Below are 143,387 nucleotides of genomic sequence, written 5' to 3'. Positions count from 1 at the left end.
TAAGAGTGAAAACAACAACTACAGCATCACATGATAACTCTCAGCTTGTCTGCTTGGAATCCAAATGCCTTTCTTCAGGAGGACAAAAGGGACACCGTGATGGCAGACAGTGTGACATTGTTTTGCTGTGCTAAAGATTGTCTTGACCTTTTAGGACCAGCTGTCTGGATGAAAGATGCTGTACGGAATTTTGTCCCATGAATGGGGGAGATTTTGGTTGGACTAATTTAACTGTTCAGTGCAAACACAACAATGTGAATTTTAACACAATTCAGTGCTCTTTGGAAAGTTATGATAGTGGAAACCATAACTATATGAAGATGAACAGGGTCTTTCCCTGTCCTGGAATTCAACAGTTCAACATGACTGACTGGGCAGGGACATGGGAATTCTTGTCCCTACTTCCCACATGATAGGATTTCACCCCGTGCCACCACTCCCAACGTTTCCCTGAGTCCCGACATTCCAACATGAGTCCTCAAGCTTCTGTGGCAAACCTGTTACTGTCTGAGCCATCTCTGCAGGCTACATCTTCGATTCCTGAACTAAAAACACTTACCATTTGAGAAATTCACCCAAACAGAGAATCTCTTTAGAGCTGAGCTGGGAGGGAGGGATTTTAGAATTTTGAGAGTGATGAATGAGAATCCATCAGAAAAAGAAGTAGCAAGCTGACTCCGGGAGGGAATAAAATCATCTTAGATGCTCCTTTGGCTTACCAGTACTCTTTCTGTCTGGGTGTGTATTTTGTCTTTCAAAACATGAGGCAGCAGAGAACTCACAGAATATTAATATCTGATACATCTTCTCCCAAAGAATAGGTAATTTCAAACCTAGGCAGAGACCTGGTCATCTGTAGGAGGGTTAGTGCAGGATGCAGAATTTCTCAAAAGATCCCTGACTGCCTCAGGAAAATTGGAAACCCAACCATCACCACCCCAGCCCAAAGCATGCACACACACGTTATATTACACAGTAAATGATCCTCTACATTAAGATCTTACACCAGGCCTGATACACAGTGTGTCTCCAAAATTACAAATTGCCTAACTATACCCAAAGACAATCAGGAACGCCCCTGAAAGCATAGTGGTGGCTTGGGGAGCTTAGAGAATAGTTGAGGCTTTATATTTGAGGAACACAGCACCCTCCATTGGCCACAGTGTGAACTACTACCGTTAACTTAGAGACAAGGTCACTTGCCCTTGGCTTAGGAGAGCCATGGAAACAACACAGAGTCTCATGCAGCAGGGAATGAGAGGCCAGCCTGGGAGTAGCAGCAGGGCAGCATGCTGTGAAGTTGCAAGGGGCTTAGATCCCTGCTCAGTGGAGGGGGCTCAGAGGACGTGACTCAGAAACCTGTCTTGGTCATGAACTTCCCCAGCCCCAGGCAGCTCTCTAGTGGGGAAGTGGGGCCATCACAGAAGGACTTCCTTGGAAATGGCAGTGTGGGGAACAACCCAAGATAGGACCCTGGCTGTCCAAGATGACAGCCAATGAGCCTGAGTGTGTACTGGGACATGAAATTGAAAATATGCACATGAAGGAGAGACCCTCCTGTGTCACTGAGTGACTGAATGTGTCTTAACCTCCATCAGCAGATTTTGCCCTGTGCCAGCATCAAAGTGTGATGGTATGGCCTGTTGCAACTACAGGCACACAGTCTGCTGCCTATTTAGTCTACTTAGATGTGCACATGAACACACAGCTACATACCTACAGCTGTTCTCTAGCCTCTCTACAAGTTCAGGGAACACACACACACCCCACATACAACACGCACACACAACACACACAGTCACATCCTTCACCTCTCAGGACCTGGACAAACAATGCCACACAATGGTAAGTTAGGCACTACAGAAAATCATGCACTGAAAACGCAGTGGCTTGGGAGGCAGCTCAGTGGATAAGGGTAGTTGCTGCACAAGCAGGAGGACCTGAGTTCAAATCCCCAGCACTCATCTAACTTAGAAAGCACCACACATCGGCCTGTAACCCCAGATCTATAGGAGACAGAGACAGAAGACTCTTTAAGATCTACTGGATGCCAACCAAGCTCCTCATTGACAGGGACCCTGTCTCTAAGGGAGAAAGTGACAAACAACAGTAAAGGAAGACATCGGGTGTCCTCCTCTGGTCTCCACACATAAGTTGCTGTCTTTCTCTCTGTCTCTCTCTGTCTCTCTCTCTGTCTCTCTCTCTGTCTCTGTCTCTGTCTCTCTCTCTCTCTCCTCATACAAACACTATTGTAGTGGTAATTCCTTCAGCCTTGGAGTACCAGACTTAGGAGCAGGGCCTTCTGTCTGCAGATGTAATTACTTTTAAGAGAAAGGAGGGGGCTCTCTCACTCTCTCTCTTGCCTGGTGGTTGGATTTCTGTTTGCAGCTCCCGGCACCCACAGAGAAAAGGACTACAAGCAACTCTCTACTTCTAGTGTGTGAGTGTTCCCCAAGTAAATATTTGTCATCCTTTATTCTGGGCTCTCGTGGACTTCCTTATTTGTGCCTACACACATGCACACACACATGCACACACACATACACAGTCACCCACAATGTATACATCACACACAAAATCGGGCAGAAACTCTGTAAGCACAAGACAGATGATATATAAATGCAGCAGACAACCCCACATTAAACTCTGACACAAGAGCGTGTACACACGACAAACACCATGTAGAAGATACTTGGCACACAGAACATGGTTGACTGTTATTAAATGACCTTGTAGCTCGCTTGTGTGCTGTCCTACACTGTCTCCAGGCCTGCGAGAAAGGAGTAATCTTTCTGATGCTGGAGAACTGATGATGTCATGCCTGGACTCGCTTTGGAGATTTGGTGCAGTGCTGTTGGAACCAAACCCCATGTCACAATGGAAGTGAGGGGGGCATGGAAGGGATGAGCAAGGACGGGGGATGGAGGCAACTATGGATTAAGGGGCCTTTAATGCTGACCTGCACCAGACAGGTGGGTAGGCCATGTCTCCCATTTGACAGATCTGTCACTGAATGAGGGAACCTCAGATGGGGCTACATGTGCCCTCAATGAGCTAAACCATGAAGATGTCCTGATGGCCATCTTCCCAACATGGAGATATGCTGTCCCTTCTTCTGAGGGGGTTCAGCTGTCCAGTCATGGTGCCCACCCTCAGAGCTCATACACACCCCTTCTGAATAGGAACCTGGCTCCTTGTATGATTGCCGGTGCTTGTGTCAGAGGAACAGCAGGTGGCAACTATATGTTCAAGGTGTCAGCCCAGCCAGGAGGAAATTTTCTGATGGGTCAGTCTAGGTTAGGCAAGGCCCTGAGACCACAGACCCTGAATGTCTTTTGCTTCTGCTGTGCCTTTACGTGTTTGCTGCTGCTGATTTTCCCTGGTATGTGGCACGGTGTGAAGAGGTGTGGGGAGATCCCCACTGCCTGTAATGTAGTGTGTTTATCTCTTGGAAACATCCTGTTCTACTGGGCATTTTTACCTATGGATTGTTTTGAAGATGATTCCTCCCTAAGCTGTACTGTTTAATTAATAATGATAATGTTTTCTTATAGAGAGCTTTGAGGAATAAAAATAAATACAAGGAAATGCTACACAGCCAGGGACTATGAGTTTCACTTAAGGAGCTGAATAGATCATAGCTCAATTTAATAATTAAGAAAAACAGTTGAGTCCCAGGATCCAGACAGGCTCAAATTCCTTTAACCTTAATGCTGAAAGGCACAGTCACAAGTTTTGGTGTGCATCATTAGCTGAAACAAAACCTTAAACAACTTCCGGCTAGGTCAGATGTTTTGAGAATAGCTTTAAGCTGAAAAAAACCCAGAAAGCAATCTAAAGTAAACAAGGACACATAGCTGAGGTCACAAATATAAAGCAGCCCAACGGTTACTGACATTTTCTTGCTATGGTTGGTTGATAATCAATGGTGATGATTAGTTTCTTGTACCCATTTCTGCCCTCAGTTTCCTGATATAAAAAACTACTGATGAATGGGTCTGCACCCTAAAGATCTGAAGTAGAGCTGGCTGATGGTTTTTCATGTATAAAAGTTTAGGCCCGGGGGCTGGAGAGATGGCTCAGTGGTTAAGAGCACCGCCTGCTCTTCCAAAGGTCCTGAGTTCAATTCCCGGCAACCACATGGTGGCTCACAACCATCTGTAATGAGGTCTGGTGCCCTCTTCTGGCCTGCAGACATACACACAGACAGAATATTGTATACATAATAAATAAATAAATATTTAAAAAAAAAAAAAAGTTTAGGCCCGTGATTCCTCTAAGATTAACTTTCAAGATAAGTAGCAAAATGATTGATTCTTTCTTTGCACCAAAATATGCAGCCTGCCAACAGCAGAGTTAGCTGTTAAAAAAAATACTATGTCCTTGATAATATTCTGTTAAACTAAGTTGCTTAGATGTAAATGTATATGGATTATTGTGGTGAGTCTGTTTTTAATCATGTAAGGTAGATAAAAACATGTTTTCACTGGTTTTCATTATAATCATTCATCTGAGAAACAGAATGTAACCACACTGTGATTCATACATTGCATGAAAAAAATTTGTTGGGATATATAAACTGTAGAAAAGAAGTACACAGAAGAAAAAGAAGAAGAAGAAAGGAATCGAAAAAGAGAGAGAGAGAGAGAGAGAGAGAGAGAGAGAGAGAGAGAGAGAGAGAGAGAGTGTGTCTTTATGCCCTAACTCCCTCAGACAGGAAAGTTTAGTATGCATCAAAGCTGTGGACTGTCTGAGCACTGTATGGCGTGAAGGCTGCCACCTCCCAGGCAGCGATTCATAAGTGTGTGTTTTCCAGTTCACATAGATGGCGATGAGCCATACCAGCAGGGGTTTTGTCTTTATTTGTGTTTGCTTGTTTTGATAAGGGGTTCTGCTGTGTAGCCCAAGCTAACCTGGTGTTCGCCACCCCTTGCCTTAGTGCTGGAATGACGTCAGTGGAGGCTTGATGTGCCTGCCTTCCCTTGGGATGCTGCCCAAGACCCCAGGGAGGGACTGGTCTAACCTGGGGTCAGACTCCAGGCTTCTGACCCTTGCTTGCCCACCCTTCCATCCTGTCCCATCACAGACAGCCTTCCTCACAGCCTGCTTCATCTTCCTTATCCTCTGACAGTGTTCTCTGGGGGACAAGTAATGGCGAATCAATCCCACATCAGTTATGTTTTAAAAGGGTATTTATTTTGGGGGGTAAAACTTACATATACCATAAACCATCAGGAAGGGAGCCTAGTCGCTGGAGCAGGAGCCGGAACCAAGCACCGGAACCAAGAGGCCTGAGCGGAGACTTGTGGCTCTTTTTAAAAGAGAACTATACCACGCCCCAGTGGGCTGGCATTTCAGCAGCTATTGGCTGACGGAGCAGAAGGCGCTCCCGCAGTACCAGGGGCTTGTGCTTCAGCGACTATTGGCTGAAGCAGCGGAAGGTACTCACACAGCACCTCCCCCTTTTGTTTAAGTAAGAGAGTTCTAAGCCTACTATGAAATTATATACAGTAAGTACAAACCTACACAATTATATACAATAAGTAGAAATATCCTATTCTAACTAGTTAAAGTCTTGTATAATAAATAACTTGGCCAAGTCATGAGAGGAAAGTAGCTACATTTATCTAGTCTTCAACCCCATAGAAGATCCGAGAAGGGAAATAATGTTACCTGAGTAATTAGGAAGTACAATCAAAGAACTTCCAAAACATGCAACAAATCACAGAGACAACTGGCTACCTGGGCAATCACCAAAGACCTGTTTGCAGCATTGAAGCAACCAACTTTGACTAAGGCCTAGAATAACTGACAGATTATTTTTAACAGGCAAGAGATTTTTCAAAACCATCTTACCCTGTCTTGGCAAGATTTAACAATTCTGTTTATCCATTTCTGGATTTTAACAGGCAAGAGATTTTTCAAAACCGTCTTTCCCTGTCTTGGCAAGATTTGACAGTTCTGTTTATCCATTTCCAGATATCGTGTATTTGTCAGTAGTTGAGGTATGGGCAGTTCCTTGCCCAGAGGCCAGTTTTGGCAAGAAGACAAGCTCCAAGTGGAGTGTTTTTGGTGCTCAACAATCTCTCAGGAATAGGTCGGTGTTGCCAGGAGTGATTGTGTCTCACTACACAGAACTCTAAGATTAAATTAAATGCCATTTTCTACAGCTCTTCGAAGAGGTTGAAGACTATTTATATACAATTTCTATGTATCTAAAGAACCTGAATAGTCTAACCATAAATATGACAGACATAGATGACTATTGATCTACAATTCTTAACATGTATCTAACTTAAAGACTAAGAGAATAAACAACTGTGCAATAAATGAGGACAATGACCTCCAAATGTAAACAATAAATATCAATACATAAACAATAGATGAGTATCTTAATCAGAGGTAGAAATGTACACTGCAATATGGTATACATATGTCAATACAATATATATCAATACATAAAAAATATTTTAAACAGGTAGAAGCATGCGTACATACAATATTCAATATATGCCGATGTAATTATTTATAAACAATAACTCACAAATACCATTATTATCTATCCAATTATCCCCCTTTTTTTCCAAAAAGATCCCTGAGCTTATAAAATTCCTTTCCCAACTCTCAACTGTATACTAATTATAATCAATTCCTAAATATTGTTCCTAAACCTGAGGACAAACTTTGCTGAGAGAGGGGACATCGCCCTCTAGAATTACTTCCAGCTGTCATGGGGGTATGGTTCTTTCTGAAGGATCCTGTGAAAGTAAAATGATGGTTAAATTTCAAGGTCAATGTCTTTTAAAATTGCAAACAGTCTCTGAGTATTTTGTGGAGGTCTGGCCAGAATGTTGTTCAAGATGTGCACCATTTCAGCTAACCAAGTTGGAATCATCTGTGCAGCGGATACCCGGAACAGGACTTGTAGTAGCACTATCAGTATCATATCAACCAAGTGAAGTTGTTGTTATGGGGGCCCCATCTTCTTCCTGGAAACTTCAAATGTCAGTGCAGAAAAAACTCATTGTTCATTGTGGAAAACTTAAACATTAATTATATAGACATATACAAACATATATTCAATGAAAGGTATGATAGACATATTCAATGAAAAGTATGATAGATATGAAGAAAAGCAAAGATGTTTTCTAAACTCGTATTTTTTTCTGTCTCATATCATGGCTCTTGACATAAGACAGAAACTCCAGAAACTCTGGGTTTTTCTCCTAACAACAGGCTCGGAATTAGAGAGGGACCGAGCCAAGAGTCCAACTCCAAAACCAGCTCTATAAATTCAGAAATATGATTTAGTATATTCCAGAGCATCATACTCACAGAACCTATTCAGTTTTCTTGATAATCCATATTGGGTAGTTATTTTTCCATCTGTCAGTATTCAAACATCCAGGGTCCTTTGAATTTTTCAAAGACGAGTGTTTTCCTGTGGAGACAAGAACAGGACCCTGCCCCCATTTTATGTTTTTCTTACCACCTGTATGGTCATCATCATTGTAGATGCTGTCATTTCTTCTTTCCAAGAGGTTCCTTCTCTTCAGATCTAACCTTTATTAATTTTGATGGTATCCACAATTTTTCTTCTCCTGTGGAAACAAGAGCAAAACCCCTTCTTCAACACAGCACATCTCCTGGCTTCCACTGTGAGGTCAGCACATCCTTGAAATAAATTGGTTGATTTAATTCAGCAGACTTTTCCAATATCCAATGTCTTTCTGCAGCCATTGTCCCCTTCTCATTAGCATTGTGAAAATTCAAGGTTAATAAAGCATTATGCAATCTATTCCTGGGGGTATTTTCCAACCCTTTCTGTTTGTTCAACATATCTTTTATAGTTCGATTTGATCTTTCTATAACTGCTTGACCTGTAGGATTGTATGGTATACCTGTAACATGCTTAATATTATAATAAGCAAAAAATAGTGTCATTTTCCTGGAAACATAAGCTGGACCATTATCCGTCTTTATCTGTGTAAGTATACCCATGATGGCCATAACTTCTAATAAATGAGTGATTACTGAATCAGCTTTTTCTGAGCTTAAAGCAGTTTCCCATTGGAAACCTGAGTACGTATCAATGGTGTGATGTACATATTTTAATTTGCCAAATTCTGGAAAGTGAAACACATCCATCTGCCAAATTTCATTCTTTAATACCCTTTGGATTAGTCCCTGCAGGCAATGGTGTTTGGTTATAAAAAGAGCAAGTAGGGCATTTCTTTACAATCTCCTTAGCTTGTTGCCATGTAATAGAAAACTCTTTTTCCAAGCCTTTGCTATTGACATGATGTTTTTTATGAAATTCAGATGCCTGCAGCACACTACCAATCAGTAATTGATCAATATCTGCATTACCTTGTGCTAGAGGACCTGGCAGACCCGTATGGGATCAGATATGCGTTATATACATAGGGCAGAGCCTGTTCCTGATCATGTCTTGTACCTGGATAAACAATGAGGTCAGTTCTGTATCATCAGGTATAAATTCAGCAGTTTCAATATGCAAGATAACTCTTTCTGCATATTGTGAGTCAGTAATTATATTAAGAGGTTCTTTAAAATCCCTAAGCACCATAAAAATGGCATATAATTCTGCCTTCTGGACAGAATCATAAGGAGTTTGTTCCACTTTACTCAATTCTTCTGATTTGTAACCTGCTTTCCCTGATTTATTAGCATCGGTATAAAATGTACGGGCTCCGGTTATTGGAGCATCACGGACAATTCAAGGGAGGATCCAAGAAGTTCTCTTTATAAAGTTAAGTCTCTTGCTTTTTGGGTAATTCTTATTGATTTCTCCCCAAAAATTACCACAAGCTCTTTGCCATGGTTCATTGTCTTCCCACAACTTTTTTCTCATCAGCAGTGAAAGGCACAATAATTTCTGCTGGGTCTATACCTGCTAATTGACGAAGTCTCAATTTTCCTTTTATAATCAATTCAGAGACTTTTTCCACATAAGTTTTTAATTTTTTACTTGGTTTGTATGGTAAAAAGATCCACTCTAAAATAGTATCTTCCCTCTGCATTAAAATTCCCGTAGGAGAAATTCTGGAAGGCAATATGACTAGAATGCAACTAAGATTTGGATCCACCCTATCTACATGTGCCTCCTGTAATTTTTCCTCAACCATCGTCAGTTCCTTTTCTGCTTCAGCTGTTAACTCTCTGGGACTATTCAAATCTTTGTCACCATCTAAGGTTTTGTTTAAATGAATTATTAGATCAGGTGTTATCCCAACAGCTGGTCTTAGACTGGAAATGTCTCCTAATAATCTTTGAAAGTCATTAAGAGTTTGTAACCGGTCTCTCCTGATTTGTGCCTTTTGAGTCTTAATTCTTTGTAAACCTATTTTATAACCTAAATAGTTAACAGAATCTCCTCTCTGAATTTTTTCAGGAGCAATTTGCAATCCCCATTTAGGTAATACTATTTTTACTTCTTCAAACAGCCTTTCTAAGGTGTCTTTGTTTTGATCAGATATCAGGATATCATCCATATAGTGGTATATTATGGACTTAGAAAATTGTTTGTGTATAATTTTCAATGGTTGGCTTACAAAATATTGGCACAGGGTGGGAGAGTTCAACATTCCCTGTGGGAGGACGGTCCACTGGTACCTCCTTGCAGGCTGAGAGTTATTATAGGTAGGCACTGTGAAGGCAAACTTTTCTCTATCTTTTTCTTGTAATGGTATAGTGAAGAAACAATCTTTCAGATAAATAACTATAAGAGGCCATCCCTTTGGTTACAGGGAGGGCAGAGGAATTCCAGATTGCAGAGGGCCCATAGGTTGAATAACCTTGTTGATAGCTCTAAGATCTGTCACCATTCTCCATTTACCAGATTTTTTCTTAACAACAAAAACAGGAAAGTTCCAAGGGCTGGTAGATTCTTCTGTACGTCCAGCATCTAATTGCTCTTGTACCAGCTGTTCTAAAGCCTGTAACTTTTCCTCAGCTAAAGGCCACTGTTTAGTCCATATTGGTTTCTCAGTCAACCATTGTAGAGGCATGGCTGTTGGTACCTCTGAAGGGCCATCAATTGTGTTGTGTTCTTGTATAGCTCTGATGGCTGGTTTCCGCCATCTGTAATATCTTGTAATATTGTCCTCAGAAACACAGGCTCTGGAAGCAGCAGGAATGTTAATTTGGGTATTCCATTGCTGCAATAGGTCACGGCCCCATAAATTCACTGCAATATTTGCTACATATGGCCTTAGTTTTCCTATTTGTCTGTCTGGACCTATACAATTGACCCATCTCGTGCTTTGTCTTACTCAAGATAGGGTTCCAATTCCTAAGAACTGAATATCTACCTCCTGAAGAGGCCAATGCGGATGCCAAGATTCTGGAGTAATGATACTTACATCCACACCTGTGTCCAGTAAGCCAGTAATAAATTTGCCATTTATACACACTCTTAGCTGTGGTCTTTGTTCATTTATAGAAGTCTGCCAGAATATCCATTTACTTTGTCCTCTTAGATTTCTTGATTCATTCACCATATTTAACTCATCCTTCAGGCCGTTATTGCTTTTAACAGCAGACATGGGGCATTCTAATTTTCCTGAAGAGGCATGTCCTCTGCAATGATCGGAAATGACTGGACCACATTTGCCATGGGGGCCTTCGAGAGGCCCCCTATTGAGTTTCCCGATGGCAACGGGTTGCCCTGTTTATCTCTTGTTGACCTACACTCATTCGTCCAATGCCTGCCCTTTCCACATCTCCTACATAAACCTGAAGGCTAAGTCCTCCTATTCCTGTTATTCCTAGAAGAGGCATTATTCCTGGAATTCCATTGTCTGCAGTCCCTTTTCATGTGTCCCATTTTGCCACAATGAAAGCATTTTGTAATCTGATGTCTCCTTTTACCTTTGGAAATTGCTTCTTGCACCCATGTTTCATTGCCATAATCAAATGTATCAACATTCATTGTATGTAAAACCCATTCATCCAAAGGCACTGATCTGATCTTTAAAGGCCCCAGGATCCTTTTACATTCTATGTTGACATTCTCATAAGCCAAAGACTCAATTACTATATTTCTTACTTCTGGATCAGGTATCCCTATTTGTACAGCCTTAGTTAGTCTTTGTAAGAAGTCACTAAAGGGTTCTCTCTGACCCTGTTTGACCCTGATATACGATTCTACTCTCTGACCTGAGTCTTGAACCCTGTCCCAGGCCCTTAGAGCTGCTGTAGCACATATGGATAAAATGTTTTCATCATAAAGAGCTTGTTCTTGAGGATCAGAGTAAAGTCCTTCCCCTAGAATTTGATCTAGTGAAACCTCAATTCCTTTTGCTGATTCTTGTTGTTGTAAAAGTCTGGCCTCTTGTTTGAATAGGCATTTGAAATGCCATAAAGGTCCGTTCTCGAGGACAACTGACGTTAATTGATTCCAATCTTGAGAGGTGGCCCTGCTGCTCAGAGCCCAGGATTTTAACATCTCCCTAACAAAGGATGAATTTAGTCCACAATTCACAATTGCTTGTTTAAATTCTTTCAGATCATTCATACATATAGGCTCCCATGTATGTTCTTTAATGACCTTAGGGTTTTTGGAGACGGTTATCTTTTCTGATGTTATTACTGGAAAGGCAGGTATAACTCTATGTAGACTGAGAGTTTTTTGAGGTGAATATTGCCTTTCTACCTTTTGCTCCTGTTCATCAGAGTCTATGATTTCCTCAATCTTATTAAATCTGCTCACCATTGCCTTCTGTAAGTCCTGAACCTCCTGTCCAGTATTACGCTCGAAAGCCGTCATTAACGATTCTAAGGCATGGAGCTTGTCCGTCAGAGACACCATTTCCTCCTTGGACACAATCGCCTTCATTGATAATTCTAAGGCATGGAGCTTGTCCGTTAGAGATACCATATCCTCCTTGGACATAATCCTCATGGCATGTACTGTGCCTTCTTGTATGGAAATCCTGTCAATTAATCTATCATACCCTTTTGATAAAGTCTGATTTTCACATTCAATGGTTATAATGTGTTCTTTTTAAAAGAGAAATATACCACGCCCCAGTGGGCTGGTATTTCAGTGACTATTGGCTGACAGAGCGGAAGGCACTCCCGCAGTACCGGGGGCTTGTGCTTCAGCGACTATTGGCTGAAGCAGCGGAAGGTACTCACGCAGCAGACAAGAGGTTCAGAAGGGGAGGGAGAACTCAAGCTTGACTTCTGTCTGTGCACCTGTTAGGAGGATCTGTCCAATGTCTGATCAACAACAATAAACCGCAGCAGATGCCATGAGCATGTGTCTGAACTCTGAGAGCTGGAGACATCGAAGTATAGGTGTGTGTGTGTGTGTGTGTGTGTGTGTGTGAGAGAGAGAGAGAGAGAGAGAGAGAGAGAGAGAGAGAATTGTTCATGGTTAAAATAGATGCATTTATTAAGCACTTATTACATGGTCCACTTAGATCGAGGATGGCTGATCATTTATTTGTATGTCTTAATTACCATGAACAGTTTATACCTAGTTAGGAGCTTTTATAAGATTAGGATTCTATAGTGCTACTGGATGTTTCTATCCCCCTGAAGAACCACTCTGAGGCTTAATACTAATTACAAACTGTTTGGCCTATTTAGTCAGGTTTATTATAATTAGCTCTCACAACTTAAATTATCCCATTTCTGTTATTCTATGTTTCACCACGAGGCTCATGGCCTGTTAACTCACATCTTGTTTCTCCAGCAGCTGCTGGCATCTGTCAGATTCCACTTTCTTTCTCCCTCTATCTTTGCTTGGATTTCCTGCCTGGCTCTATTCTGCCTGGCTATTGGTCAAATCAGCTTCTTAATTAACTAATGGTAAAACATATTCAGAGCTTACAGAGGGGAATCCCATACTACTATAGTTTTATTCTTACTAATGAGCCTAAAACAATTGAATCAAAGTATCAATATAAAACTTTAAACCAGTCACCAAATAAAACTTTAATATAGTCACAAAGACAAAGAAGTTAGACATATATCTTTAAGTTATTTTCTGTCAGCCTGAAAAGACGTTAGGGATTTAGACCTTATTTATCAACCATATGTTGTTACTTATTTAAAATTTTCTAGAAAACTGGTGTTGGAAAAAACACAACCCCTAAGTTAGCTTTTGTTAATTTGAGCATATCTTTATAACCTTGGTAATTTAGGATCATAGAAAATCTACCCTAATACAAAATATCCTGGGAGACTTGTTGTTGCCTTCATATTCTAAAAGAAGATATTATAATAACAGAAGGCTTTATACCATGTGACACTGTAATCAAGATAGTAGTGAAGTTACATGACATGTACCCTTCAACCCTAGTAAAGATGGCTGCCGGGCACACAGTCCTTCTCATCCTGATGAGGCATCAGCTAAGATGGAGGCCAGCCATGTGGCTGCCATTTCAAAACATTAATTTAACTCAGTATGATGCAATTGAGCCTTTCTGTAAAGAAGAGTCAAATCACATATGCTGTAAACTGTAGAAATTAGACTTACATGTGTGCACAAGGTGATCAGCCTTTTGTTGCAAGGGTTAAGCTAAGTGTTCTTTGATCATCCCCAAACAATTCATGGATCTTGAGACAGCGTTTACATAGAGCAAAGAGATCTCTGTCCTCATGAGCTAATTTATACATGGGGTCAGTTAAAACATTCAGAGGCTGACAACTGCCCAATAAAAGCTGATTGGCTGAGGAAGTTAACATTTAGAGCTATACAATCTGGAGTGGGTATAATGTGGAATTTGTGTATAAAATACACGCTCCTCTCCCTTCAGAAGACCATCTATAAAAGCATGGAGAAGCAGTATCTATAGGGTATTTAGATGTAACTTTAGGTAACACCCATGGAGTATTTTTTATCTTAAGTAGACCTGTGATAGTGACTGCTATAGAGCTGGAATAACAGGCTAGTGTGCTCTGCCAATTACTGTCTGTGTGAACCAAGATTCCACTTCCACTTTATTTAGGGGGAGCAATACTTTCTGTAGACTCTTTATTAGTAAGGGATTATTTCCGAGCTACCTCTTTAGCAGCAGCATTTTTAATAAGCTAACACCTGCTCCACTTTGGGTGCTACACATCCCAAAAATTCAACCCACGGTTTCTGGAAAGCGATTTGACAGAGCAGATAAAGCCCTAGTGTGATAAACAGATAAGCGCATACCCAGCGACACGACCCAAGATTTTACATCTTGCTCTTTCAGTTTCCCTGCCATGAAAGGTAAGCACTCTTTAAGTGTTGATCTGGTAAGCAGAAGAGAGCGTCCTTCATGTAAATACCTGGGGATTTAGACAGCGTTGCCTTACGTGCTCAGTGTCCTACTTGTGACCGTTCCTGTACCAGAAGTTGGGCCCATTTTAATTTTCTCCATGAAGTGACCTTTGATATTGATTTATTCCAGTGTTGAAAGAAAAACAAAAACATTTAAGCAAAAAGCAAGCACACAGACAACAAGTGAACTCTAAGTTCGGGGACAGCTGAGCTGGCTCTTGCTGCAGGCACTGGGGCTCCTCCTGCAGTTCCATGAAGCTCGGGTATTGCAGGGGCCTCTCTTTGCTTTCCAGCTGCTGGAAATGAGAACTGGGGCCAGAGGGCTTTGTGAGTCCAGTCAGATGCATAGGAGGGCCCAACCCAATGACTGACTTTGAAGTCAAACAATTGCATAGTATATTGGTGTGCCCTGCCCAGACCTGCCAGGACATGTCTCTAGGAAATTCATTCTCTCTCAGTCTCTGTAACTGTCTCTCTCTCTTTTAAAATTAATCGACATGGATTTTATCTTCCCTTTCATGGGATCTTTACAAACTCATATTAATTCCACTCTCTCACTTAAAAAGGTAAATCCTTTAGTGTGAGAGGCCAGAGTTTCCTAACCCTGATTTCTATATTTTTTTATACTTTCTTACCTTCTCCAAGGACCAAGCCCGTATTAGGAACCAGACCTCCTTGGTCTGCTGTAGTCACTTTAGCTGGGGAAGGAACTAAGGGTTCAGAGCTGTGCACAAGTGCTAGGGGGTGAACGATGTAGGGGAAGAAGTGCTGTAGGCTCATCCTGGACCTGGGAGCCCTGGGGATCTGATCCATGCCACCCTGCCCTCCTACCTCCTAGCACCCATTCTTCCTGTACAATCAGCTGGATACAAGGTGACCAGCCTGCACAGGTCCATGAGGGACCAAGGAGCTGGGATGTCCCCAGGCTTTCTCCAAGAAGAGAGACTGAGGTCTAACTCTCAGGACCTCAGGGTGAAACCTTATTAATAACTGGGCCGTGCTAAATGATGGTCATGGGGATGGGTCCTGGCCTGAGGCCCTGGACTCCTCCTGTGACGGAGACACTGGACAGAGCCGTGCACACAGGACGCTGTGGTGTGAGGAGGAGGCAGAGAGTGGACGGCAGGAGCTAGAAGGCCGAGGCCAATCTGGAACCAAAGCCAGAGCCAAGTCTCCCTTGGGACACTAGAAGGGACCAGCCTGCTGATGTCCTGACCCTGGGTCTCTAACCCAGAGCCACTCTTTAATCCCCACTGTCACTCTGCCACATGCATATTTAGACACTTTGTCCCTGCAGCCCTAGGGTGGACCAGCCCCCTTGGCTCTCAGTCTGCCTCCCCTCCCCCCACTCTGTTCCTTTGCTGTGTTTCTCCTGGTTTTTATTCCACCTCTGGGTCTCTACAGAGTCTGTTCCCAGGGCCTTGCATACTGTTCCACCTCTGCATTTGACTCGAGGCTCCTTGTGCTTCTGTGTTTGGTTAAGACATCCCTTCCTAGGGGAGCAACTCAGGGGTACTTTCCCCTGAGTAGAAAAGTCAACTGTCCTGTGCCACCCCTCCTGTTGAAGAGAGAAAGGAAAGAAAGCCACAGGGGATTATGGCTCTACAAAGCAGAATAATGAATTAGAACTTTATGGTTGATGCTATAAATCCAGAGCCTAATTATCTAGGGGTCTCTTTAGTGCTTTCAATAGGCAATCCTTAACCACCACTACATCTTACTCAGCTGGTAACCAGACCAATAGCATCTGACCTGGCAAGATACACCCCTGGGTGCAACAGTGGCATGGATGTTATGGGGGTCACTGGCCACACTCTGACTGGATTTGAGGCCCATTCCACAAGAGGAAACTTCAACCTGGTCCTGCACATCTGGTCAATAACCCATGGCTAGGAGCTCACGGGCCCCAGAAATGAACCTCCTACAGGTATTTTGATAAATGGTCATAGCTTCCAGCTGCCTTCTACATCTGTATACCAGTATTATGGAGACGTTACTCAACTGAAGTTCCTGCTTATCAGAGGATGCTAGTTGTGTCAGTTTGGCATAAAAACCAGCTAGGACTGAGTCAAATCTCCTTAAGGGTGTGGTTGCTGCCAGCTTTCCCACAGTCCTGTGGACAGCCTCACCCCGTGTGAATTATGAGAAGCAGTAACTGGATTCACTGGTTTATTAGCCAAAAAAAAAGTGACATGAAGTTGGGAGGGGAGAAGAGGGCTCATTCTTTGGGAGACAAGGGAGGGTGAATTTGATAAAAATACATTGAATGTACAATATGTAGATTTCTAAGACTTTTATAATAGTGGCCACAATGATTCTTAATTGCACTATATTTTGCCCTGCAAGAGGCATAAACCACTTCCTGCAGAGCTGGTCAGTTCCTCCCAAGGGGCTCCAGAAGATGTCTCCCCAGCAACAGCTGCAGACACGAGACCAAGAGGATTAAAGACTTGGGCTCCTACACGCTGTGACCTGGGCACTCCGTGCTTCAGTCAGGCTTGTCAGGGGCATTGGGCTCATTGGGCTGAGTGACAACTTTGAGACATGCAGGATGGCAAGGTAGAGGCACAGAAGAACTGGAATAGGGGCACACTGTAATTTCAGCCTTGTGGGGGCTGAGGCAGAAGGGTTGCTGTAGGTTGAAGGCTAGCCTATTCTATGTGACTATGAGAGCCTGCCCAACAACGAAAAGGGCCAGCGAGCTGGCTCAGAGGGCACAGGTGTTGCCAAGCCTGATGGTCTGAGTTTGATCCTGGGACCCACATGGGGGAAGGAGAGAGGCCGACTCCTGTAGGTTGTCCTCTGCCCCCACATGTTCACACACATGAAAAAAGTGTAATAGGATATTTTAAAGGACACTTAGCTTGACCCTCGCCGAGATCTGCTCAGGACTCTCAGCTGGGCTCTTTGACCCATCCTGGAACCTGTGTGGCCTTCAGCACCGCAGTTCCCCCATGCATGCTCAGTGTCCACCAGACAGGCTCGTTTACTAAACAGACCATGAAGATTAGACTTTTTGCTAAGTGCAGACTTTTGACCTGAATGACACAGCCATGATTTCTGGGTCTTTAAAAAGAAAATCCCTTAAAACCACCAATGGCTTGTGGTCATAACCATGAGCAGAGCCAATGTTCCAATTCCTTCCTCAGTCTTCTGTTCTTTGCTCTCCGGAGTGATTCCAACAGTGATGTGTGTGTGTGTGTGTGTGTGTGTGTGTGTGTGTGTGTGTGCCTTTTTTTTGTTTTATGAGACAGAGTCTCATCATGTAGTCCTGGCTGACCTCAAACTCTCAAGTTCCGTGTCAGCATCCCAGGACTTGAGATTACAAGTGTGGATCACCTGCCATGATGAACATCAACTCCTGCTGGCCAGGGAGAGTCTGACATGAAGACAGGCTTGTCACTCATGGTGATTTGTCCTGGATATAAGTCATCACTTTACATTATCAGAAAGTGCCCATTGACTAATAATGGTTATAGCTGGACAGAGTGGCAGACCCCTGTAACCTCAGAACTTGGGAGGACAATGCTACAGATTCCCAAGTTCATGTCTATCCCAGGCAACATAGTGAAATCCCACATTAAAGAAATATGAACCCTTCATCCTTTATGATGGACAGATGGGGTGGGGTTGGGAGGGCAGTGAAGCTGTTGTGGATGATGCCTTGGATGATGGCCACGTGGATGTGCATCTGGGAACCCAGGGAACTGCCAGACTTGAAGGCTGAACTTCAAGCTCGCCATGGCCTGGGCAGGCAGCTCATTATATTGTCCCAGTATGGACCAGTCACTTCTCACAGACACACCTCAGCAGTGGTGAAACTGGATGCCAGCATCTTCTGGATGTTTCTCACATGCCCTTCACAGTTTAGCAACGTATGTATTACCATTAAATGTCTAGGTGATGATAAACCATTTTCTTCCGTAACAGGAGAAGACCAGGAAGAAAAGAACAAGAGCCAAATGTGTTTAAAATGCCTTATGCCTTCTGGTCCACTGCCTGCTGGGAAACTCCAGGATGTCATGAGTCCAGGAATTATAGACCCCAGAGGCAAAGGTGTGATTGCATAGTCCTGCCCTTCCTAGGAAAGAGAAACTAGCTGTGGATATAAGGTACAGCTAGCTCCAGAAGCAGTGCTGCAGTCAGCAAACACAGCTGGACAGAGGATGGTGAAGAGACTCAGCAGCACCCGGGCCCCATTGCTGGACACGTTCATACAGGACCACCTCCTTCCTAATACAGACTTCCGGACTGAGGTCAGCGCAGCCATCGATACCATAAGTGATTTCCTGATGGACAACTGTTCCCAAGTGAGGGTCTCCAAAGTGGTGAAGGTGAGTCCCCTCAGCCTGAGCTGACCCAGGTGGGAGAGAGAGGACCCTCAGGAGCCAGGTTGCAGTCCTGAGTGGGGTGAGTTCCCTACCTCTCTGTGTCCCAGTGTTCTCATGTGCACCCCCACTGAGGCACAGGGTAGGGAACAGAATAGAGACCCCAGAATAGAGACGTGCTGGATGAAGGGACTGAGGGAGCCTCATTGTCCATGTTTCCCACCTGTCAGATGGGAACTCACGACAACAGTACCTAACTCAGTCACTGTGAGGGCTGCAGGAATGAATGTTTTTAATGCCAACTAATCACTCGGGAGGGGGGGAGGGCTAGCGGGGGTGTGAGGGGGCCAGTGATTGTGCCCAGATTTTTATTCAAGAAGGCTCTCCATAGTATCACTTGCTATTTTCTCTAAAATTCTCTTTGTGAATTCAATTCTCTTAAATTTTATTCTGAGACTTTTTAAATATTGTTTCACATTATCTTCATACAAGCACATGGTGTACTTTCAGTGTATTTCCCTTAATATTCTGATAATATTGGGGGTGACAAGTTTCATGTCTGTGTTAATTAATTCACAGTCTGCCCATTACCATCCCCCGCCCTGTTCCCCACCACCTCTGATTTCCTATCGCATGTATGCAGGTAGATCCAGATTCCATATGAGAGGAATGTGCTCTTTTGTCTCCCCCAGTTACCCTCCCTCGCTTCTCATTTCCTCTAGACCTCTCCCTCACCTTCATAGCTGCCCTTCTATCAGACACAGACACACAGATACAGACACACACACACATTTAAATCTAGACTGCACAGATAAACCCTGCTTTCTGTCATTCTAAGTCTGGCTTATCCCTCTGACCATGAGGAAATCCAGAACCATCTATTTTCCTACATAGATTCTGACTTCACTCTCAGGGCTAGCTGGTAGTCCACTGTGCATGTGCCGGCTTTCCCTACCCCTCCATCACCCTGGTGGGGACCCCTAGGCTGTTGAGGGTCTGGACTTCTGTGCATGGTTCGGTCTGCTGATTTTTCTCTTCATTGTCTTTCAGGGCAGCTCCTCAGGTAAAGATACTAAGCTGAGTGGCAGGTCGTATGCTGAGCTTGTGGTCTTTGTGAAAAATCTCACTGCGGAGGACATTTCCACCACACCGGAGTCTGCATCACCACCCACCCGGTATGGACCGTGGCTTGGGGCGAGGTCCTGGGGTTAAACATAAGACATACACATGGATAGAGAGTTCGGGTCATTCGCCAAGAGCCGAATGCCAAGTTTATTCAGATTAATTCAGGGTTAATATACTCTTTTGCCCCAGAAGAGGAAACCCCTCCCAGCCAGAGGGGATTGGGGAAGCTCTGCAAGCCGGTGGGAGTGGGCGAGGGGTGCAGGGCAGTGTCAGACAGGTTAGAGGGACCTGGCGCCTGGGCTTTCCCGGGCAGGTTGAGAAATTACCATTTTAAAGTGATACAAAGCCCTACGGCTATTTTACCAGGCTAGGGCAGAATGAGCATGGAACTAGCAGGAAGCTTAAGCTGGTTAGCCAAAACTGTCCTTGATTTGCATCTAGAGAGGCAGGGGAGAACCTGGAATCCCAACATCTCACCGGCTTTGAGGATCAGTTGAAGCAATGGGGAGAGTTCATCAAGGAAATTAAGAAGCAGCTGCAGAAGTTACGATGTGAGAGACAAGTTAATCTGAAGATTGTGATTAAGAGTGAACAATGGTTCAACTCTTTGGCTCTCAACTTCAGGCTGAGCTCCCCCGAGCTCCAGCAGAAGATGGAGTTTGATGTGCTGCTCGCCTATGATGTCCTGGGTAAGCCAATCAGAGCCTTAGCTCCTTCCATGTGCCTTGATCTTCTTGCTTTTCTGTCTGTCTGTCTCTCTCTCTTGGTGTGTGTGTGTGTGTGTGTGTTGCATGTGGGTTAGTGTGTGTGTATGGTCATAAACTGGCTAACATAACTAAGGAACCATTGATATTTTTTGAGTCCTGGTCTGGAATTCTACACTAATCTTGACTGACTGGCAGAGCCCTGGGAACCCTCTTGTCTCCAACTCCCCAGCTATGCGATTTCAATCCTGTGCCACCACTCCCAGCTTTTCCCTGAGTCCTGGTGTTCTGACACGGGTCCTCAAGCGTGTGACAGTCTCCCTGAGCTGAAAGCACTTTTCATTCGAGAAATTCACCCAAACAGAGAATCTCTTTAGAGCTGAACTGAGGAGGAGGGATTTAGAATTTGGGGAGTGGGAGTGAGGATCCATTAGAGAAGGACATGAAGTGGAAAACTGACTCAGTAATGGTGTGAAGACCCCTAGGTGTCCCCTCGGCTTATCAGCAATATTTGTGACAGGATGTGGACTTTGTCTTCTAAACAGAAGACATCAGAGATCTCACTTAAAATTAAAATTTGAGGCATCTTTCCCAAAGAATGGGAAACTTCAGACCTGGACAGAGGCCTGAGTGTCTGTGGGAAAGTTAGTGCTGGATGCAGAACTTCTCAGAGGATCACTGTCTGCCTCAGGAAAACTGGAAACCCAGCCATAGCCACCCAAGCTCCCCACATAGCCATATGTTATACCATTAAGCATTAATGATGCTCTGTGTTAAGATGTTACACCAGGTCTGACACTGTGCATCCCCAGAATTAAAAAACTTCCCAACTCTGCCCAAAGACAACCAGGAACACCCTTGAAAGAAAGGTTGGGGGGCGGGGTGAGGAGCCTAGAGAATAGTTGAGGCTTTACATTTGGGGGACACAGCTACCCCTGTCGGCCACAGGTGAACTGCTGCTATTAACATAGAGACAAGGCTCTTAGGAGAGCCCTGGAAACAACACCGAGCCTCAGGCAGCAGAGAATGAGAGACCAGCCTGGGAGTAGGAACAGGGCAGCATGCTGTGGGAAGATGCAAGGGGAGGGGTCCCAGAGGGGTGACTCAGAAAAGAGCTGGAAGTGCGGCTCCCCCAGAAACTTACCCTGGTCATGGACTTCCCCAGTCTCAGGCAGCTCTCCATTGGGTAAGTGGAGCCGCCACAGATCGACTGCCTTGGAAATGGCAGTGTGGAGGACATCCCAAGAGAGGACCCTGCCACAACCCTACCTAAGATGAGTTAATTGATGAGCCCCACTATGTGCTAGGTCCTGAAATTGAAAATAAGCACATGATGGACAGAACCTCCTGTGTCACTGAGTGTGGGGTGTGTCCCCAAGCCCATTACCAGGCAATTTTGTCCTGAGCCAGCATTAAAGCCTGATGCTATGGCCTGCTGCCATGACCACATACCTGCACACATGTAAGACACAGATGCGCTCATGAACCCACACACAGTCACACAACCCACAGCTATACCATAGCCGGCTATATCGTAGCCTGCTGCCCATCTACTCCAGAAGTTTAGAACACACACACACCTTGCCTCTCTCAGGACCGGGACAGACAAGCAATATGGTGCTAAGTTAGGCACTACAGAAAGTCATGCATGAAAACACAGTGTGGGGAGACAGCTCAGGGATAAGGGCAATTACTGCACAAGCATGAGGACCTGAGTTCAAATCCCCAACATCCACCTAACTTAGGAAGCTCCATTCATGGACCTGTAACCCAGGCACTATGGGGGCAAAGACAGGAGATTCTCTGTGGCCGGAGGGATGCCAGCCAAGCTCCTTATTCACAAAGAGACCCTGCCTCAAAGGGATAAAGAGACAAACTACAAAGGAAGAAACCCAATGTCGTACTCTGATCTCACAAACTCATGCACAATACACATGGCAGAGACTCTGTCTGCTCTACAGTATTTTGACACAAGCAGGAGTGTACAGACATGACAAACACCATGAAGAAAATACTAGACCTCCAAAATGTGGTTGACCACTATTAGATGACTTGCAGCCCCCTTGTGTGTGACCTCAGTGTGCTGTTTCCTCCCACCACTGTCTCCAGGCCTGTGAGGAAGGTTCCACACTGGGATGAGTTGGTAACAGGAATGTTCCAGGGCCACATGGTGTATGCAGTCATGAATGTATGGAAAAAGATGCTTGCTATGCTAAAACTCTGCTCAACTCACTGAACCCCATAATCAGCAATCTTGTCACCCCACAAATAGACCCAGGAATGCCAGAGAAGGGCTGGAGAGTTAACTGAGTAAAGCCTCCTTTACAGGTGATGTCAGCACTAACGGGAAACCTGGCCCCCAAATCTACAAAAGCCTCATTGAGAAGTGCACCTCCCTGGGGCTGGAGGGTGAGTTCTCCACCTGCTTTGCCGAGCTCCAGAGAAACTTCTTGAAGGATCGTCCACTCAAGCTGAAGAATCTCATGCGCCTGGTCAAACACTGGTACCAACTGGTATGGCATCTGGCCCAGCCACTGTGGTCCCCGTCTGTACAGGGAACAGGTGCAGGACAGGAAAAAAGATGGGGTGGTCTAGTTTGCTTTCTGTGGACATGATATCTTTATCATATGACCAAAAGTCTCTTAGGAAGGAAAGGTCTTATTAGGTTGCACATCCCAGTCAATACCCTTTACTGAGGAAGTTAGGGCAGTAACTGAAGCAGAGACCATGGGGGAATTCTGCTCACTGCCTTGCTCTCCATGCATTGCATTTATACACAACCTAGGGTCACCTGTCCATGCATGGCACCAGCTACACCAGTCACTAGTCATGAACACGTCCCACAGACTACCCTAAGCCAGTCTGATGAAGGCATTGCCGTTACTAAGGTTCCCTCCTACTAGATGACGCTATCTGATGTCTAACTGACAAAACTAACCTTCACAAATGACACACTTTCAAGTTGGTACTCAAACACACCACTATTAAACCACAGCCTTTTGTTCTTACTCATCTCTGAGATCTCATGTCAATATCACATCATAAAATATGATATAGTTTTAAATTTTCAAGGTTTTTTGTAATTCCAACCACTAGAAAGATTAGTCTCTCAGCTATCGACTCACATAAAATTAAAAATGTAAGTTAAATATTTTCTTATTCCAAGAGGGAAGAATCAGGGCACAGTCACAATCAGATCGAACAACAACAAAGGCCAACAATACAAAAGCACAGTGTCTGAATCTGGGACTCAGCATTTTCTGAGCTTCAGAGGGCTCGGACAGCTGTTCTTCTCAGACTCTGCAAACACCGTAGACAGCTGCTCTCACAGGCTCTGGCCAGTTCTGTTTCACACATTCTGCTCTCCTTGGCAGTGGTTTCATGCTCAGGGGATCTTCAGTGTCTTGTGGTCTCTGCTGCAATTGAGGCTGCACTTTCTCCAGTGGCCTCTCTCAGTGCCAGGCCTCAGCTGCTCTCCATGACCCCTTCACTCCTGCAGCCTTGATGGGACTAAAATGTTACCACCTGGGAGACCTCTCACATGACCAGGTCTGGCTACCACCTGGAGATGCAGTCTTGGGCCCCTGGACCACAGCTTCTGTGTGTGACCCTGAGGAAACTCTTTCCAGAAGACTTGGCCTCTTACTCAGAGCTGACTTCCAGCCCCAGCTGAGGAGAAACCACTGACTCTTAATTCTAAGATCTCACACAAACAGCCAGATAGAGTCTTTGCTTCCCTCTGAAACGTCACACACCAGCCTCTGTCATCTGCCTCTCTACATTTGTATCTTCCAGGTTCCCACTAACAGCACATTAGACTCTAAGCCCTCAACAGCTTTTCCGGCCGCAAGTTCCGAAATCCTTCCACTCTTCTCCTGCCAAGCAACATGGCGGCTGTGCCACAGCAGTGATCCGCTCTCTAGGGCCAATGTCCATCCTCCTTTGCTTCTGTTGCTTTGGTAAAGACGATGGCAGAAAGCAGTTTGGAGAGGAAAGAGACTGTCTGCTTACACTCTCACATCATACTCCAGCTCTGAGGGAAGTCGAGGCAGGAACTAGAGGCAGGAAGTAAATCAGAGGTCATGAAGAAACATTGTTTGCTGCCTGATACCCTGGGCTGCTCAGCCTGCTTTTTGTTTTTCATATGACCCGTGAGCCTCTGCTCATGGGTGACATCATCCACAGTGGGTTGGGCCCTCCCACTTCAGTCATTCATCAAGAAAATGCCCCATAGGCATTTTCCACAGTCCTGTTGGATGGAGGCGTTTGATCATTTGTGGGTTCACTTTCTCAAGATGACTCCATCTTATGTCAGACTCACAAAAAATGGCATAGGAGGTGAGAAAAATAGAAAACAGAAAAGGAAAACAAAGGAAAGGGAAGCAGAGGGGAAGGGATGAGAGAGCAGAGAGGGGTAAGGGGAGACAGCAAGGGAAGGTGATGCTGTAGGAGGAAGAGGGAGGAGAGGGAGGGGACCTGAGAGGAAGGAGGAGTCTCCATGCTTGTTCTATTGACTTCTTCCTGTCCACTGTCCAGTCAGCTAACTCTCCTTCCACCCAGGTCTAATCCACTGTTCCCTGGCTACTCTTCATGTGTCTGTGGATTTTTCTTCCTTCTTAGACAAAGCTTCCTGTCACTTTCTCTGGTTTCTGGTTTCCTGCCATTCAAGTTATTGGCTCTTTTTTCCCCCTTGGTTTTTCAAGACAGCTTTCTCTGTGTAGTTTTGGAGCCTGTTCTGAAACTTGCTCTGTAGATCAGGCTGGCCTTGAACTCACAGAGATGCACCTGCCTCTGCCTCCTGAGTGCTGGGATTAAAAGCATGCACCACTATAAACAGGTGATTTCTCATTATTTCCTGGGCCTTTTTAAGTGTGTGTGTGGTTTCTGCACGTATACCTGTTCTAGGGTGTGCATGTGCTTGTGTTTATATATGTGGTTTGCTTCTGTATATATACTTGTTCTGGGGAGCACGTGTGTATGTGTTTATATGCATGCATACATTTGTAGAGGCCAGAGAATGATGTCAGGTCCTCATCACCTTGCACCCTGTATATCCAGACAGTGTCTCACACTTGAACCCACAGTGTGCTGAATCAGCTGGTGTGGACAACAACGTATCCTGGGGAGCCCCCATCTCCACATCTGAAGCTGGGATTGTGAGTGGGTTTCCTCTCCAGCCTGACATTCATGTGCATGTTGAATCTGGGCTCCAGTTCTCATGCATGCAGGGCAGGCACTTTCCCCACTGGGGCGTCTCTCTAGCCCCTCCGCAGTTATTTCAGAGCCTGTGATAGAGCCATCAATAGTGAGCATCATTACTATCCCACCCCCACCCCCACTCCCTGGCTGTCACTCACTATGTCATGATTCCTCCTATGCCTGCTAGTAAATGCTCAGTCTTTGTGGACCACACAGTATCTGTCTCAACCACTCAGCCCTTGGCTATGTGAGTGTCCATAGACTGAATCTACATGAATGCGTAAGCCTGTAATGACAACATCAGGTTGCAGCTGAATTGAGTCAATGAGAAGTGGTCCCCACACAACAGCTGAATACAACTTGTTCTTGTTCCTTTCTCTTCTCAGTGTAAGGAGAAGCTGAGGAAGTCGCTGCCCGCACAGTATGCCCTGGAGTTGCTCACAGTCTATGCCTGGGAAAGTGGGAGTGGAGACACTGAGTTCATCACAGCCCAGGGCTTCCGGACAGTCTTGGAACTGGTCACCCAGTACAGGCAGCTTCAAATCTACTGGACAACGTATTATGACTTTCAAGATCAAGACATCTCCAAATACCTGCACAGCCAGCTCCGAAGAGCCAGGTAGACTGTTCCCTCAGGACTCAGCTCCTCAGCATGGAAATCCTGACTACAGCAGTGGAAATGGGGAGGTGGGAGCTCCTGTCCTGTCACTGTGCAAGGCTGTCTCCTTATTGACATGAGGACAACCGTCACTTGGAGGCAGGGGTGGGCTCTCCTGCCTGCCGATGCAGAGAACAAGGCTTTGACCTTGTCCAGACTCAAACAGCAGAGGGAGGGGAGTACATGGAGCGGGAACTGAGATGTTCTAGCTGTATTAGAAGTCATCAGGGTTGTGGGACTCAGAAGACCAGTGCTGGACTAATGAACTGTAAACAATACAATAGACTTGTCATATGTCTTGATCCTGTGTTGTGTTCGGCCCTCACACCTCATCCTTTGAGACAGACTGGTTGAACTCTATCCATCTTACAGATAGAGAGGCTGAGGAACCTGTCCCAGAACACAGTTACTAAACGGTAGAGGATTAGAACCCAGGCCTTCCAGGTCATGGGCAAGGAGCCCTCCAGGCTTGCTCTATGTTGTCGGGAAGGGACTCAGGACAAACTGAATAGGGGTATTCTGCTGGGCTCCTCCCCTGTCCCTGTGCAGTGGTACCTGTGGTACCAGACAGCTCGTCAGTCCCTTCTCTGAATGCTGTTCTGCAGGCCTGTGATCCTGGACCCGGCTGACCCAACAAGGAATGTGGCTGGTTCCAACCCAGCGGGATGGTGGCTGCTGGCAGAAGAAGCTGTGGCCTGGCTGGATTACGCATGTGTTAAGGATTGTGATATGTCCCCAGTGCGCTCCTGGGCTGTATCGGTGAGACCTCACCATTACCCTGTCCCCTTTGAACACTTCATCTGTCTGGAGAATATTCTCAAACAATGTGGTATTTGACTGAAATTCTCCACACTTCTATGGTGGCTCCTTTTACAGACATTTTAGCAACATTTCAGAGATGTCACAGGTTGGCAAGATGACATAGTGGGTAAACCACATGCTGCCCACACTGATGTCCTGGGCTTGATCCCTAGAACCCTTTGGTAGGAGAGAACAACTCCTCCAAGTTTCTTCTGACCTTAACCTCTGTCTGTTACACAAGTGAGCACACACAAACACACACTCACATACATACTCACACATTCTGGCAAACTCATAAGTTCACATATATAAAAACACTAACACACATACTTTCACACACACATAAACACATGCACAAACTCTCACACACTCACATAAGCACAGACACACTCAAACACATAGGTGCATCCACACACTGACACACATAGAGAATGTGCAAAGGAGACTCAGAGCTGAAGCCACTGGCTCAGGGATACTCAGCTGAGGAGAGGTGGGCCAGGGAATCCTGTGAACTCTGAAGCCAGTGCTCAGGTCCATAAGGCAGCACATCTTTCCCATCTCGTTGTCATGTGGTCAACGGGACTCAGGGGAGCTGTGTCACAGGTAAAAAGAAACAGAGGGACCTGCACTTGTACCTTTTCTCTTGTGAGGCAGGGGACTTTCTGATGCTAGGGGACTGATGAGGTCATGCATGCCATCAAGATGGAGCTTAGCATGGGTGCAGTGACTTGGAAGCAAACCTCAGAAGGTCAGGAAGGGAGAGGGAAATGTGAGAGGTTAGCTGGGACATGTGATGGAGGCAGCTGTGACTGTGACCTTTAATGCTGTCCCGCAGCAAAAGGTGGCTAGTCCCTCTCTTCCAACTGACAGATGTGTCACTAAATGAGGGGACCTCAAGTCGGGCTATATGGACCACAATGGGCTGAGCCATAAAGATGTCCCGATGGCCATCTTGCCAACATGGGATGTGCAGTCCCTTCTTCTGAGGGGCTCCAGGTGGCCAGTCATGGTGCCCACCCTCAGAGCTCATTTGCATACCCAGTAGGAATGCTGGCTCCTGACATGATTGTGTTTTCTATTGCAGCCTCAAGTTCCTGTGCCAAAACAACAGGTTAGTTATTTTTCTTTGTTTGTTTTGTTGTGGACTTCTGCTGCATTCACCATCCTCCTGCCTCAATGCTTGGATGACTGCAGCGTAGGCCTGATGTACCCTTCCTTCCCTCCATCTTCAGGATGTGAGCACAGCAGCACCTGCCCAGAAGGCTCTGGAGTCAGGCGATATGCTCCTCTGCTGCATAGGAAAGGGCAGGATGCTGCCCAAGGTCCCAGAGGAGGAGTGTCCACTCTAGGGTCAGATTCCAGGCTTCTGACCCCTGCTTGCCCACCCTTCCATCCTGTTCCATCACAGACAGCCTTCCTCACAGCATGCTTCATCTTCCTTATCCTCTGACAGTGTTCTCTGGGGGACTAGAAATTCAGAAGGGAAGGGAGAACTCAAGCTTGATTCTGTCTGTGCACCTGTTAGGAGGTTCTGTCCAAAGTCTAATCAATAACAATAAACCGCAGTAGATGTCATGAGGGTGTGTGAGATGAGCCAGAGAAGTATAGGTGTGTGTGTGTGTGTGTGTTTTCATGGTTCAACTAGATGCATTTATTGTGCACATGCTACATGCTACCCATAGGTCCAGGCACTGGTTGCTCAGCTGTGGACGGAGCAGAACCAACCCACTATAGCTATGATGTCACATGGCTTGGGATCCCCCAGGTCACTTGTACATCAACCTGAGTCAGGAATCCCTGGTTCCTTCTGTCCTTGTCCCCAAGACAAGACTCCAAGACCTGTTCCATCTGACTCAGAAGTTGTTCTGCAGCTGCGCATGGCTACAGGGACCTGGGAGTGTGAGCAGTGCACATGAAGATGCATGGTGGCTGCAGCATGCAGGCTGGGGTTCGAGGAAATGTGTGACAAAAATGCATTGAATTTGTGACATTGGTGGTCACAAAAACAGAAACATGGTTTTCTGTGATGATGATGAACTTTTGATGCACTGAGTTAAATTACAAGGAGTCTCAGCTTTGCCCCTCTCTGTCTCTCCCTCCTTTCCCCTGCCCCTCTTTCTTTCGGAGAGAGGATCTCATTATGTGTCCCAGGCTGCCTGGAACTCATATAAATCCTTCTGCCTTAGTCTTCCAGCTCTGAAATTACACACACACACACACACACACACACACACACACACACACACACATTCTACCACCCTCCACACAGAGAACTAAATGATTCCATGGTAGTGTTGTGAACCAGAAGCTCATTCATTAACACAAAAGACCCATATGTTTGCTCACCTCTTGGGCCCTGCTCATCAAGAGTTCAGAGCATTGCACAGGGCTAACCATTCCCAAAAGCCTGCTCCTGTCCCTAGTACTCACTCTCTTAATAACTGGGGGTAGGGCATATCCTGTCGGTGCTCTCTCATTCAGTTCTCACTCTAGTGGCCCTGAAAACCAAAAGCCCCAGTGTCCTGGGGTGTGAGAAGACCCAGAGGTCCCCTAGAACTCAGAATATATCACACTCTGCCTTGTGAACCCGGTGATGCTCATCTACAATTCCAATCTTGCCTTTTCTGAAACACCCCTAGATACTGCTGGTGTCCTTTTGAAGAGCCTGCTTCAAGGCTGCCTCCAGGGTATGCAAAAAATCCACAAATGCAGTGTGACCTAGACTTTTCTATCTGAGGGGTAAATAAGGAAGCACTTTCTAATGGTAACTTTCTCTGTTACTTCATCTTGAAAAATCCCTTTCTGAAAATTTCTGTCTCCACACAGCTACATCTCTTTGCCTACATCTACATAACACTTCTCTCTCCATCTCTCATCCCCTCTCCCACATCTCTCCAGCTTCATCTCATAGCCAAAACCATTGGACAAATATGAATCAAATCTTCAGGGTCACAGCACTGCTTGAGTAAACAATAAGAAACGGCGCTCTACTGATCACACAGTTTCTCTCAGGCTAGGGATGTCACACTAACTTTCTAATGAGTAACACTTGGCTGTGCACGTAGCTCTGAGTGGTTAGGGTTCCCAGACAGAAAAGTGACATTGCAATTCAGGACTTAAACAATAAACAGTTAGCTGACTGAAGCTTGAGGTTGGAGAGTATGTACTGAACTCCCTAGAGCTGAGAAAGTTAAGTTGACTAAAGTTGCTTCATGATCTGACCTTGAGTCAGCAAAACAGAAATTGTCCTCTTGTATTTGTCTCTAGGGACAACCAGATATTCATCTCCAGGGGCAACCAGTTTGCTTTGAATTTGTTCTGAAGTCTAAAATCAGCTGTCTTTGTGACTAAGAACACTATTGCTTTCTTATGTCAATCTGAGTAATAAAAAAGATCCTAGTATTTCTATTCATCAGAATTGCAAATTTAAGCAGAAATCATCTTCCTGACCATCCACAGCTATATATGCCCAGTAGATAGAATATTTTCATGAGATAAACACACACAAGCAGTGATAAAATACCTACAGCTGTTATTAGTGGCTCATGAGAAAAATTACAGAGACAAATTGTTTTCTGCAGCCAGTGACCCACAACTTTGCCAAGTGAGGCTCCCCTTCAGAGTCACTCATCTGGTAGGCCAGCCTATTGAATACTAGTTGTCACCTACTGTATACTCCCATGGCCTCTGGCAAGGTAAACAGAGAAGCTTTGAATAAACAATGCCCAAAGGTCCCACATGTCTGCCGCCAAGCTGACAGGACCCATCACATGAGCCATCATGTACCACACACTAAAGCCAGTCTACATGTAGCATATAAAGGCCACATCCCGTGTCTCCATGAAGAAATGACCCCTTGTGTGGACCATTGAAAACCTTCCCAATGATAAAGACTATGGAGGCTAACAGCAGGCTACAGCAGCCTAAGGGAGAAGCAACAAGGTGGCAGGATCAGGTTTCCATGACAACAGTGAGGCAGGATCATTTCTCAGGTGGAATAGGATTCCACAACTGACACTTTCATAGCACTGTGTCTGATCACCATGTTGTGCAGTGTCATGTTTGCTCCAGACCAGAACTGCCCAAGATCCCTTTAGCCCTAAGCACCGTTCTCATCCCCACACTTCCTGTGGATGCCATGTTGGTTCTGACTACCATCCATGCTGGCTAGGGGAGTAGCAGGGCTTGATGGTAGACCCTTTGAGTTTCCCAGCCCAGTTTTCAACTTTGACCTCTGCATAAGGTTGGGAGCAGCCGGCTCTGCAGTGCCCATCCACTGAGTAAAGAGTATTCCATTGAGGGGAGGCATTGCTCTGTCCACCATGGTACTGCAAGGATTCAATTCTCAGACAATGGGGAAGCTCAACCAATCATGTTTGGTTAGGGTATGGCCGCCTGGAGCCCATAGAAAAAACGGGAGGACAACCTTTCAGACCGGTGAGTGGGTGCCATCCTGGGATGGGGTGGAACATCCGGGAAAGGAACACTGGGCCCCTTTATCTTCTGTTGCAGGGGCTTCTCTGTTCCACACTTCCCTGCCCACCCCTCACCCCACCACACCTGCCCTATTGTCTGGGAGGTCCTGTTCCTTCACTGAGGCTACCCACCCAGAGGGGTGAGTGCACACCCGCCCGGCTGGAGGGGAGTGCACGGCACCTCCAACTCTTGCTGCAGAGGCTTCTTGGTTCCACACAACTCTCCCCTCCCCCTCGAGTTCACCCTTTTGTCTGCGGGGTCCTTAGACCTCCAAGAGTCCTGTCCCTGTGCTGAGGACAAGCTTTCAGACCGGCCAACCGGGGAACAGTTCCTGCACCTGCACTGAGGAGATCCATCCAGAGTCAGTCACAGCAAAGGTTGGACCAAGACACCAAGACTCTCCTGGCTGCATTTGAAGGAAGAGATGGGCAGGCGCCAATGCAAGAATTCCTCCAACAACCTGAAAGGCAACATGACATCACCAGAATCCAGGGATCATGAAACAAGAAGAATTGAACACCCTACTCCAGAAGAAATAGAAGAAATCGACTTTAAACGGAACTACATGAAATTGATAGAGGAACTTAAACAGGAGGTGAAAAACTGCTGTAAAGAAATAGAGATAACAAATAAAAAGGGAGATGAAATGAATAAATCTCTCAAAGATAACCAAGAAAACCAAGAAAAAGCAATCAAACAGGTAAGGGAAACAGTTCAAGACTTGAAAAATGAAATGGAGGTAATGAAGAAAACACAACCCAAGGGAAGGCCGGATATGGAAAATTTGGGTAAATGAATAGGAACAGCAGAGACAAGTATTACCAACAGAATACAAGAGATAGAAGAAAGAATCCCAGACACTGAAGATACTACAGAGGAAATAAACTCACTGATTAAAGAACAAAACAATCCAACAAATTCTTAACACAAAACATACAGGAAATCTGGGACACCATGAAAAGACCAAACTTAAGAATAATAGGGGTAGAAGAAGAAGAAGATTTACAGCTCAAAGGCCCAGAAAAATATATTCAACAAAATTATAGAAGAAAACTTCCCCAACCTAAAGAACGATATTCCTATGAAGGTACAAGAATCATACAGAACACCAAATAGACTGGATCAAAAAAAAAAAAACCATCCCCTCACCATATAATAATCAAAACACAAAACATACAGAATAAAGAACAAATATTAAGAGCTGCACGGGAAAAAGGTCAAGTAACATATAAAGGGAAACCTATCAGAATTACACCTGACTTCTCAATGGAAACCATGAAAGCCAGAAGGTCTTGGATAGATGTGCTGCAGAAACTAAGAGACCATGGATGCAAGCCCAGACTACTATACCCAACAAAGCTTGCATTCACCATCGATGGAGAAAACAAGATATTCCAGGACAAAAACAGATTTAAACAGTACGTAGCCACAAACCCAGCCTTACAGAAAATACTAGAAGTGATGCGGGAGAATTGTCTCTATTCTGTCAATCATATTTTAATAAAATGCTGATTGGCCAGGCAGGCAGTATAGGCAGGAAAGCCAGACAGGAAGTAGAGGTGGAGCAAAAGAGACTGGGAATATTCTGGGAAGCAGGAAGCTCCCTCTCCCACTCCTGCCCAGATCACCGAAACAGCAGGATGTGAGCTGCCCCACTGAAAAACGTACTGAGCCACATGGCTAACATAGATCAGAAAAATGGGTTAATCAAGATGTAAGAGTTAGCTAATAAGAAGCCTGACCTAACGGGCCAATCAGCTTTATAACTTATAGAGATCTCAGTGTGATTTTTCATTGGGGCTAAACAGGCTGGGGGAACCGGGCGGGACAGAAACCACAAACAGGCCAGGCCCCTCATGTTACAAAATGGCGCCCATGTGGATAACTGAATCCACAGAAAGCCTGAGAAAGTTTGGGAAAGAGTAAAGCATGTTTTCTTGGTAGCAGCAATTTCCTGTGTCTGATCTACTTGCTAGAGGCAAACAAATGCTCTCATCTAAGAGAGGCTTCCTGACTCAGCTTTAGCTGCAAAATTTTGCAGCTCTTTTAAGAGGTTCTGCCATGAAACACTTAAATGGTGTTAATGAAAAGCTGAACGCATGCTTTTTGGTTTTCAGCTGTAGAAGGAAAAAAGCTGTACCATTTTAAAATGCCGGCTTTCTGGGCTGTCCTGCCAGGACAAACTCTGGCTCTTTCAGGCAGGCAGTCCAACTGAGTGTGGTCTGTGAGCAGAATGCTGCAGCTTGCTTGCTGGCAGGGACCTTGAAACGCCTTAGAGTAGTGCCAATAAAAATGGTTCTGGTGGTACCTCTGCCACGAGGCTGGAAAGCTAAGGAATGGGCTGGATCCAGCCAAAGCCAGGGCTTTAATTCTCTCCATAAAGACTCATGTAGTCAGAAAGAGAGATTACAGTAAAGAGAGATTCAAAGACAAAAAAAAACCCTCTAAATGGTTTACAGTGTGTTAAAAATATATGCAGGCTAAAGGTTAAAGTCATTAAAAATAAAAAAGAAAGAGAGAAGTAGGGTGTGGTGATACACACCTTTAATCCCAATGCCTGGGAGACAGAGACAGATAGATCTCTGTGAGTTCAAGGTGTGGTGTGGTAGGTAGCACACGCCTTTAATCCTAGCACTGGGGAGGCAGAGACTGTGGGTCTCTGGGAGTTCAAGGACAGCCTGGTCTACAGAGTTATTCCAGGACAAAGATATACAGAGAACTTGTCTCAAAAAGTAAAAGTAAAAATAAAAGAAATAGAGGATAAAATAAAGCCGCATAAAGATGGAAAATACACAGAGAATCTTGATACTGTATGCTATTATGCTCTGTTTGAATTGTTTTAAGGTTGAGGAAGGAGAAACAGCTGCTAAAAGACTTTTGTTTATAAATGTTGCTGAACTAACCCAAGATAGGTATTTTGAAAATACCTAGGCTTCAAAATTGAAGTCAAAAGGTATGTTACTTTGGAGAAGAGATTTTGCCTTTGTTTCCACAGAAAATGAGAGGCTGTGGATTCATTCTGAGTTAAGAAAAATCCAGTTTGATCAAGGACAACCACCCAAAAAACCTCTGGTAGGAACAGATGGCCCAGATGTCTGAGTTTTTCATCCAGAACAGATTCAAGACTGCTGCCTGAGATGATCAAGACTCCCAGGATACTTCAGTCAGAACTTGATTATAACTCTAAATTTTCTTTAGGTCCCCATAAGATTATCAGCGCCCCCAACCAGCAGGAAGTAGCCTGAAATACTACACCCACATTCCCAACAAATGGACTATGGGTATTTTCCTTTGTTTAAAAAAAAAAGAGGGAAATGATACAGGAGAATTGTCTCTATTCTGTCAATCATATTTTAATAAAATGCTGATTGGCCAGGCAGGCAGTATAGGCAGGAAAGCCAGACAGGAAGTAGAGGTGGAGCAAAGAGACTGGGAATATTCTGGGAAGCAGGAAGCTCCCTCTCCCACTCCTGCCCAGACCACCAAAACAGCAGGATGTGAGCTATCCCACTGTAAAAGGTACTGAGCCACATGGCTAACATAGATCAGAAAAATGGGTTAATCAAGATGTAAGAGTTAGCTAATAAGAAGCCTGACCTAACGGGCCAATCAGCTTTATAACTTATAGAGATCTCAGTGTGATTTTTCATTGGGGCTAAACAGGCTGGGGGGACCGGGCAGGACAGAAACCACAAACAAACAGGCCAGACCCCTCATGTTACATAGAAGGAAAATCACAAACCAAGGAAGCCAACAACACCCACAATAACACAAACATCTGACAGCCCTCAACCAGCACAACTCAAAGAAGGGAAACACACAAACACTACCACCAAGAAAAATAACCGGAGTTTACAACCACTGGTCATTAATATCACTTAATATCAATGGACACAACTCACCTATAAAAAGGCACAGGTTAAGAGAATGGATACGAAATCAGGATCCAACATTCTGCTGCCTACAAGAAACACACCTCAAACACAAAGACAGACACTACTTCAGAGTAAAAAGTTGGGAAAAGGTTTTCCAATCAAATGGACCAAAGAAACAAGCAGGTGTGGCTATACTAATATCTAACAAAGTTGATTTCAAACTAAAATCAATCAGAAGAGATGGAGATGGACACTTTATACTCATATCAGGAACAATTCATCAGGAGGAAGTCTCAATCCTGAATATCTACACCCCTAATATAAAAGCATCCACATATGTAAAAGAAACATTATCAGAACTCAAAGCATACATCAAACCCCACACTCTAATCGTGGGTGATTTCAACACTACTCTCTCACCAATGGACAGGTCAACTAGACAGAAACTTAACAGAAATAAGAGAATTATCCAATGTAATGAACCAAATGGACCTAACAGACATCTATAGAACATTCCACCCAAACAGAAAAGAATATACCTTCTTCTCAGCATCTCATGGAACCTTCTCAAAAATTGATCACATAATTGGTAACAAAACAAACACCTATAGATATAAAAAACATTTCAGTAATCACCTGTGTACTGTCGAATCACCATGGAATGAAGTTAGAATTCAACAAAAATTCTAACCCCAGAAAGTCTACAAACTCATGGAAACTGAACAGTCAATTACTGAACCATCCCTAGGTGAAGGAAGAAATATAGAGAGAAATTAAAGTCTTCCTTGAATTCAACGAAAATAAAGACACAACATACCCAAACCTATGGGACACTATGAAAGCAGTGCTAAGAGGAAAGTTCATAGCACCAAGTGCCCACATAAAGGAAATGGAGAAAGCACATATTAGAGACTTAACAGCACACCTGAACGCTCTAGAAAAAAAAAAAGAAGCAGACTCACCCAGGAGGAGTAGAAGACTGAAAATAATCAAACTGAGGACTGAAATCAACAAAACTGAAACACAGAAAACAATCCAAGGAATCAATGAAACAAGAAGCTGGTTCCTGGAGAAAATCAACAAGATTGGCAAACCCCTATCCAAACTAATCAAATGACAGAGAACATGCAAATTAACAAAATCAGAAATAAAAAGGGGAACATAACCACAGATACAGAAGAAATTCAGAGAATCATTAGATCTTACTACAAAAGCCTGTATGCCACAAAATTGGAAAATGTGAAAGAAATGGACACTTTTTTAGATAAATACCATATGCCAAAATTAAGTCAAGACCAGGTGAGCAGTTTAAATAGACCTGTAAGTCGTGAGGAAATAGAAGCTGTCATCAGAAACCTCCCTACCAAAAAAAAAAAAAAAAAAAAAGCCCTGAACCAGATGGTTTCAATGCAGAATTCTATCAGAACTTCCAAGAAGAGTTAATACCTATACTCCTTAATGTGTTTCACAAAATAGAAACAGAACAGGCATTGCCTAACTCCTTTTATGAAGCTACAGTCACCCTGATACCAAAACCACACAAAGACTTAACCAAGAAAGAGAATTACAGACCAATCTCACTCATGAACATCGATGCAAAAATTCTCAATAAAATACTGGCAAACAGAATTCAAGAACACATCAAAAAAAATTATACATTATGATCCCAGAGAGGCAGTGCTGGTTCAAACATACGAAAACCTATCAACGTAATCCATCATATAAATAAACTGAAGAAAAAAAATATGATCATTTCATTAGATGCTGAAAAAGCATTTGACAAAATTCAACACCCCTTTATGATAAAGGTCTTGGAGAGATCAGGGATACAAGGTTCATTCCTTAATATAATAAAAGCAATACACAGCATGCCAACAACTAACATTAAATTAAATGGAGATTAACTCAAAGCCATCCCACTAAAATCAGGAACAAGACAAGGCTGTCCACTCTCTCCATACCTCTTCAATATAGTGCTTGAAGTTCTAGCAATAGCAATAAGACAGCATAAAGAGATCAAAGGGATTTGAATTGGAAAGGAAGAAGTCAAACTTTCATTATTTGCAGATGATATGATAGTGTACATAAGCGACCCCAAAAACTCTACCAGAGAACTCCTACAGCTGATCAACACCTTTAGTACTGTGGCAGGATACAAGATCAACTCCAAAAAAGCAGTTGCCCTCCTATACAAAAAGAACAAAGATACAGAGAGGGAAATCAGAGAAATGTCACCTTTCACAATAGCCACAAATAGCATAAAGTATCTTGGGGTAACTCTAACCAAGGAAGTGAAAGATCTATTTGACAAGAACTTTAAGGTTTTGAAGAAAGAAATTGAAGAGGATACCAGAAAATGGAAGAAACTCCCATGTTCTTGGATTGGGAGGATCAACATAGTAAAAAAGGCAATTCTACCAAAAGCAATCTATAGATTCAATGCAATCCCCATCAAAATCCCAACAAAATTCTTCACAGACCTTGAGAGAACAATAATCAACTTTATATGGAAAAACAAAAAACCCAGGATAGCCAAAACAATCCTATAAAATAAAGGGACTTCCGGAGGTATTACCATCCCTGACTTCAAACTCTATTACAGAGCTACAGTAATGAAAACTGCTTGGTATTGGCACAAAAACAGAGATATTGACAAATGGAATCGAATCGAAGACCCAGATATTAATCCACAAACCTATGAACACCTGATTTTCGACAAAGGAGCTAACATTATACAATGGAAGAAAGAAAGCATCTTTAACAAATGGTGCTGGCATAACTGGATATCAACCTGTAGAAGAATGAAAATAGATCCATATCTATCACCATGCACAAAACTCAAGTCCAAATGGATTAAAGACATCAATATTAATTTGACCACATTGAACCTGATAGAAGAGAAAGTGGGAAGTAGTCTGCAAGACATGGACACAGGAGACCACTTCCTAGGTAGAACCCCAGTAGCACAGAGCAACAATTAATAAATGGGACCTCCTGAAACTGAGAAGCTTCTGTAAAGCAAAGGACACTGTCATTAAGACAAAAAGGCAACCTACTGACTGGGAGAAGATCTTCACCAATCCCTCATCAGACAAAGGTCTGATCTCCAAAATATACAAAGAACTCAAGAAACTAGACATTAAAACTCTAATTAACCCAATTAAAAAATGGGGTACTGAACTGAACAGAGAATTCTCAACAGAAGAAGTTCAAATGGCCAAAAGACACTTAAGGTCATGCTCAACCTCCTTAGCAATCAGGGAAATGCAAATCAAAACAACTTTGAGATACCATCTTACACCTGTCAGAATAGCTAAAATCAAAAACACCAATGATAGCCTATGCTGGAGAGGATGTGGAGTAAGGGGAACATTCATCCATTGTTGGTGGGAATGCAAACTTGTGCAGCCACTGTGGAAATCAGTGTGGCAGTTTCTCAGGAAATTGGCAGTCAACCTACCTCAGGACCCAGCAATTCCACTCTTGGGAATGTACCCAAGAGATGCCCTATCATACTATAAAAGCATTTGTTCAACTATGTTCATAGCAGCACTATTTGTAATAGCCAGAACCTGGAAACAACCTAGGTGCCCCTCAATAGAAGAATGGTTAAAGAAGATGTGGAACATATACACATCAGAGTTTTACTCAGAGGTAAAAAACAATGACATCTTGAATTTTGCATGCTCTTAGGACTACAGAGTGAGGGGGAGGTGGGAAGGGAGAGGGAAAAGGGAGGCAGGGAGGAGGTGGAAATTTTTAATAAATAAATAAAATAATAAAAGAATAATAAAAATTAATTAGTTAATAAAAAAAGAAAAACCGGGGTCAGTAGGTGCGTGCACTCTCTATGCGGTGCTTGTTGGACCCTTTCGGACGTCGGACCTTCCATTCTTGTAGTGTGAGTTCCCCCCTTTTTCAATTATTAAATTACATCTGTTGTTCTTGAGCTGGTCTGGTTAGTTATCGTACCACCAACATGTACACTTGGCACCCGAACTTGGGGCCACTGCATCTCCATACCACGGCTAGGCTTCCCTCGGCTCCACACGTGGCCACCGCAGACATAGATTACCCCCTCAGCTTCTCTCAGCTCACTCCTGGCAGCCACAAGTGCCAGACCCAAGCACTTCCAGGCACGAGCATCCCATGTCAGTGCTGCGATACAGGCTTTAGGTCCAGCCACAGCTGATGCTCCACCAGGGCAGGAAACTATTAAACAGCCGAACACATTCACAGAGCACATGGTCTGTGAGTTTAACTCTTGATTTGAGTATATTTTTCAGATTTTTTTCATTTTCATTCAGCCATCTAAAATCAAGCACATGGATTCAGGTGCACCCTGCCACCTACTGGCAGGCAGCGGTTATTGATTGAATCATAGGTAAGATTTAAAAAGGGCAATATGTCAGACAATCTAGCCATTCAAGGTTTCCATAGCCTTTTCACTTACACCATGGGTGAAGTCTTACAAGATGCTATGACATCCCTCTTACATGAATATTTCTAGGATTCACCTTTTTCTTGTATTCTGTAGTTTTTTTCATAATATGGTTTGACAATAGGAAAATGATGCAGTCTTTACAGACTGAATTCAGGATTCTTAGAAAAGAAGTTGAAAATCTAAGGAAGGGCATGACCATTTTAACTGACAATTTTCAGTCGGCTGAGGTAATTTCAAAAACAATTCAGACTAATACCAACCTCTTCAAGAAAGAGATTGGAGTTCTCAAGGAGGAGACTAGATCTTTGTTTAATATGACTCGGTCAACTGAGCTAATTTTGAAAAAAGTACAGTCTAATAGTAATTCATTTAAGGAGAGATTCAATGCTCTAGAGAAGAAAACAGCTGATTTGGCACATAAAATCCAGTCCATGACAGTGGGTGTAAAACATTATTTGAGAGGATTTGCACTGTCAAATGTATTAATCAGACTTTGTCAAAGGGGTATGACAGACTGACTGATAGACTGTCCCTCCAAGAAGGTAATATACATGCCATGAGGATTATGTCCAAGGATGAGATATTATCTCTAATGAACAGACTTCATACCTTAGAATCCTCAATGAAGGCATTAGAGCAAAATATTGTACAGGAGATTCAGACCTTGCAGAAGGCAATGGTAAACAGATTTAAAAAGATTGAGGAAATTATCGACTTTGATAACCAGGAACAAAAGGTAGGAAGGCAAAATTTAACTTTGTCAGTACGTAAAACTCTCCAGGATAGCTTCCCCAGAGTTCTACCTGTCTTTCCAGTAATAACAACAGAAAAGGTAGCTGGCTCCAAATACCCTAAGGTTGTCAAAAAATATACATGGGAGCCGGTACATATGAGTGATTTAAAAGAAATTAAACAAGCAATTGTAAATTACCAACTATACTCATCCTTTGTTAGAGAGATGGTCAAAACCTGGGCTTTCAGTAACAAAGCCACACCTCATGATTGCTCAGTTAACCTCAGCTGTCCTAGAAAGTGGACCACAATTGCATTGGAGATGCCTTCTTAAAGAGGAAGCTAGAATTTTAAAACAACAAAAAAGAGAAAAAGGAACTGAGATTTCCCTAGATCAAATTCTAGGTGACTGACTTTACTCTGATCCTCAGGACCAAGCTCTTTATGATGACCACACCCTATCCTTATGTGTTACAGCAGCTTTAAAGGCTTGGAACAGAATTCAGGACCCAGGACAGAGAGTGGAATCATGTCTTAGGGTTAAACAGGGTCAAAGAGAACCCTTTAGTGACTTTTTGCAAAGACTAACTAGGGCTGTACAAATAGGGATAACTGACCCAAAACCTAGACATATAATAATTAAATCTTTAGCTTATGAGAATGCCAACATAGAATGTGAAAGGATCCTGGGCCCTTTAAAGATCAGATCAGCGCCCTTGGAGGAATGAGTCTTGCATACAATGAACATTGAGACATTTGACTATGGCACTGAAGTGTGGGTAGGAGAAGCAATTTCCAATGATAAGAGAAGACATCAAGATACCAAATGTTTTAATTGTGGTAGAATGGGACATAATGTAAACAGGAGATGTGCTGCATTGGTGAAGGGGTTTTGCTCTTGTTTCCACAGGAGACGAAAAATTGTGGATACCATCAAAATTAATAAAGGTTCGGTTTGAAGAGGAGGAGCTTCTTAGAAAGGAGAAATGACAGTTCATCCACAATGATGATAATCATGCAGGTGGTAAGAAAAACATATAGGGTGGGGGCAGGGTTCTGTTCTTTATCTCCACAGGAAAACACTCATCTTCAAAAAATTCAAGGGATCCTGGATGTTTGAATACTGACAGATAGAAACAATTTATAACCCAATAAGGATCAACAAGACAATCGAATAGGTTCCGTAAGCAAAATTATGCTAAACATATTCATATCTATGAATGTACTTACGTTTATAAATATATAGAGCTGGTTTTGGAGTTGGACTCTGGCTCAGTCCCTCTCCAATTCCAAGCCTGTTGTTAAGAGAAAACCTGGATTTTCTGTCTCATGTCAAGAGCCATGATATGGGACAAAAGAAAAAATAATTTATAAACTTTCTTTGCCTTTCCTCATATTTGTTTTTGTCTTTATCATACCTTCCATTGAATATATATGTCTGTATATGTCTATATAGGTCATGTTTAAGTCTTCCAAAATGAACAATAAATTTCCCTGCAGTAATCTTTGAAGTTTCCAGGAAGAAGATGGGGCCCCACAACAATTCCACCTGGTTAATATGACATCATGATGCTGATAGCGCTACTACAAGACCTGTTTTGGGTACCAGCTACACAAGACGGTTCCAACTTGGTTAGCTAAAATGGTGCACATCTTTTACAACATTCTGTCTGGACCTTCACAAAATACTCAGAGGCTATTTGCAATTTTACCAGACCAAATATTAGTCTTGGAATTTAACCATCATTTACTTTCACAGGACTCCCTAGGAAGAACGTCGCCCCCATGACAGCTGGAAGCAATTTTAGAAGATGATGTCCCCTCTCCCAGCAAAGTTTGTCCTCAGGCTTAGGGACATCATTTAGGGGTTGGTTATAATTGGTATATGGTTGAGGGATGGGGGAGGAATTTTATAGACTCAGGGGTGTTCTTTAAAAAAAAAAGAGGGATAATTGGTGATGGGATAATAGATTGGTATTTGTGAGTTACTGCTTTTAGATAATTATATTGGTATCGATTCTTGTATGTTGATACAAAGTTAAATTATATTAAATATTGTATGCATGTATGCTTCTACCTCTTTTTGAAACATTGTTTATCTATTGACATATATTTACCATATTGCAGTGTACACTGCTACCTCTGATAAAGATACTTATACATTGTTTACATTTGGAGATTATTTATTGAACAGTTGTTTATTGTCTTAGTCTTTAAGTTAGATAGGTAATGAGAATTATAGATCAATAGTCATCTATGTTTGTCATATTTATAATTAGGGTAATCAGGTTCTTTAGATACATAGAGATTATATTCAGTATAGATAGTATAATCTTCAACCTCTTCAAAGAGCTGTAGAAAATGGCCTTTAATCTAACCTAGAGTTCCGTGGTAATGAGACATGATCACTCCTGGCAACACTGATCTACTCCCGAGAGAATGTTGAACACCAAAGGCACTCCACCTGGAGTCTTTCTTCTTGGCAGAACTGGCCTTTGGTCAAAGAAATGCCCATACCTCAACCATTGGCAGAGATACAGAGTATCCATAAATGGATAAAACAGGACTGTCATATTCTGCCAAGACAGGGTAAGATAGTTTTGAAAAGTTTCTTGCCTTTGAAAATGGTATGCCAGTTACGTCAGGCCTTAGCCAAAGTTGGTTGCCTCAACATTGCAAATGAGACTGGGTGATTGCTCAGGTAGTCAGTTGTCTCTCATTTGTTGCACATTTTGGAAGTTTCTCGATTGTACTTCCTGTTTACTCAAGTAATATTACTTCCCTTCTCAGATCTTTGATGGAGTTAAAGATTAGATAATTGTAGTTACCCTCCTCATGATTTTAAGTCTCCAGGCATAGTTCCCAAGACTCAAATACCGGTCCTGCAGTAGCACGGGAGCTACAGGACCATCCCTGCTCGGGTTATAACAAAGCCTACACTGCAGCCATCCCAGCACTAAGGTAGGATTGTTAGCTCCAGGCTGCCTGTGCTATGCAGAAGAAGCCCTCGAAACAATGAAAAGAAACAAAAACAACAACAAAGAGAGATTACGAAAAAAATTACTCTTCTGGTTCTCCTGGTATGGCACATCAACCTCCATCTGCAACAGAAAACACACAATCATGTCAGGAGCATTCTCATTGGGAAGGTGGTGGTACGCGAGCCCTAAGGGTGGGTGTTGTAACAGGCCACCAGGGTCCCTTTGACAGGATGCTGGCAAACTTCAGAACTCAGGCCCTTGTGGGTGTATAGAGTACTGCCCTGGAAGCCACGCCTCCCACCTGAGGGTCATTCATTCACACATCTGTCAAATGAGAGTATAGGCATAGCCAGCTGTCTGCTGCATGGCAGCCCAGAGGCCACTGCAGCTTCACTTGCCTTCTCCCACATCCCTAATGTCCCCTTCACTTCCTTCTTGAACTGCAATTTAGTTCCAACTCCCTGCAACATCCCTGAGTTCAAACTAAGCTCAGCTACCTATGGCACCATTAATTCCCTAGCATCAGCAAGTCCCCTGCACCAAGAGAGAAAAGGCCTAAGTGCTGGTCCCTCTGTGTCTCTTTATGGGTGTGATGCAAGCCCCCTGAGTCCTGTTGGCCACATGGCAATGAGACAGGAAAGACGGGCTGCTTCATGGACCTGAGCACTGGCTTCAGAGTCCACAGGAATCGCAGCCCCACATCTCCTTAGCTGAGTGTCCCTGAGCCAGTGGCTTCAGCTCTGAGTCTCCTCTCCACACGCTATGTGTGTCAGTGTGGGTGCACCTGTGTCTGTGAGTGTGAGTGAGTATATAGGTGTGTGAATATGAGTGTGATTGAGTAAGTTTGGAAGTGTGTGTGTGTACATGTGTGTAAGTTTGTGTAGGGCCCCGGTCTCCCCTTACTCCCTGGGGTGCGTCTCGAGGACAATTCTGGTCAGCCAGCTAAAGCTTCCTGCTAATTCCTGTGCTCACTCTGCTATAGCCTGGTGATTTAGCTGTAAGACATTGTTCATCTTTGGTACGGTAATTTCCCACTTGCCTGGGAGAATTCCTACAAAGGTCCTCTCTCCGGGTCCTCTCTCCGCTGCTGTCTCTGCTCTCCAACCCCCTGCCTGGGAAGGAATTCCTACACGCCAGGTCCCATAAGGTCCCCTACAGTGCCAGTTTCCCCTCTGGCTGGGAGGGAATTCCTTTACTGGGACCAAGGTATATTAGCTTTGCATTTAGCTGAATAAAGTGGCATTCGGTGATCTCTTTTCGAATGACCCTGGTCTCTTTGTTTGTGTCTTTTGTTCAATCTCCAGGCCTTTGCCCAAACTCGTGATCGGTATGGAGGAGGCGCACGAACCGTACCGAGTGTGACGCAAAATCGGGTGGTACGAGTTTGAAAGAAGTTTGTATGAATTTGTGAGTGTGTGTATGTGTGTGTGTGTGTGTGTGTGTGTGTGTGTGTGTGTGTGTGTGTGTAAGAGAGAGGGGGGAGAAGGAGATAGGGGAGGGAGGGAGAGAGAGAAAGAGAGAAAGCACATGTCTACTTGTGTAACAGCGCAGAGGTGTAGGTCAGAGGATAACTAGGAGGAGTTGGTCTCTCCTTCTATCACAGGGTTCTAGGATCAAACCCAGGTCACCATTGTTGGCAGCATGTGCTTTACCCACTGCGCCATCTTGCCAGCCTTTGACATCTCTGAACGCTGCTAAAATGGCTGTAAAACAGAGGAGCTGCTGGCCTCCCTAGAAGTGTGGAGACCTTTAACAAAAAAACACATCTTTGTGAGAATATTCTCCAACCAGATAAAGGGACTAAAGCTGTGTGGAAGGGGTCAGGATGATGACAAGGTCTCACCAGCACATCCCAGGAGCGTACTGGGGAACCATCCCTGTTCTTAAAGCATGGGTACCAAAGCCAGGTCGCAGCCTCTCCTGCCAACTGATACCAGCCATTTGGGTTCCCACCAGCCACATCCCTGTTGGATCAGCTGGGTCCAGGATCACAGGCCTGCAAGGGCAACATCCAGAGAGGGAAGAGACCAGCTGGCCGGTGCCCCAGGTACCACTGTATAGGGGCAGGGGAGGTGCCCAGCGGAGCACCAGTACCCAAAATTTGTCCTGAGTCCCTGCCCCACAGCATAAAGCGAGTCTGGAGTGATCCTTGGACATGACCTGGAAGGCCTGGGATCCAATCCTCTACCGTATAGTAGCTGTGTGTCCTGGGGCAGGTCCTTCAGCCTCTCTGATCTATGAGATGGGAAGCATTCAACCAGCCAGGCTCAAAGGATGAGGAGATGAAAGACCCGGATAAATCCAGACCCCTCTAGCAGAAAAAAATAGAGCCAAAAAATCTAAGCAGAAAGAGAAGATTCAAAAATCTAGGTTAGCCAGTTCAGTGACTCTGTTTCAGGAACTAGCTGAAGATAAAGTTAAATAATAATCTTGAGAAACAGGGAGTTACCCCCTTGTGATTATCACTGGTATTTTCAGAATTTTTCAACGATCACTGGTATTTTTGGAATTTTTCAATGACGACTTTGGATTATTGGGTTATGGTTTCTTCCCTTAAATACCCCTTCTCCCAGCTACTCAGGGTCGAACTCTACCCCTGCGTGGGAAATGAGTTTCGGACCCAGTGCACTGGTTCCTGTCCTGCCAATAAACCTCATGTGATTGCAGCAAGGATGGTCTTTCGTGAGTTCCTGGGAGGTCATGTTATTCCGAGACTTGAGTGAGAGTCTCCCCACTCTGTGGGTCTTTCAGTGTGAAGGCTGAACATAACACAGAATCACAACATGTCCCTACCTTGGGCAACAAGTCTACTGCATTATTTACAATTAATTGATCCACGAGTTAGCTGTGATGCCTAGCAGCACTTATGACTTCTGTTACTGCTGGAAAGTCTCAGTTCCCACTCCATGTACTCTCTACTCCTTCAGTCTGGATGAGGTCAGAGCCTTGGGCTCCTCATCTGCAGACTGAAGCACCCATCTCTGTCTCCCAGGGCTGCAAGTCTTTATTTCAATAAGGGAACAGCAGGACAGTGCCCAGCACAGTGACAGAGTTCCAACCTCCAACTTTTCAAAACACTGCTGCAGCCTATACTCCCTGTGAGAAGCTGAGTCATGAGGGAACAGTCTACCTGGCTCTTGTGAGCTGTCTGTGCAGGTAATTGGAGATGTCTTTATCTTGAAAGTCATAATACATTGTCCAGTAGATTCAAAGCTCCCTGTACTTGGTGACCAGTTCCAAGATGGTCCGGAAGCCCTCGGCTGTGTTGAACTCAGTGACTCCACTCCCACGTTCCCAGGCATAGACTGTGAGCAGCTCCAGGGCATACTGTGGGGGCAATGGCTTCCCCAGCTTCTCCTTGCACTGAGGAGAGAAAGGCAATGAGAACAGGGCTGTCAGCTGTTGTGTGGGGACCACTTCTCAAGGGGTCAATTCAGGAGCCACCTGATGTTGTCATTACAGGTTTACTGACACACAGCTACACCTGTTCATGTAGATTAAGACTATGGACGCTCCCATGCTATAGCCAAAGGCTGAGTGGTTGACATGAAGACAATGTGGTCCACAGACACAGGAGGAATCATGACACAGTGAGTGACAGCCAGGGAGCAAAGGTGGGGGCAGGATAGTAATGATGCTCACTATTGAAGGTTTTATCACAGGCTCTGAAATTTTATAGGAGTTCACAGTTGAGAGACAAATTTTTCTAAGTATTGGAATCTTTTAACTTTGAGACTTTTAAGGCTATATTGTATTTTATAATTTGATATTAATATGAGATCTTAGGGATAATTAAGAAAGGAAAGGTTATGGTTTAATAGTGGCTCTTTGTGTACCAACTTGAAAAGCAGTCAATTGTGCTGATTAGCTTTGGTCAACTACCTTAATCATGCCTCCATCAGACTGAGTTAGGGTAGTCTGTGGGGATATGTTCCTGATTAGTGATTGGTGTAGATGGTGCCATGCCTGGGCAAATGACCCTTGACTGTGTATGAATGCAAGCTGTGTGAGCCATAGAGAGCAAGGCAGTGAGCAGAGTTCCTCCATGGTCTCTGCTTCTATCATTGGCCTTTCTTCCCTCAATGATGACTGTGACTGGGATGTGTAACCTAATAAGACCTTTCCTTCACAAGTGGTTTTTTGTTATGTGATAAAAATATCACGTCAACGGAAAGCGAACTAGAATACCCCTTCTTTTCTCTGGCTGTATCCACTCCCTGTAAAGATAGAGCTCATGGTAGCTGGACGAGATGCCATACCAGTTGGTACCAGTGTTTGACCAGGCAGATGAGTCTCTTCAGCTTGGGCGGACAATGTTTCAGGAAGTTTCTCTGAAGTTCTGTGAAGTAGGTGGAGAACTCACCCTCCTTGCCCAGGAATGTGCACTTCCTGATGAGCCTACTGTAGATCTCAGGGTTGGGCTTGCAGTAGACGCTGACATGGCCTATAAAGGAGGCTTCACTTAGATAACACCCCAGCCCTTCTCTGGGGTTCTTTGGTCTATCTAAGGGGAACAAGCTCACTGGCTGTGGGGTTCAGGAAACAGGGCAGAGTTTTACCACAGCAAGCACCACTCCCCATACATCCATGTGTCCTCCCTCACCTCAGGGCTGCATTCACTTGGAAAGTTCCTGCCACCAACTGATCCTAGTGCAGACCCTTCCTCACAGGTCTGGAGATGGTGGTGGGAGAAAATAGCACACTGTGACCACACACAAGAGGGTTGCATGGTCATCTAATAATGGCCAGTCATGCTCTGGTGTCCAGTATCTTCTGCATGGTACTTGTCATGTGTGTACACTCCTGCTTGTGTCAGAGTTGACTGTGGAGCAGTGTGCTGTGTTTTCTATCATGTATCTCATGCTTACAGAGTCTCTGTTCTATTTGTGTATGTATTGGGTATGTGTGTGTTCATGAGACATTATACACCTATGTTTGGAAATAAGAGAGGATACTGGGTGTCTTCCTTTATACTCTATCTCCTTCTCCCTTAGAGGCAGGGTCTCTCTGTGAATGTGGAGCTTGGCTGGCATCCACCAAGTCTTAGAGATTATCCCTATCTCTGTCCCCCATGTGTGGCTCTCCCTAAGTTTGGGTGGGCGCAGCAATTGCCTTATCCACTGAGCCACTTTTCCAGCCACTATGTGTCTAACTTATTATCATGTAGTTTTGATTGACCAGGTCCTAAGAACAATAAGATATGGCGGTGTGTGTGTGTGTGTGTGTGTGTATGGGGGGGGAACTATGTGAGGAAGGTGGGGGGTCTAAAGGAAGAGGAGCAAGAGTGGGTCATGAGGGAAGACAAAATGGCACATTTTCTCTCATGTGGAATCCAGATCTAGCTGCACACACGTGACACGAAATCAGAGGGGGATTCTCTGGAGGAGGTCAGCGTGGGAATAAAGGGTAGCAAAGGATGGTAGTGGGCGAGAGAAGACTGTGAGTAAATTAACACAGAGCTATGACACTATTGTCCTGATCCTCATTGTTGGCATTGTTAGTTGGTGGAATATGCTCACACAACATTACATACTTGGAAGAAAACCGTCTTATGTAATATAAAATAACACAAAAATCATAGAGCAATAGAAAAAGTTTAGTAAAATGAGATCCATGTGTGGAACAAAGGATTTTAAAAAGGACTCCTGCTGAGAACAGTCCCTCACGGGAGCACCAGCCACTGTTGAGTGGTCATTATAAAATGTCATATCTGAGGGTGGAGAGGTGGCCCAGTAGTCTAAAGCACCTGCTGTTCTTACAGCTGTCCCCAGCTCCAAGACCAGCACCCGCATAGACCAGCTCACAACCACCTGTACAACTCCAGCTAACGGGATGTGACACCCACTCTTTAACCCTGAGGGCACCCCAATAACACAGGCATAGTGCCCTTCCACAAAATTAAAAAATAAAAATAGAAAAGAAAAGAACTTTATTTCTGCAGCCTTCACAGTACATTAGGTACTGATGAAGTCTAAGACCCAAACCAAGCTCAGTCAGGGTCCATGAGTTCAGTCACCCAGCATGTGGGGTCCTGTTCTGTTCCCTGTCACATCTGACTTAGTCTTCAATTCCTGTGCCATTATAGGAGGAGAGAACCCTGGGCATGGAGATGGGAATTCACTCATCCAAGGTCACACAGCAGGGCAAATATTGGGTCCCTTGATCCACTACTCTCCAGAAAACTGCTTCCCTGAGCTTGGCCTCAGTTTCCCTGACTCTGAAACGGATGTGACCTGGGAGGGTGGAACACAAACTGTAGCTGAGGCTCTTTTTCTAACACAGATATGAGACCTGGGGGCAGAACCCACTCTGCAGCTGTGATTGGAAGTGAAGACACAGGATCAGGACTGCAATCTGGCTCCTGAGGGTCCTCTCCCACCCCATTCGGGTCAGTTCAGGCTGAGAGGGGCTCACCTTCACCACCTTGGAGACCCTCATAGGGTGGGTGGCGCCTTGGAAGAAATCTCTCCTTCAGAAAAGTATACATAACATCGATGACGGCTCTGACATCATTACGGAAGCTGGTGTCGGGAAGGAGTTGGTCCTCTATGAACTTACTCAGCTATGAAACCGGGGTGTTGCTGAGTCCCTGCCCTATCCTCAGGCCCTGAAGCTTTTCCCTCTGTAGCCTGAGCTCCCTTGTCTCCCCCTCCTGGAGTGCTGAGCTGGGCGCTGCTGCTTTTCAGTTTCGATTTCTCCTGGAAGGCGGGGCAAATCAGTCAGACCCGGATAGCCAATGGCTTCGGGGCTTCTCACAAGGCCCATCCTTGCCTGTTTCCTTAGCGTTCTACCCATAGAAGAACTCATATATAAAAAAAAAAAAAAAAAAGAAAGAAAGAAAATCTGTTCTTGTTCTTGTTTTTGTTTTTTCAGGATTTCTTCTTGTCGAAAAAGCCGTTACACAGCAGGTTTTAAGAGCAATCTGTATGTGCTGGAAAAGAGGGGAAACCAAGTCAGAAAACTACAGAAGTCGGAGTCCTGAGCTCGGCTTCCAGCTCCTGGAAAGGTTTTTGGAAGAACTCTGTTCTTTTCTTTTTAAAAACTGTCTTAATTGGTTCTTATTTTCCTTTAACTCTAGACCTGCAGTTCTGGGCTTACAGAAAATTCTTACAGGAAGTCCAGAGTTCCCAGAAGGCCCCTGTCCTCCTCACATCCCCTCCACTGTGGTGCTGGGGAGACAACCCAGGGCACCTCTGAGTAAAGCACAGCTGTACCACTGAGCCACCGGTTTTAAGGCAGCAGATGAGGCATAATTCACGGGATGTGCAGGTCAGCATTGCGATATTACAGTGAGCTATCTGTCAAGGCCATGCCTAGGTTGAAGTTCAGCTTTTGGGTGGCGCAGATCCCAGATGCACATTCATTCATCCCCCATCCAAGATATCATTCCAAACAGAGTCCTCATCCTCCAACCCCCTGCCTATATCTCTTCATCTCTTGTTTAGATTTCTCACCTTGTTGCTGTCCTCATCTTATCTTGAGGCCAAGCCTGGACTCAAACTGGTGAGTCCCCCACTTCAGACCTGGGTCACTGGGCCTAGCTACACCCACATTTCTCCTAACTGACTTATTAGTGTTTCCTGCAATATGTGTTGACTTATGCCTAAGGCCAAAATGTCACCACAGGAGCTGAGCCTGTCGCCACCCCAAACTCTCATTATTCAGCAGGACTGTATGTTTATCATGTGTATGTTTTTGTAAATATACAGATATCGATCTATAAGAGGGTAAAGAAAGTATTCCTTAGAAATCAGCACTGTGTGGCTGGAGAAAGGGCTCAGTACTAAGAGCATTGAGGGTTTTGTACAGACAGTACATAGAGTTATGCTCAGGAACACACACACATACAAATAAAAATAAAAAGTAATTCTGGGTTTGCTAGTGTTCACCTTTAATCTCAGCACTCAAGAGGCACAGCTGGAGGGTCCTCGTGATCAGCGGTCAGCCTGGTCTCTACAGCACCTTTTAGGCCAGCCAGGACATCATAAAGAAACCCATCTCAGAGGGACGGCTGGAGAGATGGCTCAGTTTAAGAGTCATCTTAAACTGAGTGTTTAAGAGATCTGACTGCTCTTCCAGAGAACCCTGGTTCCATTCCCAGAACCCACATGACAGCTCACTAGCACACACACACGCGCACACACAAACACACACGCACGCACACATGCGCACGCACAGAGAGAGAGAGAGAGAGAAACACAGAGACATATACACACACAGACAGACACAGACACAGAGACACACACATACATCACACACATGAACACAGGCACACACATGCACACAGGCACACACACACACACACACACACACACACACATACACGCACCATTGATTGGTCAGGATCAACAGAGAAAATGAAGAAATGACTGTGGCCTCTTGCAGAAGCAGAATCACCCTTTAACCAGAATACTGAAGGAAACGGTCTCTAGTGGAAACTATGTACAAGGGGCTTCAGGTTTTGTAGGATAGAAATGGAACCTTTGGGTGCAAGAGTTCATCTGCAGACCTATTTTCTGCTTTCCCAAACTGGTGAATTTTGGTAGAGTCCTTAGGTTGGTCTCTCTGGTCCCTCGGGGGACTCTCTCAGACCGCCTGTGGCTTCTAGGTGATTAATCTTTTGCATGCCCCTAGATAAATAAGCAGATAACCAAGAAAGAAAATCTGCATTGCCTACAGTCCAGTCCAGCACTCAGAGGCTGGCCCAGGATGACAGATACCTGGAGGCTGGTCGGGCTGGTTTTACCTCAGAGAGTGAGAAAGGAAGCCACAGCAGGTGAAGGGAATAAGTAGAGTGAATGGCCCTGCCCAAGGCTATGGCGGAGAACAGGTTTCCTGGGTTGTAAAATTACCTTCCCTTAAAGACAGAGGAACAGGAAACTGTGTTAACAGGGGCGGAGTCATTCCAGGTCCAAGGTCAGCAAAAGTGTCATCTTCTTTAATATTTTTTGTTTTATTTTGTTTTTTATTTGTTTGTTTGGTTGGTTGGTTGGTTGGTTTTTGTTTTGTTTCAAGACAGGGTTTCTCTGTGGCTTTGGAACCTGTCCTGAAACTAGGTCTTGTAGACCAGGATGGCCTCGAACTCATAGAGATCGGCCTGCCTCTGCCTCCCAAGTGCTGGGATTAAAGGCGTGTGCTAATGAAGGACCCCAACTCGTTTTAACCACAATTATACCGTTTTGCAAAGGATTCACAAATAACAAGCTCAGGGCCTCCGGAATGCTAAGCAAAGACACCTGAGATTAGAGCAAGGACAGCCTTATCTGGCTGCAGGACAGGAGATTTATGGACTGGCCTGAGTAGGAACAAAGACTTCAAGGGATGAAGAGAGGATTGCGAGGCCTGAGTCACATATAAAGCGGGGCTCTCACAAGTCAGGGGCTATGCAATCAGACATCTGGTCGCCAGCCAGGAAAGGGGGGGCAGGATAAGAGAAACAGTAAACCGCTGAATAGTCCCCTCATTGTTATTTAGGTTAAGAATTTATCACCCTGCATCTTGCTTCTGTAAACCTCGCTTTTTGCTCTCCTATAAGAACCCCTCACCCCCAACCTGTGGGCGCGCAAGTCCTCCGAGAGACTTGTCGCCCCAGGTACCTGCGTATCCAATAAACCTCTTGTTGTTTGCATCCGGCTACGTGTTTTCGACTGATCTCTGGGCACGGGGTCTCTCCCGAAGGAAGACGCCCACGGGAGTCTTTCACTACCACCACCTGGCCTAATTTTTTTTTAATCAGCAATGTGTAAGGGCGCACACCTTTGATCCCAGCACTTGGGAGGCAGAGGAAGTTGGACCTCTGTGTTTTCAAGCCCAGCCTGGTCTACAGAGTGAGTTTCATAACGGCCAGAGCTCAGTAATGAGACCTTGTCTTGAGAAACAACAACATTTTTTGTTTTGTTTTGTTTTGTTTTGTTTATCACCATATAGATTCTGGGACTTAACCCCAGTCCTCGACAAGAGCACACTGGGGACTCTTAACCATTGAGCCATCGCCCCAGCCTGTCCAGGAACAATCTTCTTGGCCTCATTGGGATCCTTCTGAAGGACCCCAACTCGTCTTAGCCACAGTTATGTTGTTTTGCAAAGGTTCACTCAAACAAGCTCAGCTCAGGGAAGGGCCCCCGGAATGCTGAGCAAAGCAGGATACCTGAGGTCAGAATGAGGACAGCCTTATCAGGCTGCAGGACAGGGAATTTATGATCAGACATCTGGCCTGAGTGGAAACAGAGACTTCAAAAGACAACCATATGTGCTTGAGATAGGGTCAGGTCAGTTATCTGGTTTCTTTGATCCAGACCAAGGACCACAAGGCCTGCCCTCAAATTCACCTCTCGCCTCATTCAAACTGACCAATAAGATCCCTGTAACCACGCATCTGCTTTTGTAACTTGCTTCTGCTTGCCCAAATCCTATATAAAGATGCCCCAAAACGCAGCTCGGGGTGCTCAGTTCTCTATGTGACTGCAGCACCCACAGGGCTGTGAACAATAAAGTTTGCCTCCTGTTCTTGCATCCAGTGGCTCTCGGACCTGGTTCTTGGGCACGGGTCTCCACGCCTGTGAGACACCCTCTGGGTGCTCTTTCACTTCTTAGTAGATCCTGAGGGAGCCGAGATACTGAAGGCCCCACACACTGGTGCCAGATGGGTCAAAGAGCCCAGCTGAGGGCCCTGAGCAGATCTGGGCGAGGGTCAAGCTAATTATACTTTAAAATATCCTATTACACTTATTTCATGTGTGTGAACATGTGGGGTCAGAGGACAACCTACAGGAGTCGGCCTCTCTCCTTCCCCCATGTGGGTCCCAGGATCAAACTCAGACCATCAGGCTTGGCAACACCTGTGCCCTCTGAGCCAGCTCGCTGGCCCTTTTCGTTGTTGTTTTGGGACACAGTCTCATAATCACATAGAATAGACTGGCCTTCAACTTACAGAAATCCTCCTGCTCAGTCTCCTGAGTCTGGGATTATAATGTCTACTATGCTCAGCTCATACCTCTTCCATGCCCTCTTGTGTGTCTTAAAAATAACTGATGTGTCACTTAACCCAATGAGATCAATGCCCCTGGCCACCCTGACTGAGCCAGGGAGTGCCCAGGTCACAAGGTTTAACCCCTTTGCCACATGTCCGCTGCTGCTGGGGACACACCACTATTCTTCATGAACCCCTTGACCTAGCCTCCTCTCTGCTAAACTCGGTTCTTCCTGATGGGGCCCAGACTGAGCTCTGCCTCCCACATAGGGTAAACATGGCCTGCTGGAGTTTGGAAGCTCCATGGACATCAGCTAGACTCTCAACCCTGTCTCCTGCCTTGAGCCGCCCTCCTCCTTTCTCTTCTGGCCTCCTGGGGAGGGGGGGTACCTTCCCCAGCTCAGGAGCATCTTCCTGGATGGGCACTGTTTGCTAGAGCCCACGTATAGAGACAGGCATGGAAAATGACATTTCTGAAGCCTGTGACACGTGTTCTTCATGGATAATCCAACTGAAATCCTGCCCCCCAAGTATGCTCCAAAATGCTTATGTCAGAGAGATTGAATAAACGCCTGGCCAAGGTGAATGGCTTAGGGACCAGCATTTCCCTGCCACATCCATTCACATAGTGTCTGTTTTAATCGAGAGAATAGAACAATCAGCCTGTTCAGGAGTCCTAGTGTTCATGAAAACTCCCTGCCTGTTAGGCATATCCCACGCGGGAGATGAGGGTCAGCCATTTTCAAGAAGGAAATTAGGTGTCTTTCATGGTGTCCCTTGACTGCCTGGCAGTGGCTGTGTGGAGCACTGTGTTGAGAAGGATTCAGAAGGATGCAGGTACCGCAGTGGGTTTTGTATTGATTAGTGATGTCTGCCGTGAGCCCTGGGGGCGGGTTGGTCAGAGCCCTTTGTATGACCCTCATTTGCCCTCTGTGGCCACCTGGTGACCAGTAGCTGAACTTCAGTAAGCAGGCTGACCTGAAGGCAGCTGTCTTCAGTCTTTATGGAGATGGGAACTGGTCAGCAAATGGTAGATACTTACTAATCTACACTGTTCCCAGGGGTCAGCAGAGCCTTTCTGAAGGTGAGGAGAGCGTGGGTGATTTAAAAAGAAACTTCCCCGGTGATTCCAGGAACTTGAGAAACTGTCCTGGAAGAACTCACCCTTGGGAGGAACGGACCAGCTTCGCAGGAAGAGGCCAATAAACGGCTCTTGTCTTTCAGGGACACAGTACAGTGTCTTGAGGGGAGGTTTGGTTCTGCCGGCTGAGGGCTGGTGGGGCGGGCGGTACAGAGGTAGCAGCTGATGCAGGAGGCGGTGCTAGAGGTCAGAAGCTTCCGCATAGACCAATCCTGCATCCTAGGTCACGACCCTGCTCCTGAAGCTCCCCCAGAAGAGGCCAGCCGGATGACGTAGGTGTGCTTCCTAGAATACTCCTGTTCTCATCGCCCCGCCTCTACTTCCTGTCTGGTTGACCCGCCTATACTTCCTGCCTGGCTAATCAGCACTTATTTAAAACATGATTGACAGAATACAGACAATTCTCCCACACCATTTGATGGCAAATGGCGAAGGGAGGCATCCCGATTCAGGCAGCAACCTCCTCTGGAATTTCGACAGCATGAGGCATCTGCAGGTGGAGGACGAGAGGGTGAGGGGCCTCCCTGCCTGGCTATCCAGTGACCTGAGGACTCCCCCTCCCAACAGTCCCATTTCTATGACTGATGAAGGCCCCAGGCTCTCAGTCTCTTTTGTACAGGCTGAGAGGCTGAGAGATCATCCCGTGAAATAACGTTGTCCTTCCCACCTTCAACCCAATTTAATATTAAATTAACAGGCAAGCTGGCCCCCACCTCTCCCTGGGGGTCTCAGAGAGAACCTTTTACTGCCCCCTACCAACTTTTTCCATCTTTTCTCCCCTCACCATGATGACTCCATCTTGTATCCACTAACTAGTTTCCATTTTACTGCTCCATCTCCAAGCCGCCTCATCTTCCTTGAGCCCTTGCCACGATTGAAGGTTTTGGGGTTCAAGCTCTGGCTTTAAGGATCACCATCCTTCATCTCCCCTGGACCCTTGCCCACCTCTTCTTCAGAGCCCCACAGCAGATGCCATAGTCCTATGAGGGATGTGGAGGGAGTAGACTAGTTCCCAACTCTTTGTCCCTTCTCCCACCCCACATCACAAAAAGACACTTTCCTGTACCCTTCTCTGTCTTTATAAAAATAAATGATTTGTTAAACTTGTAAGTAGGTGTTTATGGAATAAAGAAGAATGGAAAAAAATTTTTTAAAAATCTTCTTGAGGAGCAAGGGTGTAATGCACACCTGCAACCAATCCAAGTATTCTAGAGGTGAAGGTGGGGGGTCAGGAGTTCAGACCTAGCCTAGACTACATGGGGAGTTCAGGGCTGTCCTGGACTATATGAGACCCTGTCAAGAGGGGCAGGCAGATATTTCTAGATTTATTTATCTGGCTTTGGAAATCATTGAGAATGTGGACTATGGGTCTATCTGTGAAGGCTCCCTGTGAGATGGAAGGTGGTAGAACACAAAGGTGGTACTGGACGGTCTGTGCCATCCTTTGTTGCTGCCACTATGTCGAGCACTGGGCTGGGAGACTGGAAGCCCAGCTCCCTCCCATTCCTTGAGTCTTTGTTTTCTCAGCTGTTTGATAAATGAATGAATTGAACAGGCCCCTACTCGAGTCTTGTTTCGAGGTGGGGAGTTGTGTGTATTGAGGGGGTTATATGTATGTATACATGTTTGTATGTCTGTACATGTGTGTAACTGGTGGTCAGAAGTTGACAATAGTGTCTTTCTTTATTGCACTCTACTTATTTTTTGAGGCAAGGTCTCTCAGTGAATCTGGAGCTCATTGATCACCAGGGCTTCTCTCCTCCTTCTCCCTCCCCAGTGCTCAGATTATAATCCCACACCACCACGCCCAGCTTTACTCTGTGTGTGTGCGCGTGCGTGTGTGCACACGTGCATGCGTGTGTGTGTGTGCATGTGTGTGTGATCTGGGCGGAGCATTGTACCATGACATGCATGTGGAGCTCAGGGAAACACTATGTGGAGTCTGTTCTCTCTTTACACTTTTGTGTTGTTCCAGGGATTGAAATCCGGTCTCCAGGCTCAGGAACCTTTACCCACTGACCCACAACTGACTCTTCACATAGGTTCTGGGGATCTGAACTCCAGTCCTCATGTTGCCAGGCAGGCTCCTTACTGACTGAACCATCTTCCCAGACCCCGGAATCTCAGTATACTTGGTTCCACGGTTGTTGGTACTTCTCCAAAAATGGGAGGGTGGGGATGAAGGTATGCCCCCTGTTTGGTGGGCTCCCACAACCTGGCTTCTAAGAAGATGGTGGACTGGGCTTCTTGAGCCGATCTGCCTATACTCAGGATGAAATCAGTCAAACAGCACAGCACCTCTGCTCAGTTCCTTTACTGCACCCCAATAAAGTTCTTGTGATCCCCAAGCCAATACATATCCTGGTAGGAAGGCAGAAGAAACTTCTAGAAACCACCAAGGAAGAGAAGCAGGACACTCACTTTCTTGGATATTCCTACTTTATTTTTGGCTACATCAGTGCAAAGTAAAGGCAGTGGGCATCGTGCATGCACCCAGGGGCGCGTGTTCTACCTAGAGGGAGTGTCGAGGGAGGGGCAGGGGCATCAGGGCGCTTCGAGCAGGCTGCATTCCGAGTCCAGAGCCAGAACCAGCATCAGGCTTGGGCGACACAGCCAGCATGCTTTCTCCTAAGGGCGACCATGACAGGGAAGTGGGCAGAGCATGGGGACTGCGGAGACTAAACAGAGTCAAAGGTAAGGGGGAAGATGGTAGTGAGAGACGCCAACCACCTTGGGGCAGGCAGAGAGCCTGATTCCAGAAGAGTCATTTCAGGGCAACACAAGAGTCCCTCAGGAACAGCACAAGTCACAGGGTGGGGGGGGCATCCCAAGGGACACTGGAAGAAATAAGCAAGACTTGGGGATGAGAGTTTTTAGTCTTAGTCTGACGGCCTCAGTGGGGTGTGGTAGGGCTTGGACACTGATGGGGAAAGACTATCAAAGTGGGAAAAACTAGACTTTCTTCTCGTGCGTGGGAATGAGAGTTTTTAGTCTTAGCCTGATGGCCACAGTCAGGTGTGGTAGGGCTTGGGCGCTGATGGGGAAAGACTATCAAAGAGAAAAACTAGACTTTCTTCTCGTGCATGGATGATGGCCTGGCTCCACATTCCTCTTGATTTGTAATAGATCAAGAGTGCTCTGTCCTGATTAGAGTTCTTGTTATTTGATCGCCCCCAGGAACCTTGGGGAAGAGAGACAGAGAACAGCAGGGCTCTTAGTGGGAGACGGGGGCAATCCGTCTGTTCATTGCTGAAGAGTAGAAAAGGGGGTGAAGTGTGTAGCCTGGGAGGTCACCTCAGATCCAGAGCTCTGTGCCACCTGTGCCCATTTGGGGGGCCAGGGATGAGAAAGAGATCCTGGACCTCAAGGTGTCTATAGTGCTGGAGGAGGCTGCCATGCACCCAAGCTGTGCCCGCTGTAGCCCCCAGGCCGAGGACATCCAGGCATGCCAATGGAAGATGTGACTTCAGGGTTGTGGAGCCAGGTTTATTCAGTTTGTGAGCACAGGGAGGAGAGGGGAGGCTCTGCCTCACATCCCCCACTGTGGAGGGGAAAGGAGAAGAGAGGCAGTAGGGCAGAAGGGCATGAGGGTGGGTGAGGGGCATTGGTAGGCTGGAAGGTGAGCAGGGAGGAAGGAGGTACAAGGAGAGAAAGCAGGGGAGGTTAGGAAGGTTAGCTTAGCTTCTTAGGAAGCAGCTGGGCATCTTCCTGGAAGAGGGGTACAGACCCTCTGTGTATTCTGCATGTCTATTTCCTGGTATGTCTAAAAGTCGGGATGGGTCTGTTTGTTCTTGGGGTTTTTTGAGGTGGGACAGAGGCAGACTCGATGTACAATTTCTGTCCCTGTGCTGGTCCCTACAGTCTGAGGGTCTGCCAATACCCAAAGTGACATGTGGACAGGACACAGAGAATGACCTTGTATGGGTTCAAGGTCAGATCTCCCCACTCCCACCACCCTACCCTAGGGACCAGAGAGGGCTTGCATACAGACCCTGCAGCCCAGGGAGCAGGTCTTTGGCAGCAGTATGAAGTGGGGGAGACATCAAAGACTCAAGGTTAACAAGGAAGGCTCTGAGAGGGGAGAGCAACTAGGGTGGAGACAGCAGCACTGGGGCACTAGGTCCTAATCACTTGACACATGGTTCTCATTCTGCAGTTGGTGCCAGCGTTCAATCTTCTTGTCCTTGTTCTTCAGACATTCATACCAATGTTTCAAGCGCTCACCCTTGGCTGAGATCCCCAGCTGGCAGCCTCCTGGGGATGAGCAGAGAAGGAAGGGAGGGGCAGGTCGGTGGAGAGGGACACTGTGGCCACTCATGTCCCTTGACTCAAGAGTATAATTGTGAGAAAGATGACCACCAAGCAGTGACATTCCCAGCCTTGCCCATCCCTAAGAAGAGGTCTTTTACTATGTAACCATCACCATTTTATTATTAGTGCTAACCCTTGGAACCTCCAAAACCTACTATGACTCTTTACTGCAGCACCAAGCCAAACCCCCTGCAAATCTTTGCCCAGCTTCTACTTTATTTTTCTGCATGGTCTACATACTGGGCAGTCACTGTCGCTTCCCAAAGGGTCGGTTTCACCCTGATCCCTGCCTGGAATCTCTCCCTGTGCCACACTTGTGACTGCCTATCCTTGGCATTTGGATGGGCTGGTGAGGTTAAAGCTTTCATTGGGAACTTGCATAGAGATTGGGGGTGGGCTCTCTTGGTTCCTGCAGAGGGCACTCTCTGCTCTCCTGGGGTTTAGTTATTCTGCCATGGGTGTGTACCCTTTCATGTAAAGGCACATCCAGGTGGGATCAAAGTCAGGACCCTGAGTCCCAGGCTAGCTCTGAGCCTACAGAACTGCTGGAAGACGGGTGGTGTGATCATGGTCTCCCCCATCCCTGAAAGACATCCTCTCTGTGGAAGGTCAGATGAGGAGGCTATCCACAGAACCGGGGCACTCACCAATGTAATCATTAGATTTGCCGATGTCGTAGTCCCATACTGAGATATCCAGGGACTTTTTGGCCAGGTCGCTGTGTTTGATGTCATAAAAAAATTCCTGTGAACAGGATAGGGAGGGCTGAGCAACAATCCCCAGAGCCTTCAACACAGGTAGATAGGGAAGGAGCCTGAGGAGTCCCTGGAGCAGGGCATTCTGGGAGCAAATAATTCTTTGTCATCTCTTTCCAACAAACACTCCTTAGGACAAGAAATCCTGGTGACTCTGGAAGCTGGCTCTGTTTGGTACTGGGGCAGTGGCCAAGAATGGTTAACTCAGCCCTTCTGGAGGCTTCCTGAGAGGGCATAGGACCTTACTTAGCATTTAGGGATTTACAGAAGCCCAGACAGGGGTCTTTGTCTGATTTTGCTTATGAGACAGGGTCTCACTTATCTCAGGCTGGCCTCAGCTCAACTCTGTAGCCCAGGCTAGCCTTGAACTCATAGATTAGTCTCCTACCTCAGCCTCAGCCACCACTAAGCTTAACAATATGGTTTTTTTAAAGCAACTTTTCTGCCAATTTGTAAAATTCAGTCATGTTCATTATTCAGACAAACAAGGAAGGAAGCCATGATATCTACAGCTACCCAAGAATGGCCCCTGTCAGTGGAAACCATGGCACATTATCTACAGCTACACAAGAACGGCCACTGTCAGCAGAAACCATGGCACATTATCTAAGAACCCCACTGTCAGTGGAAGCCATGATGCATCATCCACAACCACCCAAGAACGGCCACTGTCAGGGTTTGCCCATGTTCATTTATATTGATGTGTGATTTTTAAAAATATCAACAATAATGAATCCTAAATCTAAAGTTTTTAGGTTTCCTCTTTTTACTCTGTAACCTATGTTAAAAACCAACTTAGCACATTTTCCAAAAAAATATTTCATGTGGATGAGATGGTTCATGTCTCTAATCCAAGTACTTGGAAGACTGAGGCAAGAGGACCACCACAAGTTTAAGGCCAGCTTTAGCTCCAGAGTGAGTTCTAGGCTAACCAGGAGTACCAAGCAAGACCTTGTCTCAAAAAACACAAATGAACAAAAAATGTCTTAAATGTCATCTCTTTGAAAATATATTCATGTGTTTACGTGTCTTTGCAAGCCATGGCTCACATATAGAGGTCACAGGACCACTGGTGGGAGTCTCCTACCATGTAAGTCTCAGAAAGCAAACACAGGCCATCATACTTGGCCATCAGGCCCGTTCTCACTGTGCCATCTCTCTGGGTCTACACCATCATGTTAATGGTAACATTTAATGATTGTCTAGCTGGAACCTGGTCACTCACAGATGAGTGTGTAGGCTGCCTCTAATTTTCAGTCATTAGAGGTACCACCCTTGGCATCCAGGGGGCAAGCTCACTCCATCCATCCATGACAATCTACATAGGACAATTTCCAGGAAATGTATTTCTAATTGTAGTGTAAACAGTGACGTCAGATGAACTATAAGTGATCTGGCTGCACGTTTCTAAAACGCAGAAGTGTGTACTTTTGTTGCTTCAGAAAAAAGTCACTTCTGAGGCCAAGAGAGGGGAGAGATGATGGGATACTGCTTGTTGTTTTTGCTTTGTTTTGGGGTCTGGCTAGATAGTCTAGAATGGCCTTGAACTTCTGAGCCTCCCGCCTTAGCCTCGCTGGTCTGCCCCTATCCTCCAACTTAAATTTCTTACTTTTGGCTTGTCCAGATTCTGAGAGAGGGTAGGGAAAGCTGCAGCGTGGGTCTCCTGCTGTGGGACAGCCCAGGCAGGGCAGGGTGGGACTCAGGGCTGGTGGTCCAGCTCAGCCCTGGTCTCCTTGTCCCGAGAGTATATTTTCCCTTTGTTTGGGGTTTGAGCTTACAATTCCACTCCTTCACACTCCTTATTCAGTTCGTTGCCAATGGGACAGACACCCAGCCCCTCCTGCCTGGCTGGCTTATCAACATGTAATGGAGAAGCAACGGATAATGGAGAAGCAGGGGTTTGGTGTGAGAGGGAGGGACAGAGGACTCTGGAAATATAGGAGGAAGCTTGTACGAGGGAGGTCACACGTATTCTGTGTTTTGAGGCATGAAGAGGAGTTGGTCAGGGAGGAAAATAGGCAGAGGGTGGTACAGCCACTTAAGAAGGGGACAACACATTTGTATTCAAGTTTTCTGCTCTTATATGGAGCAGGTGTCAGGCCCTGAGGAGGGAGCAGGCCTACACTGCAATGATTCAGGTATGACATCCCAGGGTCTGAGCCCAGGTGGTGGCCTTGAGAACACAGGGGAGGGAGCATGTGTGAGTGGGACTTGAGGGAGGTGGCCGAGGGTGCTGCTGCTCTAATTCATGTTCACACCACTCAGGAAAGATGCTGGGGGTGACTTGGGTCAGTATCTGAAAACAGCTTCCTCCCGCAGCGTTTTCAAGCGGTGGGCTTTGCAACAGAGAGTATACCCCCTTCCTTCGGACATAACTCAAGCTTATCGATTAAAAAAAATGCTCTTTTGAGGCAGTCAGGACTCTTCTGGAAGGGATTCAATCTTCTCTCACAGGCAGGAAGTCTCTACCAGTATGACAAAGATGGAGGTAGCCTTACCTCATTAAACTCGGGGTTCAGGGTTTTCTTTTTGATCTGAGTCTTGTGCTTGGCTTTCTTCCCCATGTCTGGTTTCAGCCAGCTGGGAAGAGACAACCACATGTCAGAAAGTGACCCAACACTGGTGACACCTTGGACGGTGGGGGCCCTGCTCTGAGCACCTCATGTCATTCTGTGGCTCAGTGCTGTCTGCTGGCTTCCTGTGACCTCAGGGGAGAGTTTAAACTCCTCCCATGGCCCCATTGCCCATGTGGCTGGGCCCCAGCTCCACCCTAGCTCTCTCTCCTCATGCTCTTGACCGCCCCTCCTTCATCCTCCTCTCCGCCCCTCCTTCATCCTCCTCTCCACCCTATGGCCTTGGCACACAACACTGTTTCCTCCATCCAGGCAGCTCTTCCTCAGAGTTGGGCACAGTGCCTAGCACACAGTAGGTGCTTATGGGTGTAAACAAGCACTTTGGTGGGGGGACAGGGTTTGACAGACATTAATGATCAGAATGGTGGATACACATTCCACTAACCAAGTCTGCTTATTCCTGTGGTATTTCCTACAGGAGTGAGCATAAAGGCTAAAGCCTCTCAGGGTGGGGACATCTGACTCCAGTGGTCACCAGGGGAGCAGATTTGACAATATTGCTAGAATAACCCCAAGTTTGAAATATTTTGGGTATTTCTTTTCTCTTCTTTCTTTCTTCTTTCTCTCTTCTTTTTTGTTTGTTTGTTTGATTGTTTGGTTGGTTGGTTGGTTGGTTGGTTGGTTGGTTGGTTTTTGGTTTTTCAAGACAGGGTTTCCCTGTGTAACAGTCCTGGCTGTCCTGGAACTCACTTTGTAGACCAGGTTGGCTTTGAACTCACTGAGATCTGCCTGCCTCTGCCTCCCGAGTACTAAGATTAAAAGCATGTGCCACCACCACCCAGATATTTTGGGTGTTTCTTTAGTGAATTTGAATGAAACCACATTGTTTCTTTGATGATGGAAATCTGAGCTACCGGGGACATAGGCAGCTAACTCCTGGATCATAAGTGGGATCACTATGCCAGTCACTCTAGGAAGGGGCAGGTACAAGGGTTCCCATGTGGCAGGTATCACACTGGTTGGCTTCCTGATGCTCCAGCCTCACTTTCAGTCTGTGCTGGGCATAGTTTAGCTGTTGTGTGACCTAGGGCAGATGCTTTCCCTCTCTGGGATTCAATGGTTAAAAAGTTTAGTGGGGTGTCTCTTGTCTTCATCCTCCCTCTCCCAGGGGGTCTGCCCAGATCCTCTCTCATCTCCCAGGGGAGCTGCCCAACTCACAGCTTGACGAAGGGGTCTGAGTAGCCGTTGGCATCCATGGCGGCCAGGTGCACACAGCGGATAATGCCCACAATGAGGCCGCCCTGCTGTGTGCTATACATGAGGGACACCAGGATCTTGCCACGTTCCTCTATGTCGCCAATTCGCTCCACCTGCTGCATGTGGCAAAAGGCAATACAGGGCTCAGAAAGGCAGGAGATGTGGGTGGTAATGGTGGGAGACTGCTATGGAAGGCGGGAGGGCAACAGCCTGCTAAGGGGTCAGTCAGCACCGTGGACGGCGGGTGCTTCTCTCTGCAAGGTAGTGTGCGTGCTCACTGGGCCAGAGCTCAGCTTGAGTCAGATGGGGGCAGAATCGAAACTTGGCTCATTCATTGGAGCTGGGCTCCATACTAGTCACTGACCTTGACAGATGCTGTCCCTGACCCCTGAGCTGACTGGCCTCATGTCCCCACAAAGGGTTGAACATGCCATTGCTCTCATCTGTAGAGCCAGCAGCAGAAGCTGTGTGAAGTAGGTTCCAGAACATGGATGTGCAAGAATAGGGACAGTCCCCTTTTCCCATGGCCTGATCCTGCAGATGAAGGACATTCCCCCTCCCTCCATGAGCCAGCAGGTCAGTTTGCGGATGAAGAGAGAGGAGGACATGGGAGGAAGAGGAGAGAAAAGTGGCCCCTGGTGGTCTCAGCAGAGCCATCGGGCTTCCCACCCACTGTCAGCTCACCTCCTCCTCATAGAGTGCCATGCCACGGGCTGACCCTGTGGTCCCTGCACGCTTCATCTGTGGGAGGAGACAGGATGAGAAGGTAACCTTGGGAGCTCATCCTCCTGCCCAAGGAGGACCCAGAGCCATGAAGGTAGGCTGTGCATCCCAACACACTCCCATTCACTGATGTTTGCACAGCATTAACTGTCAAGATGGGAGCGGCAGCTGGGTGTGAGTTTTACTGCATTCCCCAATTTAGAGAAGGCGACACCAAAGGCCAGAGAGGACCAGAAGACTGTCCAAGTGTCAGAGCCCCCACACATAAACCACAAGTCTTCATTCGCTTGGGCTGCATAGTTCAGAGCTCTTGGGATCTGGCCTATCAGATTTCTCCTGAGTGGCTCTGGTGGATCCTAAGGCTCTGAGAAGCAGGGTTGTGAGCTACAGATTAAACTCGACTCCCACCCTACAGAGATGAGGGCAGCTGAGAGGAGGGGACAGCGTTGATGAGGCTCCTGTCCTTAGTGCAGCACAGTGAGGTGGAAGGAGGTGACTCTCAGACACCTGCCTATCTGGCTACCTTCATGTCTTGGGATAGCCATGTTCACTTTAGCAAGACAGGCATACTCAGAAGCTGGTGGCGATAAAGACACAAACTTAGCCACTCTTCTGAGCAGCTGGATTCATTGAGTAAGAAAGAGAAAGAAGCAAGAACCACCAGCAGCTACCAGACAGGGTCCCAAAGAGAAACCTCATGTCCAGAACTGGCTTTCACGACTTACTCTGTGTGAGCCACAGAGTTGGCACAGCCCAGTACCTAGTAACACATCCTTTCCCAGCTGTCAGGGGCACCTCCCACCCCCAAGCTTCCTCTCTGCTTCTTGGGTGACCTTGGCCATTTGCTCCCCCCACCCTACGTCACCTCACCTCCTCCTGGTGCTCTGCCCCACAGCCGCTGCCTGAGCCCACACAGCACGGCAGGAAGGTGGCAGTCCCCAGCTCACCGGGATCACCCGCTCCAGGCAGATGTTGAAGTTTTTCCTCTGGTTAGCCTTCAGCTTCTTGAGCGAGAACCTGGTCTCGCCAATGAACTCATTGTGGCCAAACTTGTCCTCGTCACACACGGAGATCCTGCCATGGGCCAGAGAGAAAGAGCAATAGACACTGAGCCCCCCCGTGTACCTGGGTGAAGGGCACTGGGTGTAGCCTTAATTTCCCTGCAGTCCGGTGAGAGACTCAGTTCACAGCCTGAGGGGGTCTATGCATCTCATGATTCCATATAACCACTGCTCACATAAGAGCTAGAACATTCCAATGCCGGAGGTCCTCAGTCAGGGTCCTCCCCTAGACCCTCCCTTACCCTAAGAGATCCATTCACTCTTTCCTGCAAGGGGCCATGAGCCTGCACTTGATCCTGTGTAAACATGACCACACAGTGCACACCACCTTTTTTGAGACACGGACATGCAATGTAGCCCAGGCTAGGATTTGTAATGTAGCCCAGGCTAGATTCAAATTCCCTATGTAGTCCTGGCTGGCCTCGGCCCTTCCAAGTGCTGGGATGACAGCCACACAACCCTGCCTGCTTCTCTACCCTTCCTTCTTCAGCACCATGCCTGTGAATCTCAGCTATGCATGCAACTGTGGGTTCTGCATCCAAACACATTCAGGGACAAAACCCCTCAGTGTGTACTGAGCATGTGCAGATGGCTAGCACAGCTGCCTGGACAAAATAGGCTGACAGCCGTGTGTATCTAGACACGTTAGGCCCCTGCATTCACAGTTCCTGCTGGAGTCCCACCCTCCACTGCCACCTGTAGCCACCTGAGTGTCTTTCTCTGCATGTCCTCCTCTGTGATGCCGTGGTACTGCAGCGTCTCATTCCATACAGGGTTCCGCGTATTGCGTAGGGTCTTTGTACGAAGTTTGTTGGACTAGAGACCCAAGAAACAGACAGACAGACAGGCACCTATCAGTAGAGACAACTTGGAGACCCTCCTCAAACACCCCCTTAAGTGAGAAAGCTCGGGCGACTTCTGTGGAGATAGACATGGCTTATAGCAGAAATGACACCACTCATTCTGAGGCAGGGACATGGGGATGTTTCCTGAGTCCACAGGCAGTGTCCTCCATGTCTGCAAGTTCTCAGAGGGGGACAGCCTGCCTTCCCTTCTCCCTCACACAGCACTGAGAATGGAACCCATAGCCTTGACACAGTAGGCACGTGCTCTCCTCCAAGGAATACCCTAAAACAAACTTAAACCTCAAGATGGAGCTAAGTTGCTCAGGCAGGCCTTAAACTTGTGACCCTCCTCCCTCAGCCTCCCCAGTAGCTGGGGTCATAAACCTGTGCCACCAGGTCTAGCCTTTTAAAAAAGCAGCACAAAGTGTTTTTCATTTTACCGCAGGAGAGAAGACTAGAAATACACCTACAAACACAAGAGGAGGCTGGATGATCCTAATTCATTAATGTGTGAATGGATGATTGGACTTAATGGCTTTTGATGGGCAGCAAAAGTCACCAGTGGACTGGAGGAGGAGGGACCACAGCATCACTAGTCAATCACAACCAAGGATGAGCATGTCCTTTGCTCACAGACAATGATGTGACAAAGTGTGTTTGTACATATGTATGTGCATGCATGAATATATGTGTACACGTGAATGTGTGTGTCATGTAATATGCGTGTGTGTATATGTATACATGTGCATGCACATGCACGTATATGTGTGTTTGTGCACATATATGCATGTGTATACATACATGCATGTGTGTATATATGTGTTTTAATGTATATGTACATGTATGTGCTCTCTCTTACCTTGTTAAATATTTGAAACTCACAGCCATGTATAATGTGTGCATTGTCCCAGAAACATGAAGTTCAGTGCCCCCACCCCAGACACCCACTTCAAATGTACACTGGTTGGGACTAGCTGGAGGACAGGACCATGCCAGCACTGGGGCAGCCAGTGGATTACGCCAGCACTGAACCAGCGAAGGTATTTATCTGCATGTGTGTGCTTGCCTCCATCCTGGCCTTTGGCAGCTGCTGGGCTCCAGGGTGTTTTTCTGCCTCTTTACCCACTGTGAAGGATTTGCCTGTCATGGGATGGGGTGGGGACTCAGACTCTGAGTGGAGATGCAGACCCCTGGGCTGCTGTGTACCTTGCTGGCTCCAGGCAGCAGGTGCAGCTTCACATAGGGATCCGCTAAGCCATTGGAGTCCATGGGCTTCAGTCCCTACAAAAGAACAGAGGGATGCTGTATCATGAAAATAATGTGGCGGGGGGGGGGGGGAGAGGGTGAGCATCAGGTACAGTATAACAACACACCACTCCCTAGCTGTGTGGCCTTGAAAAGATTTCTACACCTCTCTGGGCCTGTTTGCCTGTTTCCCCGCTGTTGAGTGGAGGAGTGGGGCAGGTTTTAGCACAGTTGCCCCTGGGTACTGTAAAAGGGATGGAGAAGAATTCCAGCATAGATACCAGAGAGGAGTGGCTGGGGACAGAGACACTCCTGAATCCAGGACCTGACCCCTGCCTTCATTTGAGGCCTCAATTTCCCCCACTTGGAGGATGAGGCTCACACTGTCTGTCCCTCCAAGACCGGGAGAAAGTGGCTTTAGCATCATTTGCTGAGATGAGTTGAGCTGAACTTGCTCACCTGAGCAACCCTCAAGGTTCTGCATCTCAGATACTGTCCTCCCACCCAGGCTAGGTAGGAATCCTATGACCTCAACTTGCTCATCTGATTGATGGGGCCAACAGTATCCACAGCTCTGTGGGGTTCGGGGAGTAAAGAATCAAATCTTGCCTTTGAAGATGAGCCTCATATATCTAGGATGTAACCCCAGGCATTAGCTTTCTAGCCTCAGTTTCCCCACCTGACTAATGGGGCAAATAAAAATGCCTCCCTCACTTGGTCACCAAAATAGAGCAGAAGAGAGTATTATACACCTGATCACTCACTGTAGAGTCAGTACACAGTAAGGGCTCACTCACTGTAGTGTCGAGTACATAGTAGGGGCCCAGTAAGTGCACACCCCCCAAAACGGCTTAGGCTTGGGTGGGCCAATGCAGGAGTTTCTTTAAGCATGGTGGTTCTTGCTTATCCTCCAAACTGGGGCATTTGGGGAGTGAAAAGAGGGTCGTGTCATTTCCACCACAGGCCAGCAGACACAGAGAGGGGACTGCCCTAGACACCCACAAATTGCCAGCCACTTTGCATTCGGTTTTCCCAGCCTTTCTTGAAGGAAGGGCACCACTGTCTCCCCCAATAAGTCAGAGAGGGTTAGCTACTTCCTCAAGTAACACAGCAAGGTATCCCTCCAGAGGACGTGCTGGCTTTTTCCTGGGGTCCCAGACTTAAGTTCAGCCTGGGTCCCTCAAGGTCTGGAATTCATTCAGTTCACATTCCATGCAGCCTGCTGCTACGGCACCTCCCTCTGCTGCGGCACAAAAGCATCTTTTAGTATCCACAGCCAAAGTTCCCACCTCACTGCTGTCCCTGGCAGACAATGACATCAGCAGAAAACTCAGAGTCACCAAGTCTTGGTGGCACCTGCAGTACCCCCTCTGCATGCTGTGGGTGGCCTAAGTGACCCTCACAGTCAGGCCGTCTCCCACTCCCAGGAAGCAGCCACAGGGCCATCCCCAGAGGAAGTCCCCCCTAAGGAAGTCTGCCATGGCTGATGACAACCCTGTTCACATCTTTGTCATTGCCACAGGTCAGTGACAGCGGGAGCTTGGCCTGGAACCCATCCCTTGTCTCTGAGGAAACCCAGAGCACCCCCAGGGTCCCCACACACCTTTGCCCTGATGATGGTACATTGCAGGTTGCTGTTTTCCTGGTCATAGAGAAGGCTGAATTCCAGGGCACCCAGTGTGGCTGCAGGCAACAGAGGCAAGAGCCAAGAAAACATTTATTTAGTCAACATTTCCTAGGCACTTACCAGTGTGTCCAGCCTCAGCTAGGTACTGGGACCACAGGAGAGAGGGAGGGCCAGGCCCTGATCTCATACTCTATCCTGGTTGATCTGTTTCCTGGGAGTCTTCTGCAATTATCTATGTGTGTGTTTGAATAATGACTTCCTCCCCTGCCAGATTGAGAGTGCCCTGAAGATAGGGATTAGGATTCTTGATTGACTACCATGTCCCTGCTGCGTGCAAGGCACATAATAGGTACTCCTGTATGTGCTGAAGGAACGAATGGATGTCAGCATTTGCTGTCCCTCTTGCTGGGAATGCTCTGTCTTCATGCTCACTGGGCTCACAGCCTCTGGCTCTACAACTTGGCTCACAATCACTTCCTGAGGAACCCTTCCCTGATTGTGTCCTCAAAGCAGCCACTGGTGACGTCACTTAGCAAGCAAAAAGCTCCTTCAGAGTTTGACTCTGTTTCCCCTGTTGCCTTTTTGTCCCAATGTCCTAGCACCTGGAGCAGTTGAGGCACCTGGAGTGAGGCAAATAAATCCTTGTAGATGACAAAGATGAGCAAGTGAAAACCAGAGAGAAGTCAAGTCGGCTGAAACCAGCTAGGCAATTGAGCTCATGCCAGGGCAGCCTGGAGGCTGGGAGAGGTCACACTTTGGAGACTGAGCGTCCGGGACAAGGATGGAGGAGGGCAGATAGGGAATACTGCCAGGGATGACGAGGCAGGTGGGCTCCCCTCTCCCTTCCCTGAGACCACAGACCCCTGACTCTAGAGAGCCTCTGAGTCAAAGGGGACACCTGCTCTATCATAAAGTGTGGCCTTCAAGTGTCTGGAACCCTGTGATGGGCTGCCAGTCCCTCCACTCACTGGCTACGCCAGTTAGTTTTCTGTTAATCTGACACAAGCCAGAGTCATTTGGGAAGAGGGAGCCTCAGTTGAGAAAATGACCCTACCAGACTGACCTGTGGGACATTTTTTGATTGATGGAGAGAACCCAGCCCTTGTAGGTGATGCCACCCCTGAGCTGGTGGTCCTGGGCTCTATAAGAAAACAGGTTGAGCAAGCCGGTAAGTAGCACCCCTCCATGGTCTCTGCATCACTACTGCCTCCAGGCTCCTGCCCTGCTTGAGTTCCTGTCCTGATGGGCTACAAGCTGTAAGCTGAAGTAAACCCTTTCTTCCTCCAGCTGCTTTCGCCATAGTGTCAATCACAGTGATAGGAATCCTAACTAACTAACTGGCCATCTCTGAGTCGCAGGGACCCTTTCTAAGACTATATGCAGAATGAGAGGGGAGAATGCCCCAGTCCCACTCACTAGGGACAGGAAGTAGGGAGCGTGGCTGGCCCTGGTGGGAAGGGAGGCCCACCTAGATCTCTGCTCCACCAGCGTCCACTCTCCTGCCTCCACCCTTCTATTGTTGGCACTGCCGCCATTTCTCATGTGTGCTCATCACAACGCCATCATGGCAGTATCCAGTTTACCAGGCACTTTCCCTGAGGTGCCTCAGTTTACCCTCCCATCAGCCTACACAGAAAGCAATATGGGCTAGGTGTCCAAACGAGGTCACTCCACCTCCCAATAGCATCCATAGGCTGTCCTGGCTGCTTCAGCCATAGCTGATGGGGAAAAAAAACACCCTTACACACGTGTGTGTGTGTGTGTGTGTGTGTGTGTGTGTGTGTGTCTGTCTGTCTGTCTGTCTGTCTGTCTGTCTGTCTTTCCCTGGGCCTCTAGGACTGAATTTAAGAGGGACACAATATGTACCTACTGAATCACTGAGTGGATGATCTTGAAGTGAGTGATCCCACTCAAGAGAAAGAAATGACGGCAGATAATAGACACACTGCAGGGACTCACGCCTGTTTGGGGAGTGTTGTGGGCCACCAGATAATTCTGTTTGGCAGATTGCTACGTTGGTAGAGCCTCAAGAAACCCCACAAGAGGCTTTAAATGACTCAATGATGCTGTACCCTTGTGTTTTAGCTCAATAAGACATATGGTACCAATATTGGCCACACGGTGGCGCTCACCAGTCGTTCCAGCACTGGGAAGAAGCAAGCAGTAGCTCTTTCCCTGAACATGCATGACCCTGAACCAAAAAATTTTTGAGGGTCCACATGTTAGCGGTGAGGGTGCGCCTATTGAATCAGAACCCCATTCGTGCCCGATCCCAAGCTCAGTTTTGGGGTGACTTTTCCCAGCATGCTTCCTTCCCCCCAGAGCCACCTACTTGCTTCATCCGAGTCATAGCTATTGGCTTCCTCCTCTTCCTCTGCAGGTGGCTGCTGACGGGCAGGGGCCGCCTGGGAATAGGGGCCTGTAGTGTGAGGAGCTGATGGGAAGGCCCCTGTGGGTCCTGTCCTCTCCTCCCGGGCTGGGGCGACGGCCCCTGGATAACCAGAGTCACTTGGAGTGGCCTCTGTGGGGACAAGGGACAGGGAAGAGGCAGAACTGAGTCTGTGTCATAGCAATGCGGCTGGGGGAAGCTTCCAGAATGCAGGTTCCCAGGCCACACTCAGAATCAGGGGTCCTGGAGTCTGCATGTGATAGCCAAGCCCCAGGACTGATTTGGATTAAAGCAAGCCAGACCCCAGAGAGGTCAGTCAGCAGTGTGGATTCAGCCGAATGGCATTGACCTTAACCTCAGCTGTGGGATGTAGGACCAGTTCCTTAACATCTCTGAGCCTTAAGTTTCCTTAGTTGTAGAACTGGAGTTACTGAATCCAAAGGTGCTTCTCTGGCAATCAGTATTAGTAGCATTAAACAATGAAGGTCCATGGTTACCATGTAACCATAACAACCAGGCAGCTGAGGCCTGTATGTAGGTCATGGAATAATCACTGTTTGCTTATCATGGGCCAAACATAAATCAGGCTTCACAAAATTTTTTTTTTAATTGATTTTGGTTGGTCGGTTGGTTTAGGGTTTTTTGTTTTAACTATTTTTTTTTTTTTTTACTGTTTCAGTTTGTTTAATCTCCCCAACAAGATTGTGAGGGAAGTCCTAGCCTGACTCACACTTCATAAAAAACAAACAAACCAACAAAATGAAGCTCAGAGAGGTTTAGTCACTGGCCAGGAGTAACACAGTAGGAAGTGAAGGACCAGGCAGTCTGGACTCTGAGCCGCAGGAGCTGGCTTGTGGGTGTGGACAGTTCAGGGATTTAGAAAGTGGGCTGCTTAGGCCTCCTCAGACAGGTCTTCGGGTACAGACTGAGTAAATGTGTTTTCTGAGAGGGTAGTTCACACTAGTCTGTGCTTTGCCCAGGAGCGGCCCTGCTGCCCCCAGCGGGCCCTGCAAGGGTGGGAAATGGGGTGGTGATGAGGATGTACTTCGGTGTCTGCCCCAGCCCTGCCCCTTCACAGTGGACAGGATGCTCTGCCCCAGCCCTGCCCCTTCACAGTGGACAGGATGCTCTGCCCCAGCCCTGCCCCTTCACAGTGGACAGGATGCTCTGTCACAGTCCTGCCCTAAGCACAGGGCCCCCTTCACCCCAGGGTCTAAAAAGAGCTCATGGCTCAGCCTGTTTCAGTCCTGCAGGGTGATGGGACTGAGGTCACTGCTAGGGGACACCAGGGCGCATGGTGGCTGCATGGCAGATACCTGGCTGCATAGGTTGAGGAGGTGCCGAACTTGACATTGAAGCTGGGGCAGGGCGGGAGGCCTGAACTGAGTTAGCCCGCCTCAAACCTGCAGGACAAAGAGGGAGACAGCATAAAGCACACATACACATACACGCTCACACACACGCACACACGCGCACACACACACACACAATGACATGAGGCTCCACTGAAGGCCGCCCTTCTCTGGTCCCTCTGTTTTCTCCTTGGTGCCCAGACTCTGGGTGGATCTCAGTAGTTGCAGTTATTTAAAGCACAGGGTAGCTGGGCCAAGGGTACAGGCCTGTCATCTCCGCCACTCAGGTGGCAGAGACAGGAAGCTTGCAAATTTGAGGCCCACCTGGGACACAGAGTGAGTTCAAGACCAGAACCGACCTCAAAACAAAACATTAAAACTGGCCTGTGGGCATGGATCAGTGTAGCGTGCTTGCTTAGAACCTGCCCCCAGTGAGCCGACAATGGGATTAAATGAGATAATCGAAGCGGAGTTTAATCATAAAATCAGTGCAGAGCAGCGCTTGGTACAGGAGTTAATGTTACTAATGGTTTGTTCCCCTATGCACCTTAGACTGCCTGCATTCAACCAGGAATCCTGGAACAGGCTGGGAAGGGAGCGAGAGCGCTGAGATTACAGAGGGGCTCAATAGCCATTTGTAGCAAAGAGTCATGTGCCAGGTAGGAACTTGGGGAAGCCGACCTGTGCAGTGGTGTGTGCTAGGGCTGTGTCCTTCCATCTGGGAGCTCAGAGAGGGGGCAGTGAAGTCAGCTCAGCATGGGGTAGGTGGTGCTAGAAGCTTCCCAGATAAGGGGACATGACATTTGTTGTATGGTGTGCATGCGTGTATACTCGTGTGTACGTGTATGTATTTCTGCCTGTGGGGAATGCACGTGGAGGCCAGAGGTCAACACTGGGTACCTCCCTCTACCATTCTCCACTTTATTTTTTGGGAAGGTTCCCCCGGAACCCAGAGCTCTGCATCTCAGGTGACTGACCAGTGAACCCCATGATCTGCTTGTCTCTGGGGTTACAGTCACATCACAGGTGTGCACCACCATACTGTACATCTGATATTGACTCTGGAGGGACTTTGTGTGGTCAGGGACATCCTGGTGCTGTCTTTTCCTTCAGGGGGTTGAACAACACATGAAAAGCACTAATTACATCTAGAAAAGTCAACTGAAATGTTCCAAACGTACACACGTGCGCACTCAATGCACACCCACATGCACATATATGCACATGTGTTCACACACAGACAAGTACACACACACACACACACACATTCATACTCTTGCACAGGCACACACATATAAGCTAAAGTATCAGACTCAGAGAAAACACAAAGGACAAACTTCAGGCCACAATTTCTTGGATGTGACACTGAAAGCAGAGGAAGTAAAAGGGAACAGACCATCTGGACTTCATCAAAACTAGGTCCCTAAAAGTCAAGTGACACTGTCAACAAAGAGACCAAGTGAGCCATGGAGGGCGGGGTAGAAGCCGTTTACAAACGACACAGTGACAAAGGGTTGGCATCCTTGATATAAAGAACACCAACAGAGTCCAGTTGAAAACACACGACAAAGGCCGAGCCTGACATTTCTGTGGAGAATCCAAGTGGGAAAAGCGGGGTACTACCAACTTTAAGGGAAATGCCAATCAAATCTATAGCACCTCTCAGAGACACTGACTCATACCCACAGGAGTAGGTAGTATTTAAAAACCAGCCAACAGCCAAGTGTGGTGGCACACACCATTAATTTTGGCACTTGGGAGACAGAGGCAGGCAGATCTCTGTGAGTTTGAGGTCAGTCTGGTCTACAGAGTGAGTTCTAGGCCAGCCAGGGCTACACAGAGAGACCCTGTCTCAAAAATATAAGCAGGTGAACAAAAACCAGCAACTGGGCTTAGCAGCTCGTGTTTGTAAATTAGCACTCAAAGAGGTCAAGACAGGAGTGCACTCCAGTCCAGGCTAGCTACAGCCAGAAGTTCTGCCCCCAAAGCCAAGCAAGCAAGCAAACAAACACATAAAACAACACAATAAACCAGAAAGTCACACATGCTGACAAAGGTATACAGAAACTGAGCCCCATGTGTATCTTTGTTTGTTTGTTTGTTTGTTTGTTCGTTTGAGACAGGGTTCCAGTGTAGCTTTGGAGCCTGACCTGGAACTAGCTCTTGTAGACCAGGCTGGCCTCAAACTCACAGAGATATGCCTGCCTCTGGCTCCCGAGTGCTGGGATTAAAGGCATGCACCACCATAGCCTGACTTGTGTATTATTGACAGAAAGGTAAAAGTGGCCCACATTACATAGAAAACGGGATGGTGGTCTCTTAAAAGGGTCATATATAGAGTGCCTGCCATTTTGGTATTCTCACTTCTAGGTATCTACTCCAAAGGTTTGAAAAGGTATTTGTAATAGACATTCATAGCAGCACAATTCACAAGCAGCTAAAGGTAGTAACACCCTATATGCCCTTGGGATGAAAGAGTAAATAAAAAGTGGCGTGTCTGTTCAAGGGACTAGTATGCACCCTGAAGAACAGCCTAACAAACACTTGAGCATGGATGAGCCTTGAAAGGGTGGCACTCCGAGAAGTAAAAAGATAAAAAGAGGTAAATAATATGTGATTCCACCTAAATGTGTCCGGTTTCTATGCATAAAAAGAAGAGGATTGAATATTATGGAGTAGGGAAGAGGTCAAAGAGAAGTTATGGCTTTATGGATATAAACGTCTCATCTTGAGGTGAGGGGATGTTCTGGTGGTGGGTGGTGGTGACAGTAACATAACACCATGAGTGTGCCAGATGTCACCAAACTGGACATGAAGAATGGCTAAAATAGTAAATTACATATAATAAATATGGGTTGTGTGTTTCACAAAATCAAAAGGCCTGGCCCATATAAGCTTCACCTCTGGAAGAGAAAAGAGATTGAGAGTTCAGATTTAACTCTTATGTCACTCACTGTCAGCTATTCGGTGAAGTGGCAGCAGAGCCTTTCTGAGCCTAATTTTTCCATCTGTGGAGTTGGGATGCTGAAAGCCTCACACTTGTGTGTTGGGGCTGTGGCAAAGAGTCATTAAGATATCCTCGTCAAAGAACTCTGGGAAGCATCTGGTACATATAGCTGCTCTATAAATGTACTATGTACTCTGGTGGTCAGACCACCAGACATCTGCCCTCTATCCATTTGCACCCTGGGTTTACTAGTAGGTATGGCAGCAGATGGTAGGAGCCTACGTCTGTTGTCAGGAAGGAAGGAACTAAAGCAGTAACTAAACAGTTGGGCTTAAATGTCCCTGCCAACATGTCCCCACAGTCTCATGCGTTCAGTACCTGAACTCCAGCTGGTGGTGCATTCTGGGAAATGGGGAAACTTTAGGAGGTGGAATCTCACTGGAGGAAACTGTCCACTTCCTGACCACTGCTGTTTGAGCTGCTCAGCCACACCCTCCTCTTCTATGACAGACTGAGACGTCTGAAGCTGAGAGATAAATTCATCTTTCCTCTTTTAGGTTATGTCCTTTGCCCTGTCACAGTGATAAGGGGGCTAAAACCCACAATTTAGGATGTGAATACTGAGCAGACCAGAATGGGGGTGCACACCTGTAATCCCAGTGCTTGGGGATTGGGGCTGAGACAGGAAGATCACTAGTTCAAAGTCATCCTGGGCTTACAGTAAGGTAACCCCTCTCTTTTCCTCTTCCTCTTTCTCTCTCTCTCTCTCCCGCTCCCTCTTTTTCTTCATTGGGGGTTGGGCAACAGAGACCACTTTAAGTCCTGAATACTCAGCCACCACACTGAGACCCACATTAGAAACAAAACATGATATACAGTAGGCACTCAATAAAGACAGCACATGCCCACCTTGCTCACCTGCTGGGCTCCGGCTGGCATCTCCAGCAACCCCACCATGACCATGCTCCCAGCCCTCAGAATCCCGGGCAGTTGTGCTCATCCGTGCCTCAGAGGCCCTGCGCATGGGAGGCCCATGGCTTCCTTGCCCAGGAGCAGAGGTGAGATCGGGGCCTGCAAGAAAGGGGATGGCTTAAAACAGAGAGAGGGAAGGGGTAGGGTGAGGTGCCAGAGAGGGAGACAGTTGGCAGAACTCACCTGGCTTCTGGCCTGGGGCCCTCCTCTCCTCCATGTCACCTGAAAAGAGAGAGAGAGAGAAATAACGCAGAGAGCTAGTTTTCTGGTGTCTGTAGAGTTCTCACCTCAGAGATACACAAGGGGATCAGCCTGTTACTGAAAAGAGTTTGGAAGCATTAATAAGTTTTCCCTCCAACCTCTTCCCTGAGCTTCTTCCTAGTGTCTCATTTCCTTATTGCAAGTGGAGACAAAAGCATAGACCAACAAAACAATGGCCATTTCTTCTGCCTAGACAGGCAGGTCTGTCTAACCTTTGGTATCACAACATAGCATCATTATCTGTGAATCCATGATCAAGCACCACACAGCCATTTTACCAAAAAAAAGACTAAAAATTCTGCTTCTGTTCTAAATAAATTTGCAGTTTTGTTTTGGGCTGCATTCATACCTATCCTGAGCTGCATGTGACCTGTGGGCTGTGGGCTGGACAGAGAGAGGAAAGGGTGTTCAGGAGAAAGGATAGTTGGTAGAACTGCGTACTCCTCAGGGACACTGTGGCTATTGACAACTTGGTGATTCTACAAGAAGTAGAAATGGCTGATGACACTCCATAGAGAAAACCTTTGGCTCCATGACTCTGAGAAGTTGTCCTATGAGAGATCAGGTCAGGCACTTAGATTTGAGCCCTGTATCTCTAGTTCTCTTTTGAGAAACGATGTCCCAGCATTGTTGCTCCAGTTGATCTTACCATCCAGTGTTAATTGAGATTATTATAAGGGCTTTGTCTCTCCAGTCTAAGTGGTGCTGTCCAATGAAAATGCAATTTTATGGAGTCATTTGTCTTCCTGTTTGCCTCTCTCTCTTTTAATGAGCACTTTAATTATTAATAACTATACTCAGATAATAGCCATGATATTAATAGTGCTGGTAATTTCCTTTTGCTAATTTCATTTCTATTCATCTTTCACTTTTAATTAGTCCAGTTGCAGAATTGTTTATAGTCAATAGAAGAAACAAAAGTGAAAATCAGGCATGGTATAGCACACCTATAACGCCAGCACTTGAGAGGTAGAGGCAGGAGGTTAAGGTTCAAGGTCACCAAATCCTCAGATACAAAAGGAGTTCCAGAGTATCCTAGGCTACATAAGATTCTGCCCAAGAAGAAGAAAAATGAAGAAAAGAAATAGAGAGAAGAGAGGGAGGAGGGAATAGAGAGAATGAGGAAAGGGAAAAGAAAAATGAGGAAGGAGGAGAAGAAAGAAGAAGAAACGGAGATGGAAGAGAAAGAAGGAACACACACAAAAAAAAAACAGGAAAGTCTTTTTATCTGGTCCAAGTTCCACAGGTTCCATGGTATATTCATATGAGTGGGATACTCTCCCACTCACTAATTTTAACTTCTTATTTTGTGCTTTTCAATTTCCGATAAAGGAAGACAGCAAAGCACTTGGCAAGCTGGCTTTTCTAGAAAGTTCCCTGTGCTGCCCTCCCAAAAACAGGTTCATGGTAAACAACAAAGGAGCTAAGAAGTGCTATACTAGAGACCAGAAGTTGATTGGCAACAAGAACTTTTTTAGGACACCTCCAGGTAGACCAGTAGGCCGGGACCTGTCCAAGGTTCTAGAAGGGGTTGGTTTTGCCCTACCTTGAGCTGGAGCTCGGGCTGTGTGCCTGGATTCAAGTGTAGTCTGTTCCGGGGCAGCAGGCTCACCAGCAGCCTGCTGGGGCTTGGTCTTCTTTATAGGCATGGGCTGTGGAAGAACCTGTTTGGGAAAACCCTTGAAGAACCATGCTCCTGAGCGCTTCCAGACCTGGGAAGGGAAGAAGGCAGGTGTGTGAGACATGGCAGCCAACTGCCCATTTGTCTTTGTTCCTACAGCTCTTGGCCATGACAGTGGCCGCATGCATCTGTTCCATGACCTGATGGTCATTTTATTGATAAAGAAAGTTGAATGTTTGCCATGTCAAGGATCAATCCAATAGCTCAGTGTCAGAGAGGGAAAGAGTGAGGACTCAATGCAAATTCTCTCATCTTGTAACTAAGGCCTTGTACTTGATGTAAGGAAGGTGAGATGTACCTATAAGCCCCAATACTTGGAGGCAGGAGAATCAGGAATTCAGGTTTGAGGTCAGCATAGGCTATATGAGACCTTGCCTCGAAAGGACAAAATAAAACAGGTGACAACTTCTTTAAGATCCCAAGCTTTTATCATGACTTCAGGTTAGACAAGATGATATAGGGACATCTGGAAGATCCCCACATTCCCATCTTGCTATATGCCCTACAGGGTCACCCAGTGTGGCACATAATAATGGGGCTTCCCCAACTTTGGTTCTCTGGCTTGTGTGGTCCAAGAGAATGCCAGAAGAGTGTGCAGATGTGGAAAGGGGAGTCATGGTATATATCCCCTTGGCTCTCTCCCTACCGCTGAATGGTGATGACCTCCTATTCCCTTCACCTTTCCTTCTGGTTACTGTGCCCTCCTTCCTCTTTCTATTCAGACCAGGAAGTGAATTCAGAGCCCTGTCTCCCACTCTGCCATGAATAGTACATTCATCAAACCCTCCCTGTGTGTCCTGTTGTCCTGAGGCTGAAGGGAGAAAATGTGGCCATTGAAACAATCTCTCCAAGGCAAGAATCTGCAGCAGGGGATGATTGGTAAAGAAGCTGGGATTATTGGGGATAAGGTCAATAACACAAAGCAGGTGTGGACAAGAGAAGGATTCTAGAAGAAAATGGACAGAGAAAAAGGAAGAAGGATGGGGGAGGCAGAGGTTGAGGTAGGAGTAAGAAAAGGAATCAAGAGTGAAGAGATAAAATATCATGAAGGAAGGAAGAGGGTGAGGAGCAGAAAGCAGAGAGAAGAGAAAGACACCAGACAAGGAGGGAGAAAAGATGAGGGGAGTTCTGTAGAGATGATTCAGCAGGTAGAATACACATGAGGACCTGACCTCAAATCTCTAGAATCACATAAAATCTGGGCAGTGTGCACCTGTCACTTCAGTGCTAAGGGATCCAGGAGTCCACTGGTCAGCCAGTCTAGCTGGAGCCAAGAGCTCCAGGCTCAGTAAGAGACCTTGTCTCAAAATGCAGGGCAGAGACAATAGAGACAGACACTTGATGTTGACCTCGGATGCCACAAGTTCACACCTGAGCAAACACACCATCACACATGTGTGTATATACTTATGTCACACAGAGAGAAAGGGAGAGAGATTCAGGAGAAGGGAGACTCAGAAAGTGAGGAACTGGAATGGGGAGGGGAAAATCAGAGGGCAAAAAAAAGAGGCAAAGGAAAGACAGAAGGGGAAAAAGGCCACTCCGGCACAGGAAGAGGCCTTGCCATTTCACCAGCCACTCATTACTTTTGTTTTTAGACAGTCTTAGGGGTTCAGGCTGGCCTCAGATCCACTATGCACTTGAGGATGACCTTGAACTCCTGATCCACCTGCCCTCAACTCTCCAGTTCTAAGATTGCAGGTGTGCACCACCATGCCCAATTCAAGCCATGTTGGAATTTAGGTAAACATGTTAGGCAAACACTATCTACTGAACCAAACCCCCAGCTTTAGGCTGGTTCCTTTCCTACCAAACCTTTAAGACACAAGAGTCAAGCCAAGCCCCAAGCTTCCAAATGGTATGGCACCCTCTCTCACCTCCATCTTACCCATGCCACCCTCATCCTCACCTCAGGCACAAGCCTGGCCACTCACCTCCCTCTGCTCAAGGCAGATCTTACACAGCCATACCGGATGTGGGCGGTTGTTGGAGGTCTTCACCCCACACTTGGTGCAGACATTCTGTGGACAAAACAGCCAGAGTGAACACAAGTGAGGCCAGAGCACACTCAGGTGAGGCCAGAGCACACGCAGGTGAGGCTAGAGCACAGAAATGAGGCCAGAGCACACGCAGGTGAGGCCAGAGCACACAGAAATGAGGCCAGAACACACTCAGGTGAGGCCAGAGCACACAGAAATGAGGCCAGAACACACGCAAGTGAGGCCAGAGCACACACAGGTGAGGCCAGAGCACACACAGGTGAGGCCAGAGCACACACAGGTGAGACCAGAGCACACACAGATGAGGCCAAAGCACACTCAGGTGAGGCCAGAGCACACACAGATGAGGCCAGAGCACACTCAGGTGAGGCCAGAGCACACACAGGTGAGACCAGAGCACACGCAGGTGAGGCCAGAGCACACACAAGTGAGGCCAGAGCACACGCAGGTGAGGCTAGAGCACACACAGGTGAGACCAGAGCACACAGAAATGAGGCCAGAGCACACACAGGTGAGGCCAAAGCACACACAGATGAGGCCAGAGCACACTCAGGTGAGGCCAGAGCACACTCAGGTGAGGCCAGAGCACACACAGATGAGGCCAGAGCACACTCAGGTGAGGCCAGAGCACACACAGGTGAGACCAGAGCACACAGAAATGAGGCCAGAACACACGCAAGTGAGGCCAGACCACACGCAGGTGAGGCCAGAGCACATGCAGGTGAGGCAGGCTTTGGGCTGTAGGAGACTAGGAACAGGCAAGTAGGAAGTTGGGGAGCAAAGGAGTTTAAAATCTTTTGGGGCATGGAAAGAACTAAAACCCTTCCTCACTTCCTCCCAAGAGCAAGGCCCATTGGAATAGTTTCACTTTTGATCTTGCTGCCAATGGCAAGAGCTGGATTCTTCCCCAAGTGTTGGAGGGGAGGTTTCTCAAAAAATCCATCCTGTGGGGTCTGGGTTCTCACCCACCACATGGAGGAAGCCACTTGCATGATTTTGAAGAAAAGTCAGTGGATTCTTTCTGTTTATTGGCTTCTTTCTTTTCCCAGAAGACTTGAGACAATTTTAGCCATGACCACACGTCCACCCACTACAGTAGACAAGCAATGTCTGAATAACAGCCAGACAACACAGGAATACTGAACTCTGGGATGAGCTTCCATTGACTGAGGACAAACAGAAAAACCCATAAATGCATAAAATTGCCTATCAGGGTAACTGCTATAATGAATTAACTTTCAGATAAACTTTCCCCAATACTGTATTTGTTTTGTTTTGTTTGAGACAGGTTTTTCTGTATTGCCCTAGCTGTCCTAGAACTTACTCTGTAGAGCAGGCTGGTCTTGAACTCACAGAGATTCACCTGCCTCTGCCTCCTAAGTGCTGGGACTAAAGGCCTAAGCCACGACACCTAGCTAGCTCAATACTGTAGTCTATGAGCTGCTTGGATCACAGGGCAGGAGATGCCCAGTGGCATGATGGGTATCTCTAGCTAGGTGGATCACCGAATTCCTTGAGTGGTGTAAGGTGGACCAAAGACAGTTATGTCTCTGTTCTAGTGAGGCTGGATGCACCCGTTTCAGGGGGTCATGACAAGAGCTCAGGGAGGGGCTTCTCTGCTTGGACAAAGCTTAAAATCCAAGAAATCCAAGTTGACTAGAGAGAGGTTTTCTAAGTCTTTCTTTTAAAAAATAAATTGTATTTTTTACTAGTGTGCACTTTTGAGTGTGTGTGGCCAGAGGAGAACTCTGTGGTGTTCACATCTTCTACATCACCAGGGTTCCAGGGTGGAACTCAGGTCACTTGGCTTATACGACAGTTGCCTTTACCTACTGAGCCATCTTGCCTGCCTTTGCTAACTAAGTCTCTTGCAGCTTGATGGATGTTAAGGGAACACACATACACGTGTGAGTTCATGCATGTGCATGCACACAAACACACACAGAGCATGCTCTTCAGACCACACACCTAACTTACTAACTAACCCATAGTCAGGATCCTCATGTCCCAGACTTCTGAGTTCATCCTGCATAGACCTCAGCTCTAAGAGGACATAAAGACCTTCCATGGAAGGAACCAGAACCAAGCTGACCTTGGGAGACTGAGAATCCTGAGAGACTCACACCCTACAACTGTCCTTCAGAGGCCAAGCTCCATCCTTCAGACCCCGGGGCCCAGATCCACATCCAATCAATCCAGATCCCTCTTCCCCATGCAGCAGGAAAGGAAGAAAGGAAGCGTGATACTGGTACCTTCTTACAGTCTTCACACACGACACAAGCAGAGCCCAGCATGCCCAGCTGCTCTCCACACAGAATGCAGCGGTTCACACCATCCCCAGCCACATTTTTCCTCATGTTCTCCAGACGGTCCACCAGGCGCCTGGAGCAGAGACAGGGCAGTAAGGACCCCCAGGGCAAGGTGTCCCTCCCCCGTGTGTCCCAAGCAGAGGAAGACCCTCCATCTCTGATTCTACGTTCTTAAGGATCTGACATTGGCTGAGAAGCCTTCCCTGGAAAGGACTCCCAGTGCCAGTACTTTCAGAATGTCTGAGCCCACTCCAAGTCCAGGCTCCTCAGCGGCCATCAGTGCTAATGGCTCCAGGTTCAGGCCTCTCTTAACTCACATAGCCTCCTCCAGGGATCGGCGTTCAGAGTTCTGAGTTGGTTACCTAAATGTGACACCGGCCATCATCTCAGACATCTGGAACAAATGCTTTCAAACTAAGCATACTACAAGCACCTGCCAAAGCGCAGATTCTGAAACAGGGGTCTGAGGTGGATCTTTCTAGAAAACTCTGAAGCAGTGCTGCTTAACGCTGCTGGCCCAGGTTCTGACCAGATAATGAGGCAATAGGTGTAAATATCGAACCTGCAGCCCCAGAAGGTCTTCAGCATCTGGATTTTCAACATATTATCTACCAGTTTCAAGTCCTCTCCCTGCCCTTTCCTCAGCTGGGTGAGATGGCTCACATCTATAACCCTAGCACCTGAGGAGAAGAGGTAGGAGGGTTGCTGTGAGCCCCAGGTCAGGTTATGTTCCAAGGTTATAGAGTGAGAGCCTGTCTCAAACAAAATGAAAGCAATGTCAACAAACAAAACCAAAGGCTTGTTGTCATATTGTAGACATAGGGGCAGACACTGGAACTGGGTTTGCTCATTTCTTTGTGGTGTGAAGCCCACAGTAAACCGAGGGCAACAGAGCCCTTGGAAGGACCTGGGAATCAGAACCTCCAGAGGGTTACCTGGCATCCCTGCCCACAGCCATCAAATGTGGACTCTGTCTGAGGGTCCTCTGGCTTCTGAAAATCATTTTCTGGTGCTCTCCTCATGAGTCCCCACAAGGCAGGAGTGAGGAGCAGCCTATAGGCCATGGCGCCTCCACTGTGACCTAGGCTACACCTCGCTCCCAGGGGCGGCAGTGCAGAGCCCAGGCTGGCACTCAGGCCCAGCATGTTCATCAGTCACCTCTCCCCATAAACTATCCCTATGGACTCACGGAGGCAGTAACTGGTCCCAGAATGCCCCAGGTGGCGGTAGCTGCCCCTGAGGTGCACTTGCTGTGTGATGGGCCCCCAGGTTAACACTTCATATGGGTTAACTGAGCAAATCTCCCAAACTCCGGAACTCAGGATTCCCACTATCTCTGGCTTAAGAAATTTTTACTTCGCCATGGTGTGAAAGAGACTCAGTTTAAAACCATCCTGGGTGGGGACATGGCTCGGGTGATAGAGCATTTGTCTAGCATTCACCAAGCTCTGGGTTCTATTCCCATTCATATAAATCAGGAGTGGTGGCATATGCCTATAATCTCAGCACTTGGGAGGCAGAGGCAGGACAACCAGAAGCTCAAGGTCATTCTTGGTTACATAATGAGTTTGAGGCCAGCTTGGGCTACATGAGGCCCTGTCTCAAAGAAAATAACTATCTAAATAAATAGACAGAAACTGCCCGTAATTTTTATCTCCTGCTAGAAGATAAAAACTCCATGGTGTGGTCCTCTTTCATGACGGTGTGCAGCAGCAGTGAGCCTGGCCTACTGAGAGCCCCACAATCGTGAGGGAAAGCTACTGCATTTGACTGTGGAGACCAAGGCAGGAGGATCATGAGTGTGAGGACAGCCTGGGCTACTCAGTGAGTTCCAGGTCAGCCTGGATACATAGAGCTTGCCTTGCAAGTATGAGAACCTGAATTTAATTTCAAAATCCAAGTTTTAAAAAATGCTGGGTGTGAGGTGCTCACTGGTAACCACAGTTGTGACATGGGAGCCCCCTGGGTTGGAGAGCTCCAGGCCAGTGAGCCCCTGTCTGAATAACAAAGTGAATTATCTCCTGGGGAATCATAGTCAGTTGTCCTCGGGCCTCTACACACATGTCCATGTGTACCTGCACATACATGAAAAGAGAGGCAGAGAGACAGGGAAACAGAAGAGAAGAGGGAGAAGGATGGAAGAAGGCGAGAACGGGAAGCCAACCACCCCCAAAACAAAGCCCCTTAGTTTGGATCCTGATGTTAGGGTGTCAGCCCTCTCTGCTCCCTAGAGTCCAGTTTCACCCAGGAAATGGTGGTCACACCAGTGTTTGCCAGACTGTGCTTTCTGGTGCCCTGAGGGCTCTGCAGGGCCAGATTTGTGTGTCGGGGGGTGGGGAGGCAGGAGATTCAGAGAGCCCCACACCCCATCTCCTCTGAGCCATCCCAAATTCATCTCTGTTAGTTGGGGCTGCTGGATGAGGTCACATTTGCTAATTTGAAGGAGTCTGGAGTATGTGAACCAGCAAGGGTCTCCGCGCAGCCGAACTGTACAGCGTGAGAGCGTGAGGACAGACACGGGCGAAGGGACAGGACGCATGGTGACATTCTTCTTGTCATGACTTCCTCTTCCACTGCTCTGGCCGGAAAATTCTACCCCTGCGCCTCAGTCTCTGCTCACTGTCTGTGACAGACAGCTGACAGAAGCAACTTAACGGGAGGGGCCTTCATTTGGCTCACAGTTTCAGAGGGTCTCCGTCCATCATGGTGGATAGAAGGGAGAGTTATTTAATCCGTGCAGAGGGAGCATGCGGAAGAGGCAGAGTACACCCGGGACCAGGGGTGAGATAATCTCCAAAGATTGGTCCCTAGTGACCTCCTTCCTCCAGGAAAGCCCTATCTAGGGAAGTTCTACCGCCTCCCCCAAAGAGCTCCCCTATCTGGGGAGCAAATATTCAGCACAGGAACCTGGCCAAGGGAGTGGTTCAGATAGGATATATCTACCATGGCACAGAGAAGGTAAGAGGCTCACAAAGGCCACAAAGCTACAGCCAATCTAATCTACAACGTGCTTCACTGGGGAGCATTTTAAAGGGGTTTCCTGCTTTTCTTGGACAATAAGAATATAGGTTGCCCCCACTTGCAAGCCTGCATTGTAACTGCCCTGCCTGATTCTTCCATCATGCTTAAAGGCCTGCTAGCCCATATGTCTAAGGCAGGTCTCCTGAGCATGCATTAGAGGTTGCCCAGGTCCTACAGACTGAATGAAGGTTATGTCCTGATTCCCCCAGCCCTTGTCACAGCAGTTAGGAGGAGGATATGAGGTGGCAGGTGGACCTTTCTTCTCCCGGGTCTCAGAAATGAGCAAGGCATCTCATATCCACCTGCATGGATACTCTCTTCTCGGCCCCAAATGTGGCCTACGTGGAAGGCCCTTAGGGCCAGAGATTTCAAATCTAGAGACAAAATTTTGCAAGTGGCTAGGTCAGACCTTGCCACCATGTGTGCCCAGCAGGTTCACAGCCTGCTGACAAAGCATTCTGCTCTTTCATACCAGGACTATTTGTTCTTCCAGTCTCATGGGGAGGGTTTGGGGCACACTGTGACCCCTCACTGCCTGTCAACCACCCAGCTCTGTGACGAAGCTCTCATGATCAGGTTTTGTGTCCACCTTGGTGACCAGTTCAACTAATACTGGACATCCATGGTCAATCATGCAGCCTTGAGCAAATGTCCCCCAAACCCATGGCCCATCTTGATCCTTTGGGGAGCACATTTAATGCTTAGAAGACGGTTCTATGGGCTCAGAACAAGCTTCAGGAACCCACAGTTTTAAAGGCTCCCTATGTGCTCTGTACTGCTTGAAAGTTTGGCCACGTCTAAACTGTTTGGGTTTTTTGTTTGTTTGTTTTTGTTTTTGTTTTTTCTGGTTCTGGGAATGGAACCTAGGGCCTCATGCATGCAAGGCTGATGCTCCATTCCCAAGCCTTAGGCGGACCAGCTCCAGCTCCCCCCCCCACAAAATGTTGCTTCAGAAGAGGTGGGGGGAACCTCAGATGAACCCTCGCCTCAATCTGCTAAGTGGGAAAAGAGCCCCCAAGTCAAAGTGCAGAATTCGTCAGGCCGTGAAAATGAGGTCAAAGGGGTTATGAATACCTTTGTTGTGTGCATCAAAGAGAAAACAAAAGAAAACTCAGAACATGGGCAGCAACCATTGTCCCTGTCCCCCACAGGAAGCATCCCTGATGGCTTCTCCTCTGCACTTTAACTCCTCACGGGGAGCACATGTCACCTTTCATTAGACAGAAAGAGACACTCCAGAGCGCGAGGTGTGCAGGCGAGATGCCGAGGGGCGTGACTGGGGATCCTTCCTCTTAGCCAGTTACTGGCGGTGTTGGTGTTTTCTTAATTACAGCTAATTATTCAGCTCAAGCTGAGCAGAAATTGCAGATCCTTTATTCAAAAAGTGCAGCACAAACAGCCCCATAGAGTCTGGAAGGGCAGCCATTCCTGTGAAATCTCTCAAGCTACGCCGCCAACCACTGTCTCTTCTCTTTCAGCGATTCTTACGTCCAAGCTCCTGCAATGGCTCATTAAGCTCTGAGCACTCAGTAGTTTTGCAATCCCTGAGCTCTAAAATCATCCATGATCCCCACCCCCAAGACCACAGGGTCAGGTTTGTCACAGTAGCAACCCGTTCTCTGGTACCAATTTCTGTCCAAGCTAATTTTTGGCTGCTCTGATAAAGACCATGACCAAAAGCAGCTTGGGGTAGGAAAGGGCTTATTTGGCTTATAACTTATAGTCTGTCACTGAGGGAAGCCAGGGCAGGAACCTGGCGGTGGGAACTGAAGCAGAGACCATGGAGGAACACAGGTTACTGGCTTGCCCCTTGGGCTCATATTCAACAACCTTTCTCATGCTTCCCAGGATCACCAACCCAGGGGATGGCACCAAGGGCTGGACCCTCCCCATCAATCATCAATCAAGAAAATGCTCCACAGACTCACAAAAAGTCAGCTGGATGAAGGCATTTTCTCAACTGAGTTTCCACTTCCCTGGTGACTCTAGCTTGCATCAAGTTGACAAAAAACTAACCAGCCCAGTGACCTTGAATGACCTTGGCTCTCCTAGTATCATCTGCTTAGATTCTGCTCTAAAGGGGTCATGTAAGCCACCCCTTAAACCTCCTAATGTGAGCAGTGCTCAGAGACCTGAAGTCCTAGAGCCCGAACACCCAGATGTCCCTCTGGTCCTTGGTGCTGAGATGGTCCTTGAGGGAGCCTGATTTGATGGCTATCTCATTCTCTGCTCAAGCAATTAGCTGGCCACTGTAAGTAGCTGTCACTCTCCAATTAGGTCTTTATATGCCTAATTAACTTTATGATGCCTGGTGCCATTCAGGACACATCCATCACTCGGAGGACTTGGGTGTGAACCTCCCCCATGCCCCAGGATGTACTTGGGAGCACTGGAAGGGCTGTGTCCCTGTACCCTCGTTTCTGGATAACAACATATGACCTCTCAAGATGGCGTGAAGTGGATTATCACTGGCCAAATGTTGCCACTCTGGTTCAGGAAGATGAACATGGTGGCAAACACTGTAACCTGCTCAGTACCCCATACTGTGAGGAAAGAGGTAGTTAGGATGCAAGCATGGGTACTAGTTTTGGCTCTGCATCTGCCACTTCCAGCTCAGTGATGCCAGGTGAGCAGTCTAGCCATTCTGAGCCTTAACTCCTTACCCTGTGACCTAGGGAGAACCAAGCCCTTTGCTCTGGGAATGTTATGGAGGTGAAATCATGTGTAGCATGTCTGGGTCACGGTGACATTCACTGATGGCTGCTGGCTTTTATACTTTCTGTACTGTCTGGTTGTCCCGTGTGTCTCTATGACCAGGGTGTCATAGTATCCTTGAGAACCTGTCCCCCTGTTTTTTAAGAGGCTGTGGTAACCATAGGGCTCAAGGCCTGTTCTAGACACACATCACATAGGACAGCGCTTCTCAATCTTCCCAGTGCTGTGACCCTTTAATACAGTTCCTTTGGTTGTGGTGACCACCAACCAGAAAATTATTTTGTAGCTACTTCATAAATGTAATTTTGCTACTGTTATGACTCATCATGCAAATATGTGATATACAGGATATCTGTTCTGAAATGCCTGTAAAAGAGTCAGTCAGTACCCAAAGGGTGGCAACCCGCAGGCTGAGAACCACTGGCATAGGAGAATACCTGTACCTTGGCGCATGCATCAGCATCTGCGTCCAAGAACACACCTTTACACACAATCATGGCTCCTGGCTCCTGGAAGAACCCATTCCTAGCCTGTTCTGCAAAGACCAGTAATTGTTTTTGTGAATCTCGGGCTCCCATCGATCCAACCTGGCCTCCGTGACCTCCCCACACACACACACACTATTCAGGCTGCCAGTTAGCATGGTTGTAGATCCTGGGATGTTGAGGAGACAAATGGCTTTCTGCTGCAGGGGCAACCAGCATGACCAAATCCTCCCAGCTGACCTAGGTGTGCTGCTTGTACTCTGGTCCTGGAACCAGCATGGAAAATGGCTGAACTCTATGGTCCCACCATGAGCAGGCAGGCCAGAGCAGTGCTGCACTACCTCACAATGACTCTCAGTATGGACGGTAGGTAGGTACCATGTTGTCTGTCTGTCTGTCCCTGTTTTCCACCTCCTCTCTCCCTGCCCCATCCAGTCCTGAATCCCTCTGTTCACGCATCGCCTCCCTGAGTTGCCAAGCAGGGCGGTATTAACATGGCCCTTATTGAGCTTCCGGGCTATAGTATTGTTAGAAGCAGACATGGTCCATCTGCCGTGATCAGGAGTTAGCTACCCCGGTGGAAGTCAGCCCCAGGCCCCCAAGCAGGACTCTCAGAACCTGTCCTTAATGGCCAAGCTGCCCCCATGTACAGCTGGCACTCAGGGCCTTGCCTGGCAGGCACATCACCTTGGGGCATTTAGGTGCCAGGTGCTGTGCTAAGTACTCCCCACCATGTTTTCCTTGATCAATGAGCACCTGTGAGATCAATTCTACTATTCACCCCCCACTTACAGATAGAGACATGAAGGCACGCAGAGGGCAATCATTTGCAAGTGGCCCTGCTGACTGTGCTAGCCGCCTGGACTTTGGACAAGGGAAGTTTGTGTCGTTGTGACTCAGGTTTTGCCTCTCTGCCATTTCCCATCATGACAAATGGAACTGAGGGGAAGCGGTGAAGTCCTGCGAGCGAGACAGAACCCTCATCAATCTGACGGATATGCAAGACACCTGTGAATGCCTGTCGCTTTGGGTCCCTCCACCATCTGTCAACTGCCCCCGCCACTCACACTCCCCAGGGGCAGCACACATGAAAGACACTCAAGTTCAAAGTCTCCTGTGGCCACAGGAAGGCTGTGCATGCCCGGATTCCTCAGATGCTAGGCAGCAATGAGCCTTTCTCTCCCCAAGGACATTACATGGGGTGGGGAGGAAGTGACCAGAATCTGAGAGTTCCTGACACGGGGTGCAAGAGATACCTCTCTGTGGAACAGCAAAATAGGACTGCAGCTGTGGGCTAGCCTGAGCTCCTGCTCCTCGTTCCATCGCCTGTGTGGCTCTGGGCAGGTTGCTTAACCTCTCTGTGCTTCAGTTCTCTCATCCATAAAATTGTGAGGTTCTACTGCACTGGGCTTGGTGCTCTAAGAAGAGGGGCAGACATTGATGATTTAGTCCAGTGTTCTCTTCAATCATCCCCCCTAAAGGTTGACTGTAATTACATCCGACTCCTCAGTCCATTTCTTCTGTCCATGAACCACAGGGAATGGTTTTCAGCGAGGGATGACTTTGTCCCCCAGGGTACACTGCTTAATATCTGGAGATATTTTTGGTTTATAGCTGGTGGTGTTATCTACAGGCAGCTGGGAGGTGGAACCCAGAGATGCTGCTTAAACATCATACGATGCACAGCACAAGCCTCAATATGAAGAATTTCCCAGGTCCGCATGCAGGTGGGTATTGAGGTTGAAAAGCAGGGCGTAAGCAGGACTTGGGAGCCACCCAACTGGACTTATGGCTTTACAGATGGGTTATGGGATGTCTCAAGGTTAAACAGCCTCAGTGACAGCCCACCCACCCGTGCTATTCACACAGCATGACCATTTACAGACCTTTGATGGCAAATATTGGGGAAATTAGGGAATTTTTTTAAAACTGCCATTTGCTTTGGTACCAACAGGTTCCACAAAGCTCCAAAGATGGAGTGTGTGTGTGTGTGTGTGTGTGCTTATGTGTGTTTGAGTGTGTGTGCACGTGCATGCAGCCATGTATGGAGATCAGAGGTCTTTATCGCTCTCCTTCTTACCTTTTGAGACCAAGTCTCTCGTTGACCCTGGCTGTTGCTCATTGATTCTGCTAGCCTGCTGGTCAATGAGCTCCTGACATCCATCCACTGACCCTAGCTCCTGCTGGCTTTTATATGAGGGTTGAGATCTTGGTAGCTGTTTTACTAACTGAGCCAGCCTCCAGCTTCAAGGTTTGTTTACTTGCTTGTTTTGTTGTTGTTGTTGTTGTTGTTGTTGTTGTTTGGGGTTTTGTTTTGTTTTGTTTGAGACAAGGTCTCACTATTGCTCAGAATGACCTTGAACTTGATATTCTGCCTCAGCCTCCTGAGTGTTAGGATTACAGGCATGTACACTAAATACGGCTAAGGCTGAATGGATACTGAAAGGAAGCATTTATCTAACACCTGGGGAAACTGAAGCACTACTGAGCAGTTTTTAACATCGGGAGGTTACAGAGTACCTATTAAACCTGATGGGGTCCAGGACACTTGCTTCTTGTGAAAAGATGAACATGTGTGTAACTATGCCCGGACCCTGACTCACACTCCACTCTGGAAGGCCTGGACTCCAGACTACAGGAGAAAGGACTGGTGTAGAAGGGACAGGACTGACCTGGCTGTCTGTGCCCTTGTCCAGACACGGGAAGGACATCTCCTAAGGACAAACACTGTGGAAAAATTCTGTGTCAAACAGTTGGGATGGGGGATGTCAACCCCAACAGGGAAGTGACAGGGACACAATGGATTCTGCGACAACAGGTCTTTCTTCATCTCTCTGACTCCTTCCTCCATCATCGAGTTGGGATGCCAAGGTTAATGACAACTCTAATTACTTTTCTTGAGCCCGTCTGTTTCAGGAAGCTGACCTCGAACAGAGCCACCCAGCTGCTGCCTCTTTGCAGGCAGGATACGTGCAAATGCCTTGGAGGAGATCCAGACAGAAGGAAGTGCAATGGGGACACAGAAGGACAGCCTCATGGACGGAGGCTCTGTCACGTAGAGGGAGTGGGGGTGCAAACGAATTTTCTAGGCAAACGACTTAACACATTCTGAAAGTCCAGTGACAATCGATGTGTCTTTCTAGCTCAGTTGGAGCTCTTTCCCACTCAGAGGAAGCCCCCAGCAGCCTTGTTTCCATGGAGATGTGGCATGACTGTGTTTGCTAACACATGGGGTGAGAGATTTTTTTCTGAGGCTATATGCCTGATCCCAAATTCTGTGGGACAACCCTGAGCCTCCCGTTAGGTCCGCCTATGTGCACAGCTCAGAGGGAAAGGTGACAGTCAGTCACATCTTCCCCTGCACACACCAGCTATTCTTCTCTTAAGGAGACGGAACCTTCGACCATGGCCTCAGTCCTAGGCCTGGCTATAAGGACATTTGGTGACTTCCACCTTTGCACTCCTGAGACCTCGCTGTGAAGGGACAGGGTAGGGGTGGCTACTGAACGAGGAAGGATGTGAGAGGTAAGGGGAGCAAGAAAACACAGGACCCTCCAGTGTAGTGTAATCCCACTGCCAGCTGAACACAGTGAGCAACCCAGATGCCCCACAGGACAGAAACCATCCAGCAGAGCCATGCCTGAATTCTTAACTCCTTCAAGTCTGCGCCAGCTAACCATGGAGAACAAATCACCTTGTGCCCGGAAAGGGAATGTAAGCGAAGGAGGCAGCTGGATGGGAGTCTTTCCTTGTCATCATCTCTCTCTCCTCATATCCTGAACAGGGCTGAGCTGGGCGGAGGGTGGAGGGCACGTGAGCACTGAGACTCTGGGATGGAGCTGCAGGAAGGCAGCTTGGGACTCTGCACAGCCTGGGGCTCTCCTGGGTTCTTACTTCCAGCAAAATTGTCCCACGGAAGAATCAAAGCCTCCTGAGGTGCCTGAGATCTTTCCCACCAGAGATCACTACCAACACTGCCAGCAGAGGAAGCAGATTAACAAGGCAGGAAGGAGTCTGCCAGAGAGGCCGCCTGCTAAGCTTGAACTCTTCAGTAGGAGTTTGGGCTGGCAAGACGGCTCTGCAGGTAAAGGGGCTTGCCGCCAAGACCGATGACCTGAGGACCCCCAAGAATTGCTCCTGACTTCGATGCACATGCCATGGCATGCACATGTACATGAAAAGCAATAAGATGGAACATATATGTTTAGAAGTTTAGGTCCACAGACAGAGAGAGGGAGTCTGGGGACAGGTCCGGGGAAGATAATATATAGAGTTAAGGACATCAATCTGGGGCCAACCAAAAGGGGAGTAAACCTAGCTTGTCTATGATCTTTTCTCTCCCAGCCTGTTTCTCCATCTATACAGTGGAACTGCTATAGTACCCACTCCATAGGGTAAAGAGGAGCAGTGACTGTGTTGGGTCAAGTGAAGTTTTAAACCACAGGACTCAGGGCTGGGGGCTCAGTGGGTACAGAGCTTGCCTACAAAGCACAAAACCCTAGGTACCATGGCCAGCACCGTAGAAACTGGGTATGGTAGTGCACGTTTGTAACCCCAGAACTCAAGAAGTAGAAGCGAGATGATCAGAAATTCAAGGTCATCCTCAGCTACATAGTGAGCTCAAGGCTAGCCTGGGCCACATGAGAACCTGTCTCAAAAAAATAAATAAAGCAAAATGCAAAACTTGATACATTGTGGGTGCATGGTAAGTAGTGTCCCTTGTGGGGATTTTTGTCCATGTTGATTTAAAGTGACCTCATACGGTCCCAGATGGCTACACTAGGGTAACGGAAAAGAAAACTCAGCAACAGCACTCAGATGGGGACAGGAGCACCTGAAATCCTAACCCAGTTATAAAGAGTCCCCTTCCACAGAGACACAGTCAACAACGAAGGGCGATGTCCTCACCACACGCAATCACTGTAGCAGCTGAGTGAGCAGGAAGGCACCTGAGAGTTAACTGGGGAAATGGAGGCAGAACTTTTGCTCACTGAGAGCCTTAGGTTTCGGCAGTGGTTGCCCTGAGAGCAGAACCCCGCCTCAGTCTCACCCCCACCCGGCTTTCATTTGATTCTCTTCCGGGAGGTGTAGGAGGAACCGGAATGAAGGCATGGTGTGGAGCTTAGAAGACACAAATAGTATTGGCTTGCCCCTGGCGATGTTGCCAGAGAGGGCTGAGGGCCGCAATTGAGGAGACACAGGCTTCCGGAGCTGCCCTCCCCACTCCAGGAAGCCAGGGAGAAAAGACACCAGCTCAGCTGAGGTACACCCTGCCAGCCCAGATTTGGCCCAGGATCCCTGGAAGCCTCTCAAGTCTCCTTCTGGGGAAGCCAGGGGATGCTGGGACTCCAGGGCTTGCCAAACTGGAGCATCCCAGCACAGGTGCAGACCAAAAGCGTCAGCAAGCACCAAAACAAAACAAAAAGCCTCTTGCTGTAAAAACTAAATCAGCCCTTGGATAGCTACCGTTTACTGCAAGTGTACTTCACCATCATCCTTGGCATATTTATTCACTAAGGAGTGTCATCTCCATTTTGCACATGAGGAAACTGAGGCACAGGAGCAAAGTGACTATCATAAGGTCACAGAGAAAATAAACAGCGAGATCGGGATTTGAGCCTAGGTCTCCTTGATCTGGGGACCCTAGCTCTCAACAACGATGCTCTGCCTCACAACATCAAGTCAATGTCAGGCTACAGAAGGAAGACAGGGACTCACTGACCCTGTGCTAGAAGCGGGAGGGAGTGCCCTTAAGCTGAGGACAAGGAAGGCATAGATAAAAGTGTGACTGGGTCAGGTTCTCTGCAAGGTGCGAAGAATTGTTGGCGCTCAGCTTTTCCTTATGCAATAGCTAGCCCAGGATGCCAGCCTGTGGAATGGTACCACACACATCTGCAGGGCTGGAAGATAGCTCAGTGATCCCCAACAGCCATGTAAGTCAGGCATGGCAGTAAGTGCCAGCACGTAGAGGTGAGGGAAATGGGGGTCCCTGGACCACTGACCACCCAGTTTAGCTGAATGGATACGCTGTAGGTAGGCGTCCTTCTCAATGAAAGGTAGACTATGCTGAAAAAGACACCAGGAATCTGCACGTGTGCACGCACACACACACACAAGCAGGAAGCATCTGCTTCACTTTGCATTGGGACAGTAAGAGATTTCCCGAGGGCAAGAGGCTCCCTAGTTCCCACTGGAGACTGGAGTGTAAGGGACTGTTCTGTGGGTCTCTCTGTAAGCATGCCTAGAGTCTCCCCTTTCGTTAGTCACCCTGACCCTGAGTCCTGACATTTTCCCAGGCACTCCCTGGGACATTTTCCTGGCTCCCAGCTGCCCTTCAGCATGCACTTGCTCTGTTCTCTTCCACGTCTGCTTCCTGCAAGCCCTGTCTCCCTCCCATCCACAAGTCATTAGCCCTGCTCTCTGAGACCCGCTTTGCCCTCTTTCCTCCCATCCATTAAACACAGTCACAACTGGGGCACGCCCATCACTCACTCTATCCTCTTTAGAATCCGGTGGTGTCATCATGCCCTTCCTCCCATCGGCAGATGGGGCTCAGAGAGATAAATCCATGTGCTCCAGTTCCACCATGAACTCCGGGTTCTCCAAGCCCAGAGTACATGTGTCCACACTGGGTCCATCTCAGCTGCCTTCTCCACACAATGCCTGCCTGCCATATATTGCCAGTGTGACTCTATAGCTTACTATGAAGTGTGTTCTTGTATATTCTCTTTAACACATTTATTGGATGCACAGTGGTGCTTTACTACATATATATAAGCTGTCGTGATCAGATGGGCGTCCTTAGTGTGTCCATCATTGGGAATACTCAGCACTTCTCTGCCAGCTGTCTTGAAATTCTCAGGTCATTGTCATCCATGGTCACTGGGCTGCACTGTAGGGTACCAGACACTTCTCCTGCCCCCTGCCCCACCTCTGAGCCTTTGCCTATAATGTCAAATGCAGTGTCTTCTGCTCGCCATCTCCACTAACTCCACCCTCAGTGAGGCATTCAACACTTCCAGAACTCTCTATGAAGCTCTCATCCGCTAAGGCAGCCAGTGTTCACACCCACAGCACAGCATTCCTGGTCAACCTCCCTCTACCTGTCTCCAGACTTGGCTGTTTCCATGCACACTGACCCCAGACCATTCTGTCCTCTCTCCCTCCTCCTCATCTTCTGGATTAGATTGCCACCTCATGCAATAAGGATTCTGACTCACAAGTGGTCAAGTGCTCCCGCCCCAGTGTCATCCTGCAGCCTGCCGGGGGGGGGGGGGGGGGTGCTGAGTCACAAGTGGTCAAGTGCTCCCGCCCCAGGGTCATCCTGCAGCCTGGGGGGGATGAAGGCAGCCTCACCCAATGCGCTCCTGTTCCATCGCCTCCATCTTCTCCGCCCGAGCAATCACCCTGTTGATGATCTCCTTCTCCTCATCTGTCAGCTCTTCCTGGTTCCTCTGCCTGTCGGTCTTCGCTCCAGGATGGACAGACCATCCTGCCTGTAGCCTGTAAGGTCAAGGGAAACATGTGAGGCAGTCTGGGAAAGACTGAGGGGAAGGCATGAGATGGGTCAGGACAGAGACCCAGGGATCTGCAAAATCAGGGCCGAAGCTTCTGCAGGAAGCCTCACTGGCCTAGGGACCCTGGGCAGAATGGTGCCTCTGAGCCTCGGCTTGCCTGTCTGAACAATGCAGCATGCATCATTCCTTCATCCCACTCTGATGCATTTATTTTAGGAAGTGTCCCAGATCACATGCATGAAGAAAAGTTAGAAAGCAAGACATTTTCAGAAAGAGCCTAAACCAGACCCCCCACACACACACACACACAACATACAGTGCAGAGAACATAGAGTCAGGCCAGGTGGACCCCATGGATGGCCTGACCCAAAGATGTTTTGTTTGGATACGTTTGTTTATTTATTTATAACATGATCTCATGGAGCCCAAACTGTCCTGGAGCTTCCTCTATAGCTGAGAATGACCTTGAACCCCTGGTCCTCCTCCCTCTACCTTCCAAGCATGGGGATGGCGGCTATGTGCTGTCATACCTGGTAGGGGGAACAGTTCTCTTTAAATTTAAACAAGTTAAATAGGGTTGTAAGCATATCTTTATAAGGACGAATAACCAAGTTTTCAACCATTAAAGGCTCGGGTAACATTTGGGAACATTAAAGGCTCTGTGCATTCTCCCCTGTCCCACCCCTTCTGAGACTGGTCTTATGTAGCCGAGGTTGGCCTTGAACTGGCTATATGTCAAAGGCCAACTTTGAACTTAAAATTCTCCTGCCTCCATCTCCCAAGTGCTGGGATTATGGTGTGCACTACTACCTGTAATTTGTGTGGCACTGGGGCTCAAACTCAGGGCTTTATCCATGCCAGGCAAGCACTATATCAGCGGAGCTATGCACCCAGCCTCCTTCTATCTTCTTTAAAAAGCAAACAGAGAGATAACAGACCATGTCCAAGCTAATGGCTTCGGTCCTCACAGCACCCTGCCCTGGTTCCCCTTTCCTGGTGTGCAGGAGGACCTGCTAGGAGCACTTTGTGCTGTGTTCATGGAGAGCATTGCCTGTCCTCTCAAATCTGTGCTCCACGACACAGAGCTGAGATACCCCTCACCCCACCCCACTCCCCTGATGGAAACATGGGTGTGGCCCAGAGCAGGTACCTCAAGAGGACCCTAGAACAGTGCCTCACTAACAGGGAAGCGCAGAACCAGATAGCAGTAACAGTCACCCACATTGTGAACACGCCAGATGTTGCCCAGTTCAGCTCTTTAAGATGCTTGATGTTAATGCCTGTGGATTTTACCTCCATAATAAAAGCCCATTGCTCTTTCCCACTTTGGCAAGTCCCTTCAATCTGTTTTCCCTACCCCACTGCTGACCTCCCCCACCACCCTCCACTCTGCAACCACTGAGTCCCAACCACACTGGCGTCTTTGCTCAACTTGATCACCCAAACCTGGTTTCTGCCTCAGGGCATTTGCCTTGGCCCACCCCTCCCTGCCACACCAGGAGCCCTTCCCTCCTCAACCAGCACACTACGTTCAAATTCTCTACCACATCCTTCTCCAGCTGAAATCATCCTTAAAGGATGCTTTTGGTAGCTGTTAATTCCCATCCCCCACCCCCACTGAGCTTTAGGGGCCTAATCACTATTGTGCCCTGACACTCAGATCAATATCTGAGGACAGGGGCACACAGTCACCTTGACTAGAACCCAGGCTCTTGTGAACAGAGGGTAAAGTCTTAGTGGTCCACAGGAGGGTGGAAGCAAGGTATGCCCCCACCTCAGTCTAGGCACCACAGGGCACTGTCCCTGATGGTGAAAGACTCCTAGGATCCTGGGGACACTGGGAGCTCAGAGTCCGTGTTCACCTAGCCCCCTTTCAGGCTCTGGGGTGTCCTGGTAATGGTCAAATTCCTTAGAAACTTCTGCCAAAGTTGGACCTGTCTCCCACCTCTGGAGGAAGGACTCCTAAATTTAGAAAACTTCAGGCCCCTTTAGGCTATGCTGAGACACCCCCCCCCCAGGTGAGCTAGAAGAGTGAGGGAAGAAAGGCCAGCCTGAGGTCTCCTCCCCCTACTGGGGAGGGACAAGTTGGTGCCTGACCTTTTCCACAAAACCCAGTCAGGTCCCCAGGCCTGTGGCTTACTGTGGAGATGGTGGTCTTCTCCACCTGCCCCATTCTTTCTTTTCTCAACTCCACCTCTCTTCCTTGCTTGCTCCTAGGACAGGTCCTGATTTTAGTCGCTTTTCTTATTGCTCTCATAGTTAAAGAGAAGCAGCTTAAGGGCTCATTTTAACTTATGGTGTGCAGGTATGGTCCCTCATGCCAGGAAAGGAGTGTGAGGCAGCCGGTCACATGACATCACAGTCAGGAAGCAGAGAGAGATGAACCTGGTGCTCAGCTCGTTTTTCCCTTTGTACTCAGTGCAGGACCCCCGCCAGTGGGATGGAACTGACCACATTTAGGGTAGGTCTTCCCAGCTCAGTTGACCTAATTTCAGCGGGTTTTCAGAATGATTCTAGATCCTGTTGTCAATTTAACCATCAATATGAGCCACCATGGTCTCCCTCCACTTCATTCCTGCCTTTATATAGCAATTCCATTCTGAACTCAGGGAACATTCCAGACCTCCTGCCCCAGCACAGACCCCTAAGGACATGTTTTATGGTTCAGTGTGGTCCCAGGCACCATAGCCAGCACCTCCCTCCCACCCATCATCTTACCCCGTGTTGGGCTCAGTGCACAGCAGAAGCTTACGTTGCTGCACAGGTGTGACTTCAGAAATGCAAATGGGCAGAGTGGATATGTCCCCAAGGTCCCTTATGGGAAGACTGCCTCCCTCTGTAGACTGTAGAGAGCAGAAGGGTGACTGGAAGCTGCTGCTCGCTCTGAATCCCCCTCCTATCTGCGATGTAGAATGTGCAGTTGACACAGCTCAGCTGGGGTTTGAAAATGTCCTCATGGGTCTCAGTGGGAGCCCACACGCCTCCTGTGGGTTACATGCTTTCATTCCCAAAGCAAACAGACGGAAATGAAATGGGTTTTCAACCAAAATCTTTTACTCTCTGGGAACAGAAGGAGCCCCCTGGGTCGTGAAGCCTTGTGGACACGTGGTCCTTGGGATAAGACAGTGAGGTCTTTGAATATAGGATGCTATGGTATTTTGAATGCAACTGGACCCCAAAATCTCATAGGAAGTGGCACTATTAGGAGGTTTGACCTTATTGGAGTAAGTGTGGTGTAGGTGGAGGAAGACTATTACTACTGAGCTGGGCTTTGAGGTCTCATATATGCTCAAGATACCACCTGGTATCTCTGTCTACTTCCTGTTGCCCACATAGTAACATGTAGCAGCTCCTTCTCCAGCACCATGTCTGCCTGCACCTGCACACCACCATGCTCCCCACCAGGATGATAATGGAATAAACCACTGAAACTGTAAGCCACCACCTCAGTTAATACTTTCCTTTCTAAGAGTTGCCATGGTCATGGTGTCTCTTCATGACAGTAGACACCCTAACTAGGACAGAAGCCACTTAAGTATCATTAAGACAGGGTCTAACACCAAGATCTTGGTTTTGGGTTTCTGTTTTGTTGTTGTTAATCTTTTTGACAGAGTCTCAGGCATCCCAGCTGGTCTTGAACCTTTTAAGTAGCTGAGGATGACCTTGAATTCTTGATCCTCCTACCTCTACCTCCTGAGTGCCGAGATTAGAGTATGGTCCATCATGCCCAGTGCTGGGGATCAAACCTAGGGCCTTGTGCATGTCAGACAAGCACTGTACCAAGAATCCTGCTAAAAGCCAGTGCTGGAGCCAGAGCTCTGTTAGCCACAGAACAAGTTACACCAAGGATCGTGTGCCTGGAGGGCCCACCCCATATCTGCCGGCTCAATCCTCTGAGAAAGCAGGTTCCCAGGTAACCCAGCCTGAGATTAAGTGGCAATAACTTGAGGATAGGGTGTTTCTTTCTGTGAGTTTATTTACAAGTTAGATAGCTGGGATATCTGTAAATAGGGATCACTGAGTAAGGTGCTTTAAGATGGTTTGTCACACAGCAAACACTGCCAGTACATACGACAGCCAAGCAAAAGAAGGGGAAACTGCCGCTCACCTCCACTCACTTTACAGGGTAGCATCATTTTAAATCACATCTGTATAAAGTTCACAGCTGTATAATACACTCATTTATGGACGGTCTTTACCCAGCTATATTCCCATCGCTCTGCAATATTTAGCTTTTGAATAAAATATTATCCGAAGAAAATTCCACTGCTAATGGAAGCAGAAAGATCGCCACTATTGAATGTTCATTTCCTGGATGTCTAATCCTTGGGAGGAAGGAAATAATGTAGGCTAGAGACAGCATGGCCAGGAACTCACAGAAACAGTCCCTGCTGCATCTGTCCCTGCACCTAAACAAAGAGGAAGGTAACTGCCACCATAGCCTGCATCAGAAGACTCCAGACAACAGGAGATGGGTGACCCTCCTGTAAGTCCCTAAAACACACAGAGGACACCTCACCCCCTTCCCACCACCCACCTGCATTTGTTTCACACACGCAATCATCACATGACTGCCAGATGTCTCTGTTACTACATGCCTGCTCCCCAGAGGAATGGCATGATGGAAGTGCTGTTGAGGTCCCGGGCTCTGAAGCTTTCTCCATAGCAGCAGAAATGACCAATTTTGTGTCCCTCTGTCCCACTCTCTATTCCTGGGGATGCCCACAGTGCAGGTATCAGGAGAGCATCTTTGCAGCTCAGCGGGGAGATGTTAATGAAGGAACCAGGAAGGCTGTGCTGACAGACATTTTCACCCATGGTCTGCAAGAATCCTCCGCATAGATTTCATCCTGATGATGCCAAAGTGGATACAGAGGGACACTGGGGTCGCCACTGCCCTCAGATGCAAGCTACTCTGAAATTTTGCACTCACACATGAAGATACTGCCTGAAGACACTTACCACATGGATCTATATCTCTCTGACAGGATGCCCAGCCCTTACCTGGCCTGCCTTTACACCACTCTTTCTCTGGAAAACTCTCCCATCATGGTTCCCAAGTCTGGGCTATATAATATTCTTCAGGGTCCCACAACTATATTTTCCTTATATGAGAGAGTGGGTTTGTTGATTACAAGTTGTTTGGTGCAGACCCCGCTAGATGTCACTCATACTTGGGCTATGCATGCCATCCTGGCTCTTAAAAAGGCAGTTGGGATACAGTAGGCACTTGGTCATTTTTTTTTCTTGAGACAGGGTTTGACTGTCCTGGAACTCACTCTGTAGACCAGACTGGCCTTGAACTCACAGAGATTCACCTACCCCTGCCTCTTGAGTGCTGGGATTAAAGGCATGTCACCATTCCTAGCAATATTTTTTAATAAAGGAAGGAAAAATGAAGGAATCGGATGAGAGAGGAAAAGAAAAGAGAAGAAGAAAGGAGGAGGAGGAGGGAGGGAAGGAGAGCAAACTCTCTCTCAGCCCTCAGTACCTGGAAGCCTGTATGAGCTTTGAGACCCTGTGGTCATGGCCCTGCAATGTCCTATTTATAGTTTTTTTTTTAAATTGTGATAGGGGAGTTCAGCCAATCACATTCTGTTTTTGGGGCGTGCCGCCCTCAGGCTAAAGCCTGCCTATAAACCTAGCAAGCGCTCGCTAGTTCTCTTTTCGCCTGGCTCCTGCGTCCGGACGGATCGTTTGGATTCTGGTGTAAGCTGTTGTAAGTCTTACTTCTGTTTATTAAAGCTGTATATTTTATATCAAGATAGTCTGGGGACTTTTCATTACCAATCGCCCTGCAGCTTCATAATTGTTTAAGGGGCTGGGAAGAAACTCAACAGTGAAGATCACTGGCTGCTCTTGCAGAGGACCGAGGTTCAGTTTCCAGCAACCACATGGCGACTCACAACCACCCATAACTCTAGTTTCAGGGCACCCAGAGCCCTCCTCTGACCTCCACATGTTCCTACATGCACATGGTGCAGAGACATGCCATAAATAAATATCAAGTTAGCATACAAAGTAGTGGGTTTTACAGTGGAGTTTTCATGCACACATGTGATTACAGTCAATCTCTTTACCCTCTTTCCCCGCTCCCCTCCCCACCCCTCTTCCCTCCTGCTACTCTCTCTCTCCTCCCAAATAGTCCTCCCTTCTGCTATCATGTCATGTGTCCTCCATCATCCTTCCTTCCTCCCCTCCCTCCCTGTCATGGTTCCCTTCTCACTTCATGGCACACATGCACACACACTCCAGTCTAGAGTCCGCATGTGAGAGGCAACATACAGCATCTGTTCTTTTAAGACAGCTCATCATCATTAATCTAATAGCAACTCAGTCCCAGTCCCTAACACATCTGAATAGCACATCCAAGATTTTATAAAAAAAGCAAAGTTTGCCTGGCCATGGTCCCATTGGCCAACCACAGAGATCACTAAGTGCCCAAATTCTCCCATAGGGCATATGGGGAAAGTGAGACTCAGAGCAGAGGGTCACATGGGTAGGTGTTATCAGGGTCCAGTCATTCCCTGGAGGACTGAGGGTAAGAATATTTGGATCAAACTCAACATCCAAGCCTGTTCTCTTCCCACCACAACTGCCAATGCGAAGACAAGGTGGTGATTCACACCTCCATTTGATTGCTGGTGCCTTACAGTTTACAAGTGAAGGCTCCTCTACCCACTGATATGGAAGGGCAAATTGTCAAACCCATTTTACAGACAGGATAGTCTGGGTACCCAGAAATGGTGGAGACCTTGATACATAAGGCCACAGTGATGATGAGTCTTAGTGTTCCATCATTCTAGGGTGACAATGACATCCTATAGTGTCTGAACGTGTTTGTTACTGAGATGGAGCTGCCTGGCAGCCCTTTGTTGGGTTTGAAGTCCAATTTGTCATGCATAGTTAGTACATGAATCTAATTCAAACACAAATGCAGGGAGCAAAGCCAGACACTGGGAATAGATGGCGCATCTCACAGCAGTCAGGGTGACCTCCAAAAAGAGACAGCCGGGAGGCATGGCCTAGACAGCCTGCCAGCACTGCCCCAGTCGCCAAAACTTTGATTCAGAACAGCACCAACCAGAGTTATAGTCCTAGCAAAACTCTGCAGGGGCAGAAACAGACAGGACTGTTGCCCAAAGTCCCAGACACTACCCAGAATCTCGACTGGGAGCTCACCTCAGGAACACATTCCATTTTTCTACCAAGACAGAATTTCCTTTTGAAATTTCATATTTCCTTCCTGGAAATAAACACAGTGTGTGCGTGCGTGTGTGTGTGTGTGTGTGTGTGTGTGTGTGTGTGTGTGTGTGTGTGTATAAACTTGGTTCATTCCTTTCTTTACCAGCTCATCACATTGATCAGAGAAAGCATCAAAATTCAACTCATAGAAAAATGAAAATGGAGTGAAATACTTACTGCTCCTTGTCACTGCAGACATGCCAAGCAAGAGAGAAAGAGAAAACAAGAGAGGTTAACTAGGAATTCTCAGGACCACAAGGTGGCAGTTAAGAGTGTGTACTTGCTCTTAAAGGGGACCTGAGTTCAGTTCCCAGCATCTCTGCATCCAGCTCACAGCCACCTATCTCCAGCTCCAGGAGAGATTCTGCCCTCTTCTGGCCTCTGTGGGTACTGCACCCACACATGCACATACATTCAGAGACATAAGCATATATACATAATTAAAAATAAAATGAATCTTTTTAAAAATTCATCATCATGCCCACATTGTTCAGATGTAATGTCACAGTTTGAATTCTGATGGCTCACTTTCAGCTTTTGTGGTGTGTGTGTGTGTGTATGTGCACATGTGCACCTGCACATCTTTCATTTGTTTGCTTTGAGGCCTTGACTTCACAGCAATCTTCCTGCATCGGCTTCCCAAATGCTGGTATTACAGAGGTGTTCCTCTGTACACTGGATTTATTTAGTGTCACATCTAAACCATGGCTGCCTCTGGTTAGAGCTATAAAATCCTACCTGTAAGTAGAGGCCCATTAAGTCAATTAATAAACCACACTGATAAGCCCTCTCTTCCTCCCTTCCTGGTTCCCTTTGCTGAGATAGAGGGCTGTGTGGCCCAGGCTGGCCTTGACTACACAGAATACAGTCAAGGATGCCTTGAGCCCCTCATCTTCCTGCCTTCACCTACTCAATGCTGGGATCACCGTGTCCACACACCATGTTTATACAGCCCTGAGGATTGAACCCAGGGCCTGACAGACAAGCACTACCTACTGAGCCATTCCTGGCCCCCATTTATATGTCTGAATAATGTTTGCATGTGACGTGAAGGGAGCTCATTCAGTGAAAGTCTGATTTTCCCCATTGTGGGCTGTGCTATTTCAGACAGTGGGAGATCCTGTTCAGGACTGTTGAACAGCAGGATGCATGTGGAGGTTCAAGCCTGTCTACTTCAGGAAGGAGGTGAGCATTTTGCCACCACAGGCAGGTACCTCAGTTTCCACCTTGCATCCCTGGCACTGTCTGCTGACAGGCCTGCTGGCTGCATCTCTCTGAGCATCCTCACTCTGCTCTCATATGGACAGGGAAGATGCATACATTCTTTTCCACCCTGCAATGGTGCCTACAGAGATTATTCCTAGGTTCCGGGAGGCTGAGCTAGAAGATTTCTAAAAATTATAAAAGCAGGCAGTCTCTTTGGTAAGGCAGCAGTTGATGAAGATTCTAGTCTTCATCACCTAGAGGAAGATGTGAACATCATGCTCCTCGCGTGTCAAGCTGTGGTGCCAGGCTTGACAATGTGTGTGATAGCTGCAGTTCAGCCATCAGTTAATGTCTGAAGGAAGCCGAGCAGCAAGCAAGGCAGCATGTGTGTTCAGAGTGCCAGAATGCATCATGGGAGCACAGGAGTGGTTAATGAAGCCGCATCTAGATTGTTAGAATAATTCTAATTTAATTGCCAGGCAAATTGTTTGGCTTCCTATCAACGAAAGTAAATTCTGATGGATGGGATTTTAATTGACTCATGTTTCTTAAATATTTTGCCCTGTCCACCCTCTGGGCAACTGTTTACCTCACAGAGATACACTTTTTCATAGGTAGAATATTATCTACAAAGTAAGTTTGTCCAAGATGACACGGAAGAAAATGCCTGAGAAGGTGTCCTGCTGAGAGGAGTACCCAGATTTCTGTGGTGTCTTCCAGAGGGTACAACTCAGGGAACAGGGGAAGTCTGTAGGTAGGCAACAGATGAAGGACTTTAATTTTTATTATTATTTTAATTTTAGATGTCTAGGTGTTTTGTCCGCACTTATGTCTGTGTACCACATGCATGTCTGGTGCATAAGGCAGCCAGATGAGACATCAGAACCCCTGGAACTAGAGTTAAAGATGATTGTGAGTCATCATTTGGGTGTTGGATTCAAACCCAGGTCCCAGATGAAGAAGTTTTGTTTTGGAACATATGAGTGGATCAAAAAAAAAAAAAACCACCTCTTCCCCAACATTTAACTAGGCCCTAGACAAATTAATTAAATCAAAATTTTAGATAAGGCCTCATGTAGTCTAGCTGGCTCCAAACTCTGTAGGTAGCTGAAGATGAACTGAATTTATAATCCTCCTGCCTCCACCTCCAAGGTTATGGGATTATAGGCAATGCAGAGTATTTCTCAAAACCTTATGCATGGTGGACTGTAGCTAACACCTGAGTCATATCCCCCAAGCCATGCTTTCAATTGTTGCTCAAGGATTGTTAGCTAAAAAGGGTTTTTTCGTCAACTCTTTAACTCAAAACAGACAGACAAAACAGGTTTCAACAAAACATAAAATGGTTTCCCTCCTGAAGAGTTTGTTATGAAAAAGAAAACCTAAGTCACAGACAGTGGGAAATTATAAAATTCTGTAACAAAGGAATTTAACCTGAACAACAAATTTAATGACAAGAAAGTAATGGACCTGCTCTTAAAAACACACAAAGATGGGGCTGGAGAGACAGCCCCACAATTAGGAGCACGGGATGCTCAAGAGCAGGGGCCCAGGTTTCAGTTCCCAGAATCCAAATGGCGACTCATAACCATCTATAACTCCATTTCTAGGGGGCTCTTATGCTCTCTACTGGAATCCATGAGTATTCACACATGTGTATGCACCCACCACATACTTAACACAGACACATGCAGGTCAGCCAACACTAGAGAATGAGACCTTGTCTAACAACAATAATAATAACAACAATAATTTATTTATATTGATGATAATGATGTCACTGAGGGGACAATGTAAATGCAGACTGTACTTTGGTTTCCTGATTGCCCAAATCCAAATAATTACACAAACTATATTAACTACAACACTGCTCAGTTGTAGTTAATATACATGATGGCTCAGGCATATTTTTAGCTAGCTCTTACATCTTAAATTAACCCATTTCTATAATTTTATATTTTGCCACAAGGCTCGCGGTTTGTTACCTTTTGCTTTTTGGGTAGCTACATGGCATCTCTCAGACTCTGCCTTCTTTCTCCCTGGGTTCAATTTAGTTTTCCTGCATAGCTCTATTCTGCCCTGCCATAGATCAAAGAAGCTTCTTTATTAATCAATGGTAATAAAACATATACAGCATACAAAGTGGAATCCCACATCAGGCAGCATATTTGGACAGACAAGGACTTTAGGTGGTGGTGTGTGGCAGATGCTTCTCAGTCATCATAACATCACGACATTCAGAGTGGGAATATGACAAGACATCCCTCTATATAGTGCTCATAGTACTCAGGGGAAATAAATCAATAGCAGGGAGTATCAACCTGTCATTAGGTCATTTAAATGTAATTAATTTCAAGTACTCATCACCTTGTGTGTAATAAAATGTGATTGTAAATTTATATCAATTAATTTTCAGTTATGGCCATGATCAGTAAGTAGCTTACAAAGATCCCTAAATTTTCATGTTGATTGTGAAGAAGTCCTGTGGGTGATTGGCATACCACTGAGTCAAAAGTGGTCATTCATGAATGATATTACCACGTGGTCAAAGACATGAAATGCACACTCAGAGCTCATCAAAGAGTGCTATGGAAATTTATTCAGCCAATAGCCTTTTAGATACCAGCCCATTAGGGCATGATCTGAGGTACTGTAACACAGAAAAGAAGCATGCCCTCCCTCTTTTTGCTTGGTTGGTGGTCAAAGTTTGGTTCACAACCCCACGCCCACAGAGTGGGGAATGCAGTGACTTTCTATTGTGAATGATCCCCAATAAACATTTGTTATCTCTTATTGTGGGTTCTTGTGGACCTCCTTTAATTACACAACATTATGGCGCCCAATGTGGGGCTCAAACCCATAACCCTGGGATTAAGAGTCCCGTGCACTACTGACTGAGTTAACTGAGTTGACTAGCTAGAAAGAGTATAAATGTCCAGTCTTCTTGTCATTGTTCTTTCCTCAGTGAAAATGTAAACCAAAGCTCTGGGAATATCATGATTTCCAGTCTTTTCAGCACGTGTAAAATCAATGTGAACAGTCATGCAGGCTGTCATGAATGGTTTTCTGAAGCACTGAGTCTTTGTCATAAATGCCCTAAGCAACTTGTAGTACTAAGTCAAGTAAACAGTCTCCAGCAGTCCAGTTCCAAAGAGCATACCATGTTCAAATATGTAGCCCACTCCAAGGACCAGTTTATATTCATAACACACCTATAACATCAGCACTTAAGGCACTGAGGCAGGAGGATTGTGAGTCCAAGGCCAAGCTGGGCTACATAGTGAGTTCCTGTCTTAAAACAAAACAAAACAAAACCAAAAGAAACACAACTAATAAGCAAAAACTGATCAAAGAGCAGGAGACTTTAAAGAACCAGAAAAAGACAAAAAATAATGAAAAGAAATTACCATAAATTAAATAGCATAAAATTCTTAAAAATATAATAGAGTGGCTTAATGAAAATGTAGTGTACCCTAAAATACCTCAACTGTACTCTCTGGAAGGCTCAGACAGAGGGAGGCCTATTTACATTGTTTCATTTAATTATCTCTTTATGCTAGATTCTCCCTCTACATGCAATACTGTTTCTTTTCATTATCTCTTTTTGCTACAATCTAGAGTAGGTATCCCCCCAGTGTTTCTTTTAGTTGTCTGTTTTTACTGGAGTATATAACCAGATGTAACATTTCTTTTGAAAACTGTTTCTTTCACTGGCCCACATTCCCTACAGTTTAAGGGAGATGATAATGACATTGTCTCAAAAAGAATTAGTATTATTTATTTTAATAATTATCTTTTGCTTTCCCAGAAAGTACGTAATATCTACTTACATCCTCTGTGAAAGACAATTTCTTCTTTAATAGAAGTGGGGGTTATGAGTCACATTTAAAAAGCTAACAATGGGAGTGTTTCATAGACAAGGGGAAACTGAAGGTATGGTCATATGACCAGGGGATCTTGGTTGAAATTTCTTCTGCTTTCTTTTAAATTTCTTTTTATTTTGGGGGGGTTCTATTTATTTATTTATGTTTTTTTTTCGAGACAGGGTTTCTCTGTAGCTTTGGAGCCTGTCCTGAAACTAGCTCTTGTAGACCAGGCTGGCCTCAAATTCACAGAGATCTGCCTGCCTCTGCCTCCCAAGTGTTGGGATTAAAGATGTGCACCACCATTGCCCAGTCTTCATTGTTATTTTTGAGGTTATATTTTAATTACAACAGTCCTTCCTTCCCTTTCTTCCCTCAAACCCTCCCATATATGCTCCCTGCTTTCTTTTAAATTCATGATGTCTTTTTTCATCAAGTGTTATTGCACACATGTACACACACACACACACACACACACACACACAGAGCCATAAATATAACCTGTTGAATCCATATAATGTTACTTCTATGCTATGTTTTCAGGGCTGTTGGTACTGAACAACCAATTGATGTGCTTGTCCTAGGGAGAACCACCCCTCCCACTCCTGACATTCCTCAGTTGTCTGCAGTTCTTTGTGTAGGGTTGGGGCCTCATGGGATTTCCCTGTCCAATCTGGCATGTGTAGAAAATCACAACCATCAAACTGCAGTATTGTGTAGAGTCCGGTCCCTTTAGATACGTCGACAAGCATTCCATATCTCAGGCTCAGAGAACATTGCAGACAAGGGGGCTGAAAGATTGTAAGAGCAAGAGGAACAGGGAATTTGTATTTCCTAGGAACATCAGAAGCTAGACCTATAAAGTCTCACCAACATGGCTGCCCAAACGCGAACAGAACAAGGACGACACCAATGAACATGCCAAACTGGATGTGGGGGGAGGAGAAAAGTCCACCAGACCTCAAACAAGAGGGAAACCACACCCAGTACTGGAAATCTAGCAAATTACTCAGTGCTCGTGAGATTATAGTTATTGAAGAAAACTCTCCAGCCACTAATTTACTAAACCAGTATAACCCAGAACAACACTCTATAAACATTTGTCCTGTACCCACAGGTAAGTGCAGTCTTCACCCTTCATCAAAGAAGTTTCATCTTACAACAGACATAAAGCACTACAGAAAGCCTTTCTGCATTCTTTGAACCAGCAATAGTCATCACCAAACAGCCCCCACCCTCCACCCCCATGACACATAGTCTTGTCATTAAAATAATCATGTCCCCAACTAGAAACTTCAACCTTATGATGTCTTAAAATTCTGTTCAACAGAGCCACCACACTGAGGCATAGAGGACAGAAAGGCAATCTCTTACCCATGCCCATTGGGCTGGGTGAGTAGCACAGATACCCAAGGTAGGTTTCCTATTAGATACACAATAGGAAATAGTGGGGGTGTGAAAAATTGAGAAGCTTCTACCATAAAACCCACCATAGGGTTGGGAAGCTAGGGAGCTAGGCCTGCACTGAGAGACCCTACTTCAATCAATGGAGCTGGGAATGATAGAGGGAGATTTCCAGTGTTAATTTTGTTCCCCACAGGCATGCACATACATGTGTGCCCATATATATGTGTGTGTGTGTATATATATATATGTATATATGCACACTCATACATACATTCACGTACAACACACACACACACACCTAGCCCAGGGAAGGAAACTCACACCTCTTCTCCTTCTTTCAGATATAGACACTTAGGAAGGCCCAGCTCAAATAAGCTACATTCAGGGTCACCGCAGACTTACTTTGACTGAAGTGGGCCATCACCAGGGTACATCCATCGGTTCACCACAGTATCAGTCATGGTGGAAGGCTGGCACACCTGGAAAACACAAGATGGTTACCCAATCATCTGGCCACTCTTAGCTCATGAGTCCCTAATCTATGCCACACATGTGGGGACACAGAAAAGGGAGGGAGCTTGACCCAGTAGTTCCACTGTCCAGGAGCAGAACCTTGTGCCCCTAAGGGGAAGTGACCCCTGGGAGACACAGCTACCTAGTGATGAGAGATGGAACAGCATGCTTTCCATTCATTATTAACACAGGTCCCCACTGTGGTGCTGTTGGGGGCACAGTTGTGGACTTTTAAGGAGGTGTTGATGTCATTGAGAACTTGTCCTTGAAGGAGAATGAGGGACCTTGGTTCTGTATTCTCTCTGTGTCTTGGCTGCGGTGTGAGTGGTTTGCACATACATTGCCAGCCAAAGGGCACATCTATGGGGTCACACAGTCTTTGATTTGAGCCTCCAGACTCATGAAACCAAATCAACCTTTCTCCACTTCACACACAGCCTATGGTTGGCTTCTTGTTACAGTGGCTTAGGCCTTTCTGTATCTGCCTTGCTCAGGATCAGTTTACCCTTCAGACATCGGTCAGAGAGAGCTCGAAAAACTTATCACAGTTTGTTAAACATCTCCACAGTCAGACACAGGGAGCCCACTGGCCCGACGATCCCACCTCTAGGCGTCTTCCAGGAGGAGTGAAAACTCCCTTCACTATAGGAACCTGACATCCACAATAGCAGAGTGGAGGTGACCCCAAGTCACCGCACCACGGGCAAGCGCTTGAAATCAGGAAAGAATGACTGAGATGCTTGCTTATTGTGGGGGGGCCTTGAGGGCAGTGCCTGAAAGAAGAAAGCCAGAAAACAGTCTCTGCTCAAATGCCTCCTCTTCTAAGAAGATACCTTTCCTGGCCATTCTAAGTCCCTCCCAGGCCCATTCTTCCTCATCCTACAGCTAAGCATGACATGTGATTTGTCTTCTTGCTAGCTGCATTTGTCTCTCCACCTAGGCAGTAAGCACCACGAGTTCCAGGTTCAGGGCTGCGTTTGTTCAACTGCAGCTCCTCAGTGAACAAGAGGCCAGCACATGGATCTGTGAGCCAAGGAGCTGTATGGACTGTGCATGGAAGGATCCCACACCCTCACATGAACCTCTGCAGGTAACCCATACCACTAAGCTCAAATCTCTGTGCTCATTTCCTGGGATTCTTCATAAGTTCTGCATAAGAGACGCAGAAATGTTTATTTTGCAATCAGTCCTACATGTGGTATATAGTTGGTGTTCAATAAGTGCTCATATAGATTATAGAGGTTGGTGAGTACACCGATACGTTAAACATTAGCGCCAGCCTGCTGTCATGGCGCTGTGGATCCCTAGGTCACCCTGTATCTTGGACTGCCACAAAAGCCACTGTCCAAATCCCAGAAAGACCCATTATGGAATCCCTCCTCTTCGCACCTTGTCCCTACTTCTCCCTGTCAGCATCCATTGCTAAGGACTAGTGAGATCCACATCCCAGAATCTTCTTGGTCTTCTGCTGCTTAAAGATAAGTGGGGAAAAAAAATCAAAGCTCACTTAAGAGCCATAGCAGTGTCTGAAGTGACGTGGTGGGGCTGAACTGGGCTGGCAGGGGCCTCATGTAGTACTTTGGAGAGTTGCAGGGGTCTGTGTCACCTGTGGATGTGGGGGGGTCAAAACTCTAGCCAGCCTCTGTGCCCCACAACCCTGCACTAAATCATGGGAGACCTGAACCCAACATCTTGGATGGCATCTGGACACTTCTGATTCCATCTCTACCCTCTCCTGCCTCTGGCCCATCGCTGCCCATTCGACCTCATGCAGACCTGTTCAGATTACTGGAGAGTGAAGATGGGGCCGACCAGGGATGCAAAGCTCAGAGGGAACTCACATGAGCAAACAATATCCCAGTCAGACATATACTATGCTTGGTCCACATGATATTTTAAGTGAAATTATGCCAAAAGTAAGGCAGCATTAAGACTGGGAGCTTCTCTTAAAAAGCTGGAGTAAAAACAAAACAAAACAAAAAAACATACACAAACAAATGCAACTCATGGAGGGCTGGGGACGGCTCAGCCAGTAACATGCTTGCCTCAAAAGCACAAGGGTCTGTGTTTGTACCACAGGACCCATGTAGCAAAGCTGGACTTGGTGGCAAGAGCCTGAAACTCAGCTCTGATGAGGCAGAAGCAGGGGGACTCAAAGTCACTGGCCAGACAGATGATCTAGTTTATTTGGAAAGTTCCAGATCCCAGCGAGAGACCTTGTCTCCAAAAACAAGATGGATGGCTCCCAAGGTTGTCCTCTGGCCGATACACATCTCCCTCTTCCTCTCTCCCTCTCTCCCTCTCTCCCTCTCTCCCTCTCTCCCTCTCTCCCTCTCTCCCTCTCTCCCTCTCTCCCTCTCCCCTCCCCCTCCCCTTTCTTCTCCCAGAGCACCCACTATCACTCAGTGTCTACCACTGGTCTAGGCCTAGAGGTACAGCATTAAAACACAAACTAGAGATAGAAACGAGGGTCCGCACAGAGCTTGACTTCAGGCCAAGTGTGAAGTGTGCCAGCTACTGATACATGGAATGAGAGGGGTGTGAGGAAAGGAGGCTGGTGTCAGGAGGGTCTTGCTGAGCCACGATGTTTGACCTGGAGCAGGGGACTGATCCATGTGGACAAGTGGGGCAGAGCATCTCAGACAGATGAAAAATGAACTTCAAAGGCTCTGGGGTGAGCAGGCACGTGGGAAGTCAGAGAAGCAGCAGGGAAGCTAGAGAGGAGTGAGCGAGGTGGGTGTCCGAGAAGCAGGGTCCACCCACAGATGAATCTGCCTTCCTCACCCTCTGAATATGATTGGCTATGAAGCTTCCCATGACCAGTGGAATGGCGACATGTCTATTCAATCAGAAGTTTGAAGATGCAAATGCTCTAGAGATGGCTTCTGGCTGTATATGAGGAGCCCAGGCTAGCCCACTGGAAGAGTTACTCCGCCAGTCAAGTGAGCCAAATCTGGGCTAGACCAGAGGATCTGGACAGCTGAACCCAGCCTGATGGCATCCCTAGAGACCTGATGGCACAGGCAGACTGATAGAAGCTGCTGGCTTAGACTCAACTCCCACATGCAGTCCTCGACCCTTCTCTGAGTGACTCTGTCAAGCTAAACCTCTCCAGGGCGCTCACCTCCCAGGCACTGAGTGGCCGTCCTTGAAGGGCTTGTCAGCCAACTTGCCTTCCAGGCTCCACCCAGGCAGCACTCAGTCAGTGTTCCAGGTGCACCTGGGAGAGGTGAGAAAATGTCTGTCTTCAGGGTGTTGAAGGTCTGAGTGAAGGTGCAATAGACACCTGGGATGCACTGTGTGTGCGTGTGTGTGTATGTGCGCGTGTGTAGGTCAGAGGTCAACTTTAGGTGTCATTTCTCAGGAGCTGTCCACTGGGTGTCAATTTAGCTAGGCTAGCTGGCTAGCAAACCCCAGGGATCTGCTTGCCACCCTCTCTCCAATGTTCGGGTTAAGGCAGGCACCACCATGCCTATCATTCTACGTGGGTTCTGTGGATTGAACTCAGATCCTCATGCTTGTGTGGCAAGAAGCACTTTACTGACTGAGCCATCTTTCCAGTCCATATACGTCTCCAATTTAGTGTTGAGGGGTGGGATAAAAGCACCCCAACTTTCCTTCCAGATGGTTCTTTCTCAGTATTCACCATTGAGGCTCAGGTGGGGTTCACCTAGTTCTGTCCTTATGATGGGTCTATGACCCACTTCTGGTCAATCAGTGGTTGGTCTGCTGTGATTGCTGTGATTGCGTTATAGATCAGCATATGACCTGATCTGGACCAATGAAAGCTTTGATGGAATTCTATAGATGATTTTCTTTCTGTCTCCAGTGCTGAGCTGGTAGGGACAGAATCCACCTCACAGGGAAAGCCTGCTGCAGGGGGATGGAGAAACGCTGCTGCCCCACGGTACACAGGTGGTGGGGGTGCTGGATCCCACCATGCCTGAACCCATAGTTGTTATTTCGGTTATAATAAGCCAATGCAGTCAAATTTGAATTGAATTTTTGCCACTGTAACATTCCTGCAATTGTATCCTTGGGGTCCCATGTCAGCTTGGAACAAGCAAGGATTCCAAAGGCAATCAGAGCTTGTGGGACCTGAAAAATTAACACAAATCCCCACTGGAACCACTGATCCATGTGGACAAGTGGGGCAAAGGTCCTCTGACTGGCCACTAGGCTCTGCCATCAGATGCATCCTCCCCAGAGGGACCCTGCACTGGCAATTAAAACTCAGCAACAATAAAGAACACTAATTAAAAGCAAAACTAAGTACTTAATAAGACAAATGAAGTAATGGTATTAAAACTAGAGATGAACAAGCTGGTATTAATTAAAACCAAAGACAAATGCCTCCCTCCTTTAAAAACTGTGTGTGTGTGTGTGTGTGTGTGTGTGTGTGTGTGCATTCCTAGAAAAAGTTTAAATTGTGCTGACACACTAGATAATGGGGGCAGACATGCTAGGACCAATGAGTGAGGCATGAGGGTTGGAGGTCTCCCCAGAAAGGAAGAGCAGGGTGTGGGAGGGGAGGGACTTTGTGAAAGAAGGTCCAGAGCCACAAGGGATGGGGATGCTGGGCAATGGGAGGTTTGGTGAATATGGATCCTGGGTGGGAAGAATGCAGTATTGAAGGCTGGTCTGCCTTTTCTGAGCAACCTTGGGCACACTCCTTTCATCGTATGCCCCCTATTTCCTCACATAAAGGCTAGGAACAAAAGTAGGACCCATCTCAACATGGAACCATGAGAGTTAAATGTGAGATCAAGGCCAGGCATCCAATAGTCCCTTATGAAGTGGAAGCATCATTAATCTATTACTGCCAAAGCTGGCTGTGTTTTCCTGAGCTCTGGAGGAGGACACGGAGATGATGGTAACCAAGGGAGGATGGAAAGGTCAGCAACAGCCACACAGTAGCAATGACCGCATTGAAATACTGAGGGATTGTCACTGTGACTGATGATTGGGTGTCCCTAGCCCTCCACTGTGTGGTAGGAGCTCTTTACTCCCCTGAGGAAAGCTGCCAGTGGTCACAGGAAATGCCAGGACCCACAGACTCTCCAGGAAGAACCCCAAATGCAGTGGCATTCACTAGATTTCCCCATCCTGTGTGGATGGTCATAGGCCTATGAAAGCAGGCTTCCCTGTATCTGGTCCCAACAGATCAGGAATTCAGAGCAGATGTCCCCTTCAAGCCCACATTATGCTCTGACTACGAAATGGCCCTCAGGGCTCATATCTGAACATTTGTTCCCCAGTTGGCAGTGCTGTTTGTGGAGACTGCGTCAACTATCAGAGGTGGTGCCTGGCTGGAGGAAGCAGATCTCCAGGGACAGGTCTTTGACTCTCTGCTTCCTGGACCACCAGGGTGTGAACAGTCTCCCTCACACCCTCCTGCTGACAGGACTGTGCTTCTGTCATGATGGACTGAAGCCGTGAGCCATGAAGTGTTCAAGCAAGGGTCCCTAACACAATTGGCACACCCTGGAACCCCTAATAATGAAAAACACAACACCGTGGGAACTGTTCATTAGCCTAGTGCCTGATGTGCATCCTGCCTGGACTTACCTCAGGCTAGAGACCACACTGACACATCACAGGCAATGCCACATATCACTACTACAAAGGTCCTAGAAAATGGGACTGTTCGCCACTCTGTGTGCGTGCAAATGCACATGCATGTGGTGTGTATGTGTGTGTGCATGTGTGCAGATGCCAGCATATGATCTTGACTGTTGTGTCTCATGAGCACTATCCATCTTATTTTTTTTCCTGTGTGTGTATATGGTGTGTGCATTTTTACTCATGTGTGTCTGCCTGTGTAGGCACATATGTGTACATGGGTGGGTGCTTGTGCCTGTGGAGGCCCAAAGCTGACACTAGATGTCTTGCCTTCATCACCCGCCACTTTAATCATTGAGGTGGGGTCTCTTATTGAACCCAGAACTTGCTGATGCTAGAGAATCTCATCCCAGCTTGCCCTGAGGATGTCCTAACTGCCTCTCAATTGCCATAGATATGCCCAGGGACCCAATATCTGATCCACACAGTTGGGTGACAAGTACCTGATTTACTGAGTTTTCTCCCTGGTCCCACCTTATTTCCTTAAGACAGTGTTTCTCACTGGCCTTCAGCTCAGAAGTAGGAAAGATGCCCGGCACAAGGAACTGCTTGGCTCCGCCTCCCTAATGTTAAGTAGCAGCATGTGCCACCATGTCCTGCTTTTTAAACATCCATTTAGTGGATTGGGAAAACTGCAGCCCAGACAGGTAGAGTCACTTATCCTAAGATACACAGCCATTACCCCACACAAACAGCTTGTGTATTTGAATTGAGGCCACATGCCCACGTACTGGCTCACTGAAGGCAGGGCAGAGGATCCCGGGAAGAAACCAAGAGAGCCTCTATTCTGTCCCCTCCTGGGTCGTGGAGTCCCTCCAAGACCCCAGTCTACACATCTGAACATAGCAGCTGCTGTGTTCAGATGCCCACCCTTTCAGCTGCCCTGACAATGCAGCCCACTTCCAGGTTACTCAGGCAGGCAGGATTTACCCTCCCTCCTGAGGCAAAGCTCAGGCCTAATTACCACACTTACGCATGCGCTCACAGACATCTACCCAAACAGGAAAACATGATTAGAGGGGACTGTGCATCTGAATCAGACACTTAATGACTCCTGTCCTGCTACGAAAGGACTGGGCAGGCACTGGCTCAACTAAGCCCTAAACATAGTGCATTATGGGAGAGCACAGTTCCCCGTTCTTCTTTGCCTTGGGATAGGATGCTGAATGGAGAGGGGCATCCACTGTCTTACACCCCCCAGCAGTCCTGGTCCCCTCCTGGAAGTAACATTTTGGTCAGCATCAGGTCTTCTCCTCTATCTATGAGCCCCTTCACCCTGAAGCACTATTTTCTATTGATAAAACAATAAAAAAATATTGGATTCAGTTATTAACTTGATGTTCTTAAGAAGAAGAAATAGCCATATAGGCAGCATGGCAGATGGATCTATAAATGTGCAGCTTGCCGGGCATGCTCTAGTCTGTCCACCAGGATGTCACCATCCACCCTGACAGGGCTCAGAGGCCTCTGTAGTGACTGCATTCACTGCACTCTTGAGTTCTGGTTTCTGGTTGGTCCCCAACAGAAGACACCAGCAGAGGCTGGGAGGAGGGAGAGCAGGAGGAGGGAGAGGCTGGGGTGTCCCTGAGTCTCCCTGTTGGGCATCATAGTTTGGCAGTAAGGAGGAAGGATAGAGACAGCCAGAGTATATGGCATAGATTATATAGTACACAGAGTATAAAGCACATAGAGTATATGACAACCACCACGGTACAGGCCATGAATCTCTGCACAGGATAGCAGCGTTGACTGTCCGGATGAAGGACCCCAGTGAATGTGCCTTCTACATCTGCCACTTCTCCCATAGCAACCCTGGCCTTACAGGTAACTCACTAAGCAACGAGAAGTTGGTGAGAATGGCCATCAGAAGCTCACACATGCTCACCCACTGTGGCCATCAGAAGCTCACACATGCTCACCCACTGTGGCCATCAGAAGCTCACTCATGCTCACCCACTGAGTGGGGCCATCAGAAGTGCATGAGGCTATATGGGACATTTCACATTCAAATCACAGAAGCTACACACATTCATGGCAGTTGTTACACAGTGCAACTGACTGCTACAATCAGTGCACCATGCTTTCTGTCTGCCCATGCACTCCTCTTAGCCCTGCTTCCCTAGTCTCATCCCTAGGAGTTGACCTGTATGTGTGTGTGTGACCTCATGTGACCCTGCTGTGCTCACGGGCTTTTGTTGGGCTCAGTCAATGGAAGCCATGGTGGGAAGGGTGGATAGGTTGCCAAGGAGCTTGGGCTCCATTTCTCTATGCTGTCATAATGGCTACAGCTCAAGTCCAATGTCCTCTCTTGCAGCAGGTGCTGGACATGGAATGTCTGTCATTGCCAGCCCTGAGTGTGTCACCCCTCTTGTTGGTTTTCCTTAAACCCATCTACAGCTTGGTTCCTTTGCAAAACTCACCTTAAATTACATAATGGAACGATCTGTTTTCCGCTGGAACCCTGATTCATGTGCCTTAATAGTGTATGATTTCCATGGGAAGAGAAAAAAAGCACAGGTCAAGTGTGGTGCTATGTGTTAGTTCAAGGCCAGCCTGGTCTACATAGTGTGTTCTGGCCAACCAGGATAGAAAATGAGGCCTTGTGTCAAAACACAACATAACAAACTAGGCAGCATCCAGTGCCTGGGCTTGAGGAACAGGTTTAAGAATGAGCTTAAGGTCAGGGCTTGAGTTCAGCATCTTGAACAGTGGCAAGGAGGGTGTTCTCCCAGGTTTCAGAAGAGAGCATTTGGGGGGTGGGGAAGGAGAAAGGTGGGTGGAGATGGGAGAGGAAAGAGGGGGAAGGAAAGAGAGAGAGACAGAGACAGAAGAGTCCAACCACTTTAATGCAATGGCCTGGCTTCCCTCTCTGCAGCCACCAGGGTTGCATGGGGTGATGTCAAGGGTTTTTTGTTTGATTAGTTTTTGCCTCCTGAAACACCCTTAGCTCTGTGCTTAGCTCCTCAACTCCCAGTTTGGCTCTTACCTGTCCCATCATGCCCTTCTCTGGCCTCCTAATTTTCTCATATATAAATTCCTTATTTACAAATTTGTCTCCTGGCCAAAATTTACACATAAACCCCAAATCAATCCTCAGGGTATATTTGTGTTCATACTCAACATGTACAGAAAGGACCAGATCAAGGGAGCCATCCAACATGCTCATTCCCAACTGACCTCACTTGAATCTGCACCGCCTTCTTGTTCCTACCCCTCCCCATCTTGCAGGAAAGCCCCTGTCCAAGGTCCACTTAGCACCCCAGTCCTGTGTTTCTATGCTTTTTACTGAGGCTTCTGCTGCTTGCAAATTAGCTCCTGTGTGAAAAGGGACTGTGACATGCTTTGTAGAAAATAGGAGTTAGATAACCCTTGTTCAGGCACGAGGTACAGTTCTATAGGTGATGAGTTCAACTCCTTAGCAATACATCTTAAGTGAAATATGTAAAGCAAGATTACAAGGGGATGGAGAGATGGCTCCACAGTTAAGAGCACTGCCTATTCTTCCGGAAGTCCTGGGTTCAGTTCCCAGCAGTCACGTGATGGCCCACACCATTTATAACCTCTAGTTCCAGAGGCTCTGATGCCCTCTTCAAGCACCAGATGCATGTAGTACACATACATGCATGCGGGCAAATACTCATATACATAAAATAAAAATAAATACATGTTTTAAAACATATAGTTCATTGTAATAAAATGTCTATGACATATTTATAAATAAAGATGTATTTGCCAATAATGACATTTAATGAGATTTAAACATGTATGATATATAATTATATAGTGATATAATGTGAATATTAATGTTATTTGATATACTTATTTGCTTTTAATTACTTCTTAAAACTTATTTTGGGGGACGCACAAAGGGGAGTGAGTGGGAGTCTGTCCTCTCCTCCACCATCTGGGTCCCTGTGATCAAACTCGGGCTTTCATGTGCAGATTCGGCCCACAGTCTGATAACAGGAACGACCAGCGAGGCTCCTCACACTCACCTTCCTCTCACTTGTCACCGACAAGTGGAGCAGGCCTGTTTTATGTCTTATTTTCTGAGTGTGACAGAGGCCACACTGGGACCTAGAGCAGGGCTCATGATGATATGATTGTCCAAATAAGGCCATTTAAGAGGTGAAGTGCCAGGGGAGAGGAGAAGTCCCGTCCTGGAGACTGTTTCCTGACTGCCATCTCTTACAGCAGTGGTTCTCAACCTTCCTAATGCTTGCACCCTTTAATACAGTTCCCCATGTTGTGGTAACCCCCTAGCCATAAAATTATTTCATTTCTACTTAATAACTGTAATTTTACTACTGTTATGAATATAATGTAAATATCTGACATGCAGGACATCTAATATGTGACCACTGTGAAAGTTGTTCGACCCCTAAAGGGGTTTCAATGCACAGGTTGAGAAGCTTTGTCCTATAGGAACCTGAAGATGCAGGTTTACCTCATCCCTGTGGAGGCAGGAGGAGGGAAGCTTGCTGAGTGAACCTGTAGGCTTGGAGACCCACCAGCTAGCAAGCAGGTGCCCTGGGGCCTGAAGAGATAACAGTGGAGCTGGGCTGCAGTGGGTTTCTAAGTGTCTTCCATCTTCTGGTGTCTGCAGATAGGCTCAGAGTGAAAATCTTGCAGGGAGCTGAGGGCATGCTAACGGAAGCTGCAAAAGGCTCCCCCCAGCCTAAGCTGCTGGCTCAGTTTCTAGGACAAAACGTTACTCGGGTGGGAGGGCATGGAGGCCTTCATCTTTTAGAGCTGAGGACAGCGAAGAGTGAATCCCTTCGATGCTAACTGTATCTGTTCCTTAATAATGAGAACTTGGGAGTCACTTAAGCTTACAGGGCTCTTCCTGAGCTCTGCTCTGGTCTCATGTGACTGCACTGTCACAAGAAACAAGACAGGAAAATGCAAGTGGCCCCAGGCAAGTCTTCCTTCCTTGCTTGGTTCTTGCTCTTCTGGGAGAGCACACCAAACTGAGCTCTTGTTGAAAGCAGGAGGAGGAGGCGGGGCACCCCAGATTCTAGGAGGAACAGTTGAGGATGGGCGCTCCTCCAGGTTACCTTTCCTGTGCTTCTTGTGACATCCACAGCGGTTCTCCTCAGTAATTGCCTATCCTGGGAAGCCCAGAGAGAGTGGACCAGGTGCTTGTTTGTCATGAAGTATCTACCACATGATGCCATAGCAGGGCTAGTCTCAGCTCAGTCTCTTGCTAGCCTGGGACCTAGAGCAGGCTCTCAAGCCCCTTTGTGTCTCATTTTCCTTGTCTGGAAAAAAATAATGGGGATTATAACTGAACAGCTTCCTCACACTGAGGTTAGGATGGGGTGAAATAAGGGGTGCAGAACACCTAGCAAGGGATGTGCCGGCCCATGAGACCCACTCACTCCCTGCCTGCTCACCTCTGAAAACAGCAGTCACTCTAGTGTGAAGTCCCAAAGCCAAGCTCAGCCTGCAAGGATTCAACAGATACCCATCTCCTCTTCTGCCATCACCAGCTGACATCAGCCTTTCCCCTCCCAGGACAGTCATCAGCACACTCGGGAACCTGAGGGCTCTCCTGAGAGCATCCTTGTGGTCCTAGATGCCCAAAAGGATGTGAACCAGTACCTTAGGAAGGTGTCATAAATAACCAGGGATACCCAAAAACTACTGTCCACTCCAAGAAAGCTTCATCCACTTCCCCATTGCTACCTGGACACCAGACGGAGCTCACAATGGTGTTTGTTATAATTTTCTTAATTGCCACACAAATATGAGGGATTTGGGGTCCGTTTTATGGGTCCCCAAGGTGAGGGACCCCAAAAGCCACATAGATGGTGAAGAGAATGTCATAGCCTAGCTGTGCACTAAAATCACCTGGTGACCTTTAAACTGTCAAGGCCATTCCCCCCAAATCTCTCATGTTTGTGTGGAAATTAAGAAAATTATGACAAACAGCATTATGAGCTCTGTCTGGGGGAGTAGCTCAGTTGACAGAAGGTTCATTTAGTATCCCCCAGCACTGCATAGACGGGGCACAGTGGCACATGCCCCCGATCCCAGCACTCAGGAGGTAAAAGCAGGCCTCAAGGTCATTCTGGGTTACACAGGTAGTTCGAGGCCAGCCTGAGGTACTGACCCCAGACCCCCACCATAAACAATCCCTAATTAGAGAAAGAATCTAGAGGGGCTTAGGGGTGTACAATCCAGGCTGAGAAACAGACTCTCTGTGGAAAGGTAGGGTGTGCCAAGTGGTTTTGTTTTGTTTTGTTTTGTTTTGATTTTAAATCTTCCTTCTTTGATTTCTCTTCTTTTCAAAATAATCCACCGCTTTTGGGATTATCTGTGAGCACTGGCTGCATGCTCTCATGCAGGCCCCATCCTCACACAATGCAGGTCTCCTGAAAACCCGAATAGATCTGCCACCCATCAGCTGCAGGGGGTGGTGGGGAGGGTGTGGATACTTACTAGCTTCTAACAACCTGGCCAAGGAACGAGTCTCATGAAAACGCCTTGAATTTGTTCCCATCACACCTTGCCCCGTGTCCCCATGTCCCCTGCACAGCCTCCAGGCCTGCGGAGATTCAGCTGGGATTTTTTCTGTCTCCCATTTGCTTCTGTTCAGTGTAATGACCTGTCAAGTGGGTTTGAGCAGCCTGAAGAAGGGGAAAGGTTTCCAATTAAAGCCAGAAGCTTTGCACTGACACTGCCAGCTCTGGTTAGCCAACAAATATTGGGTACCTACTGCATGCTAAGCACTGTGGGACACAGCCTGTGAGGGACATAGAGAGAAATATCACAGTCAGATGGTCCCATTCTAGAAACAGACAATGACAAAACATATTGTTAGAAAGTGTGCACGTGGTGCCAAGTTCTAAGGATACCATTTTAAACAAGGGGGTTAGAAAAGGATTCACTGGGAAGGTGGTAGAATGATCAGAGGTGGGAAGGGCTAACTGATCCACTTCTAGAAGCCCCAGCCCACAGGTTGTGTCATCCTCATTAAGGGAGAAATACCTAAGGTTTGCTGAGTGCAGAACCCTTGGCAAAGCCCACTCTAAACCAAGACTTACAGTAACGACAAGACAGTGAGGCCCGTGCTCTTACCCCATTTCCTGGAAGAGATTGACAAGGCAGGCACAAGGACCTGAGTTTGAACCCCTGGAGCCCACATAGAAATATGAGGGGCCATGATTACTCACCCTAGTAGGCCAGTGCTGGGGAGTAGAGACAGATACATCCTTGGGGCTCGCTAGCTGCCAGTCTAGCCCAATAGGTAAGTTCCAAGCCAATGAGAAACCCTTTCTCAAAGGTGGCCGGTGGTGTTTCCGAGGTGACACCCAAGGTTGACCTCTGACCTCCACATACAAGTGTGTAACTGCACACGTATGAACACACACAAAGGGAGAAGAAAAGACTGGCCAATCGTGTACAAGGCCACTCTTCAGGCACTGGCTGTCATTCTTCAGAGCCATTTGAGCCTCTCTGTGTCGGGAGAGATAAGGAGGCAAGCCAGCTAGGAAGTTCAGCTCCGCTCCCAGAATGCCCCATAGACTGGCTGCAACCGGAACACTCAGGAAACTAACACACAGCTTCCCAGCACCTCTGGAAAGCTGAGATCAGAAGGAAGGTCCTTGAGGTCCTGCCTGGAATGGGAGGGGCTCTTTCACACACTGATCTTATAACCAGTGAGGTGGGGGAGGGGGTAGCAAGGTATGGGGTAGCGGGAGTGGGGTCTGGATACTGGATTTCTCAGAGGAGTTCAGCTCCCTCCATTGTCTGTCACTGTTGCCAGTTTTACTTTCAAAGAACACTTAAAAATAGCATTGCAAAAGAAGCTGTGATCAACTACAGCCACGGTTTCATTTCTATAGCTACATTTTAACATTGAAGAAAAATGATAGTGGCAGGATAGGGAAAGACCCTTCAAAGGAAATGGAGCCGGCAACATCACACCCATCTGTAAGTGCCTATTTGCCTCACTTCACTGCGACCAGCAGAAAAATCACAGGCTGATCCGAGCTTGGAAACCATCAGTACAAGAGAACTTCCAGCAGGTTCTTAAATTAGGGGGATTCAAAGATCTGAGTATCTGTGATGACTGTTAAGAAGTATCAGTGATGGTGATGAAGATGACGGTGATGATGTTGGTGAGGGTGGTGATGGTGGTGATGATGACGGTGATGCTGGTGATGATGGTACTGGTGGTGTGGTGATTTTGATGATGATGGTAATGATGGTGATGTTGTAGTGATGATGATGCTGGTGATGATGGTACTGGTGATGTGGTGATGCTGCTGCTGATGGTACTGATGATGTGGTGATGATGGTGATGATGGTGATGATGATAGTAATGATGATGATGATGGTGATGGTGGTGATAGTGGTGGTGATGGAAGTGTCTTGAGAGTCCTTCCCATAGGGACCTATTGGTTGGTTGTTTGTTTGTTTATAGGAACTTCTGAAGTTCACCTTTTATGAACCAAATCCTCATTCTACAGTGGGAGAAACTGAGGCACAGGGAGCTTGTCAAGGTGATAACAGCAAAAGCTGGTTTTGACCAAAGCAGATTTGAATCCAGGCCATGTGGTGCTTTGAGGTATACCATTCACCAGCAAAGCTTCCCAGGTTTCTGCTGATGGTGCATGCAGGAAACGAGGCCTAGGAGTGGGAAGGAGGTTCAGCTTCAGACTCTCTGGAGAGAGCAAGCTGCTTGGGAGGCCTTGTGCTCAATGGCACGGAGCAGCTGTGTTGTCCGCCTGAACTCCACTGGGAGTCAGAGCCCACCTGGGAGCCCATCAGGAAAGATCCCAAGGCCACCAAGTGCCTGCCAACTTCTTCCAGCCTGCTGTGTGTGCCAGTGGCCTGGTGCACCTGCCATGCTTTGGAGTTTAGATGCTGCTCTCCTTGAAGGCTGAGCCCTCTCTAGTTCTTACCTACCTGTGAGCACAGACAATCGACTCCCCTGTGTGATGTCCATTCTTCCTCCTCTGCCCTCAGATCCCAAAGCAATCTTTGTAGAACTAGAAATTCCTCTGCCATCAGCTAACCTATAGAGTCTTGTTCCAAGACTCTCTTTAGGGTATGTTGGGAAGATGCTATACTGATTCCCATAGTATAGGTGGTAAACTGAGGCTACAGGCCAAGTCTCTGATCTATGTCACAGATGGAGAAGTAGGATCCCTGGAATACTCACTGGACTATTAGAAAACAGCCTCCGGTCACTGGCAACACTGCCCCCTACTGGTCATATGGTCTAATTGCAATGGCATCTGTGCTTTGTCTCTGCCCAGGATGGCATGGAGCTACAGCCTAAGAACTTTTACTACAAAAACACTGCTACAGTTCTCTTATTCTCAGAACTCCTCCCGTAAGTCAGAAGAACTGGGGAACAGCCGCTAGTAAGGAGCACAGGAGGGCTCAAGGGCGTCCACTTCCTGACTGTGAGAATTCAAGATTTAAGTTGGGTGTCAGCAAGGGCCTGGTTTGAGGGTCTGCATCCACTGTTCCTTCACGGTAGGACTCTGGAGACTGAGAGTCCCTGAGTACAGTTGCCTCCATGTCATTTGCACATTAGAGGTGGCAACTGTACACCTGTGGTCCAAGGTTCCTCCTAAAACCAAGAACAACTAAGGAGAAGGCCCTGGCTGGGGAGAGACCCAGAACACCATGAATTCCCAGGTAATTTTCTGTCAACCCCAAAGCTTCAACTGTGGGAGGTGTCCCCTCCCGGGATCAGTGGGCAGTTGACCCAGGAGAACTGGCTCTCAGCTCCATGCTCTTTATAGGGGGTGGGAGGTAATGAGAAGCTCTTTGGTGACCGACCTGCCACTGAAGCCCCAGCCTGCCTTTGTGGTTGATTTGGGGACTCTTGCCTCTTTCTCTCTTCATTTCCCAGACGTAAATCAGCTTGCTCGACTGAGCTCTGATTGGGTTGTGACCAAAAGCAAGGGGACAGCCAGCAGGGGCTGAGACCTCCGGAACTGTGAGCTACGGCACACTGACTTCTCGTTAAGCTTGTTGTCTTGGGTACCTTAATGCAGCGATGGGAAAATGGCTAACACAGATGATCAACATCTGTTTGTCTACTCCCAAGACTGCCCTCTAGAAAGGCTTCATCACCCAGAGCATGCTACACATCCTCTTCCCTTACGGTCAACTTTATCAAATGAATATTATCATCTTTATCCTATGCTGCAGAAGAAGAAATTGAGGCTCGGAGAAATTCATTTCACCAAAATCACACAGTCATTGGGTAGCAGAGCTCGGGTTCAAAACCAGATCCAGCCACCAGTGGTGGCACAGGCGGATCTCTGGGACAGCCAGAGCTACACAGAGAAACTTTGTTTCAGAGAGAGAGAGAGAGAGAGAGAGAGAGAGAGAGAGAGAGAGAGAGAGAGAAACCCAACCCAGTTTCAGACGCCAGACCCCAGGTAATCTTCTGCCTCTTCTACATGCCCTGGGCCTATAGAATCACAAGCTGGTACCCAGTGTTTGTTAAGAAAAATAAATAAAATCAAACCAGTGAGCTCCACATCCTGAAGGAAGTGCAGTCAGTGTGAAGAACTGTCGGGAAAACTATGGACTCGTGAGGAATGGGGAGGTAGGACATTTGCATAGTGCATATGAGGCTCAGAGCGCAATCTTGAGCACCGTGCATGTGCGAGCACACACACATGCACACATGGATAAAACATAAAAAACTGGGCACTTCACATCTTGGAGCCCAGCAATAAAGTAAAAGCAGAGACGAGTATGGAAAGTGAGAAACCACAGGCTGCCAGTTGGTTACATAAGTTTCAAGGCGTGTTCAAAACGTCTACCTGTCATCCGAAGGGTGACTACTAACAGCAGAGAACCGCATTGCCTAAGAAGGGAAAGGAGCAGGGAGGGAGGAAAGTGGTGTCTGGGGATAAAGAGACTAACTGATGGAACACTGGGAGCGAGGATCACACGGGTGGAAGGCGTGTCTTAGAAAACGAGGGTGAGGAGTTAAGTGGACTCTGTGCCTCCCACCACTCTGCTGTAAACCTGGTGAGACAGAGAAGCTGTTCAAGGTCATCCTCAGCTACTTAGTGAGTTTAAGGCCTGACTAGGCTACACGAGACCCTGTCTCAAAAAAAATAATAATAAAACAACAAAATCCTGCTAATTTACAAAGCCTCAGCATCTTCCATGGATAACTGAGAGGTGGTGGACGAGACTGGCATAGTTACCCGAAGTGAATTCCCACTCGCAGGCTCCCCCAGGCCACTCTCCCAGACAGATATTAGCCTAGGACCAAGACAAAGCTCAGGCATCCTCAGCGGATGGACGGATGGACGCTGTGATGACTGTTCTTGGTTGTCAACTTGACTACATCTGGAATTAACTAAAACCCAAATGACTGGGCACACCTGTGAGGGACTTTTTTTCTTAAGTAAATCGTCTGAAGCAGGAAGAGCCACTTCTAATCCAGATCTTTGAAAAAGGAAGACACACCATCAGTCGGGGCCATACCTTCTGCTGGGGGCTGTATAAAGGGCGAGGAAGGAAGCTTGCTCTTTGCCTGCTACTTCTGCTGGCAAGTCCACTCCTCCACTGGCTTTAGAGCCTACTTCCTTGGAATTCTGGAGTCCAGAGTATGCTGCAGTCCAGCTGCTGCATCCAGCCTCGTGGGCTGAACAACTACAGGATTCTTGGTTGTCAGCGACTGTTGCACGAACTGGACCACAACTTATAGGTTGTTCTAATCCTCTGTGTGTGTATATGTATATGTATATGTGTGTGTACATCCTACATCAGTAGTATTCCTGTAGAGAACTTTGATTCACACACACACACACCCCATACAGTCGGGTGGAAGGAAACAGCAATGGTCCCCTCAGACAGGCAAGTTAAAGAGAGGACCTGCCGATCTGCCTCAACCTCCTGGTTGGCCCCTGGTCTTGCTTTTGACCATAGTTGTAGTTCCCTTGAGAATTGGTCTAGCTGACTCAGGGAGCCACAAGCAGACCCAGACTAAACTGAGGGGTTCCCAGGTCTATGCCATGAGTTCTCACCTCCAGACTTTTGAGGAGGTTGAAGGGACACACCAAGCCTCCCAGGGCTTCAGCCAACCACCTCCAGAAGCCTCACTGCCCCTGTTGAGGTGCCCTGTCCTGCATCTGGTGACTGATGAGCATGGCCGCTCCCAGTCACTGCATCTTCTATAGAGAGGGGAGCATGCCTTGGGGTGCATGCAGTGGCACCTTCCACCCCCAGACAGTCTTTCACTCAGTGCTTTCTGCTGATCTTGCTACACCCCACTGGTCCCTGTATACAACAAGATCCCTCTCCACCAGACTCAGGGTCCCCAAGATCACAGGCACTGGACATCTGCCAAGGACAGTCCCTGTCCCTGGAACGGGCCCTAAGCACCTCCTGTCCACACAGCTGCAAGGTTTGCTCAGGCCACACCACCTGCTCCAGTGCCTCCACCTGGCCCAGCCCCAGCTTGGCTCTGCTCTGCCCCCTGGCTTCTACCTCACTTCTCACTGCCCACCTCCACTGAGACACCAGAGCAGCAATCACTGCTAGTGTCATGGACTCCCCTGCTTAAAGTCATCCCCATGCCCAGCAAAGTAGCCATTTCCCTGTCACTCTTCCCTAGGGTTGTGTATAGGACTCCCTGTTCAAGAGCAGTCCTCCTACCACCTCTGGCCCCTCCCATCCATCTCCTCCCCAGCACTGAGCTGGATCTATCTGGATCCTTCATATGCAACTCTGTCTTTTGTCTTCACTGCTTCACAAAAGACCTGCTACTGGGGCATTAGGGGGCAAATACTGCATTTCACCCGCTGCTAGGGTCCCTAGTGCCTAAGAAGGGTCTTAACACAGAGTAGACACCACCCATACTTGGGGGTGTGGAGCAGAGGCAACTCCATAAATGAAAGTGACCCTCTAAGTGTGGATCCTGCATCAGCCACCTCAGTACCATGTGGGAACATATCAGACACGTGGGTCTGTGAGCCCCATCCTAGTCTCACAGATCCCCAAACTGAGAGTCCCGCAGGGGAATCTGACACAGTACCTGGGACTGAATCTGCAATCATACCCTTGTTGTCCCTGGTGACTGGATGAGTGGCCAGATGGTGGAGAAGTCAGCTCACACCCTGGATGGGCCACTGTGCTCTGTTTGCCGAGGCAGCAGGATTGCAACGCTGGGCAGGGCTTCAGAAGTCAGTGGGTCCCTTAGTAGGAGCGCTACTCACTGAGAGCTCAGACTCTGGAAAGCCTCCGTGAGCTCCAGACACGCGTGGCTAGGAGGTAGGATGTCCGGCTTGTCCCTGACTGGTCTGTGTACTGATTTCAGTATAGACAACCCCAGGCAAGTTGGTTGGTTGAGCTCCAGGACCTTACACATGGTCCCTTCATCCTCTAACCCCCCCCCCCCGACCCATTGCTCACTGAAGACCAACAGTGGGTAAGGGGAGGGGTACTAGAGGGAAGGGACAAGGGAAGGGACAGGAGAAAGATGGGAAGAATATAAAACCTATGAAGGAGAAGGGGAGTTTTAAAGGGAAGGAAAGAGCAGACAGACAAATACAGAATCTCCAAAACATACCACAGTGGCACGGGGGGGGGGGAGGGGGCAGACAGGAGGAGGGGAGGTGGGGATGCTGGCCAGGGCCAGGGCCAGCCACACAGGTGCTTCCCATGGTTGGCCTGAATTGCCTCCTACCTGACTTCAGGCTATCTCTGCTCCAAGCAGCCCCCAAACGCCCGCCACCTGCCATCAGTGGTTGGCACAGAAAAGCCACTTATGTAAGGTGCATGCTGCTGAAAGTGGCTTCATTCACAAGTCCCTGCCTGTCACTGTGGAGACGCAGTGAAGGGAAAAGAGGAAAGAACAGGACAGCTGGAAGCGTCAGGCGGGAGCTGAGGCAGAAGAGAATTCCTCTTTCCATCTCTCTTCACAAACCAGGCACGGCTTGATGCCATGAGAAGAGCCCCTCTTGGTGGTTAATTGTGGGGGGTGGGCACACCCCAGCTTCCTGAAGCATGGTCTCCTGCTCTCTGGCTGGCTCACTGAGGCAGAGTCGGCCACGGCTCCAGTGCAATGAGATTTCAGACTGCATTATATCATTAAAGCTAATGACAGCAGGACAGTGGCTTCAAGGAAACTGGTGACATCGCAGACCGTGGCTGCTGCGATGTTAGAACCCAGAATCCCCCAAGGTTAGCAGGAATGGGGACAAAAATCAGAAAGCAAATGGTGTGTGTGGGAACCTGGTCCAGATGTGAGTTCTGTGCAGCCTCTTGGGTGCAGAGGCCTGGCCTCGGGGAGCAGCTCAGGTCTCACTCACACTAGAACTGTCTGGGTGTCATCTACACAGCGCTCTGTCGTCTTACAAACGCCTTCATTTAGAGCCCTGGGCGCTGTGAACATGCAAGCGCCCACACTCAAGAGTTTGGGAATCAAAAGATGCCTGATAAGAAGTTACTAGGGGACTTTGTGGATCACATAGCAAACCAGCCATTAATCCAGGCTCCTCAGCCTCCCAGGTGCAAGTGAGGGAAGGCTGGTACTTGCCACCCTGCCCAGCCGGCCAGATAGCACCTTTGACCTTTGACCTTTCTCAGTCCTCTGCTGCCTCTGCCACCCCTGCGGATCTTCTCTGCCTCCCAGGTAGGAAGGCATCGATCTCCTTACTGTAGTGTAGTTGACTACCACAGCTGCACTGACCCCCCGCCCACCCCACCCAGAAGCCTCCGACATTAGTCAATGCTTTAGGACAGGAGTGAAACTTTTGCACAGAATTTCATCCATCCATGCACACTGTGCTTCAAGGTGTCCAGAGACCCCTTCTGTGCCCTCCCCCAGCCCAAAAGTACATATTTCCCAAAGGAAATGAGACCTTGTCCCAGTACCAGCCTGGATCTGGGTACACCTTGGGGACTACAGCAGTGAGTTTCAGGAAAAAGAGGGAGCTGCCTGCAATGGGTCTGAGATGAGAGCAGAATCCCAACAGCCCTGTCAATCATCACAATCAGTGAACACTAGTGGATTGCCTACTGCATACATGCCTCTCACTAAACTTAAGACTAAAGGCAGCTCTCAGACTGACCCATCCATTAGTCAATCAATTAACATCTCACTGATCAGCTGCATTCAGCCAGTTGATAATGAGACCCTGCTGGGTTCATCTTGACAGCCTAGCCCCCTTAAGAGCTTTACCATGTAGCATCTTAAGCCCTTGAGGAAGAAACACCAGATGAGGTAAGGACTCCTAGGTGGAAGAAAAGCAAAAGTCCACACCTTGAGCTTATAAAATGGGATGACTCGGCAAAATCTCCAGGGGACCTGGAGCTATGGAAACATGAACCTTGTAGGCAGCAGATTTTCTCTAACCCTCCCTATGGACACCCTGAACAATGACTTGGGACTTGCTTGGAATATCTCAAGCCTGGTAGAATAAGGTCAATGCATCCACTTTACAGATGGGGAAACTGAGGCCTCAGATCCCCAGCAAGTCTGTCTTGCTCCCTTCTGGGTCTCACAGCTGTGTCCTGGACCCAGGGGTCCTTCTAGGTCCCCCCTTACCCAGGCTTGCCTCAGTGTGAGCAATATTGCTTTTAACACATCCCCTCAGTTCCCCAACCCCCAACCCCCCAGCCAGGGTTATTTACTGCCATGCTTATTCCTTGTCAGCCTCAGAACTAAGCACCTGGCATTCATTAACTCTTAACTGTCCTTAGTACTGTCACCACCCCCATTCTTCAGATGAGGTAAGTAAGGCCCAGGGACATGTAACTGTACCCCACAGCAAGTGCTAAAACCAAGATCTCAGCTCAGGGGATCCATCACCAGAGCCTGTGGTCTTAACCACAATACTGCTTTACCTTAACACACCTAACAGAGGAAACTGAGACTCAGAGAGGTTAAGGGCCTGCCTGAAGTCACACAGCCCCAGCACCCACACTGCAGTTCCCAGACTGGCAGGCAGACTGGCGAGCAGACAGGCAACGGGGATGATGGGCTGTATCTGCACCGTCTCCTCCTCCAAACACACGAGCCTCTCCCATCCTGGGTGGCAGCGGAATAATTTAGATGCTTCGACTCCAGCCCACCACTCCTGGGTCCCGGGCTTATTTTTATCCAAGTTAAGCCACAGCTTTTAACAGAAATAAACCCCACTACCTCAAACCTCCAGCTTGTCTGCTTACAGGACCCTGCCACCAGGCCCTTGCAAGAAAAAGACAGAACCATATGTTGGCTGGGGGGATGGGGGGGCAGAAAGCCACTGTCTGTGGGCAACACAGGAAAGGAAAGGGTTAATAAAGACTCTCATGGCCTACATATCCCACGTCCTACAAGCCACTACCACCCACCCCCAGCAGCCACCCACCCCAAACACAGACACAGTGGCTAAGTGAACAGGGCAGCAGGAGCAGCTGGGACCTACACTCCTCCACCCTGGTGGGCCCGTAGAAGCCCCTTCTACAATAATTATACATATCTGCCTCCAGGGCTCACTTTCCCAAACCAGTACAGGTTTGGAGAATTGATGATGGTATCGCTTCCATACACCAGGGTAGGGATGGGAAGTGGGGGCTGCTAGGACATAGGACATAGGATGCATTACTCTCCCATGAAGGTAGATTCCAGCAGGGTGAGGCCATGACTTGCTGTGTGATTTAAGGACCAGGTGTTGCCCTCTCTGAGCCCCTCTGAAAGTTGAGATTAGAGAAGGATACTAGTTCTCCCTAAAAGGATGGCCACCCTCTGCTACAGCAGCAGCAACTGTCATGAAGATCAGGGGATCTGAATGAAGCCTTAGTCACCCAGAGTAGCTGACTCATTGCACAGCTGGAGAAACTGAGGCCCAGAAGGGCAAGAGAAGCCCTGAGACTCCAAGAATCTTTCCGGAAGGTTCTGCCTGTTTCTCTCACTGGTGCACCCCAATGCACCACTTCTGGTGTGACTGGGAGAAGGCAGGCTCCTGGCTCTCAGCCACCCCCAGGGAGGTGAGGGGGCAGGGAGACGGCTGGGAAGCTGTCTGGCCATCCCAGGCCTGGACTGTTCCAAGGGGCTGTCCTGCACTGCAGGGTTGGGAACTAGAAGCCAACTAGGGGAGTATTCCATGGTAGATGCAACACTTTCCTGGGGCCCTTGGGGGCTCCCTTGATAATCCTCCAAGCCCTGCAGCCTCCCCACAGCCCAGCAGTTGAACAGTTCACCATCAATACATCAGTGGGCCTCAATGGTGCATTCTCCAATGTCCAGCCACAGTCCATCTGACCGAAGAATGTAAAGGTCCGGTATTTAAAATATCATCCATGGGCAAGCCTTCAGTTTCTCACTCAAGTCAAATTTCTTCACTTTCTATTCATACTTACAACCTCCTAGGGAGGCAACTTCCTCAAGGTCACCTAGATGGGAAGCCAGGACTCAGGACTATAACCTTGGCACTAACCACCAGGCCACCTAGGCTCTTCTCTGTGTCCTGACCCTGAGCTCTTTGATCCCTCTAGGACCTGAGGCTGGGTAACCCTCATGACATTTCCAACTTGCCAGTCCCTGGGGCTAATCTGTCTTCTTTCTACCTCCTAAGACCAACTTCCTGAAGCAATTCCAGTGGATAGAGAGACTGAAGTAGCCTCTGAGTAGATCACAGCGCTAAAAATAAAGACTTTCCTTTTCCAAAAAAAAAGTAAAGGAATTAAGGCAGAAAGCAAAGTGGAATCTCTTCTCATATATCACAGATTACTGGCAAAAGCATTTTAAAATTAAAGACGAGCTTCAGGATTGAGTGGTGAGGAGCCTCTGCTTCCCACTAGCTAAAGGTTAGTGTGGGGTTGCCCCATTGGGATGTCAGAGAAAGAAACTGGTGTGGGGTGGAGTACAGCTGGTCCTGGAACTGGGGGCCTAGGATTGGAATTCCTGTCCTCCTTCTCAGTGGTGAGATGGGCTCAGTGACAGGGTCCTGTGTCACAGCCATACACATGCCTCCTTCCAGTCTCTTACAGGTGACACCACCTGTAAAGATAAACCCTTAGCTTGTCGGGCAGCCGACTGCTTGGTCATTCATGCCAAGAGAAAAGGTGGTGCTTTCATGGATCCCTGCTCTCCCATCTCAGGACAGCTGAGTTTGCGGAACCCACCACAATTCAATTACTCAGCGGGCCCTGGCAGACAGCCCCATCTGAGCCCAGTCCTAAGCAAGCACTGGCCCAGGATTCCTAGGCAAGGGTTAACCTTCCAGTCTCGGTGGCTCTCTCCCAACCAGAGCCAAGGTGCCCACCCACCAAATCAGAGCACCCAGAGGCCCCCTGTACCTGACTAGCCATGAAGGGTTAACTTCGGGAGCTGCCAATCACTTTCCCCAGGTTCTGCTGCAAAGAGGGCAAGATGGGCAGAAGCCACTCTCTCGCTCACATTGCCTGAACAAGCACACATTTGCCCCCTCCCTGGGCACTGAGCTAAAATCTCATTTGTCTCTAGAGTGTTTCTGTACTGATAAAACCCTGCAGAATGCAGGCAAAGAACTATAGCCATTTCTCAACAGCCCTACCTTCCCCACTACCCTCTCTTCCAGCTCATGCACACACATCTCAGTTAGGGTAAAGAGGTCTCCTAGTTCATTTGCACAACCAGGAAGAATGTCACTCACCAGGACAGTAGAGGATTGCTGCAGAATGGGTGAGTCAAATTCTTGCCAACTCCTTGCCTTCCCTGCCGGCAGAGAGATGTTAAGTGCTGGAGACTTGGCTTGAAAGATCAGCAGTCGTGCCTGAAAGAAAATTGTACATTTGATTCTCCTGGTCTTTCCAAAATAAAATCAAAACATCAGCACATACACACGCCCCTAAATCATGCAAAACCAAGACAAAAAGAAATACCCCCAGCAGAGGCGAAAACTAAGTACAATTGGAGTCTGCAGACGGTGGGCAGTGATTCGCTCAGACTACTCCACATGGATGAAAGGTTTTGTAAGTCTCTCTCTCTCTCTCTCTCTCTCTCTCTCTCTCTCTCTCTCTCTCTCTCTCTCTCTCTCTCTCTCTCTCTCTCTCTCTCTCTCTCTCTCTCTCTCTCTCCTCTTCTCTTTTCTCTCTTCCTCTCCGGGCAGCGTAGGCAACTATGGACTGCGGGCAGTAGACAAATCAATTGCTTCCCCAGTGCCCAATCCGGCTGTCACCACTACCGCAAAATCCCTGTGTGATCCGGAGGGAGGGGCAGCCGCTTCCCCGCGGCGTAGGGGAGCCGAGCTTGCCTCCCACCGCGATGCATTGTGCTGCGTTGCTTGCAGGAGGAGAGGTGGGAGGCCAGGAGGGGAGGCTGGGCGCCCCAGAAGGATCCGGATTGGCAGTCAGTACCACGGACAGCACCAGGACGCAAGCGGAGGGGAAGGGCGGCCGCCAACCCCAGACAGAAGAGAGGAAGTTATTGGATGACAAGGGAAAGGGGGAGGCTAGAGTAGAGGCACAGGACAGACTGCATTTGGGCCACCTCACTGCACACTTATACTAATATTGCCAAGTGAACTGTAACTTCGCAGCCCCTCTCCCCTCAACAACCTCTGGCCTTCACTGATCTCTGTGTAAATGTCTCCCTGTAGCTTCCAAAATCATTCACGTTGTTGCTGAAGTCTGCACCTCAGGCTCAGAAGACAGCAGGAAGAACAAAGCTAGGAAAGCAGGAGTACTTTCAGGGGACAGTGATTTGGTTAAACAGTCCCTGTGAAACCTTGGGAATGTCTCTTAATGTTTCCAGGCCTGTTTGCAAAATGAAGGCATGACTACTTCATTTTCCAAACAACGAGGCTAAAAAGACAGCAGTAGGAATGCCCATACTAGGGGCTGCTACAGTTCTAAAATCTCTAACCGATCCTATGATTCAAATGTTTTGACGGAGATAAAGAAGTTGACAGCCAACCAGGATGGCACATGCCAACCTGCAGCATGTGGTTTGAGTGGGATGGAGCTGAGAATTCTGGGAGTTCCAGAGCAGACATGATCCTCTGCCAAAAACCCATCTCCCCAAACCAGACTGGTTTTCTGAGGTAAAGTCACTACACACAGGAAATAAATCACTGGGGGGGGGGGGAGTATATACAATGGGAATGAGTTCCCATGGCACCAGCATCCTAGCTCCCAAGGGTTCTATTCCTGCCAACTGTGAGAAAGTGCTCATGCTGGAGAAGGAACGGGAGAACTCAGACAAGTCACTTAGAACCTCCCAGCAAAGCAAGGGAAGTCCTTTTCTCCATTGGAGACATATGTAGTTTCCCATCAATGGCCCAGGGTGAGTCACTACATTTGCCACTAAATTCTCCCTTTGAGAACTAGGATCCAGACTGTTGGGATCTGAGAGGCCATTTGGAGCTCAGCTCTATAGACGATCATTATGGTGGTGTTGATGACAGTGGCGGTGATCTGGGTGGTGACAGCAGTGCATTGACAGTGGTAGTGATCATAATGGTGATGATGATGATGATAATTGTGATAGAGTGATGACAATGGTAATGCTGATGATGGTGATGTGATGACAGCATGAAGATGATGATGATAATTGTGATGGTGCTGATGATAATAGTAATGTTGACAATGATTACAGTAGCGACGGTGGTGGCACTCATGGTGTTAACAGGGGTGGCAGGGACAGTGGCGGTGTTGGTGATGATGGTGATAATGATTACATTGATTGTGATAGTTATGGTCATGTCCACTATTAAGAACTTGCTATGGCTTGCTATTAAAGGTGGTGCACACCTTTAATCCCAGCACTTGGGAGGCAGAAGCCAGCAGATCTCTGAGTTCGAGGGTCAGCTTGGTCTACACAGTGAGTTAGACTACACAGAGAAACCCTGTCTCAAAAAAAAAACAACAACAACAACAACAAATAAAAGAAAGAAAGAACCTGCTATGTTCCAGGAGCTCATCATGTGACTTCTGGGGTCTTCTGTGCCACACACACACCCCCGCCCAGGCTGCTGTCATTCTCATTATATAAACAAGGAAGCTGAGACTCAAGAAATTCAATTCCTGGCTCAAGGCTACACAGTGACAGTCACAGGGATCACTCAGGGTGTGTTCCCAAAGCATGCCCACTGGGACATCTGTCCTGTGGGGACTTCAATTTGGGGGCAAAACCTCACTGAGTATTTTCCTAAACATGGAATAAATCCATTCCTCTCACTTCACAGATGGAGAAACTGAGGACCCAGGAAGTGGGAAAATCTCTTTAGTCAAAGACCTTGCAAGCAGAATGGAAGGCAGAACTGCAAGACTTTAGATGCCAGAGCCTATGTTCTCATCCTAGACAAGCCCAACACGGAGTAAGCTCTCAACAAACATTTCAACAGCCACTCAAGAAACTCAGAGAATGACAAAAGTCATACTGGGTGCTGGTGATGCAACAGAACCCAAAAATTTCCCAGGAGTCTTAGTCCCTAGATCCTGAATTCCTACCCCAGCATGGCTTCCTTGGTCATGAGGCCTGCATTCTGCGAGGACCTGTCTCAGAGTCAACCCTGTCTTTGGGAAGAAACAAAACCAGCTAATCCAAATGCCAAGACACCTACTGTGTGTCCAGTCCAGTCACAGTTACTGTCTTGTGTCTTCATAATGGCACAAGATGAGAAACCAGGGGCGGAGGAGGGATGAAGCCCCAAACTCACACAGTCAGGGAGCAGCTGACAGGAGAGGACATCTGTCTGTCAACATTTGTGTCTTTATCACCCTCTCTCTAGTCAGGACCTCTAAACCTCCCAGGCAAAGGTAAAGGAGGCCTGGACTGATAACTCCCACACATACCCTGAAGAGCCTGGTTTTAACTGAATGCTTCTAGCTGCTTCTGTATGCTGGGCTCCTGCCCAAGCTTCCCTGAAACACGTTCTGTCACAGAATTTTAAAAGTAACATGGTTAAACATCAGCAGTGCACCCTCCTAGGTGTCTGCCCTCTAGGAATTTGCATCGTCTTCTCAGGGAACTCACTCACCTTCCCAGTTCCCTGCTCAGTATCCAACCTACTCTTCTGCCCCAAGCGCACTGAGAAGCCATTCAGAGCCAGCAGCTGCTATAAGCTCTGGCAGCCACTGCAGTAGGGAACTGCCTGGAAACCAGATTCCTTGAGGCTGCTCCCTGAGCTTCATTCAAGCCAGCACTTGCAAAGAGCACCTGAGGGGCTGGGTGCAGCCACCAGCTGTCTTGTCCTGCTCATCTTCTGGTGCATAGCTGGTTAGGACACTCAGTCACCCCAGCAGGATGGACCATGATGGCTACAAGTGAGCTCGCTAGCACTCCAGGCTCTTCCCGGACTCCATACTGGGGGCGGGGAGGGGGGGGTGCATGTCCACGCCCGCAAGCAAGCATGTGCATGTGCTTTCTAGTTTTATCTCTACTGCTGTGATAAAACACTCTGACCAAAGCAATTTGAGGGGGAAGAGGCTAGAGAGCCAGCTCAGCAGTTAAGAGCACTCACTACCCTGGCAAAGGACCAGGGTTTGACTCCCAGCACCCACATGCAAGCTCACAACTGTCTGCAACCCCAGCTTCAAAGGATCCACTGCCTCTTCTGGCACCAGGCACACATATGGTACACAGATATATAATGCAGACACTTAGCATACATGCATAAAAATAAATACTTTTTTTTTAAAGACGGCAACTTAGAAGAAATAGACTAATTCCAACTTACAGTCAATCCATCATTGAGGGAAGTCAGGGCAGGAACTGGTGCAGAGACTTTGGGAATGCTGCTAGCCAACTCAATTGCAGGCCATCTCAGCTAGTTTCCTTATACAAACCAAGCCCACCTGCCCAGAGAATGATGCCGCCCACAGAGGGCTGGCCCCTCCTACATCAATTAACAATCAAGAAAATGTCCCACAGCCCAATATGATAACTCTTTCTTTCTGGTGACTCTAGGTTCACGCTAAACATGTAAATGTATGTGTGGTACATGTATGTTTCAGCTCCTCTGCACCAGAGGCCAAAGGACAATGTTGGGGACCTGCTCTATCACTCTCTGCCTTTGGGGGAGATGGAGGGTACACACAACTGGGCGGGGGGGGGAGGAGTGGAGGGGAGCATCCTGGTGTAGGGTCTCTTGCCTTCACATCCCCATGCACTGGGGATGTATCCTTCAGAGCAGTTTGAAGTGATCAGATCACCGTGCCCTCCAATCAAGAGGGCACTCAATCTTAACTCCCGGGGCCAGGTCAGGCCTCCAGCGCTACTGCTGTGTTGGTTGCTTGTGTCTGCTGTGAGAAAGGATCACGTGATTTGTGTTTTTAAAAAAAAAAGCCACAGCTGTGAGAGCTTGCAGGTCAGGGTCAGGGGTCTTTCCGCGAAGGTACCCACTGGGCTGCACTCCCCTCGAGGTCTGGAGGTGTCTTGCCTTTCCAGCTTCTTGAGGGTGAGGAGGACTGGGGAGATGTCTCAGCAGGTCCCCGTCTATTCAGCCTCTCCCCTTTCAAATCGCTTTGGTCAGAGTGTTTTAACACAGCACAGCAGTGGAGATGAAGCTAGGAAGCAAGTGTGAGCCTCTTGTCTCCTCCCTTCACGAGATATGGTTACAGACAATTTATATGGGTGCTGGGGATCTGAACTCAGATCCTCAGGCTTGTACACTAAGCTTTTTACCCGCTGAGCCACCTCCCCAGCCCTCCTCACTGTCAAGAAGCTGAAAAGGCAAGACACCTCCAGACCTCGAGGGGAGTGCAGCCCAGTGGGTACCTTCACGGAAAGACCCCTGACCCTGACCTGCAAGCTCTCACAGTCGTGGCTTTAAAGAAACAAACAAACAAACAAACCACTAATCACGTGATCTTTTCTCACAGCAGACACAAGCAACCAATACAGCAATAGCACTGGAGGCCTGACCTGGCTCCGGGAGTTAAGATTGAGTGCCCTCTTGATTGGAGGGCACGGTGATTGGAACACTTCAAACTGTTCTGAAGGATACATCCCGGGTGCATGGGACATGCAGGCAAGAGACCCTACACCAGAAAGCCACCCACCCACGCAAGCTGTGTGCACCCCTTACCACAGCCTCCCCACTCCAGGGAGACACTTTCAGCAGGACAGGAAAGAAACGCCAACCACAGGCTCCTTTCCTAGGATCAGAGACAGAACAAGAGAAAGATGCAGAGAGATGCCAGTACAGAGGAGGGCAAAAGATGCATAGGGGAAGAGGGGGGTGAAAGAAGGGCAGGTGGGCCGTAGGGACTCCTGGGTTCAGCCTGTACGATCAGACAGATTCTTCTCACCAATCAAAGGGGTTTGTTCTGGGAGCTCATTGCACCCTCAGTCAGGTAATTACAGAGACGTTGCAGCAGGGTTCAGGGAGACAGATGAGGCAGTATTACTTATTAATCAGCCAAGTTTGGACTTATCAGGCAAGGTGCCTCACACCTCTGGGGACTTGGAAGTGGCAGTTCAATTCTTGGTTCATCTTCCTGCTGGTGGTTTGACCTTGGCCTCATGGCAAACGTACTCTAAGCCTCAGTTTCTCACCCAAGAATGAGGAGTAGACCACCTCCCCTGCCTACTTCCATTATACTGGGGAATGTTCATCTGAGCTAACCACAGTGAATGAGGGCCTTGTACACCAAATAGCAAACAGCAGCTGTCATTAAGCACCTACTGTGTGCCTCTTTCATCCCCAAGGACTGTAGCCAAGTGGGTGTCACCAAATCAACAGCAGGTAGGAAAAGCCAGGCATGTGTAGCCGACAGTGTAAGAATAATCAAGTAGTCAGACATCCAAGCTTCAGAGCAAAGTTACAAAGTTTCAAATCCCACATAAGAGCTAAATGGCTCTGGTAAATCACAGAGAGCTGTGCTCTGCTCGGTTTGCAGGACTCTATAGCAGCTTGTACTGTCACACACCAGGTCACAGTTCCCTTTTATCTCCAGTATCTCTGCAGCTGCTTGCCTTGGAACCAACCTCGAAGGTGTGCTGGGTTTTTCTTACTGCTTGACCCCTCATGTAGTGACTGAACCTCCCCCCACTTAAGCCTGTGAAGTCAGAAGGACAATCTACAATAGGAGGATGAAAGAAGCCCCTGTTGTCCTTTTCTTTCCCTTGCTGACTTGTCAATAACCAATTATGGCCCCCAAAGGCTGCGCTGCACCTCACCGAGCCCCTCCACAGAGTCCCAACCAGAGATGGGATCTATAAGGGTAGAGGGGGGCACTGGCAGGAGCCCCAAGTCTTAAAGATGTTGCTTGCTAACTTGGGACAATGCAAGAGGCTCTGGGCTGAGTTGTCAAGGCAGGCAGTGAGGCAGGAGAGGGACTGGGTCCCTTGCATGAAGTAAGAATGGAGGTGGGTTGGATGGCATGAACAAGCAGAAAGCAAAGAGAGCACAGAAGGCCAGCAACTCAAGAGATGAGCTCAGATGTCCCCACGCCTACCGAGGCATGGAGAATGGATGGGCTGACATTTGCTGGAAAATTCCAATTTCTCCCCCAGCTCTAAAAAAAAAAGGATGCATTTATTTTATTATGTGTATGGATGTTCTGTCTGCCTGAATGTCTGTGTACCATGTGCATGCCTGGTACCTGTGGAGGTCAGAAGGGGGCAAAGGATTCCCTGAGACTGGAGTTATGGGGGGTGGGGTTATGAACTACCAGATGCAAGGAATTGAACCCAGGTCCTCTGAAGAACTGCCATGCTCTTAACTGCTCAGCCATCCCTCTAACCTTCTTCCCCAGCTTTACTGTATCTACATGTTTTTGTTATAGTGATTTAGTGTATATGAATGTATATAAGTGTGTGTGAGAGTATGAGTGTGTGTGAGTGTGTGTGTGTGCGCGCGCG

General features: G+C 47.4%; 3 protein-coding genes across 11 annotated transcripts; 1 reads left to right on the top strand and 2 right to left on the bottom strand.

Annotated features, from left to right (window-relative positions):
- Window positions 1-18,420: 18,420 nt before the first annotated feature.
- LOC125408705 (2'-5'-oligoadenylate synthase 1A-like) lies at window positions 18,421-33,105 on the top strand. 2 transcript variants are annotated; one of them, XM_087903680.1, is made up of 9 exons: window positions 18,421-18,621; window positions 19,666-19,790; window positions 20,182-20,429; window positions 22,773-22,957; window positions 26,030-26,262; window positions 26,907-27,060; window positions 28,187-28,213; window positions 31,487-31,539; window positions 31,845-33,105. In XM_087903680.1, exons 1-8 carry the CDS (start codon window positions 18,454-18,456, stop codon window positions 31,508-31,510), a joined length of 1,164 nt encoding a protein of 387 aa, XP_087759806.1. In that variant the 5' UTR covers window positions 18,421-18,453; the 3' UTR covers window positions 31,511-31,539; window positions 31,845-33,105. The 2 variants fall into 2 exon arrangements, with proteins under 2 accessions (XP_087759806.1, XP_087759805.1); XM_087903679.1 differs by lacking the exons at window positions 31,487-31,539; window positions 31,845-33,105 and adding an exon at window positions 28,335-28,677 and having other exon boundaries at window positions 18,422-18,621.
- An 8,338-nt stretch (window positions 33,106-41,443) lies between these two features.
- LOC125408824 (2'-5'-oligoadenylate synthase 1A-like) lies at window positions 41,444-50,295 on the bottom strand. Of its 2 annotated transcripts, XR_015737314.1 has the most exons (4): window positions 50,025-50,295; window positions 47,870-48,054; window positions 46,741-46,973; window positions 41,444-43,730 (listed from the first exon to the last, which is right to left on the bottom strand). XR_015737314.1 is itself a non-coding variant. In XM_087903678.1 (3 exons), the coding sequence occupies exons 1-3, from the start codon at window positions 50,095-50,097 to the stop codon at window positions 46,818-46,820; spliced, it is 414 nt and encodes a 137-aa protein (XP_087759804.1). In that variant the 5' UTR covers window positions 50,098-50,295; the 3' UTR covers window positions 46,597-46,817. The 2 variants fall into 2 exon arrangements, 1 of the variants encoding a protein (XP_087759804.1); XM_087903678.1 differs by lacking the exon at window positions 41,444-43,730 and having other exon boundaries at window positions 46,597-46,973.
- A 7,846-nt stretch (window positions 50,296-58,141) lies between these two features.
- Window positions 58,142-136,928, bottom strand: Rph3a (rabphilin 3A). 7 transcript variants are annotated; one of them, XM_085680060.2, is made up of 21 exons: window positions 136,463-136,928; window positions 136,234-136,353; window positions 115,125-115,220; window positions 111,890-111,966; window positions 97,606-97,752; window positions 83,972-84,101; window positions 81,654-81,740; window positions 79,585-79,750; window positions 77,961-77,999; window positions 77,715-77,876; window positions 73,823-73,909; window positions 72,450-72,638; window positions 70,094-70,173; window positions 68,452-68,526; window positions 67,107-67,216; window positions 66,287-66,413; window positions 65,301-65,357; window positions 64,578-64,732; window positions 63,285-63,366; window positions 60,679-60,775; window positions 58,142-59,974 (listed from the first exon to the last, which is right to left on the bottom strand). In XM_085680060.2, exons 4-21 carry the CDS (start codon window positions 111,946-111,948, stop codon window positions 59,844-59,846), a joined length of 1,980 nt encoding a protein of 659 aa, XP_085536186.2. In that variant the 5' UTR covers window positions 111,949-111,966; window positions 115,125-115,220; window positions 136,234-136,353; window positions 136,463-136,928; the 3' UTR covers window positions 58,142-59,843. The 7 variants fall into 7 exon arrangements, with proteins under 7 accessions (XP_085536186.2, XP_085536213.2, XP_085536216.2 ...); XM_085680087.2 differs by having other exon boundaries at window positions 136,489-136,928; XM_085680090.2 differs by having other exon boundaries at window positions 136,765-136,928.
- Window positions 136,929-143,387: the final 6,459 nt, after the last annotated feature.

Source organism: Myodes glareolus, chromosome 2 (genome assembly GCF_982192425.1).
Source record: "Myodes glareolus chromosome 2, mMyoGla1.1, whole genome shotgun sequence".
Taxonomy (NCBI): domain Eukaryota; kingdom Metazoa; phylum Chordata; class Mammalia; order Rodentia; family Cricetidae; genus Myodes; species Myodes glareolus.
Note: the sequence above shows the minus strand (reverse complement) of the source record. Positions and strands in the feature narration are given on the sequence as shown.

Bases quoted from the DNA above. Each gene is read 5' to 3' on its own strand.
- Rph3a (XM_085680060.2), bottom strand. From the start codon at position 111,948: ATGACTGATACTGTGGTGAACCGATGGATGTACCCTGGTGATGGCCCA. The intron at 65,358-66,286 runs GTGAGCTGGGGA...CTCCTCCCACAG, and splicing joins GCCTGGAGCGGGTGATCCCG to ATGAAGCGTGCAGGGACCAC. The intron at 60,776-63,284 runs GTAAGGCTACCT...TCCTGTTCACAG, and splicing joins TGAACCCCGAGTTTAATGAG to GAATTTTTTTATGACATCAA.
- LOC125408824 (XM_087903678.1), bottom strand. From the start codon at position 50,097: ATGTATACTTTTCTGAAGGAGAGATTTCTTCCAAGGCGCCACCCACCC. The intron at 48,055-50,024 runs GTGAGCCCCTCT...CCTCCTTTATAG, and splicing joins GGGTCTCCAAGGTGGTGAAG to GCCATGTCAGCGTCTACTGC. The intron at 46,974-47,869 runs GTATGGCATCTC...TTCTCTCCTCAG, and splicing joins TCAAACACTGGTACCAACTG to TGCAAGGAGAAGCTGGGGAA.
- LOC125408705 (XM_087903679.1), top strand. From the start codon at position 18,454: ATGGTGAAGAGACTCAGCAGCACCCGGGCCCCATTGCTGGACACGTTC. The intron at 18,622-19,665 runs GTGAGTCCCCTC...ATTGTCTTTCAG, and splicing joins GGGTCTCCAAAGTGGTGAAG to GGCAGCTCCTCAGGTAAAGA. The intron at 28,214-28,334 runs GTTAGTTATTTT...CTCCATCTTCAG, and splicing joins TTCCTGTGCCAAAACAACAG to GATGTGAGCACAGCAGCACC.